The 144,179-nt window shown below is 39.5% G+C and overlaps 3 protein-coding genes across 10 annotated transcripts; 1 reads left to right on the plus strand and 2 right to left on the minus strand.

Annotated features, from left to right (window-relative positions):
• Window positions 1-5,388: 5,388 nt before the first annotated feature.
• Window positions 5,389-30,948, minus strand: ALG5 (ALG5 dolichyl-phosphate beta-glucosyltransferase). 2 transcript variants are annotated; one of them, XM_050896365.1, is made up of 10 exons: window positions 30,928-30,948; window positions 30,570-30,741; window positions 27,681-27,727; window positions 26,506-26,574; window positions 25,146-25,238; window positions 23,467-23,580; window positions 22,113-22,172; window positions 17,677-17,828; window positions 7,888-7,973; window positions 5,389-6,669 (listed from the first exon to the last, which is right to left on the minus strand). In XM_050896365.1, the coding sequence occupies exons 1-10, from the start codon at window positions 30,946-30,948 to the stop codon at window positions 6,557-6,559; spliced, it is 927 nt and encodes a 308-aa protein (XP_050752322.1). In that variant the 3' UTR covers window positions 5,389-6,556. The 2 variants fall into 2 exon arrangements, with proteins under 2 accessions (XP_050752322.1, XP_050752328.1); XM_050896371.1 differs by lacking the exon at window positions 30,928-30,948 and having other exon boundaries at window positions 30,572-30,631.
• An 897-nt stretch (window positions 30,949-31,845) lies between these two features.
• On the plus strand, window positions 31,846-44,122 carry EXOSC8 (exosome component 8). The gene is made up of 11 exons (XM_050915139.1): window positions 31,846-32,081; window positions 34,206-34,242; window positions 35,348-35,411; window positions 37,191-37,264; window positions 37,820-37,865; window positions 38,912-39,017; window positions 39,105-39,150; window positions 39,403-39,499; window positions 40,547-40,667; window positions 43,362-43,468; window positions 43,897-44,122. The coding sequence occupies exons 1-11, from the start codon at window positions 31,846-31,848 to the stop codon at window positions 44,010-44,012; spliced, it is 1,050 nt and encodes a 349-aa protein (XP_050771096.1). The 3' UTR covers window positions 44,013-44,122.
• Window positions 44,038-79,773, minus strand: SUPT20H (SPT20 homolog, SAGA complex component). 7 transcript variants are annotated; one of them, XM_050915251.1, is made up of 23 exons: window positions 79,694-79,773; window positions 77,570-77,605; window positions 76,390-76,448; window positions 76,240-76,306; window positions 69,257-69,383; window positions 68,481-68,584; window positions 67,857-67,973; window positions 67,672-67,725; window positions 66,610-66,749; window positions 65,193-65,349; window positions 65,050-65,106; window positions 63,943-64,014; window positions 62,798-62,955; window positions 60,497-60,529; window positions 58,219-58,336; window positions 56,010-56,115; window positions 55,611-55,775; window positions 53,558-53,870; window positions 52,306-52,460; window positions 49,896-49,951; window positions 48,395-48,514; window positions 46,090-46,195; window positions 44,038-44,571 (listed from the first exon to the last, which is right to left on the minus strand). In XM_050915251.1, exons 1-23 carry the CDS (start codon window positions 79,694-79,696, stop codon window positions 44,474-44,476), a joined length of 2,421 nt encoding a protein of 806 aa, XP_050771208.1. In that variant the 5' UTR covers window positions 79,697-79,773; the 3' UTR covers window positions 44,038-44,473. The 7 variants fall into 7 exon arrangements, with proteins under 7 accessions (XP_050771208.1, XP_050771205.1, XP_050771203.1 ...); XM_050915248.1 differs by having other exon boundaries at window positions 44,038-44,574; XM_050915246.1 differs by having other exon boundaries at window positions 44,038-44,574; window positions 56,010-56,118.
• Between the last annotated feature and the right edge of the window lie 64,406 nt (window positions 79,774-144,179).

The raw sequence follows: 144,179 nt of genomic DNA on the forward strand, positions 1-144,179 counted from the left end.
GCAGGACCTGTGAACCCGTGGACAGAGGAGCCCACGCTGGAGCAGGTTTGCTGGCAGGACTTGTGACCCCGCAGGGGACCCACGCTGGAGCAGTCTGTTCCTGAAGGACTGCACCCTGTGGAAAGGACCCACGCTGGAGCAGTTCGTGAAGAACTGTAGCCCGTGGGAAGGACTCACATTGGAGAAGTTCGTGGAGGACTGTTTCCCATGGGAGGGACCCCACGCTGGAGCAGGGGAAGCGTGTGAGGAGTCCTCCCCCTGGGGAGGAAGGAGCGGCAGAAACAACATGTGATGAACTGACCGCAACCCCCATTCCCTGTCCCCACGTGCCGCTCAGGGGGAGGAGGTAGAGAAAATCAGGAGTAAAGTTAAGCCCGGGAAGAAGGGAGGGGTGGGGGGAAGGTGTTTTTAAGATTTGGTTTTATTTCTCATTATCCTACTCTGATTTGACTGGTAATAAATTAATTTCTTTTTCCCCAAGTCAAGTCTGTTTTGCCCGTGACAGTAATTGGTGAGTGATCTCCCTGTCCTTATCTCGACCCACGAGCCTTTCGTTATATTTTCTCTCACCTGTCCAGCTGAGGAGGGGAATGATAGAGTGGCTTTGGTGGGCACCCGGCATCCAGCCAGGGTCAACCCACCACAACAGTCTCTGCAATTAAGCAGGACTGCATCAAATATGACTCAATCAGCCTTTCTCCTAGTAGGAACGACCAGGAAATGTTCCACCTGAGCCTCCCATTCTGTGTTGTGGCACTCCATAAAATCAAGTCGGGGCTCTGGAATACCTCAGGAGATGGAACCAGGATTTTCTTTCTGGAGCTCCGTAATTAAAGGTCTCATTTTGAGAGGGCAACAAGAGCTCGTGTCTTGTCTAGGCTTAAGAGGAGGAATTTAAATTCACATTTCCTACCTTAGAAAAGTGTCCTAGCTTCCAGGTGACAAGTCATTCTTTAAGCTTGTGGTGAGTTCACAGCTGTCGAAAGGGGAAGTCCTCCTTTTGCTGCTGCACCCTGTGCCTGCTGGACCACTCAGTGAGTCATTTTAAATCACTGCAATGGCAGAAAACTATCTCAGAAGAAAAGAAAGGAAGAAAACCCAAACAAGTGGAAGATGGCATCCTGCCATTCTAGTGAGCTGAACTGGCTTGAGGGAGACCCCAAGCAGCCCCAGAACAGGTGCAGAGGGAGCAGGAACACTGCTCTTTATGGCTTTGTGCAATCAAACCAGCACAGCTGCTTCTGAAATGGTACCTAGGAGAATCTTCCACTGCTTCTGGGATCGCTGTGCAACAGTTGAGATATGTTGGGCCTGAAGGAACACAGAGGAGAGTAGTGCTCTCAAGAAATCTATCACCTGATATCCTAAGTAAGTATAGTAAATACATAGTAAACAGACAGTAAATGTCCCAAAGAGAAAGGCTGGAACCCAGGTCTTCCTCATCCTCAGGTAGGTGATATGATAAATGAGGTGGAGTTATGTTTCACTATTGGGCTTTGTGCACATCAGTGCACAGTGGAACAGCTTAAACAGAAAGCAGTTAGAGAACACGCTATGGGACATACAGGTATGATTGCCCTCCAGTGTGGGAATCTACTCTCGGTCTCCCATTTCTTAGACACAGAAGTGAATCAGTAGACTAGTAAGCAGGCTCCTGCTCTGCTAAGGGAAAGCTCAGACTTGTTTTCTGAAAGGCTTCTACTCCTTCCTACCCTAAGAAAAGGGTTCTGGGCTGTGCAATGAGCAGACAGAGCTCTCCCCGCATGCTGAACAGGCTGATGTTAGACAACTCTGACTAAAGCCAGCAGGTTGGCCTGGGACGTGTAGTATTTCATCCAGGTAAAAGGTGCCTCATTCAGGATTCTGGATTCCAATAACCTTAAACGTAGGCACCCGGGAACCTGATGCTTAACGTCTGAAGTCACATATTGGGTCTGGTCTAAAACCTCTGTCGCCTGATGTGATCTTCATGGGAAAATCAAGATACACAATTCCAAATTTCCCATTGGTTCAGATAGCTACACAGAAAAATAATGGTAATAAATTAAATAAACTTGGAAATAAACTAAGCTGAGTAACTAGTAAGTATCTACAAATTCATAGATTTAACAAGAATAGCTAACTCCTCCTTTTAAGGTAAAAGCTTGGGGAAGACCAGGATGTGAATGACTGTTAGGATATATATTTCATACAAAGACAGGGCATCTCTGACCTCTGACAGCTACAGATTTCTATTAGATGTGTTCTTAACTTTTAAAGAATCTGATTTCTGGTAATTCTAAATGAGTTATGTTTCCCATCACTCTGCCTCTGACATTTCTATAAAACTCTTAGGTTAGTGTAAAATGTTTTGGTGTCAGAGACTGCTGCTTGGGTAATTAATACTGTAATTTGGGGTCTCTGCCATGTGGTCATCTCTTATTTAAATAATTCATAGCCATTGCATAGCTGCTTTTCCAAGTATCTGATTATCCTTCACATTTGCTTAATAGTTTTCAGTGCATACTTCTCATTGTGCTTCCTTTTCTCTGCATTCAGTAAATACTTGGATTAAGTTAATGTTGACCTACACATTGATATCGGGCTCAAGACACAAGTGGACTTAAAACCTCTGACCCAAAACTGAAATTTGTCAGTGTTCAAAATCTTCGCTCTGCTGTGGCCTGACCTGAAGACATGTAAAAGCCATGTACTTTAAAATCTGTTGAAGTTTCTCAGGTGTACTAAATTTCACTAGGGACAGGCTCTTATGCGCTTTAGTTTTGACAGTGAAAAGCCACTTTTTGTTAATCTTTTATTTGCTCCTTGTTGGGATCCACAAACCAGGTGCACCTTTGCTTCAAGAGTGTGATGTTTACATGTACCTGCCCAACACACATTTAGAGGAATGCTGATAACTCTCTGTGAGCAAAAACCTAAAACCAAGCATGAGCCTGACATTCTGTTAAAGCATGTGCCTGGTGGAGTCCTGGTCTCCTGTGACAGGCTGTGTGTCTTGTATTTCATAATCTGCAAATATAAGGAGTTGGGTATGCTACCCAGAAGGCTTCTGATCTCTACATGAGTGACAGAAGGCAAAGCCAACCATCCTTTTTGGCTGAAGTAAGTCTCCTTTGCTGCCTCTGCTTCAGAGAAAGCTTGAAGCAGTTGGTTCAACAAGTGCAGGGAACTGTTCCAGACCTGAGGTCATTCCACACAAAGAAAAACAGTTCTCAGAAAAGCAACTGATAATGCTCCAACCCCAGAACACACTATGGCAGACTTGGAACTCAATTTTTTTAACACTGATCTGCTGAAAGATAGGGATAGTGTCATATCTGCATCACTGAACTGTCCAAATATCCCTTTGAAGTGACTTGCAGAAGGGTTTGGGAATTCTTTCACCGCTTCTTAAGATGTGGGCTTGGACATGGGCTTGAACAATAGAGGAACTGAATCTGTACCTCTAACATCCTCTTTGAATGTGTTGATCATTTCGGCAAGAGGGAAAAAAACCATATGCCTGTCTTGTTTTAACTTTAGCTGATAAAGGAGAATATACTGCCTCTCTTTAATCCTTTGTCTCATTTATACTCTATCCAAACTTCCATTTTCTAAACAGAAGGCCAGCCAATCAAGTTGCCTTTGCCAATCAACTCGTATTCGTGAATCAGTTCCATGCACTAAAAATACGTCTTTCAGGAAAAGTAGTCCTTACATAAGCAAGTATCTCCTCTCATAGCACATATACACAATGTGGGAACAAGTCAGAAAGGCTACTTTTGTTTCCTATGTTCTTCATACCTGGCTTTCTAACTCTGAAAAGTGAGCTTTCGTTGAAGCTTGGTTTGTATCATCTCCCACATCTTGGTGAAAGATTCCATTGCTCCTTCACGTGGTTCAGAATTGAAGCCTGTACATCTACTGCAGATTTCAGCGACCAGGGCTGGAAGAATAACTGATACCAGTAGCCAGTTATTCTCTTTATGGACCAGCACAGAAAGAAGATGAGATATGATTTGCCAAAGGATTTTGTAGAGGTTAAATAACGACTGAGAAACACTGAAAAAGGGGTCCTGGGTTCCAGCCCAGACTCTGAATATCACTATATATCTAAACCAGTCCCAGCTTGTTTTAGACAATTTCTGTCCTAACCCTGTTCTTGTGGAAGACTTGGCTTAGTGAGTCCCTTCAGCTTCCCCTACCCTCATTACCAACATTTCCTTTTTTCCATCCTTAACTGATCTGTCTCCTTGCCCATTCCCTTGTTCCAGTCTCTTTGCTGAGTCCATTGCTGTTCCACCCCTATTCCTCATGCAGTCTCGGTACTTCCCATCTTCCATTTCACTCTCTGGCTTCCAATCTCAGCCCCAGATCAGTCAGTCTCCTTTTCTGTTTCTCCCCATTCTCCTTCTGTCCCAGTTTACTCCTTCGGTTTTGTCATCCCAGTTCAGCTTTTATCCCCACTGCAACAGAATGTGTCAGGCTACACCTATACAAGGAAACTACACTGTGCCAGGTGTCCCACAGCTGCCTATCCCTGCTCTCAAAATATTTTCGGGCACAGTGTGGCAGTCAGCGCAGGTCAAGGACTATCTCCAACAGACAGTTTAGATGCAGCAAGACTGCTTTGAAAGGCAGCTGAGAAGGGAGACGTAGGCACACGGATGTGACCAGTGCCATGTCTATCAACCTCAGAGCCAGAGAGCAGACTCTGGACTATGAAGATGTGTAGTGACCTTTATCCGTGGCTCAAATCCACTGAAAGCATAAGAGAATTCCCTGCCACCAAGTTCTAGCATCCAACCCCACAAAGCTCAAAGATGGTAAACCTAGCCTTACCTCTGCATCTCTGAGGTGGAAGATATCAAGTATTTTGTTGGGCTGACATATGCACAGTTGCTAAAGGAGACTGCTCAATAAGGAGAGAGTTACTGGAGAGTTTATCTGCAAAGTTTTGAAAAAACTTTGTAGAAAATGCACAAATTAATTAAAAAAAAAATCATAAATTTAGCACCCTCCCTTCCAAGCTTTGGCATCCAATTCAAAAGCAGAATTTTTTTAAAGAAGATGTCACCACATGTTTACTTATCATGCAGAAAATAATGCATGACCTAAGCCTCATCATTTGAAAAAGGTGAACTATTTCGGTTAAAATTTCAAATAAGCTCTATTTTAAGGTAAGGAATGAGGAAAATTTTAGGAATCTGCTTTTGAGAACTGGTTGGCAACTTTAATTAATTATAGGCAGAGCTATCATTGTCCAGGTTTGATCAGGGAAATTCACTTTACAAAAACTGAGAAGCTGGTATTTTATTCTAGCAATGGCAACGAGGAGTCATGTGATTGATTCTGCAGAAGTGATAGAGATGTATGTGGACTAGGCAAAAGAATAAAGCCTGCGAAATCAAAGTGAAGATACTTTTTGAGAATTTATTCCAACACTTCAATTTATAGAAAACTGAGGTAATCCTAACAGAAGCAAAACTCAACTCAATATTGCAGAAGGAATTAGAAAAATCACCAGTGAAATCATATGTGAAAGTACAACCATGTATCGTTCATTCTTTAAACCTGTTCAAATTTGTACGTTTCTGAAAGAAAGATTGGCTTCGTTTGTTGGCAATGCACAACTCTTTTGAAAGCACTATTGAAACTTGTGCACTGTTACAGGGTACGACATTACTAAGAAAGACTCAAGACCCCTCTCTCCCTCTCTGATCTCGTTTGAAGCATGAGAACTTCAAACTGGCATTGCTAATGCACAGGCCCCCAGTGTACATTGGGTCTCATTTTTGTATGCTCTGAATTAGCTTTCCATACCCTTTTCACTACAGATTTGTAGATGCCAAGGACTCCCAGCCTTGAGCATGCAGTATTAATTAGTACATATGAACAAAACATATTTATAAAAACCAACATTTTCAAATGAAATGTGCTTTCTCTTGGACCTTCTACAGTCTGGAGACGATCTGCAGTTTGATCTCAGACAAACTATTTCAGCTTCAGACAAAACCATTTGGAATGTCAAGAGACTACTGAAAGTTCTTAGAACAGCTTTATGAACATAACTGTCATAACTCAGTAAAACCCATTGATGTTTCCCATAACATTGAATCTAAATATGCATCAGCATGAACCATGATTGATAATTCCAAGTTGCAATATGGCCATATATTTCCACATACTATAGAAACGAACAGTTGTGGTCATTCACAACACAATATTGCACAATGCAGAAGAATGCCTCTTCTTAATATGTATAAGGAAATTCCAAATGTATGATGAGACAAAAGCAGATATATTTGAGTGAATTTATAAGACATGTTAAAGCTACTATTTAATAAAATAAAAACCTGATTAACAGACAAGAAAATCTTTTTGGAAATGCTTCCTCTTTTCAAAACATTGTACAAATTCCCTGCTGACAACCTTATAAAACACATACATGCTGCAAAAATGAAACATACAACAGGAGCAATGAAGAATTACCTCAGCTTTCATCACCACTTCACTTGATTGAAACTGTTCTCATGTTCCATTAAGTATAATAATATATTTGGAAAATGTAAATAACCTAATTACATTTTCTTGTTTCAAGCTGCCAGGCACCAGTCATATATCGCAGTCGTATAAAAAGAAGATCCCTGCCCATCTGCAGCCAGCTCCAAAAGGGAACTAACTTAGAACCTGTGATTAATGAAGAAAATCAGAAGGATGTTGTTAGAAAAAAACGAGCATTGGCAAGACACACATTTAAGTAGTCATGAACCTCTGCATTCTCAGCACATTCAGCTCCACGACCTAGACCTTAACATTAATAAAAATTCATATTGCAAAAGTTATGGCTTTATAGTAATTACATTATACCATAGGTGGGAGATTCTAGTTTCCCAGCAGCACAGTAATTCCATGTATGTCACAAGATGCATAGTCTTCTCTGCGACAAGGCTTTGTTCAAGTAAATAGGAACCTGAACACCAATAATTAAGCAAATGATTTCTTAGCAACTTTGGAGAAGAGGACCACCACATTGTCTTACAGCAATAATATGAATGTGGCAATCTTCAGGGAAGGTAAGGAACCCACACTATGAAACTGAGCCCTCTTCCACTTCTGCTAACATTTGTGTTAGGTGCAATATACATGTGGAACTGCGTTGAAAGAAAACATTTCTTTTCTAGTGAAGTTGGCTTAGGATGTTCTCTACTTGCACCTTTCATCACCATTGCGGTTCATTGTACTTTCTGTTGTTCAGGGGTTGTGTTGAGGAGAAAAGATTCAGATTAAAAAAAAGAAAAAAAAACATGAAAGGGAAACAAAGAAGGAACTGCATTTGATGAGAGAGAGGAAGTGAGCAGAAGCAGGCAGTACCTCTTAAACTGGCTTTGCTATGAAGAAATATGTATGGAGCCATACTTTCCAGTAACCCAGTAACAGAGACCTCCCTGCAGGTCTGAAAGAACATCACATCTTAAGAAGAGAGGGTGCCCTAGAGGAGGCCTTAATAGGTGGGCTGAGAATTTTGGAAGGCAAGACACAGCCAAATGGAGTTGAATCAATAAACAACGATGGTCAGACTTCCTGCACAGTGTTTTACAACTGCAATATTTTTGTTAACACATTACAGCAAGAGGACATGTCAAAGTAGTGCTTTCTCCTAGCAGTGTAACTGTAACCTATTTTTGTGTCCAGTGGGAGTGCACAATTTCCCTCCTTTGCTAGCCCTTCACCTACTCTTCCTGTACCATGCCATGGCAGAAGGCTGGCAAGGACACGAAAGTCAAAATTTGTATGGAAAGAAGGCTGTGTGTTATCAGAAACAGGTAAAACATAGGAAGACCCTTGGATATTTTATTCTGGATTGACATGTAAGGAATCTTATAAGAATATAAACAATTTCCCTACCTTCAATTTCAGTCCAGTTGACAGCAACTTCTGCTATAGGTATTCTCAAGCGCTGAGCTATATAAAGAAGTTCCACATCAAACGCCCTGAAGAAGAACAGGAAATAGCAAATACAGTCACACTTATTTACAGAAGAAAGATGGTGGCACTGTTAATTAAATCCCTAGCCTGATTTAAGGAGGTCGGTGTTCAGTTATGAAGTTGATACCAATACTCTACAGGTCAGATGCACATGAAAGGGAAATTAATTTCCCTGACTGAACGGCTCAGAACAGAGCCAATATACAGACAACAATACTTCACTGCATCCCGTTTTTGAAGGTATAGGTCATGCTGTGTTCAGACCACTGCTCAGTTTTCATTCTGCCACAATCATGACTTAAACATTTTTAAAGACCAAGCAGTCAAATGTGCAGTGTCAATCTACATCTCTAGTAGTTTCATCAAAGGGGACAACTACCTGCTGTGGCTTTACGCTGATCTAATGGTTTCTCCTTGTACTTTCTAAGTCAAGAATAAAGGCAGCAGCACAGAAGTGAGAAATGATTTCTGTTACTGTGCATAATGGAACCTGAACAACAGTTCTACTTTACCCGGTGACCATTTAATGTACAACACAAAAACCCTCTTGAGAGACCTGCCTTTTTTGCTGGCACAGCTGTTTGCAGGTTCTGCAGCAAAATGAATTGGGGAAGTGATCCTACTCTAAGTCAGCTGCCCCTCCCTGCCCAGTTTGTCCAAAATACACTTTAATCCTCTCAGTTCTCTGCACAGAGAATTGTTCGTGTGTTTCATTCTTGCAACTGCATGCTCAAGTGGGCCTTCTGGATCTGAGACACTGAGGCTTTTGATATTAGAACAGTGTTTTGGCAACTACAGCTTGTAATGCTCATGTAGAAATCAGCATATGAAACTACTAGTAGCTACTATTGACAAGGGTGAATGCAAATCACAATTATGATGATTCTGGTGATTTTGGTTAAATTTCTTAGATGTACTGATTTTTGGTTTGGTTTTTTTTTCCCCTCTTTGTAGTCTTCAAATACCAGCAGGGGTGTTCTTGTTCCTTAAATGAGTTCTAGTAATTGAAATGTAAGCTAAACACCCCCCTGCACCCCCAATAAAAAGCTTTTTAAAAATACTAGTCTGTATTGGAAAAAACTGTCAATGGCCATCCACATCTGATTTCTACTAGATTCAATACATATTCAAATACAGAGTTTTTTGACCAGGGAACTAAACCTTGAAGGTTAAGGAACTGGAAACGTTTTAGCCAAGCTGTTGGTAAGGTTTCCAGTTTGAAGCCAATGGAACAGATGTTCCAAACCAGCTTATATAGGTCTTGAAAATGGGGCTGCGAGGCAGTCAAGTACAATTCAACACTAGTCCACATTGTCTCTCAATAACTTCATAAGTTTAGAAACTCCTTAAATTCTCACTGCTAAGTCCAAGACAATTTTCTTTTGAAATGAAAAAACTTTTGCCACTGGAGAAAATGTACGCAATAAAAAAATAACATTATTCGTTCATGCTTCAAGGGTTGCTTGAATTCAAGTCATTGGTAATCCCATTTAACACTACAGACAGGGTAGAAAGGGACAGACAGGTGATCAAGAGCAGGCAAAAAGACATACTTTAGCAGGTTGCTAGCCAAGTTCAGATGTTATTTCCTTCTACTTCAAGCCACCCTCTCCTTTTAAGCAGTGCAGTGCATTTCTGCAAAACTATTAATGAATGCAACAACAGAAGTCCACTTTGAAATGTGCACTTAGGTATGACACATACATGTAGGTTCCCATTGAAGTACAGACCACAGCATGCTGGCTTGCTGGTGAAATCATCACCAAACGTGCATCAGCCTGAACTCACACTGTACGTGTATGTTACAGGACAGCTACTGATACCACTCCAAACAGCATTAAAACATGCAAAGGCAGCATAAACAGAGGTTATCTACAGAGACTACAGTTACTGTGTATAGAGAATTTTGAACCACTTTGTAAATCTGATTTTGATTAGGACACAGGCCTTTTAATTGTCACAGAAGTTACAGGAATAAATGTTTTTTTTTTTTACCTCAGTGAACTGAATCTGCTCCAACCAGCCTTGCCATTTCACTGCTTTCTTTAAATGAGGGTTGAATATCATTTTATTAATTATGCCATGGTCTCTTCTACTGAAGTTGTATTATTTAATTTTTTGCTGACATTTTACATTTGTAAGCCAAAAACCCCATGTATTCACCTTTGAATGTTTATGAGTCATGTGTATTAAGACTAAATCTAATTTTCTAATACTTACTACTTAACTGACTAAAAATCTTAAGAGACACAGAATAATTGTCTGATGAATTATACTATATGAGCTGCTCTAAAAATATTACTACATAAAGTATTAGCCTAGTGAACTAATAGTTATTTGCAACAATTCCTATGGACAACCGATTACTAGAATGTCAGCATATACATCATAGTACAACAACATTAAATAGTTTGGTGAACTACAGTGCTCAAAGTAAAAGATTAAAAGCACAGAAATTAATCAGGTCGAACACTAATATTGTTACATGTGGTTGCCACTTGTGTAACAGTGAACGTATCCTGATATTAAAAAACCCCTATTCAAAGCTGAAAGGAGAATGACTTCCATAGTATACTGCTGGGATATCTTTTTTCTTCCCCTGGTCCCCACCACCTTTCAGTACACCTCATACACATACTAGAATAGTGAACTGGGGAATATAGATTGCAATGTATTCAATACACTGATAGTATTACACCCATACTGCCAATCACCAGATCCAGATGGTACAGAAGAACCATACAGAAGTTTCCACAGTCAGGATTTAAGCATGGGTATGTTAGCTGGAGCCTAACCCTAGAAGAGATCAAAGCAACGCCAGTGGATGAGTTGGTGAGTGCAATACATGTGTTTTGACACGAAGCCATTTGTGACTAGTTAACATCTGACAGAACCGCTCTTAGAAATAGCAGGGAATTATTCACACCATGTACTTCACTGGATCCTGCTGCAGAGAGTGAAAGTAGGTGCCTCTGGGGACGGGAGGACACAGCTCAGAATACCTAAGTTTGGCTCCAGCCTGAATGAATTCAGGCTCCAATTTAAGTACCCAAAGTTAGACACCCAAAAATATATGGTGTGAACAATTTCCCCACCTATTTCTAATAGTGGCTCCATTATGTGTTAATTAACACAAACATGAAGTGTAAAATACAGAAAGAGAAAAACTCCTCCACGTGGCTGTGTTTACGCTAAGGAGAACTTTTGGTTAAGTTACAATTTAAGACGATGCTGGCTAAAATTCAGTTGAATACCAAGTTGGTAGGTGTTTAATTGAATTCAATCCTTTTAAACTGAACCCTTAAAATGCTCCAGCTTATAAAATATCTATCCTGCAAAACTATTCTGTATTTTTAAAATTGCACTAGGACTTTTTTTGCTGGTCCAATATTAAGTGTTTCAAATATAAAAATTAGGCATTCAGTTATACTGTTTTAACTGGAATTTAGGACTTTTCTACGCCCAAGATACATTGTTCAAGCAAACTCTTAATGGGCAGAGAAAACTCTCAATGGCCAAAGAGGTCTAAGAATGAAATAGGATGTCAAGAGGGTTAGACTGCCAGTACTGCTCTAGCTGTACTGCGGCTTTTGAAAGTCCACATATGTCTGCCAGGACAGGTTTTTTTACAAGACAAAACAGATGTAACAGCAAAATACTTTTGCATTGACTAGATGTTCATAAACAATCTACCTGTGCACAAAACCAGGAAAAAACAATTCATTCCACTGCTCGTGTTGGTGTACAATGCCAAAGGAGTGAAAAAAAATTCATGTAGCAATATGAATGCTTATTTTTCTGTAATTTTTATACAGAGACTCACATTTAGAGATTAGTGACAAACTGGTGAAACAAACATTACTTTTTCATATTGAGCTTTCGAGTTTTAAATGTGAAACAGCATGGCTTGTTCAGTGCACAAGGCAATTTTTATAGACAAAAGTAATAGCAACAATTTGATCCAATCAGTGATCTGCTGAGTTGCATATCATTATAAATTGCCACTTTACAAAAGTATGTCAATCAAACCAGGCCTAGAATTATGTTTTGAATTTCCCCTCATTTTATCAATATTCCAGGTAGGAGAGTAACCGCTGCTATCTCTAGTTCTCCTAGGTAAGGAAAGACATTTTCTGGCTGGAAGAAAATTTATGATTTTTTTTTTTTTTTTGTAGTCAGAAGAAATCAATGGCCAAATTTAGGACAGGAAAATTCTGCCAGTGAGACCATTTAATTTTCCAGTTTTCATCCTGTGCATTAGAATTTAACATAAACAGTTACATTTCTCAGGTCAAGACTGTAGATGCAGAACTAGAGCTTCTTTTGGAGTCTGAAAGTGAGTAATTCCAACTGTCTCTATTATGTTTTAAAAATATCCCTTTTAATTTTCTTTTACGTTTTAATTTAAAAAATGTGCTCCATCCATTTCTGAAAAATAGATCAGTGGTGTAATCAGATTCAGAACCTAAAACGCAAACCATATGCTCTCTGTTTAAAAGGTTACTCCCATTTCAAACTAATGTCAAAACTTTGCTGTTTAGAAAGTAAATTTCAAGAACGTTTGGTTTGTATTCGTATATACACAGCCAGCTCTCCAAAGGACAGCTAAACAAAAAAGTCAATGAGAACGCTCACAAAAAAAAGCTAGTTTAGTATGTAAGTATGATTTCTTACTATCAAATATATAAACAGTTTCCAGTATCTATTAATTTTCAAATGCTTTCTAAACTTTAGGGTTAGATTAACAAAATATTCTAGAAAATATCTTGGTCTCTCTTTAAAAAGTGTTACATGATCCTTATCACCATAATGATAAAACAGTATTTGTCCTTGTATATTTCAGTTTGCTTTTAAGATTTCCTAAATATAAGCATCTATAAATCAAATTCAGTGCATCAAGAAAACTGTGGTCTCAGTTTTCTAGTATTTTTAACGTTATAAAAGGTGATATTCAATTCAATGTCAACTGGAATAGAAAGAGCATGAAGAAAGCAGGAAAAATTCAAGGTCTAAGCAATTAGTTTTTCATTCTTAATGCAGCTGATATTGGATTATTTCCTTATGATTAAACTAATATTGAAACTGTCAAAGATGCGCAAAAGATCATATAAAGGAAGGTCTTGATGTTCTCTCCTTTTTCATATGAAAGGTGAATATGGAAACACAAGACTCCATTTTATTGGTGGTGCTGGTGAAACACTGAAAACACCATATGCATTTATTTTTGGTGTCTCTGACAGCTATTTAAGTATGGAAACTTAGAAATCTTTTAGCCTGTCCAACCTAGCAGCAGGATAGCTATGTTGTTTACGTTGACATATCTGTTACCAGAGTGTAAGACGTTCAGCTTCCAAGACGGAGACTGTGCTCCTAACACTTGCTCTTTGAGTGAGGTATGTTATCATCAGCCTGCTAAGAGACATAGAAATAAAACCTGTATTATTTCTTGAATACATATTGCTCTGCCTTTTGGAGCAGTATTGACACTATCCAGCACTTCAGGGCAGTCTCCTACTGCCCACTGCTAATTCAGCACTGGTGCTCTCTTGTGTGCAAAGATACTACTGGATTCCTTTATCCGAAGGGAAGAATTCTCGGGGCTTTTTGTCTACAGAAACAACAGGCGCTGCCTACACAGCCCAGAAAGTGAGCTGCCTTTGATACAAAATTGCTTCAGTAGTTTTTCTCCTAATCCACAACTTTCAGGATTTACTGAATAGTTTATCCTTTTGATGCAGTTCAGGCACCTGACACAGGTTTTTTTCCTACATATTACTACGCTATGAGTCGAATTTACCCTGCTGAACTTCAGTCATCTACAGTAGAGACAGATCCTTCTGTACAAATTGTCTAGAGTCCCTTTATAGTCGAGGGCAGGAAACAGGCATTGTCAGCTGCACTTCATCTGGCATATTTTAGAGGCCTATATTAGGATGAAATGAATTATACCCTAAAATCGTCCCTTCTTCTATTGTCTAAGAAGGGAGGCTAGATGACAAGTAGATGCACTTTAAATGCGATGAAGCAAACCCTGTCCATTGTGTGTGCGTATTTATATTCTAACCGAGCAGTAAGCTTAACAGTTCAGGGCAGGAATTATTAGATAGCCAATTTTATAGCCATTTTATATTAACATCATGAGTAAATATGTTATGTACTAATGTTTAGTCTAAATATTTATTATGTCCTCACATAAGAATTCACTTAACACTGTAGTACCTCAAAAAATCTGAGCCTGACAAAACTTGAGCAGACGGGACAGACAAGGCTTCTGCAGAAACTGAATGATGTTCATTCTCTTCAACAGCTCACCACATGCTTCGGTTCAGCAGCCGGGGAGCCCTCGACAGACTCAATGACGAGGGTGCTGGCTCTCAGATGGCTTTTATCCTATTAAATGCTGCTTGTTTGTTGAATATTCCCCAGCACTCTCCTCCATTATTACCAGAATATGTGAGCACTGACCACACTGAACTGAATTCTTCTTTCAATACCTAACAGAGCTGCACTTCACTAATGGGATTTTAAGATTCAAAAAGAATCAAATAATTTCTTCAGTTGTCAGATAGTCCCAATGCAGTGATGCAGAGGTAGTAACAAATCCAGATTTCAGAGCCTTTTGTCCAATACCAAGATAGTGGTTTCTCTGCCACCCCCTGCTGATGGTCTCAGTATAAATAAGTTGTTCTGTGACCCAGTTAGGGACTCACTGTTGTTCCAAGTCAGCAGAAATATAATACTGACTACTATTTCTTCCTCTTACATCTTCATTCTCATGACATGCACAAAACCTCCATGGCACAATGTCTAACCAGTTTTTATTTTCCTTTTTACACACATGCTATGCAATGGAAGGATACCAGGGGCTAGTTTTGTTTAAAATAAGAAGTTTCCGTTATTGGGCTATTTCAGATTCTTACATTACCACATACAAAGGAATCCAATGTATGGTTCTATGAGATGAATATTTGATGTCCCTGTATCATTTCCTACTGGAATTACCCCAACTGTCTGTACACCATAGACGTTTCACTTACAACTACCATTTCCTTTAATATACCCACTTTCCCCACATGCTTATACCTCCCCATCTCCCAGTTTTCTTTCCATATCTTACGAATATTAACTGGGAAAGGGACAGTACTCTGTTTTGTGCACTGAAATGTTAGCTTCCAGTTACACATGCTGAATGGCTATCTATAAAGCTGATGATAAGCAACTTTTGAGTCCATACTGTAGTTTCTTCTTCAGCAGTGGCAATAATCTGAGTTTCTCTCCTCTGCTAGGGTTTCAGTTGCCCCAAAACTTGCCAAAGCTTTCCTTCTTGAGATCTCTACTCTTCTGTCAGATTTCGTTGAAATTAGCCAGTAAGTATGAAAATAAAGGCAGGGAAGTCCAGGGACCGCCTGAAGGACAGATGAGGATAAAAGCAGACCATATATTGCCTGTTTTGGCAGAAATTAAACCAAATAAAAAAACTCTATTGTTGTTTTAGGCAAATTTCTGACTTGGAAGTATCTGAAGAGCTGTTTATTGGGAAGAATTTGAGTTATTCTTTTCTTGACTAACAAAACAAACATTCTTCATCACTAACCAGTAAATTTCACACAAATAGGAAAACACTTAGGGGATTAGTTTATGGATTACTGTAAAAAAAAGAGCAAGAATAGAAGGCTAATTTTATAGCAGCACATATAAGCACAATGAATTAACACACCAAGACCTGAAGATCCAGTGTGTTCCAAACCAGCAATATAATTACTATAAAATAAGTTAGCAATATCCCTTTTTCACTGCCTCTCTTCCTGGATAATGGAGTACTGATGACAACGTACAGCACAATTGTTTTTACTCTTTTGTTCCTTTGTTGCTAGAGGATCTGAGTAGCAGGAGAAAGCTTGTTAAGATTTTTTTGAATAAAGAACTGAACACTTTACATAGTATGTCCGCCCAGTAAGTACAATTATATTAAAAATCTTCCATTTACAACAGAGTAAGATGGAAGACTGCATTTTTACAGATTAAACTGATTATCCTCATTCATTTCTTTCAGTATTTCTTCTTGAAGCCCTTCATTTAGAGAGTGAAGTTAAATAGGATGATTTTGAGATATGCACTTCTGGGCTACGCATACATGTTTAACCATGTATTTAGAAAATTCCTGTATACGAAATTTACAGAACTTTATAGATCAAGTTTGGTTTTGGAGGTAGCAGCAGAAATCATGTTTCTGGTTCAGCTATAGTTTTTCTTAGGGCAATAAGCAAACCACTCAGCTAAGAAAGTGATTTTGCGAACGCTGACTGCTCACAATTCCAGATTCAATTGAACAGAAGCTCCACGTTCTGCACCAGATTTGTTCACCCAAACACCACCTTTGCAATCCCATTCTGCGGGGGCAATATAGCTCAACTATCACTGCCAAAGTCCTACCTAAAACTAGATGTATTGGAATTGACTAGGACTGCGGGATTACACAAATTTTCATATGAGAACATTGTTCAGTAATTCTGTTCCCTGTTAGCAAGCAGTAGCCCGTGAGAGATTTTCTTGGATGAAGACAATAGTTTGAAAAGATTTGATTACACTTAATTAAGCCTGGGGACTGTCACCATCCTCTTCAGCAATAATTGTGGTGTAGGAAATTTACAGAAATTACGGTATTTGTGTGGAAAAACTGTTTCAGTCCCAGAACAGTAGTCATGAATGTATCACTCTCATAAGGGAACTGTTCTAGCTAAATTATAATGAAAGAGAGCTCTAAAGTAATTCAAAGACTACGCGTCATTTTCTACTGTCTTCAATCAATGAGATTTATCAGTAGTTCTCTCATTAAATATTCTAGCAAGAAAATAAGCTAAGAGTAGGCATTTCCTTTCACTTTGAGCCTTCAGTGATTACAAACATCAGATACGGATTTTAGGTAAAATGTTTTGGTTAAGCAGCACTGAATTGTGAGGTTGTAATGCATAAAAATAGATTGAGAAAATTTTTGAATATGATTAATAACTCTTAACTTTCCTTATCAACATAAGACTTTCTCTCCATTTCTTACTCTGCTTGCATGGCTCATATCTGTAAAAGGAGAGAGGATTCTCAGAAATAGGGAGTGGATTACAACACAATCAAAAATTGTTTGTTTGGGATTTCTTTTAGAGGTGAAGACAGAAGAGAAGAGTTGAGTTCTTGGGATTTTCTTTTTGTTTGCTCCCCTAATCAATTACCAGTTGCTCTGACAAGGCAAAACCAAAATGTCCTACTTCTCAGTATTACACAACTCATTCTATACCACATGCCAAAGTAAAATGGACTTGCAAGGAGTCAAGGAGTCAATTGTTGCCACTCAAAACCTCAGCAATGTAGTCTTAAAATCCTGCTTGCAGTTTATGTTGGATGCTCTTTTAAAATTAAAACTTAGTAACCCATCTGTCCCCCTTCCCCGTATCACCATGAGTAGAAAGAATAAAATTAAATACTCAACTATTTCCTAAAGTATATCTTAATAATAAAACAGAATTCCTAGCAAATACCAGGGTATTTTAGCATAACAAGAAATCTAAATTGCCAAGCAAGTACTACTATAATTGGTTAAACTGAGCAGCTAGGATTTATACACAGACATCACATGCTTCATAGTAGCTGCAATACTGAAATTATTTTTTCAAAACCATGAGGAAAAAAACAACAACAAAAAAAGAAAGAATTTACCAGCGTTCTATGTGGAGAGTTGAGAAGGTCCGCAAGGCAGCTTCTCTGGTTAAAAGTTTAAATCCGCACTGCGTGTCCCTGATCTCTTTGACACAGAGAAACCATACAAGGAAGTGGAACCCATACATAAGAAGAGTTCGAAAGTAAGAGCGCTGTGGACAAAAGGCAAGAAGTTAGATGGTTTCATTTAAGTGATGAGTGAAGTGTTTGAACAGAGCTGGCTTACAGGACAATAATCCTGTTTCGTGATAGCTTTCAAAGTTTGTAAACTGCTTTTGTTTTGCACTGGAATAAAACCACAAGTTTTCAATTGTTACAGTGAAACAAAATTACAGCTGAAAAGGAAAGACTTGCCAGTCAAGTGCATGGTTAGGACACTGGCCTAGGATATGAGAAGTCCAAGTTCTTTTTTCTGCTTTCCCTAATTCAGAGCAGCTTTTCATTCTGGATAATGCCTTATTAAGTGGAGCAGGAACCTGCACCTGGATTTCAATTAATGAGTGGGACAGCCATAGTATCTTCTGCATGGTTCTCTGGGAACTCCCCCAGGAAATGGAGGAGGAGGGGTATGGCATGCTACATGCTCTATTCCCCTGGACACTTACAAGCTATTTTTTTCCTCTATTTAGTCCTCTTATTTTCCTAAAAATTGGTTGAACAGGTCCAAGAAATTCAAAAGTTACCAGGGCAAACAATGGAGAATAAGCCAGCAGGACTGCATAAAGACTGCTATTCTTAAGAATACACACTAAAAACTAAACAGGTTCCAGCTGCTACTCTGACACAAAAATGAAAAAAGAAGTTTTATATTATAAAAAAACCCAAATGGGAGCATCTCTTGTTGCTTGCCACCCACTTCTTTCATTCAAGACTGCATGATCTCCAGAGCTTGCACGCACCATGTTAAGGCACTGAACAGAATACAATTAGAGAATGCACTTTTTTGCAGTATATGATGGACCAAGTAAAAACAGGACTAAAGTAACAGCTGCTGTGCTAGATAATATTTCATTTTATATTTCCAGCAATGTTACACAGCCACCTCTTTTCTTCTTTTGCTTTCACAAATGTATTTTATGTTCCTGGTAAACATTCCCCCAGCCTACTCTTTGGTTACACTTTTGTTCTTGACATAGTAATCATACAGGTAAGTTTGTCCATGGAATCCAGAGCCTGGACTCTGGGTTTGCAGAGGTCCCTTCTAGTCTTTTATTCAAGACAGCTCCTGAATAACTAGAACTCTGATTCACAAACGGCTTCTGAACTCACTGCTGGTCTTAAGCTCAATTTAGGTGATTGTATCTAAGACTGCAAGCCAAATACCACACAAAATCTTTAGGAGCCAACAATTTAACTGGTAAGCACCTCTGGGCGGTAAGAGATGCCTTTAAAGCTAATAATTTCAAACCTCACTTGAAAAATGAGAAGATGCTCAGCTTATTATGTAATAGCCTTTGGCTTAAGGAAATTCAAATTCACAGCTTGTGCCTCTCAGAAAAGTGCTCCAGCCCTAGGTTAATGGTGGATCTGGCGTGGATTCTTTGGCTCTTTTGGTGAAGGTGAACCATTGTGTGACCAAGAACATAAGGCCACTAGTCCCAAAAGGGAAGCTCTAAGAGGCTGCATGACTGTCAGCCAGTGAAACTGTGCACTTACTTCACAAAGAGGAGCTCCTGGGTTATGTTCCTCACTCCCAGGACTATTTATGCATGTCATACTAGGGATTCATTGAAGTACATTAACAATTCTGGAGGCAGAACAGATTCTTGATGTCTTGAGACTGAATTTAAGGGTGAAATTCTGGTCTTAATAATAAATCCCATACGGCTGCTTCTCACAGCTTCATTCTACTGTTTTAGATGCCACTAAGCCCAGAGAGAAATCCCAACTTCTCAAAGATTGTTCTGCAATTTTTTTTATACCTACTGCACTACACAACAGTCTCTGCCCAATGTGGTAAAGGCAGTCTGTCCTTTCCAGTCTAGGGACAGCTGGGTGACAAAATGGGCTACATATTTCAAACAGAGCAGTACTACCTAACCAGTTGGTGATTCCTTTATCAAAAAGTCAGAAATATGGTGAGAAACAGGAAGGAAAGGATGGACACATTCTAAAAATTGTATTTTGCATTAAAAGATAAAGTCCTGTTCCAATTGCTCTCCTTCATGTAGCAAGGCCTTCAAAGATGAAAAGAAATATGAATGCACTGAAGAAAGTTTATCTATTTTCAGTACCGGACCACACAATGATCTATTTTTTCTGGGCTCAAATTTATCAGCTACATGGTCTCCATGCAGTAGCAACACTTCCAGAATACACTGGCTGCACAGCTAACAAATAACTGCAAATGGTATATTCTGTACTACAAGCATGCAAGTACCATGTCAAAGATTTATTGTAATTTCCGATAATGATGAAAGTTTTGGATTTTTTTTTTTTTTGTGACGATGCTAACATACACGCAGCAGTATTTACAAGAAGTCTTTCCAGTGAACCACTCCAATACCACCTGATAAACCAGAAGAAAAAATTAAAGATCTACCAGGGGCTGAACATTACCAGTGTAACTTCTTTTGAACTTCTGTAACTATTTTAGTAGTTGTGTATGTATTTTAGCATCATTTCAAGTATTAAACATCAGTATAAACAAAGCTTACTCTTGAGAACATTCAACATGATGAGCACATCCAATGATGCTGAAAAATTCGTCCAGCAATGCGTCTGTTGCAATACAAGATCCATGCCTGTGCTTTGTCAACTACTGTCTGCCAAGACATCAGAAAGCCAGATGCAAGATAAGACCGTGTGCCTATGCATCACTGTTTATTCCACAAGAGCCACACACAGAACAGTACTGTCTGTGTGTTCAAAACTCAAAAACTTTACTATGTTATTGTCGTGGTTTAGGCCCAGATGGCAACTAAGCACCACGCAGCCGCTTGCTCGCTCCTCCCCCCTGGTGGGATGGGGAGGAGAAAATACAGCAAAAAAAAGCTCGTGGGTCCAGACAAGGACAGGGAGGGATCACTCACCACTTATGGTCACAGGCAAAACAGACTCGATTTTGGGGAAAAATAAACCAATTTAATTTTTTAACAACCAAATCAGAGTAGAATGATGAGAAAGAGAACCATATCTTAAAAACACACCTTCCCTCCCCTCCCCCCTACTTCTTGGGTTCAGCTTTGCTCCCGATACCTCTATCTCCTCCCCGCCAGTGGTGCAGGGGAACGGGAATGGGGGTTGCAGTCAGTTCATCCCACATTGTCTCTGCCGCTCCTTCCACAGGGGGAGAGCTCCTCACATTCTTCCCCTGCTCCAGCGTGGGGTCCCTCTCACGGGGGTCAGCCCTCCACGAGCTTCTCCAATGCGAGTCCTTTCCACGGGCTGCAGTCCTCCATGAACTGCTCCAGTGTGGGCTTTCCCACAGAGTCACGGCCTTCTCCGGGCCCAGCCACCTGTTCCACCGTGGGGTCCTCCATGGGCTGCAGCGCAACCTCTGCTCCACCGTTAACCCTCCATGGGCTGCAGGGGGACAGCCTGCCATCTCACCGCAGGCTGCAGGGGAATCTCTGCTCTGGCACACCTCCTCCCTGTCCTCCATCTTCACTGACCTCGGTGTGTGCATGGTTGTTTCTCTCACATCCCACTCCTCACTGGAGCTCCTCTTCTTCTGCCATCTTCTTCTTCCTCTCCTGCTCTCTTTACTGTAGCAGCTGCTGCTGCTCCTCCTCCTCCTCCTCTTCTTCTTCTTCTTCTTCTTCTTCTTCCTTCTCCATCTTACTCTCACACCCCAGGAGTTTTTTTCCCCTTCTTAAATATGCTATCACAGAGGCGCAACCACCGTTACTGACTGGCTCGACCTTGGCCAGAGGCGGGTCCGGGTTGGAGCCAGAGAAGCTTCTAGCAGCTTCTCACAGGAGCCACCCCTGTAGCCCCTCCCTCGCTCCACAAACCCAACACAGTTATACAGAAAAATTACAGTACTTTCCCACGAATTGAGATACTCTTCAAAGAGGTTGCTGCTAATTCTCCCTAACTCATTTTAAACAGGTTTCAAGATCTGCAGATCAGGCTCTTGCACTGGAAGGGAATTAATACAAATGAACTCATCAGTTGGCTTCCACTTCAGCCCCAGTACTGGTTACTACCTACGAATTCTGTCAGGGATTAGAAGCTCTGCTTGTAAGATGTTCTCAACTAGGAAAATTAAACCCATAAATTGGAACACTGACTGACACCGGTTCAAAGTGCCTGAAATCTAGAACACATCCTTTGCGTATGATGGAGCACACACTACACTTATGACAAGCTTTTCCTATTTTTTAGTTTCCATTGTTTTACAAATATTGATTATTTAATTGTAAAATCTGTAGAGCAGAATCAAATAATGGAAGTATTTGAGTACTAGTACACAGCAGGAAATGTAAACAAACCTTTGCTATTGAGTCCTTCTCCAGATGAGCTCGAGAACCACAGGAAATAGCCATCTGGTTCTGCACAGGAGTACAAATTAAAGAGTTATTATTTAAACTAACATTTTCTGAATCAGTGGAATCTTGTGCTGAGAACTGTATAATAAAAAGCTTGAAAGCAGTATACTTTTCTGCTTCCTGTAGCTGCACTTTTTCTACTGCTAGATTCTGAGGCTAACATCAGTCTTTTCTACAATTAATAGATTGTCTAAAGTTTATTACATTTTGCATATGGTGCATACAAATTGCTGCAATTTATTCAGGTCTGGTTTAGCTTACATTATTCCTCTGAGGTACGCATACGGTATATGTGTTAAATAGCACAGATAAGCATTCAGCATTCCTAGGCACTTAATGTTATAACGTATGTTTGCCCTAAATATTGCACTGTGGAAGGGATAACAGAATAAAGTACTTGTTGCACTGATGTACCTTCAAACAAATAAAATGCCATGGTATCAGCCAAATCAAAACAAAAGGTTTAAAATCATTCTCACTCTACTACTTCTCACACGAAATCTCTCAAATCTACTATATTTGAGAGCGCGGGCCTGATGCTGGAGAACCAGCAGCTGCTGCTGCCTTGGTAGCAGAGAGCATCAGGGAAACACTGCCGCCCGGCGGCTCCCGCACTTGTGGTCCTGCACTCGCAGACCGCAACCCTTCACACAGGCGCATCCCTCACAGCTCCCGCTGGAAGGCTGCACATCGCTTCTGGCACTGCGGGAAACTAGCTACAAGTACCTCACTCATCTGCATACAAGCAGAAAATAAACCTCAGTTCTTTCAAGTCAAGCACCCAGAAGAGAATGACTATGCAGGGAGGAGCTCTTGTTCCACAGGTTTTTGAATTTTTATTCACGATAAGAGTTCTTCCAAATACTGTCATTAAACTAACAACTCTGAGAAAAGAGAACCTCTATAAGATAGGGTGAAATTAAGATGCATCCTAAAAGGTATATAGGATGACATCAGATAAAAAGAAAATACAAAGCAGTTAACAAAGAAAAAATCGTTTTTTAAATGAGTAGGCAACACACGGTATTTATACAGAGTAGAACAACTTCAAAGGAAGAATGGTAAATAGAACATTCTGTACTGCATTGAAATAGACACAGTGAACGCAAAGGAGGTAAGAACTCTGTGGCAGCTACCTTCTGACAGCCCATTCTGGCAGCTTCTAAGCTTACACCTAGGTCTTCAGACTTACACCTAGATCTTCAACCAGACCTCAAAAAACTCAAGTTGAAAAGAATTATAAAAATCAATCTGTATGCATGTGTATTAAATTAAAACCATGAGAATTTATACTCACAGGCCACGGCTGAAGATTTTTTAGACCTTCTTCTACTTTTTCAATATCTGCAAATTTTGTAGCTCCATCTGCATCAGCCATAAGAATTTTTTTCCCCCGAGAACTAAAGACACCCTGCAATCAAAACAGTCAATAAAAATCAACACCGTTGAAATCAGTTTTTGTCTTAAGCTAGCTGCAAGACACTCCAAAAACCTAATGTACTAACTAGAACGGTGGTATCTCAAAGATTCAACACAACAGGTGTCTTAATATTCTGCTACTAACAACAATTTATCAATTTATATTGTAGTAACATCTAGAGACTTCACACACTAAGTAGTGTCCCACAGTGACAGACAATGCATGAACATGAAAGGTTAACAATCCCTCTCCAGAGAAGCTTGCAAACTAAAAGCTTTACAAACCAAAATCCTGAGAGACAAGAAGTTGCTACAGTCAGCTATGCAGGGGAGCACAAAGAAGCAGTGATTAGCAGCTGCCACTGCACTGGATAGCTTTTCTTTGTCATTTGAGCTATGGAAAGGAGGATGCAGTGCTATTTTTTCCTAACACTGTTTCAAGAGAATTCAAGAGATAATCTTAAAATTAGTTTTGAGAAATAAGTCTTAAGTCACAGTACCACTGCAAAACATTTGTGATGCACAGGTCTCACAGCTTGTTTTGCCATATTCTTGGTCAGACATCTTTGACAATTTTTGAAGAGGTCCAGACAGGAAAACGATTAGCAGTGGGTTTGCCAAAGTACTGTCGTAACCAAGCATGTGTGACTTTGGAAAAACCTGTCAAGAAAGTAGTAGTATATACATCCACTCTACACTCTGCAGTGCAAAAATATATCACACAGAGAACCGCTCTCCTTCTCTTGGAGTAACTTCAAAATTATATCCCTTACAAAAGCTCCATACGTTCTAATTTAACGTTCTCTCCATTTGCTATAGTCACTCATGTTTTGTAAAAAAAATTAAATTGACTTATTAAAGATAGAGCTTAAAATACAGATAAAGGCAGTCACTGATAACCCATAAATGATACCACCCTTTTTCATAAAATTCATCTTAGGAAAAAACGGTGCTTCTAAATGTGTAACAGCTATTTTATTTTTAGAACATGATGATTTTATGATAATATCTGTGTGAAAATTAATATGTGAAAGCATAAATTGTGCTGGTTCTACTATCGAGTGCGGATGGTAGCAGTGGGCTTCAGTAAACACAAGCTTTGCTGGATGAGAGTGTTTGTTCATTGGCCATTTTTAAAACCACAACTATGACCTGTAAAACAACGTGTGCAAATTTAGCTGTATTTTGTCGACAAAAGCTTTACTTTAATCTGTAAAGGGTTTTTTTTGTTTGGTTGTTTTTTTAAAATGCAAGCCTATTCCTAAGTGGAACTAACAGGAACATGAAATTCAAGTCTAACTTTTTTTTTTCTTTTGAATTCTCATATAAAGAAATTCTTTGTTATTTATCTTCCTCGCAAGAAAATACTGTTTCCAAGATCTAAAATAAGCTTATTTTGAAAAGAGTTTTTGCCTTAATTTATAGAACCTGTACTCAGGTTTCTGATAATCATTTTGTTAATGTATTGAATTCAAAATGTCAATCAGCACAGCTCTATCTTCTGCATATTTGGGCACAGGTAGTTCAGACGGAGAAGGAGATGAAAGTATCAATTACCATCCTGACTGCTCCTCCTTTCCCTCGATTTTTTACCAAAGAAAGCACTCGCACTTTGTCGCTTCCATATTTCTTGCAGTACTTCATTGCAACCTGATAGACACACAAAAAAACAGCATAAAACAAAACCAGGAATCAAGATAGAAGTTTACATTTGCTCACCCTTTTTTAAAAAAAATTTAATAGCACAGAGCTACAACCACTTCAGTCAGCACAAATACATTGCCAGTGTTTGCTGGAGTCTGTTTGGGAAAATAAAAACCAGTTCACAGTCAACACAAGAAGACTGAAGAAGCTAGTCATGTTCAATAAGAACAGGATATTCCCCCAAGCAATTCTAAACCCCATTCACCCAAGTCCAAAAAACTCAATACTAATGTAATTTATATCGTACTATTACAGACCTTTTGTACCACCACCAATAGGTAATCAAAGAAAAATAATTTTCCACTACTGCTACCTATTTCTCACTTGTCTTGCTGCTATCTGTGGTTTTAAACAAGAATTCACAGTGATCTAAAATCCCATTCACACTGCAGGGATGTGCACATTTTGTTCTTTGTTGTGGGGATGAGAAAGCATGAGTTTTCTCCTCTAATTTTTTCTAAAGTCCTTGTAAGTCCAGAGGCCCATGGCCATAGTGTGCTCAGTTAGAAATGATGCTAGAAGGAATGCAAAGCAGTCAAAAAATATATATGAGCCATCCTTAACGGACAAGCTTAAGGGAAGTAAATGAAAAAGCAGCATTCATTTTAGTAGCTAATTCAAACATCTTCCAAGCAGTAGTAAAAAACCCCTCAAGTTGGCCAGCCTGCCCTTCCAGTGACATACATCAAAGTCGAAGTAGAAGAATGCAGAACTGCTGCTACTACTGCAGAACTGCTGCAGAAAATCCTACTACTGGCGTGAGGATTTTTAAATGAACAATGCCATGAAGGGTATGGGAAAGAGCTACACAACATGTCAGCTGTTCTGTCAATCACAGTATAAACCAGCTATTTTAAAAGGCTTTTTAGCTTCCTCAAGTTCATATTCACATCACTATGCACATATAGACTATTTAATAAGAAATTTCTTGAAGTTAAGATTAGAATTTTTAGAATCTCAGCTGCAGGAAAATGGCTGTCAGAACCACCAGTCAAGAATACTAGTATTTGCAAAAGAATTGCATGTGTATGCATGTGTGTATGTTACATCCACAACTCATATAGGACAATGACAGAAAGTATTCAGAAACATGAATTTTAATTGTCAACTACTTCAAGTACCAAAATATAAATGCAAAACATTGTTATATTCCATAAATGCAGTACAAAAATCCATACGTCTGGTTACTTGGTAAGACACTTCTTTTTCTTACCTTTGTAGTTTGATCTTTACTACCATCATCGACGACTATTACTTCATAAGTGAATGAAGGATCTCGTTTCTTGAAAATAAAAACAGAAATAATGCATTTCATCCAATTTCTTAAGTAGGTAGTAGGTCTTTCAAACATCACCATTCCCTTCTCCCTAGCAGTTTTTAACTCATTCATGGTTGCCAACAGACACCAATATGATGTAGTAAATTTGTTAAGAATTTTGCCATATTTGATGTGTGTTCTATTACATCGGCTTGTCATAGTTTTCCTCAGCTACCATCTAGAACTGAAAAAACAATTTAGTTGTAAAAGACGAAAGCTCAGAACAACATCACTATTAAGAAAACCCAAACAAACCAAAACCCACAAACCTTCACAATGGGCTTCTTACCCAGAGAACAAATCCTAATGAAGAACAGATCATAGAATCATAGAACGGTTTGGGTTGGAAGGGACCTTAAAGATCATCTAGTTCCAAACCCCCTGCCATGGGCAGGGACACCTTCCACTAGACCAGGTTGCTTAAAGCCCCATCCAACCTGGCCTTGAACGCTTCCAGGAATGGGGCATCCACAACTTCTCTGGGCAACCTGTTCCAGTGCCTCACCACCCTCACAGTGAAGAATTTCTTCCTTACTTCTAATCTAAATCTACCCTCTTTCAGTTTAAAGCCATTACCCCTTGTCCTATCACTACATGCCCTTGTAAAAAGTCCCCATCCAGCTTTCTTGTAGGTCCCCTGTAGTTACTGGAAGGCTGCTAGAAGGTGCCCCTGGAGCCTTTTCTTCTCCAGGCTGAACAACCCCAACTCTCTCAGCCTGTCTTCAAAGGAGAGATGCTCCAGCCCTCTGATCATCAGGTGCTTAAGAAACGTGTTGGAACGAACAAGGATTTAGTTTAGAAAGTATGGTTAATCCTTAAGCTCTGTCTTGGAGAGATATCATGCATACAAAGATTTTTCATCATATAGTAGCATATTAAATTTTTACTTAATTTAAAAATACCTTCTGGCATTCAATCTAAAAATAACTGATAAGAGACAGAAGCATTACTTCTAAGTGGCTAAGTAATACTGTTTTAGCGTACACCAAAACAACAAAGTGAATAGATCACTGACTTATTATACATAATACATAGAAAAATAAGGAATTTTGAATGTAAAATGAAAATACCTGTCTTTTTTCTAGATAATCCAAAGCTTCATCCATCATAAGAGGTACTAGAGAAAAGGTGGAGGAGGTCAGGTTAGTAGATTATAACAGGCAAAGCACCAAAAAGCACCTGCACACGCAAGCTGAAAACAACCACAAAGCAAAGCTGAGCAAATTGTCTCTTTCATACAATACTACCTTCAGTAAACAAGCTTAGCACCTGCAACTCTAAGGCCTGTCCTTTCTGAATGCAAAAAGAACACTGAAGAAAAATCACACAAGTAAGACAGGATAAAAACATTTCTTGTGAAGGTAAGAACCAACTTTCCATTTTGAAATATGTAATTCTCTACACAATATTAAAGGAAAAAAAAAAAATCATTCTTCATGACTGACCCTGCAAACCAGCACTGACTTCATCTATTTAAGCAAGATGACAGAGAAGGCAACAAGAGAAATTCCTAACACTAGTCAGTAACATGCCTTCTCTTACTAAGGCTGCCGGCCATGATGCTTCAGCCAACAAACAGACACTACTGTAGCAGTTGATTTATCTGCAGGTTAGAAAGACATTCAAACTTATGGTTGTCTTGGCAGTATACGTGCATTCCTGAGCACATCTCAGGCAATTATGCTATCTCCAAAGAGAGAGACAATGAAATGAAAATCACATGAAGCATATTAAGACCTTGCTTACTGAAAACAAGTGTATGAGAACCAGGACTGAGGAATGCACTGGACTTGAGAAAGGGCAGGCCTACCTTGTGTCCAGATACACTTTATCTGTCAACATCTCTCTTAATGGAATCCCAAACAGCTCAGTATTTTCACTCACCAAGAAAAGGAATGACAATGTGTGCTACCACATCAACCCCAAGTACAGTTATAGAGCTTGATTATTTCTATCGCATCTAAAAGCCTTCAATTTTTAGTATCAGGTATTCATATATATGGCAAGTCAAACAGAAACCCGTCAGATCATCCTTTTTTCTGCTTGTCTGAAGCTGCTGCTGTTGTTTACAGAGTGGGAAGCTCTCAAATCAATTTTAAATGTCTTTTTCTACTTCTTGCCTTACAGCATTTACAGGGGCAATGAGCAGCCATTCTGCTGGACTTCATTAAAATAAAGAGGATTCTTACAAGTGCCCCATGCTATTTTTAGCAGCAGAAATCAAGTTACACTGTGTCTTAATTTTGAAATTCAATGTACTCGGATTGTTTTCTGGAAACTGTGTCCAAAATCAGATACATAATCTGGCCTGCCAGAATCTACTGCTAACATAAACTGACCTCTGCATTATTAGAGTATGTCCTGATTTCGGCTGGGAGTGGCTGCAGTGCCTGTCATTTTCTTGTCGGATCCAGAGACCTTTGCTTCCCCTTGAGGGTACTGAATAGTGTTGAACAGGGCTCAGTAGGCATGGGCCAGGCCCCAGCACGTTGCCGTGATCTGTGTCTCCCTGGCATTGTCGGGGTGACAGCATACTTTTTCCAAATGTTCTACTAGTTTTTCAGGATTCTGCATTTGTTCAAGGGTGAAGTTCCAAAACACTGGAGGTGCCCACCGTCCTAGGCATTTGCCCATGCTATCCCACACACCCTGCCACTCATAACTCTCCAGCCTTGGGCAGATCTCTGGGTGATCCTCTTAAATAGTTGTTTAACCCTGAACAAGACCTGAACCACATTCAGGAACATGCTGGTTCCTAGCAATAGGACCATGTTAGTTTCAACATTCCAAGGATATTCAAAATTTTCAAAATTCTCAAACGCTACTGTAATTAGACTGGAGGAGAAGGGGAAGGTGAAGGTGAAGGAAGGTGTCTCCCCCATAGACTAGCTCTCTGAGGAGAAAAGGTAAAGGGTGTAATTATTAATAGTTTCCACTAGATAGCTCCTGAAGTGCAGAGATAACAGCAATGCTGAGTAAAAATACCGGATTAGTCCCACGACCGATAATTTTATCGTACCATAAACCAGTGTTACATAGTAAAGGAAAGAGAAAACCTTAATCCACCTCACCTTATGGGTGATAAGCAGCAGCAGCATAGAGACTATATACGACAAGTAAGGTGATACATAACACCACTCTAAGAACGAGCACCACAACTCTAAGAGCCAATAAATCAACACTGTGACCAGCGACTATTAAACTAATTTAATGACTGCTTATAACAAATTCGTTTTAACACGCTCTGGTCAGATCTGTTGTTATCTCAACCCCTCGAGCCCCACGTTGGGCACCAAAAAGGACTGTCATGGTTTAATCCCAGCCAGCAACTAAGCATCACACAGCCGCTCCCCTACTCTTCCCCTCTCCCAGTGGGATGGGGAGAGAAATTGGAAAAAAAGAAGTAAAACTCGTGGGTTGAGATAAGAATAGTTTCATAACTAAAGTAAAATAAAATACTAACAATAATAATAAAAAAATATAATAATGATTGTAATGAAAAGGAACATAACAAAAAAAAAAGAAAAAACCAATAAAACCCAAGGAAAAGAACCAGTGACGCACAATGCAATTGCTCACCACCTGCTGACTGATGCCCGAGCAGCGAACCGCCCCTCCTGGCCAACTCCCCCCAGTTTATATACTGGGCATGATGTTCTATGGTATGGAATACCCCTTTGGCTAGTTCGGGTCAGCTGCCCCGGCTGTGCTCCCTCCCAGCTTCTTGCACACCTGCTTGCTGGCAGAGCACAGGAAACTGAAAAATTCTTAACTTAGGATAAGCACTACTTAGCAACAACTAAAACATCAGCATGTTATCAACATTATTCTCACACTAAATCCAAAACACAGCACTGTACCAGCTACTAAGAAGAAAATTAACTCTATCCCAGCTGAAACCAGGACAGAGTAACAACAGACAGATTTTCTTCTTTTTCTCAAAACAAGAAAAGTCTTACACCGGTCTTCCTCATTGTATGAAGGCACAACAACAGAGAGTTCCTTTGTAGGGGGATCATGTATACTTGGTACAGATTCTTTCCTGCCTTCAGCATTTATGAAGAATTTCTCTTCTTCATGTCGGTGAAGGGTTGGCATTTTTCTGGCAGTTACATGAGCAATCATACAAATCTGTGATGAAAAAGAAATGAGAAAAATCGCTGAGCATTCTATTAAAGGTTTACCTAGCTGTTGAATGTGCTACAAGGGGCAACCAGCTATATTTCAGTAATGAGGTGGGTCAACAGTGCAGTACTTCATCCACTGACCAAATCACACAGGACCAAAACCTGCCATTTGACTATCCATTTCACCTACTCTGACCACTGTCAGCATCATTGGCTTGTTGCTGTTTTCAACTGCAAAGCATATAGATGCCTCCAAAGTTGTGGTCCAAGCCCCACTGCCCTTTCCCCAAGTAATCTGTACCACACAAGCTGGTGTTGCCTCTGATCCTGCACAGAGGCACTGAAATCAATGGCACTACTCACGACCAGTCAGCCATATGTGCTTGCAAGACTGAGGCTCTAATCATTTTTACACGTGGCTAAAATAAATCTGTTGAACTCAGTTTTTGGAGTACTTTTACTTGGTAACACCATATAACGTGGTAGTGTTGATGGGCAGCAGAATTTAACTTTCCAGGTATTGAGCTTCTCAAACTTGCACGGTATTTCAGTCACTCGGAAACACACAGGACTCCCAAGCGGTTACCGGGAAGGCGCTCTACCAGGATATTCTACAAGAGGCTCTGTAAGAATGAAATGCTCCACCTTTATCTCGTTTGCAAGGCGTTTCACCCCACGCCTCGTGAAGACACATTCCCCGCATAAAACCACGCACAAGCGCAGCCCCGCCAGCTGCTGCAGAAACGGAGGCAGGTGCGACCCCCGCTGCCGGCCAGCCCCGGCCAGCCCTGCCGCCTCCGCGGGCGCGGCGGGGTCCCAGGGCCCGCTGCAGGCCCCCAAGCCCCCTCACCAGACCCTGGGTCGCCAAGCGCCCCTGCCCCACACACCGGGGGCGGGGACAGGGCGGCCCCACGTATCGCCCCCGCCCTGGAGGTGTCCCCCCCCCGGGCCCGCGGTGACCGCGGCGCGGCTCTCACCAGGACAAGGAGGAGGGCGGCCAGGGCTGCCAGCACCGCCGCGGCTGCGGGCAGGGGCAGGGGCAGCGCCATAGCCCGCGGCCGGCGGAGGGCAGCGGCGCGGGGCGGCGCCCTATCGCGCAGTGACAGCGATGCGGAAGCGAGCGCCTCCCCGCCCGCCACCAAGAGGGGCCGCTCCGCCCGGCGAGTGGCGCTGGGAGCCGCCGGCGTCCCCCAGCGGCAGGGGCTCGCCAGCGCCGCCGCCCCTATTGCAGCCGCAGTGGGCACCGCCGCCGCCAGGCCGCCGGCAAAGGCTTCCGGCCGGCCGGGTCACAAGGCGGCAGCACTTCCGGGACGGCAGCGGCTCCGCGATGGCGATGGCTTTCAAGTAAGTGACGGGCCTGGCGGCCGTTGTCCCCGACTTGCGTGGCGCTGGGGCGTCCCTCCCGCTCCTCGTCCCTTGTGGCAGCCGGGCGCCCCTCTGCCCGCTCCAGAGGGCCGAGGCAGTGCCGCCGCGGTGGCCGTTGGGGCCTTTATCGCCTTACCGCCGCGGCCCTGCGCCGTCCTCGGCAGCGTGCGCCTGGAAGGGAGAGGGCTCCAGTGTGTTCTCTTTAACTATTATCATTTTCTTTATGATGCTGTTTCCCACTGCCTCGTGATCTGCGCGGCAGAGCCGGCAGCCGCCCGGTTTGCGGTAGCCGCCGGGTTTGGCTGAGGTAACCCCGCGTTACCGGCGGCGGGAGCGGCCCGGCGGCGCTGGGTCGCGGGTGGGTGTCGGGGGCTTCCCGTGAAGCTTCCTGCTGGACACCCCAGCGCAGGACGCCTCACGGCCATGGTGCTGGGCACCTGGGGTGCCGGCTCTGCTTTGGGGTGTCCCGGTACAGGAAAGATGTGGGCAGGTGAAGGCACGTCCAGCGGGGAGCTGCCAGGGTGCTGAGGGGGCTGGAGCCCCGAGATGTAAGAGGAGGGGCTGAGCGAGCTGGGTTTGTTCAGTCTTAAAAAGGTATGGCTAAACGCAGAGATCAGTAGGACCTTGAGCTACCCAACAGGGTGGGATGTGGAGAAGGCAGAAGAGGTAGACTGTGGATATAGGTTGAAAAATAATTCTGAGCAGATTCTTGGGGCGTGGGGGGAGTCATAGTGAACGGTGGTCAACCAGGGAGGCTGTGGTATTTCCATCCTCAGAGACAGTCAGTGCAGTTGGACGAGGCCCTGAGCGATACATCTGCTCTGTGTGGACCTGGTTTGGGTGAGGGGTTGGACCCAACACCCTCCAGAGGCCCCGCCAGCCTGAACTGTCCCATGGTCCCTGGGGCATTGGAATTGGAGGAGGGCGGCCTTCTGTGTCGAAGGAAAGAGGTACAGGCAGAACGAGTTTAGTGAAGCATTATGAGGAGCTTAGAACAGTAGGGAATTCCTGCTCCTTTTAGAATCGTAGAATGGTTTGGGTTGGAAGGGACCTTCAGTGATCATCTAGTCCAACCCCCCTGCCATGGGCAGGGACATCTTTTGCTCAGTCAGGTTGCTTAAAGCCCGGTGCAGCCTGACCTTGAACACTTCCAGTGATGGGGCATCCACAACTTCTCTGGGCAACCTGTTCCAGTGTCCTTGCTTCTTCCAGATTTACAGCTTAAATGTGTGAAACAAGGTTTAGCAAGTGCTCTTACATGAATTGGAAGAGAACGAGCCATGTGTTGGGGTTAAAAAACAGTAATACAGGACCAACATATGGGGAACCAACAGGGGTTAATTCATGCCTGCCATCATGAGTTGTGATACGTCTATATGTTAGTTTGCGTTTGGAAAACTTGCCTCTTCTAGTTATCCTTCCCCCCCCCCCCCCCCCGAAGTGCTTATTTTAACAAAACTGAGAAGGCTTTGTTCAAATATTAATGACACTTTTATGAGTTTTTTTTACTTTAATGTTCTGTGCTTAAAATACTAGTACACAAACGCTGTTAGTAGTATATAATCAATAATAAGCATTAATTATTTCTCAATTGAAGCACTGCCTGAAGCATATTTATTAATTTTATATTTTCTTAAAGATTCTAAGAAAAACTAACATTTCAAGACTGTAAAATTGTTTTAAACCATTTTGTACATCTGTAAGCAGTCCTTGAACTAACAAATATTTCAGACACTGTAATAAAATTACCCTTTCTTCATTCCTTCAGAAACATTCTACACCCTTGTCTCAATAAACATTCCTTTTGAATTAAAACTAATAGTCAAGATTACTGAGGTGAAAGCTAGTAGTTTGTGTTAGGTGTATGTGCAGGCAGGTTCCTTGTAAGGAAGAAGCATTTTGGAAGTGAATATAGGAAAACATCTTTTTCTTAGATTAGTTTAGAGTTTCCTCATCTTTCTGTCACCATATTGCTAAGAAGCTTTGCTGGTCATCTTGATTCTCAAATTATTTGTTGTTGTAGGTTCATGCTTGCTTATCTTTTTTGCTATCTCTTACCTACTTGGGAGCTTGCATGTGAACTTCTCTTTCTATTTGTTTTAGAACGGTGGAACCATTGGAATATTACAGAAGATTTTTGGTGAGTAAAACATGATATGCATGTATAAATTGCTTGTAATCAATTTTTTCTTGCTTGCTTCTGCTTTTCTAATTCATCTGTATGGAAACCTGAAACTATAAGGGAAAAACAAAAAACTCACTGAGCAGGAGAAAAATGGTCATGGTCTTCAGAACATGTTTTTCCATCTGTCTGTGGCATTGATGCTGCAGCAGGTTGCGTCCCTGTTCAACTTGATGGGTAAATGCTTCTGTTGGCCTCGAAAGGAATGCAAGTTAAATTTCACCAAGACGGTGATGCAGGTTTGTGTCTAGTAAAAAATTATGTCAGACGAGGCTTTTAGATGCTACTAAAAATAAGTAATAGAGAATATTGCTGCTAACCATGCTCACTGTAACTGTGAAGGAAAACCACTGACTTTTTGGTATCTTAAATTAGTCTATCCGTTACTAAGGTAGTATCGACTTGGAAATGGGTCCAGTATTATTGCAGTCAGTTTTGGTTCTCATAATTGAACGAAAAGTCTTTGCTTTTGAGAAGCTTGAAATTGTGATGAATAATAATTCAGATCTAACATGGTGGTGAATTGGTGCAATTTCTAACTTAAGGTTCAGGTGTTGTACAGCTTCTGACTGACAGTATTTGAACGTTGGAGTTTTTTGGGGGGAGTGTTTTGGGTTTTTTTCTTTAGTTCACTCTAACATTAATGTTAAAGAGCTCCACTAGGTGGGGATGGGGGAGGGGAATTGCCTACAAAATCTAAACAATGCAGACAGGTAGAGACTCTCATTTTAAGGTATCATTGAGTATTCATTTTTAGATTATATTCTGAATCTAGCCTGTAGTACTTACCCTTGAGACAATCAATCTGTTGTTATATTTATTTTCTAAATAAATTATAGTAAATTAAAAAAAATAGGTTTTTTGTGGGCCTACAACCACAAACTACATGTCAGTTGATGAAAAACTGGCTAGAATGTGATCGAGTTTTCCCTGGCATTTTTGTAACTGCATATTTCTGCTAAAAAGAAGAGAATACTGTTTTATATGAACTCGTATAGCATAAATATTGGTGTGTTATTTAATAAAATATGTTTTCTGATTTGAACTTTTAATTTTTGTTTAGAAAGAGAACTGTCGACCCGATGGAAGGGAGTTAGGTGAATTCCGGGCAACCACTGTCAACATAGGCAAGTGCTTATTTGGAATAATAATAATGGGGGAGGTATTATTAATCTCAGATTATAATAGTTAGTGACCCTAATGACTTGCTAATCAGTTTTCTTGGTGCTTGCATTTTGAAACAAGAAAGAGGAAGGATTTTTATTTATAGTTTCAACAAGCATTAAAGCGAATACATGGTACAGTAATATATTTGAGCATTGTTATTCAATCTCATATTGTCATTCAGTCTGCTCCTGGGCTGATATGCACAGCACAATTTAGGTGGTTGTGGAAGCTTGTCTCTTTCTAAGATCAGCAGCATATGTTATAGATGCTGAAGGCAGTGTCTAGGCGTATACTGACCAGCGCAAAATTGATGCCCTAGCATCTTGAAAGAGGCAGTGACTCCTGGCTTCTGCTCTGTTCTAAGCTTGATGAGGAACTGTCTCAAGCAGAGGCAAGATACCTCTTATGCAGTGAGCAGCAGCACCTTACCTGCCTTTCTTACACCTCGTAATTTCTAAAAGTAAAATACAGGTTAGCGTACCACCAACAGTGGAATAGTTGCTGATTATTGCTCAAACTTGATACTGCAGGTCTCTTCCATTGTACAGCACTGCCTTTCATTAGGTCTGGCTGTAAGTCAGCCAGAAGGTGGGCTTACAGTAACCATCTATGATTTCTGGTTTAAAAAAGTACACCAGGGATCAATATAGGGTTCAGTCCTATTCAACATGTTCATTAATGATCTGGATGATGGGGCAAGGTGTACCCTCAGCAAGTTTGCAGATGACACCGAACTGGGAGGAGTGGCTGATAGGCCAGAGGGGCCTCAACAGGCTGGAGAAATGGGCTGACAGGAACCTCATGAAATTCAACAAGGAGAAGCACAAAGTCCTGCACCTGGGGAGGAACAACCCCAGGCACCAGTATATGCTGGGGGCCACCCAGCTGGAAAGCAGCTTGGCAGAAAATGACCTAGGTGTCCTGGTGGACACCAAGTTGAACATGAAGCAGCAACATGCCCTTGCTGCAAAGAAGGTCAATGTTATCCTGGGCTGCATTAGGCAAAGTATTGCCAGCAGGTCGAGGGAGGTGATCCTTCTCCTTTATTCAACACTGGTGAGGCCATACCTGAGCGTTGTGTCCAGTTCTGGGCTCCCCGGTACAAGAGAGGCATGGACATATTGGAGAGAGTCCAACAAAGGGCCATGAAGATGACACAGGGACTGGAGCATCTCTCCAGTGAGGAAAGGCTGAGAGAGCTGGGACTGTTCAGCCTGGAGAAGAGAAGGCTGAGGGGGGATTTTATCAACGTATATAAATACCTCAAGGAAGGGTGCAAAGAGGATGGAGCCAGGCTCTTTTCAGTAGTGCCCAGTGAGAGGACACAAGACAATGGGCACAAACTGAAATGGGGTTGCCTGTGAACATGAGGAAACACTTTTTTACTGTGAGGGTGACCAAGCACTAGCACAGCTTGCCCAGAGACATTGTGGAGTCTCCATCCTTGGAGATATTAAAAAGCTGTCTGGATACAGTCCTGGGCAACTGGCTCTAGGTGGCCCTGCTTGAGCAGGGGCGTTGGACCAGATGACCTCCAGCAAGTCCCTTCCAGCCTCAACCATTCTGTGTGATTGACTGTTTAATACAGAGATTCTGTTCCCACCCTGGATTCATTGAGACTTTGCTTAGCCTGTGTTTAGTATAAAATGATGGAAAGTAAACACTTGTGAAGGTGGATGTTAATTGAGGCCCTTTGAATGGAAAAATAGATTTTATTGAACAGCACTTTCTCTCTTCAGGTTCAATTACAACTGCAGATGGTTCTGCCCTGGTGAAGTTAGGAAATACTACAGTGATTTGTGGAGTTAAAGCGGTATGGTTGGTTTTTATTTTAACTTAGCTGTTAGCTGAACTTGTGCATTCATGTTTAGAATGATTCTCCTGCAGAGTTACAGTAATATGTCAGTCAGACACAATTACAGTCTTTCATCTGAGTTACTTTCAGACGTGACATAATTTAATTGTCTAATCCTACTTGTATAGTCTCAGAACATGTATTTTTGTGGTGTGTATTGTGTATGGGGAAAGATACGTACAAAAATAGTCTTTGTTATTTCTAGATAAAAGCTGTATAATTGAAGAGTTACTGAATATTGATCAATAAGTGCATTGGTAATTAGTTGGCTGGACTATTAAGTGCCTTGTAGCCTCAACTTCACTGCTGGCCTGCCACGAACTATGAGACAAATCACTTCATGTCCCTGTATTGAGTTTTCCCATAGGAAAAATACAGACAGGGACTGATTAAAAATGGCTCTTGTAAATCTCATTGTATTGATAACTGGGAAGAAAATGACCATTCGTATATAGAATAGCTGGAAAATCTTTTTGTACAATATTCAGCTCTTCATTTTTGTCTTTTCTCCAGGAACTTGCTGCACCCGCAGTAGATTCTGCTAATAAGGGATATATTGGTAAGCTTTTCAGTATGGATCTTAGTCAGATCTTGTATTGCTTCAGCTAAAAGGCTGTAATGATGGGACAGTTTGAATGCGTTGTAAAGACTTCTTAAAAGAATGAATTTGGGTAAAATTGTGTTACTTCCCTTAAAATCGGTTTCCAAATTGACATATAGGAAGTGGTACTTCAGAAATTTCACAGTTCCCCCTGCTCTGCTTGCGAATTTTCCATGTAAAGCTACCTTCTTATCACTGATTCCGGGCCAGGCTGAAAACAAACCTGCAGCAGGGGAAAGTATGTATGCTAAGAGGGGGAAGGTAGTTTGTCTATAAAAGATTGTGGCATGCAAGGTTGTGCAAAGGCACATTAACTTTTGTTTTGAAGTCCTAGTAGGCAAAAAAATTAACTCTTAAAAACAGTGAAATAAACCCTGTTTGTTTCCCGGAGAACTGTAGAAGTCCCAGGGGTACATCCTCACTCCTGTTTGGAGTTTCTTTTGAAATAAAATAATTCCGTGGAAGTGAGAGCTTAGACTAAATCCCCTTTTTATAAGGCATCTCCAAAGTATGTTGTTTTCAGTGAACTTGATTATGCTTAGGTTTTTTTTCACAAATGTTTATGCGTGTTTTTGCTTCAAGTCTAAACTGTCAGGTTTTAATGGTTGATGAAAAGCAGATAGCATACCAGTAAAATCAGGCAGTGGGATGAGAATGCTGTTGTTTCTTGATCTACTTAAGAATGCTTAACACTTAAAGAAGAGTTTTTTTAGGGTCAGGATATCATGGCAGGATTACAAACAGAAAATGGTAGTTAGGAGTATGTGCTTCTCCATGGAATATATAGTTTCCGAGTACAGAGTACTACAAGTTCTCTAATACAAACTCATGCACGACTTTATTTTTGAGGGGAGAAGTAGGAAGGCTTGACTGAAAAATTCTTGGTCTTGCCTTTCATTTGAAGTACATAAAATGGTATTAAGAGTGTGTATTGTTTTATTTCTATTTTTGATATCCCATTGCCTGCTTTCTTTAGTTTATGACTAATGATTCTTGCTGCCTAGTTCCAAATGTAGAACTGCCATCCCTCTGTTCAATGAGGTTTCGCTCTGGACCACCTGGTGAAGAGGCTCAAGCAGCAAGCCAGTTCATTGCAGATGTGATTGAAAAGTAAGAATCACCTTAATGCATTTAAAACACAAACAACTCTGCAAGACAATTTTCTATTTCCTGGTTTACTCTCTCATTTTATTTTAGTTCACAGATAATAGCGAAAGAAGATCTATGTATTGCAAACGGCAAGGTAAGTTGTATCTCAAAATGAAGATGGAGATACTAACAGGATCACAGTGTTGAGACATTGAAGAAGGTATTTGGGGTTATAGGTCGTTTTGTTGTTTTTGCTTTTTGGTCTTCATAGCTTGGTTTACATCTGAAGTGTAAAAATCATATGATAGAAATAGGTATCTTTGTTCATGTGCCCAGCACTTTCTTAGATATTGCACCATTTGCTTAGCTGCTGTAATATCTCACATGTGCAAACCTTTTTTGATAGCTTGCTTGGGTGTTATACTGTGATATCATATGTCTGGACTATGATGGAAACATTTTGGATGCCAGTACCTTTGCTTTGTTAGCAGCATTAAAAAATGGTAAGTCTTCTCTGGAGCAAGAGACACACTCTGATTAGCATTGCTTGGAGAAATGTTAATTTTGAATCACGATGAATAGGTAACTGGTTCACAATTCCTTAAGACTGCTTGTTTCCTGTCATTTGAATGCTAAATTACTGAAACACAAATACAAAGTGGAAATGATGGTATGGATGCCATAGATGTGCAACACCTGGGGAGTAGGATCTTTTTGTATGCGTATTACTGCTCTCTTATAAGACTAATAGCTATTCTGCCATGCGTTCTTCTGTGTGAATCTTTCATCAGTGGTTATAAACAACTTTACTGTCTAGATCAGGTTCTTACCTTGTTAATGCATTTTGTGTAGGCAGAATAAGTTGTTGGGGGCTTTGCTTATTTGTCACAACAGAATATTCCTAGCTTAATGCATTATAGTTTGAAAAAACTGTTTTCATGCATGCAACATATGGATTGATTATTCACAGATATGTGGGTTATAAATGCACGTAGGAGGTGGTATAAAGGGAAGCTTACAGCAAGGCCTCCGTTTCTAACTGTGAATTGCTTGCCTTTGAATTCCTACAGCTACTTTGCTCTTGATTTTCGTGTCTCCAACACTGTATGAGTTGTCAGAGCAAGAGTTATCTGAAGATCAGGTTGCACCGTTTCTATGGATATATAAAATTCATGAGATGAGACTATATTCCTGGTTTTTATGTCCAGTAGGCTTTTGGGGGAAAAAATACTTTTTGTTAAATATGACTCTAAAGTATTGTAATTGTATGGCATTTTGGAAGCAGAAAATGCTTCTGTGTAAGGAAGAATGTTACTTTGAGGAGAAAAATTAAATACTTCCTTGAACGGGTAGTTCTAAGCTAAACGCTTTCCTTGAATTCAAGAATTTTTTTGAACAGAACACCAGTAATGTAGCCAAAACTCTATTCTGATCGATTTTCAGTGGCTTAAAAGAACAGCTTAAATATTTCAGTAGTCTTGGACATCTCTAGGCCTACTAAAACCAGCAATGTTTAATATTATACCATTGTCATTTTTTCATCTCTTCAGTACAATTGCCATCAGTTACTATAAATGAAGAAACTGGTTTATCAGAAGTTAATTTAAAACAGAAGAACCCTTTGATTATCAGAAAGCACCCAGTTGCCACATCATTTGCTATATTTGATGAGTAAGTTCGTAACCATTTTGTACTTATGAAAACAACCGTGTATGTAAAAGAGGTGAAAGACAGAGGATGCTACCAATGATGTTTCTGCACTTCTTATGCACTTTTGCTAGTGAAGAGCATGCGGTCTCCGGCAGTGCTGTTTCACTTGATCTTAAATCCGCGGCCTCTCTTGTTGAACTGACCTGTAGTTCTGTGGTATGAATGAGTACGCAGAACAAAATGAGGTCTGTCCAACTTCTTCCTGTGACTTAAAGCAGAACTGGTTCCCAACCTAAGAGATATGCTTAAAAGTACGGGAATAGGTATTGTTTTATGTTTTTGCAGTATCTTTGAGATGAAAGAATGTTACCAATGCAATTAATGTTTTAGAAGCTTATGTAAATAACTGATATAAAAGATGGTAGTTTTTGAACAGCTTAGACCAAGGATTTAGTCAACAGAGAAAGTAAGAAGTAATGGTCCGGTTAGAACAACAGAACCTCTGGATAACTGAAAACTTATTTACCCAAGGTGAAGCGTGACCAGCACTCTTAAGTCATTGTTCATGTAGGTAAAGAATCTGATTAGGAGAATTCAAAATAATCACATCTGATAACTTGACTCCTCCCCTGAAATTGTTCCCTGGCTCTTCATTAGTCCAAGTATGTTAAGTATGTGTTCTGCTGCTGTTTGTAAGAAATGCAGTTATTTATGGTGGTATCCATTTGAAAAGTAGAAAATGACAAATAAGATGATGCTGACTGTGCTATGAATCTGATTTAAGATTTAGGTATATTTAGAGACATCAGGGGTTTATGGCACATTAATCTGTATTTGCAGAAATGATTAACAGGCGCTTTCATTCAAATATGAGATGGGGTAGGAGGAGCACTAAACGCAAATGTCGACCAAGTGATTACGAAAATGAGTCAAAGCGGAAAGTTATCAGTACTTTAGAGTGCTTCTGTTAATTGCTTTAATACCAGTTCTGGTGGGTCTGAAATTTCATGTAGACTGAAAGTGAGAGTTTGGATAGCATGATGGGTAGACAGTTGTCAGTAGGATATTATTTGCACACAAATCACACATACTTACCAATAGACAAGAAAGTTGCCTTTGGAAGAAAGCTTTCAGTGACAGTATGTTGGGCTCTGTTCCCTTCACTGAAACTGACTGTTGCCTCAAACAAGTGACTTAAGTCTCCATTTAGCTCCTAAAACTGAATATTGAGGGGGTGCATGCCTGTGTTGCATGGTTTGGGTTTCTTTTGTTTTAATTCTGGCTTATTAGTTTTTCTACAGCTGTTGACACAGCCCTCTAAGTAATATGCTTTACATACTCTGGCTTCCAGAGAGATTCTTCTTCTGCGTAAAAGCCCTCCTGGAATAAATAAAACTTGTGGGTTGCTGGGTAGTGTGGCTGTGGGCGAGGAACACTGGTGCGGAGCACTGTGCAGCTCCACAGCTGGCTCCTGTGGAGTCAACCTGTAAATAATAAGTCTGATGCATTGAACTCGCCACGTGTGCCAGTTCCCTGTGTCATGCAAAGGGCTGAGGCTGCACAGTGCATGTAGGTAGAATTAATAAAGCAGTATTTTTGAGTAGCGTAGCTAAGGACTTATGTTTTCATCACACTATTGCTATTAAATGGCAATCTGAAAATATTGGTGAAGTTTTAAATTACCCAGGAAACCTTTAATTATGCGTTGCATATGAGTTCAAATTGAAAAATTCTGTTACCCTTCCATCTATTTTGTGTAATCAGCTCCTGTAGGCTTGCTACTGACTTCCCCCCCAAACTTGTCACAAATGTCACTTAGCATAGGTGTACTCCAGCTGCTAAATTGAGTTTGATTACATCAATACTAAATCTTAGTTTACCAGTGTAAACTGAGGCTTCATGAAGACTTCAGCTAAAGTCTTTCCTGTCACGATACCTGCACTTCACCCAAGTGTTTGTAATGGTAGTGATTTTTTTTTCATTATTTTTTAAAGAAAGTAAGGCTGAACGGTGGTTGTTCAGCTTTTTTTAAGTTCAAGTTTTTCTTGTGGTGCAAAGTTGGCTTATAGTTTAGATCCTATTTTTTTTTCCCCCTTTGGTTTGCTCTATTTTTAACTTAATTAAACAGTTCAAAACCAACAGTGTTTAATCTCTTTTAATGATGTGCCTCGTGTGATGTATGACAGCTTATTTTGGCTGCCTTAAGGAATCCAGTAAATTCATTTTTGAACTATTCCCAGTCTGAGTGGTGGTAAGAGTTCTCTGACAAGAAACCGAGAACTACTTTGGTGAATTTACCATTGGAAATAAGTTTTGCCTTAAGGGCTGGTAGAGATTAGTGCAGCCTACACCTAAAACCAATGCCATTTGCGTAACTATGAAATAAGTGACTGCATACTGCAAATGGCAGTTTAATGGCATTTTCCTGCAATACACAGGTGTCACAAATCTATGAAATTTAGGCATAAAGCTGTATTTTCAACAGCTAGTATTTTAACAGACATATGCACTTGAATATGTGGAATCTCCCACATCTTTGGTTTGTTCTTTTTTTAAATCAGTGCATTTTGGTAAGAAAACATATAAGCCCGAGCGCTAAATCCACCTACAAGTATTTTGGAAGACTACAGTAAAAATTAACATTATTGCAAAATACACATAACATTAATGGGGCAATGTACACTAACATGTCTGCATATGTTTTTCTTTCACAAGCACATTACTCATTGTTGATCCAACTGCTGAAGAAGAAGACTTAGCAACTGGAACAGTAACTATTGTAACTGATGATGAAGGCAGACTATGTTCTGTCCATAAACCAGGTACTTCCAAGTTTATTACACAGGAACTGGTGGAGATGATAATCTTTTCTTGACCTAGATGTTATGTACCTGCTTTTCTTTCTAAAATGGGGGTGCTCTATGATAACAGACCATCTGCTTGAGCACTTATTAAATGATTTGCTCTTGAAATTTGTTTTCAAAAAGGTGGCATGACTGAAGTTCAAAAAAGTCACAGCTTGACCTACGTACAGCACAGGACAGATTTTGAACACGTCTCCCGTTATACCTCTACTTTATTTCTGTTTACTTTGCCTGAGGCTAGAGTTGGGGAAGCTGTATGCTCCCCAGGTGAAAGTTGTCGGTCATGAGAATTACTGTATTACTTAATAGTCTCATTTGGAAAACACATTTAGAGATACATAACTGAAGTATAAGTAGAAAATCAAATTGTTCCCTTTAATTTTTAGGTGGAAGTCCTCTTACAGGAGCCAAGCTTCAGGACTGTATCACCAGAGCAATTACAAGACACAAAGAAGTAAAGAAGCTGATAGACAAAGTAATAAAAAGTATAAAGCCCAAGTGAACAAAAGGAGAGATCTTTTCAAAAATGGATTTGTAAAAATTGTATTTGTTACAGTGTTCACAAACCTTTTATACTAAATAAACAAATACCAATACTACATTTACAAAGTTCATTTTTTCTAAAATGTGTTTCACCCTTATACTATGTACAATGCTGCTGAGTGGTAAAAAATACAAGATAAAACATTCTGTTAAAAAATTAAGTGACTTAAGGAAACCAGACCCTAGCTGCTTTATAGATGAAATCTAAGTTCCGTAGGGTTGGCTTCCAAAAACAGTTCATTTATTTCAGTGTAACGTCAAAAGTTCATTTTCCCACCAGTAATATAAAACACTGATTTGATTTTAAGCTTTCTCCTTTTTAATCTGAAAAAAAAAAAAAATCCCCTCTGAATCAATTTTTTATTGGGGGTGGGGAGCAAATCTCAGGATTGTGGAGGGGCCGGTGTGCCTCTTTTCCTTTTACTTTTTGAGTGGCTGCCTGAATGGTGTTGATGATGCAGGTGAGCTGCTTGTGCTGCTGCTGCTGCCATAGCCATTTGATGCTGCAAGAATCGCAACTGCTGCCATGAAGGAGAAGGGGGAGAAAAAGCTTGTTAGTGTTGACTATAAAGCTGTGTTTCACATCAGGAAGAATGAGAAGAAGGTGAGGAGGAAAAAAAAAAAAAAAAAGAAAAAAATGAGGAAGCACTGGGTTGACAAAAGGAATACACCATGTACTGGGGCAATGAGTACAGTCAAGCAGCACCAGTGGCACAGAAGCCTGCTGAGGGCATATCTAACACTTTACACATGTACTTGGACAGCTTTGTTTCTTTGCCCTTTCTCTCCATTGCAGTAACTGCAGTAACTCAGCAACTTCAGTGAATGTTTGCGTTACATAGTACATTTTTAACGTAGTACCTTCTCAGTGTATGCATTGTATGTATTTTCTGTATGTATCACAAAGAGGAGACTGTGTGCTAAAAAATTATTAAAATATTTTCATAAAGCATCTGAATGACAGAATGCTGAAGGAATGCTTTGCCAGAGCTGTTGCTTCCATGTACTGACTGTAGCAGTGCTACACAGGTGCTTACATTCATGCTATTTTGAAATCTATTGGCACCTGGCAGAGCTTATTTAGTTATGTGCCACAAGCACTCCTTGAATGTTAGCATATCAGGAAGGTGGATGGCTTAAGGGAATAAAAATAAATTCAGTGCTCCAAGCTGAGAGAACCACAGATTTTAAATCTTTCATGATATAGTTTGCCAAATTCATGGTTTTTTCATTTGCGAGACCATAAAGACATTAGTTTAAAAAAAAAAAAAGGCAAGATTTTTGGTTTTGGAGCTAAGAATTGTATTTTTAGATTTTGTAGGGTTTGGTTTTTTTTTAAACAGTCAGAGTGAAGTTGCTGGATTACTTGTATCTGTTGCTGCTGCTGCTGCAAGGCTTGTTGTTGTTGCTGTTGTAAGGCAGAAGAGAGCTGGAGTCTCTGCTGAGGAAGGCTTTGCCCAGGTCTGTTCACGGCAGAGCCAAGCTGAGACAGCACTAAGAAAGGAGAAGGGGAAAGCAGGCAGGTCAAAGAGGTCAGGTCGAGTTTGTCAGGGTCGGGGAAGGAAGACATAGGAACAGAGTGTAACAGAAAAGGGGGATCAATAGAATTAGTTTCAGAGTCAAATTGGAAACAGTGCAGAATAAAGTATATGTGATATACATACTCTGTTAGTTAGAACATAATTAGATTATGAAGCGCTTGTGGAGACACAAAGAGGTTTCTCGTACTGGATGTTAAGCACAGTTAAAGAAACATTCCTCAATGAAGTCTGGCATGGAAGTTCCCTGTATTTTCTTTTTGTACCAAGTGTGACTTACTTTCATGTGATATTATCAATTTACTACACTTAACTGCCAAACAAAGCAGAACAGTGCATGCTTTGAAAGTCTAGTATTTCTTGTATAATTCATGTGCTGATAATAAATAGTAAATTGTTCTGATCTAATGTAAGACTTCTTTAAGACCAAACTTCATTTCAGTGTGAATTTATCAACATACACACTTAACTACAAAAGGAGGCTCAGCAAGCACGTACCTGTGGCTTGAGGTTGCATAAAATTCCCTACTCCAGTCAGGTTAATTACAGCAGCTTGTTGGGCAGATAATGCCTGATCTTGATTGGATGGACCTTGGTCAGACCCCTAGCAAAAATGAAAAGCTTGATCCTTATTACCAAACTTTGGTATCAATGAATAAGTAAATAAAGCCAGTATGAAGGCAAACTTTTGAAGTGCCATTTAAAAACATTTAATTCTACATCTTCCAGTGCATGTAGATACAGGCTATAAAGTAGCCTCTATTAAAGCAGAATGAACAGATGTCGAATGCCCCAAAACAGCTCTGTTTTGGCAGAAATGGTATCATGCCTGTTACCCAGCAGAAGTCCCATGTAGTTGTCAGCTTCCCTGCAGTCATCAGACACTACAGTTTTATGGTTGTAATCTTACAACAATTTCCTGTCCCACTCCCAACCCCCAAGTCTTCAGGTGACACCTGAAACCGTCCATGTGCAAAGGTCCTAATCAATCAAAATGTGAAAAGTCTGAAACTTACATTCACATGTTCATGTTGTGCCACACACTGCTTGATTTCATAAAAAATACAAACCCTGCTTTTAAAATTTTATTTTCAGAACAGAGTAGTTCTCACAGTAATCACTCAAATAGAATTAGTGGAGTCTGATCTAGGGTCTACTGACATCAAAGGGTACTGAATTATGACCTCTTGTAGAACTTAAATTATGCATTGATTCGTAAGATGGGGAAATAAAGTATTATATAGGCAATTCAAGCAAACTGCATGGCTTATCAGTCAGGAAAAAAAAAAAAAAAAAAAAAAAAGAAAAGCTTTTGAGCTGGTGCGTTTCCAGGAGTTGCAATGCTTCTTTAGAACAACCATATGAAATAATGCCACTAAGATCCAGGTAAACTTGACCGAAAGATTGCACATTAAGAAGACGTCAGCATCTCAGTGAAGATGACTAAGACAGACTTACAAAGTCATAGAACCAACATTTGGGGAAAAACCCTAAGTATGAGACGAGAATGTATATATTCTGTTGGCAGCACAGAAAATTGTTGGTCTTTTTGGACTTAGGTTTTTTCCACCAAGCACTTGGATTACAGCACTGTGAACACAGACATTCTTGTCCTTAGTGAAAGCTATGGAATCTAGTATTCATAATAGCTCATTTTAGCTAGTGACCCTACTCTATAATGCGTGGTAAGAGAGAAGTTCATTAGAGCAAGTTAGCCAATGCAGAGAGATTGATTTCCTCCAGAAGAACTTTCTGCCACAAGAAGGACTAGGCTTACATCAGCCTTTTTGTAAATGCCCTTGAAGTACAATGTCTAGAAAATAAAACCCAATAATATGAGCTTGCATGATTTTTTTTGGTAGTAATTCAACTAGTAAGTGTCATTTGGATTCTGAGAACAAATCTGAAAGTTTCCCATTAAACTGTCCCACATTCCAGAACAAGGCCTGTGACACAGGAGACTATACACCATAAAAACATTTGAAAGAGGCATCTTATTTATGAACAGTCTACAGTAGCACAAGCAAAATTATTACAACAAACTGAGTATCCAGTAGAGACTATTTGGTAAACAGAAGTCTTGCATGTCTGGGAAGACAAAAGATAAAGAACACAAAAGCAGAGAAGCTAGTTTTCCCAAATTGTTGCATTAGTGCTGCTAAAGATTTTTAGGCACAGGTAGAACCAACCACTACGAAATTTGTCATTTTGAGAACAGACAGATTGGTCTCTGTCAAGACTTTAGACTTCTTCTGTGATTAAAGCCTTTAACACTAATTACAGGCAGCAGTAGAGCAAGTGTCTTAAGATTACAGCTTTAAAGCCAACTGATACTTTCTCTGGTGCAAAGAGAACAATTCTGTTGAACTACAGCAGTGAGGATCATAAGCCAACTCACAGCAGTGTCAGTAAGAAGCTTTAGTTACTCTGTAGTAATCCTGATTGTGTTTTCTCTCTGTTCATCTGCTATATCTGCTAGTTATTAATAACAGGACAACACTAAGCTGATGTTACACCACTCATACAGTGGGCTGGCTCCCTTCATGCTAGAGTTAGACAATGCTTAGCCAGTTGTTTTGTTATAGCTCTCCTATACAGGATGTAAATAAAGGAGTATAACCCAGCTCCAGCCATGGCAACAAAGCCACTGCAGTCTTTGCAGTTTGAGAAGGTTTTGGAGGAAGACTTTCCTCCCCCTCTGCTTCAGATCTGTTGGGTAAAGGCTCATTTACTTGTGGAGATGGGGAGAATAGGAGAAACTGTTTCATCCATGCACCCCAGACTGAGGGCTGTTAGCACACACCTGTTCTCCCTGTTGCTGAGGACTACAGGTTGTAGGCTGCTGAGATTGTTGCTGTGGAGAAAACTGTGACAGCTGCTGCTGCTGCTGGAGTGGGTTAAAAATAAGTGAACCACCTGGAAGCTGTTGAGGATTAAAAACAAAAGGCATAATTCAATCAAACTGCTGAGTTTCCCCACTGTCCTAGGATGAACATGACATTGATAATGACGTACTCCTTGGAGGTTTGTTTTCGGTCTTTTAAATCCTTTAAAATGAATCAGTTTAAAATTGCTGTTGTGAAAAAGCCTTATGCTCAGAAAACAAACCTGCATTAAATTATAGCAAGATATTTCCACAGGAAAATACATTTTTATTATTCTAATTAAAATAGTAGAGATTGTACTGATACTGGAAATGTAAAGGCTAGTCTTCAAAAGCACTGTATATTATTTTCACTTTCAGAATATTCCACTGAATTTTAATAGATGCTTCCGATCAACAAGCTGCAAGGTCTGATGCAGAAAAATGCTAATGTGAAACCATCTTGATTCCTCTCCCTTACCCCAACTTTAATTGCACTAATTTCAGCCCAATTATTCTTGGCTTATATGAGTGGCAGAGGTAGCTTGAAAGGATGTACTTCAATGTGGAAACACACAAATACAAGCATTTAATTTTATAGAAGAGCTCTACTGTGGCATAACTGTCTCATGTGCCTGCCCTTTTCCATGTTTCTGGAGCGTGTACAGCAGTGGGAGGAGGAAGTAGCAAAGCTACAGTTGATCTTTTACCGGTATTAATTTTTTGAAGCATGGTGCAACATTTGTGAACACTGAAGCTGCAATTCTGCACTTGTAACTTGCAGCTGACTTAAAGATTCAGGAACTCCACCTGGTTCCACAAACACTCCCTGTTCTGCTTTTAAACGGAGCTCTGACATAATAAGCAACTTTTGCTCATGTTTGTATTTGTATGTATGCTTAGTGGAAAGAAAACATTTACAGACCTTCTAAACTCCCTATCTTACATGAACTTCTATTTCCATTACCAGAAGCTCTTTAAAGCTATTACTGCATCTACCTGTGCAAGTTGAGCTCAGCTTTTAGGCATTATACATGTAACCCCTGAGTGATTCTACTGCACTGTTTTGTACTTTTAAAATAATTGTAATGTCAGTTTAAAGAATGATTTGCAAAAAAAGCTTACGCAAATCCTGAAAATAGAAGACTGTATTTTAGGATTAATCTCTTGAATTCAAATGTCAGCATTTTTAGATTGTTACTGAGAACTAGCTGCTTTGATGTGAGCTAGGAATACCATTTCCACCTGGTATCTTTATGGAAGTAGCTTCTTCTCTTATTCTAAGCATTTAAAATAAGCAATTAAAATTTGCAGTAAATGGTTTGTCTGATCAACTGGCTTCAAAGATCTGTGGGGGGCAATACAGTAAAGCAGCACTAAACATGTATCTAAAGAAATATAAGAAATTATCATTATTATGGTGTCCAAGTATATCAATTACCTGTAGAAGATTTAAGGGCCGAAGATTTGATGCATTTTTCAAACCAAAGGGGCTGCCTGTTAAAGGAAACATCTTTTTATTAGTAGGAAGTCTTTACTTAATTATATATGTGTATTGCAATTAATACACCTTTCCACTGGGATTATTTCTAAACATTTGGAAGTTGGAAAACTGTCAAGTGTATATTTTATATTTAATACAATGCTGAATTTTCCATAATGTTGATAAGTCCATAGTTATCCAGATTCAAAGTTAGAGCTGACTAAACAGAAGGAAATCTGTATCACTACTAAACACTGTACCCTGTTAACCTATAACCTGTTAATGCATTTACACAAAGGTGAATGTGGAGAATATCATAGCAGTTATTTTTCAGTGAGTCGGCTTCTGGCTTTAAGAAGTTTTACTCTTTGTACAGTAAATCCAGAAATGTCCAAGGGCTCAATGAAGTAACAGGCTCTCAGTTTCTCAATCATTAACAGAAAATAATCCCACCCAAAATCGTAGCAACTGCCCACCCCCCCAAGGGCTTCTGGCAAGACGTATCTGACTTCTAGAGCTTTTGGCATTATTCCACATGGCACTCTTCAAAGCTACGCTAAAAAAAGATGTACATGTAGTAAGCTATGAGGTGGGTATAGAACTGATACAAATGCTCCAGTAAAACAGCGGCTGTCAGACAGAACCCCCAGAGGTCTTCCACGGACCTAGCTCAGCTCACTACTCCCATCTGTTCTGTGGCCAACAGTGAAGCATGTAAAAATCTGTGATGCTGAACTGGTAAAGGTTGATAGTGCTTGAAAGGACAGACTTAGAATTAAAAGCGATCCTAGTGAACTGAAGAAAGGGTCCAAAATTCAGTAACATTGAATTAAAAAAAGACAAATGAACAAGTACAAAGTTGTAACTAGCTTTGTGTCTATACAGCAAGAAAGGACATGGGAAGTTACAGTAACTCACAAACATATCCAAATCATCCATATCACAAACTACAGAACACACAAAAGAACCTCTTCACACAGTTTACATTTATAAAACTCACTGTCACAAGATGCCATAGATTCCAAAAATATAAATGGGTTCAAAAACCAATTAGATAAATCCACAGACTAGAAGTCTAGCATGGGATATTAAGCACAAAGATCCATGTGGATAGTCTTCAGCTGAGAACGTCTCAAAGCTGTAGATTGCCAGAAGAGGTACAGTTGTATACAAGGGATGTTTCACTTCATGCTTTTGCCTCATCTTAAACTCCCTCCTAAGTATCCTCTAATGGCGACTGTCAGAGACAGAATATAAGCTGGATGGATTTTTGGCCTAAACCAGTAAAGCCATTCTTATGTTAATGTAATGCTGCTGCAAAAAATACAGATAAAAAAATAGGCAGACCTCATTTGGGGAAATGTTAACAGGAATGTTGTGAAAGAGATGAGATGCATTTATTCTGCTGTGCTCCACAGTGGTAAGTCAGCCAAGCTCAGGCTTGTGTCCAGTTTTGGTTATCACATTTTAAGAAGGATGTAAGCAAATTGGACAGTCTAGAAGAGAGTGACAGGATTATGAAAGGTTTGAAAAATACGACCTATCGGAAAGAGAAGACAAATGTGGGACATGACAGCATGTTTGATACTTGGAAGGTAAAGAGAAAGGGTGAACGACTATTTTTCATGTCTGCAAGGAATAGGAGAAAAAAAATTTAATTCGCAATTATGGAGATGCATTATAATTAGAAGGAAACATTTTGTACGGATAATGAACTACTCCAAACAGCTACCAAGGAAGATGGGAATCTTCTTTAGTGAAGCTATTTAAAGACAGTTTGATAAACATTGGTTCAGTATGGTTCAGACAGATTTGACTCTGTCTCAGCATAAGGGATGGATATCTTGAAGTCTCTTCTATCATTCTGATTCCATAATCATACATCAGGGGTTTTTTTATTTATTGTATGTTCAGAAAAAATAAACTAAGAATTTAAATCCTGCTTTAATGAATATTGAGACATACAGATTTATATAGTCATATTTGAAGGCAATAAGGATCCAATTAATTGTCCTACTAGAATAAAGCAGTACCAGTGACAGAATAAAATGCCGTGCACATTTAAAAGAAGAGGCCTCTAAGTTCAGTCATGCCTTTTTTCTGGCAGTAATCATTATCACAGTTGCATTCGAATTTGGAGTTTATCTCAAGCTTCCTACTGAGCATACCAAACAATCCAGGTTTAGAGTATGTTTCCCCAGTCTAGCTCCTCAAAAAATCAATTTCAAACAAACATAGCCTACACTTTGAATGCAAAAATACTTATGTTGTTCCCAAGCTCCAGCCATCAAATACACAACCTGTTCACACAGTGGCCTATCACACTGTCCCTGTCTGAAGGGTGGCTTTTCAATTTATTCACACTAACCTGCTTGAGAGGCAGACTGCATTGCAGCGGGCAGCGCACTTGGTACCAGACCTCCTGATGGTAAAATGCCACTCAGATTTATACCTGCAGGGGCTATGGCACCAGTGTTGCACCCCAACATAGGGTTTGAACCACTCATCAATGTCTGTGCTCCACTGTAGAAGAGGAAAGACAACACATCAAACCCAAGTGGTACAAGGAAATCTGAGTAACTCAATTTTCGCCCTCTGTCTCATGACAAGTAAATCAGTTGTTTGCTGTAAATGGGATTATGGACAAAGCATCAAGGCAGCTTAAAAAATCGTTATGCCTAGGGCATAACAAATATGTAAATCTATATTCTCAGCATATACAGTTTTTTTCTTTGGTATAATCTATGGAAAATAAAACACAAGTGGTTCTTTTATTCTAGAAATACTGAAAGATCAACAGTCTTCAAAATGGTTGTACTATCATAACAAAGAGTTAAGGAACAGGCTTATGGGGTTTTTTTTGCACTATAAAAAAAAGATCTCTAATTAATCAATCAACAGTGATCAACTGCTGAACACCTTGGATGAGTAAGTCAAGTGTCTGATACTTGCATTGAAGCATACTGTGTCTTACACTGACCATCTTATATTGATCACAAAATTTCATTTAGTCTAAAAAGCAATTCATGTTATACCATACAATCTATTCTTGACAGCAGCATTTATTTTTTTTTAAACCACAAAATGAGTTTTAAGGATCAAAGAATGTTTAACCTCAATGTTTGATTAAATTGTTAGAAAACAGATTTCTTGTTTTCTTGTATTTCACATACCACCTTCCATTCATAGGCACTTTAATATCAAATCTTTTTCCATTTTTCATTTAGAGTGGTCTGCATTTGATATTCCACCTCCTCTCTGATTAATATAAGTTTTTAAACTTAAAGAGCAAAACCTCAGAAGCCACTTAAATTGAGGCTAAGCCTTATGAAATTAAACTATATGCATCCAAAAAGCTGAAAGCAATAAAGGTCTTTTTTAACAGACCTTTTCAATATTCTGATAGTAGATGCCTTATATTTGAGAAATACAAGTAGTTTCTAGTGGCTCTTCACTTTATAATTACAAAGTGAATGATCTTTTTGTAATGCAGATCCTGAAAAATATCTATCCTAATGGATGCTGGACAGTCCTGTATCACTCCCACCCTCCTCACCCCACTGCCCCAACAACCAACCCACCCAGGGCAAATTAAGAAACCATCATAACAAAAAACTTACCACACAGAGCCCACTACATTGATGAAGTTAAGTCCTGCAGGGTTTGCCATGACCTGGGTGGAGGTTGTTCCTGTAGTAATGGATGTTACCATGGTGGAAAGAGGAATGGTCATTACAGGCAGTGCCTGGCTCAGAGACATTTGCTGCTGAGCAAACGGGGTTAACAAAGTGGGCTGAGGGGTGAAGCCTGAATCTTGGGGAGTAGGGGTGGCAGAAGGGGTAATAGGAGTTGAGCTCTGAGCATCAGGAGGGTGTGGGGTCGATGAAGGGGTGTTGGTTGGAGTAGGAGTAGATGGTTTAGGAGTTCCAGACCCTGCTCATTGAGAAAAATAAAAAGTGCTAGTTTGTTATAAAAGGCCAGTCCTTTTTGTATAATAAGGTTAATGGAATCTTATTTAGCACTGACAATTTGTTCCATTTTTTAGACTGCAAGTGTTAATTTCTACATGACACGAGTGTTGCAGCACGCACTCATTGTTAAGGATGCAGTATAATCACACAGAAAACCCATTCTCCATGCTTAATTCCTTAAGCCATACACCGATTTGTATCCTCCATTAAGTCCTTCCATAATTTATCGTACATTAAGTCATAACTCCATTCAGAAATACTTAAAACAAAACAATTTCTTAGTAACCATTTTAACCTAATTAATGTTTTTGCCCTAAAATGTTAAACATATAGTCTATATGCACTGCCTGCACAATAGCATCGTGTTAAAAACATATCATGGAAAACAACAGATTCAACAAAGAACATATACTATTTCAATAATCATGGGTTTGATCTAAATTTCATCAGATAGGTAAACTCCCATTTGCCAAATTTTGATCAAATAAAAATAATTTTTTAATATTTAAGAACCAGAGGATAATACTGCATCTTTAAAAGTTACTGTGTAATTCCTTCTGCTTAAATGTAGCATGTATAGCTATATTTGTTGTGGATGCAGTAAGCACAGTTTATCAACAGAAGAACACAACAAAAGCCCCAAAAAGTTTGAGGTGGTTTCTTTTTTTTTTTTTAGCTTTCATGTCCTGCAGAAAGAAAGGAAATAAATGTGAATGTCCAGCTGTTGTGACCAGAGCCTTAACAACTGTATGCAGCAGATTTACACAATTTGTAGCACTAACATAAAAACAGAGTATGTTAGAAGAAAACTTGTAAGTTTTCTTTTTTCTTTGTGCAAAACAAGAAGGCGGAAAAGTTACACTTCTTGAGCTATCCAGATTTTAAATTATTTAATGCAAAAAGCATATTATAATACTGTGCAGGATACTGGAACGTGCAGTATACAATTATTCATAAAAAACCTGAAAAACTGCAGCTATGATTTCTCTTTGTACAAATCTGTTCACAAAATGTCTCAAGACGCATACATATTTTAAAAAATGTTTATGATCTATAGCTATGATTACAATGATCCTGTCAGTGTTAATGAAAATACTTAAAATAGGATGTCACTTATTGGAATTGACATTTTAACACCTGAGAATACGGTGCTATCATCATCAGCATCACCACCACACTTGCAATCAGCAATGATTTGTAAAACAGTGTAGGAGTGTTTTAAAAAATTCATCTTATCGTTTATTGTATCACCACCTTGGGACTGATCAGATTATATACATACATAGAGATACAACTGCACCAGCTCCTATAACATTTAAAAAACCAGATGCTTAAATTATGTAAAGGCAAACTGATCTAACATACTGTTTTTACACTGGAGGAAAAAAATCTACACTTTGGAATTTTATCTCATCACATCATCTACCAGCCTTTCATAAATGAGGAGATCATACTAATTGCATAAAATGTATTAAAACGTATACACAGAGGGTGCATACATATATACAGAAAAAACAAACACAGTTACAATAAACATAAAATACATACAGTGAACAAGAGACCTGCCTAAAGCTGCACAACTTATACAATTTAGGGTACACTGTACACTTAAGTTTCATCATTCCACAGGTTAAGAGGTTTATCTCAGGAAGCACTTATGCAAAAGCCTAAGATTTAATGGAGAATTTAGGTCGTGACTCACTTTGTGAAGAGCTTGCAGGAGACATGGCAGCTGGAGAGAGCATGCTAACTTGATTAAGATCCATAGATTGTTTCCGAGAAAGACCAGGAGGCTTAGAAGGAGGAGGAGGAGGAGGAGTTGGGGATTTTAGATGACCACTTGACTGTTGTGGACTAAAAATATTACCTGAAACAGCATAATTAAAATACATTATTGTTCTGTGAGTACATTTTAACTCAAATATTTGTTAGGATACAATTTTGTGAACAATATAATCAGAAATCAAAAAAATGATGCTCTTTTCACAGATAAGATACTGATTTTTTTTTTTTTAATTAAATCTTTACTAAAGGCATATCATGTCATTTTCCAATAGGCAGAACACATAAAAATGGAGACGCCCGAGTCAATAATAATTACCTGAAGAGCTACTTCCTGAACTTGAAGGTAATTTGATGGGAGGAGGTCGGTGTTTTACACCTTTCCCCAATACTGAAGACTGAACAGAGCCTGATATACTTTCTGGCTGCTAGGAGGAAAGAGAAATTAACACTACCACAGCAATAATGTGAGCTTCCACATATTTGACAGAAAAGACAAATCAATTAATTTGTATTAGATTTCTCAAAACCATGACAAAATTCCCTTCAAACATTTCAGATTTTTATTTATTTTAAAAATATAACCTATGACTAGTCTCTTTAGATAAAATGCTTACCATCAAGAAGCAGCTTGAAAGTGCTGGTAAAATTTAAACCAAGCAAAACAATAATTAAAAAAAAAAGAAGTTTCACTTTTCTCCGCAATTCTGAAATCCTTCTTAGTAATTATCACAAATGCAAGAGTGACAGATGCACTTTAAATAAAAGGACAATTTGGTCTTACTTGAAGAATTACATCATTTCATTCATTTGCTATCTGTATATATCTGCCATTTCCAACCAAGATGGATTGAGAGAACAGGATCAGATTTCCTCATTCTGGGAGTAGGAATTTAAACACATTCAGGAAAATCCTGAATGTGCAGAAATCAATACGCATTTTCCCACTGACTTCAGTGGGATCAGAACTTCACTAATCTTTTTAGAGGAAAGGTGCTCCCTTTTTGTTTGTTCTTATAACCTACTTATCAGGTTGGTTGAACATAAATTAACTTCAGCTAATCAAGTCTATAGTTCTCAGTCACTCACAACAGACCCTAAATCCGTAATCCCAATAGCTGACGCCGCCAAAAGACTCAACAGTGAAACACATTTACAGTTATAGTCTACATATTTTTACCTATAAAGCAGGTATCCCATAAATGAAAGTAACATCTAAACAAGCATACAGTCCACAAACTGCTGAAACTAAAAAGTGGGGCTGTCAGTATAGTGAATGGAATATTTCAATGCTGGAGCCTAAATTAGATGTGCATGGGCTAACAAATCAGAGCATTCAGCATTGTGCAGAATCAACCTTTTTGGTTGAAGCTTTGATAGCTTCCACTGATTCTCAGTAACGAGAGACACTCCCTTTACATGTTTCTAATTGCTTGCTTATAAAAAAAGAATCTTTTGAGAAAAATTCTGAGAACTATCTTTCTCTTCTACTATTAAAATCTGCTTTCTTCATTCTGAAAATAGAGACTAATGCCCCATTCAAAAGGGGACTAGATCATTAAATACAGTAAGCTGAGTAACTTTGGTCCAGCTTTCGGTGGGGGCTTGGACAGCCAGACAAGATGACTTCCAGAAGTACCCTCCCACCCTAAGTTATTCTATGATTTTAATATATATACACACACATACATATATACACACACATACATGCATATGTCTGTATGTGTATACACACATACAGAAACATTCATATTCCTTTCTGCAACTGCTGGCCTCTGCATGCTGTTCTTTTGGCCGACACCAAGAACTACCTCTTTCAGAGCAACATTGTTGCAGCTTAAAAGTAGGTATTTAGGGGAAAGATGTAGCAAAGGAAATAGCCCAACAGATACAAAATTCATTTACTAGTTGGAGCCTAAATACAGCTCATCACTAGGGTACTGAACCTGACGAAGAAAGCCAGAAGCAGCAAGTAAAACACAAGGCAATGCCAAAAGACATGAGAATTTGGGAATGCAGGAATTTCTACTGGATATGTGCATGCAAACATATGCACTTTAAAGTTTTTGGTGTTTGTGGATTTTTTTTAAGTTTTCTCTTCAAAGGAAAATGATTTTAATAATATCTAAAGGTAAAAGAAAAGAAGTTCAGCTACTACGTCTGCTTCTATGTTTACCACCCTGTAAAATAAAACACATAGCTGCATTTTACTATACTGCTCTGTGGAAGGTTCATCTGAACAGGGGAAAACGCTACAACAAAACCTTGGAGCTAACTATACTATACATGGCAAAAAAACCCCCAACAAACCATGGCTAAAAGACACAACATTTGAACAATGAAAACAAAAGTGCTTTCCTCTAACTTTTCCTATATACTCACATTGAATGACTATGACAATAAAGCATTTAAAAATTCATTCAGAATGACATTTTTAAGTTCTTTTACTTTTAAATGTGGATAGCAAAAATTATTCTAGTAATTCAATAATCAAGTGCAAATAAAAGAAATGTATGGCTCAAACTCACTTCCATTTCCTTCCCTGGAGAAAGATGACTAAGATTGACCGATCCACCCGAATTATGAAACATTTTCACAGGACATTTAGCTTCATTTTGTACTAACTCCTGATACTGGTTCACCACTCTGAAACAAACAATGAGGACATAAAAAGATTAACAACTTTGAACTTCTAAAGTAGGTGCATATATGTAAACACATAATTGTATATGTTACGTAATCAGGTATTATCTAGTTTATACATAAGTATATATTATGTAACTATGTAGCTATATAAAATAGAGATGCACCTATATAAAACATATCTATCACTCTATATATCTTTCTACTTTATGTTCCTGGGCTCTTTTCTTAGATTTATTCTGTTTTAACTTTTCTTTTAATCACTGTCTTTTTTTCTAATGCAAAACACAGTTTAAGAAACAAGTTTAAGAAACACTCTTTTGGAGGAATACACAAAACAGTAGACAGAACAGTTCCCTTCTCAAAAGCAACTGCAGTTCTTTGGGATGTCAGTCAATGGGGATCCCATTCCCTTCACAGGGGTCCAGAATCTTTTATAAAGCTATGTCCTCCGCGTATGCTCCCTGTGGAACAGTCAAACTTCCTTTAACTTGAGGTCTATGTCAGACAAGGACTCTGAAAGCAAGGGATGAACTAAGAGTTCCATACTGAATGTACATCCAAGAATCAGTTATCACAGCAAAAGTGATCACACTTCTTTGAGCACCAGGACAGCAGGGGCTTATTCTATGAGACTAATGAGCAGTGATGTATCCAGAAACTTAAAGCATCAATAGCATCAGGCAAACAAGTTTAAAATACTGTTCTACCAAATCAATACTACATCTCTACTAATCTGAGAGAACTAAGTTGAGGGAATACTGTTTTACAAACACAAACAGAAAATACAAAGTGACCTCGCAGACTTGAAAATGAAGCTGAAGACCTGTTGTCACTTACAGTCTGGCAGACTGAACTTCGATGAAAAACTGCTGGGATATTTCCATTAGCTTACACCTAAATGTGATGAACTACATTTTATTTTGGTATAGCACTGATTCAATATGCTGTTACGTGACTAATGCAGACATAAGCAAGGGCCCCAAGATACACGGCAGAGGAAAGGCTGCAGTGTACTTTTTTCAGCAATTAGATTCTAGACTGCCTTAAAATTACAGTGGAATCGGAGTAATAAAATGCCGTGTACTCAAAAAGGTGGTCCTGCCCTCCTTTCTCCTCTACTGTTTCTTCTTGTCCTAGTCCCTGAAACCCAACTGCTTATTCTGATAGAAGGATTTGTGCAACCCAGTGGCAAACATGATCAGGAAATCAATCCCAGTTAAAACTAGACCCCTGTATTATTGTTGTTTTAGTTTTCAGCCAACCAATCCCCCAATTCAGCTTACAGCACAAACAGCAGAAGTCTCTATCAGCACAAGGAGGCAGGAGAGAATATAAGCAAAGAGTTTCTTGATCAAAATTGTCTATTAAAACAAAGAACATTATTACTGATTTTTGACCAAATCAAGGGCTCATCTCCCTGCCAGGCACATAAGAGCGTGGGGGAGCTATGGCATGTACATCACCACGAGGTCTCCTATGAAGGCACAAAAACACAACTGGCTTTGACAGAGATTGCTTTTTAAAGGTTTTGTGCTCATATGCACAAAGAAACACAGGTATCTGATGTGATACACACTGATGAACATTTGAAGAAATACTTATTTTGCTGCCTCAGTTATCCCAGAATTGCTACTCCTAATCACTCTACAACTAAAATATACTGGCAAACTGTTTTGTTACTTGCTTCTCTAAGAAAGTTGAATCAAGTAATGCATAACACACAAAAATAAGTTGTATATATACATATACATATGTATCTAAGACCTAGATTACACTTAAAGCTCAAATGAACAATTGCCATGATTGCTAATTTACCATACAAAATGTCAAGGTGAAATTCCTGCTAAGTGCTCTCAGAATTTTATTATTACCTGTGTAATCAAGAATACTTGTGCAAATAACTGTAACAACATGCTTGAAATTTAGGTAGTGGACAAGCTGTATTCACAAATGTGCTTTCCTCTATTCTTCCTTGCTTGTTAAATACAGAAACTGCACACTATATCCTACTTCTTGTTATGATGATTAATTCCTCTTATTTTCCTCATCTGTTCTGCATCTGTTTCCATAACCATAACATTAGCAGTCATAATGGCTAAAAGGAACAAAATTCATTATTCTGCATCAAGCCAAATGGTTGTACATACTATATTAATTTACCTTTCAGCATCAGTCTTCGAACCAATAAGGAACCTGAAATGTAAAACGTATAATACATTTTCAGTCATGAATTGGACTAAAAGAACATGTTTTTATAATTACAAAACTTTGAATGAATGTCAATGCTGCTCTTTTTTCAGACCTGCTGAAAATACAAGAGATACTGTATCCATTTAATGGAGTGGGTATTATTTAGTACTTGAAATACAAACTTGGCTTCATAACTACATATACAATATACACACACGGTCTAATATGGTCTCCTTTAAGAGTAAATTACCTACAAAGCAAAAGGTAGAATATGGAACTTTTGTATTTTATACTTTCAAAAAAATGGAAGTGAATAACTGCTACAGAATTGCTACTGTAAGAAGTACAAGATAAAAGTTATTTATAAATCAACATATCAATACACTCACACTGAAATATGAACATAAGTATCCTGTGGGTATGTCAAAACCAGCCCTACTGTAATACTTTAAGAAACATGTAGCTTCCATTGTTTGATTTCACTTACACAAATTCTGATTCCTCATGATTTTCCAGAACTCCTACATAAACGTTTCTCTTTTGCATAATACTTATGGCTTGCAAACTTATTACGTCAGTGATTTTTTTCTGTAAACACTACAGACCTTTTCTCTGTTTCTCTAGCTCAAAAAAAAAAAAAAAAAATCAGTGTTTTATTTTACAGCAGAACAACAAAAATGTCTTCTGTGCCTTTCACTTCATATGACATAGTTTTCTAATGAGAAAGTATCCAAATTTTGATGAACTTCAACACATAATGTCTTAAAAATAATGGACTAGAGCAGTGATTTTGAAAAAAAACGCAGGCATCTAACACCTATAAATCCTTTTAATTCCCAGTCTTATTACACAACTGTAAGCTAGCACTGCTGTTCTAGGAAGATCAGTACTAAGTATGTGTGCTGGTTTTGACTGGGATAGAGTTAATTTTCTCCATAGTAGCTGGTATGGGGCTATGTTTTGGATTTGTGCTGGAAACAGTGTTGATAATACAGAGATGTTTTTGTTATTCCTGAGCGTGCTTACACAGGGTCAAGGCCTTTGCTGCTTCTCACCCCACCCCACCAGCGAGTAGGCTGGGGGTGCACAAGAAGTTGGGAAGGGACACAGCCGGGACAGCTGACCCCAACTGACCAAAAGGATATTCCATACCATATGACGTCATGCTCAGCATATAAAGCTGGGGGAAGAAGGAAGGGGGAGACCTTCAGAGCGATGGCGTTTGTCTTCCCAAGTAACCGTTACGCATGATGGAGCCCTGCCTTCCTGGAGATGGCTGAACACCTGCCTGCCGATGGGAAGTAGTGAATGAATTCCTTGTTTTGCTTTGCTTGTGTGCACAGCTTTTGCTTTACTCATTAAACTGTCTTTATCTCAACCCGTGAGTTTTCTCACTTTTACTCTTCTGATTCTCTCCTCCATCCTACTAGGGGGGCAGAGTGAGCGAGCAGCTGTGTGGTGCTTAGTTGCCAGCTGCAGTTAAACCATGACAGTATGGAAACAAACAGTAAATAGCTCAGTCTAGGGACAAACCATCCTGAACATTAAGAAGATTTTAATAAAAAATAAGATAGGAATTACATACTAGACAATAAAAATAACTGTCATTAACAGAACTAAAGTTTGCTGAGGCTCACTGCTCCTTGCCTTACTGAAATTTATACGGTCTACTCTGCTGCGCAGGTTACTTCACACAAAGAATCTGGTACACGCTACAAAAAGAGCCAAGAATAGAGAATCTTTGTAGAACCACAGTCAACAATAGCAGATTCAAAACAATTCAAAATGGCGAAGCTTCTTAGGAGCTCATGTTTTTCTCCATCATTTATTTAGCCTAAATTTCTCTGCATAAAGGTAAACATAATATAATCAAGTCTTACATTTTCACAGCATCAGGCAAATTTTGACAACAACCAAAATTATGAGTAACTGAAAAATAGTGCTAACAATGTCACATGGTGTCTCCACAATTTGAGTGGGTTGGGTTTTTTGTTGTTGTTCCCCCCACCCCCCCCATATATCTTCAGTGTAAAAGAACATGCAGATTTAACACAGAAGTACATTTAAGATATGATGGTTGCTTGAACACATTTTGTTTTGGTTTGGGTTTTTTGTTAAAAAAATTTTAGGTTCATTAGCTGAATTTCTCAAACAAAACTCTTAAATCAGATTTCTAGCTCTGGAGTATTTTTATGACTGAAAAAGGTAAGTAATGTTTGTCTTCCTTCATCTATCAGATCACAGTACAGTTTAAAAGAACATGTAACTTACTGTGATGGAGTTAACAGGCTGTCATTTTCCTCATCACCTTTGACTGTCTGAATTTTACCATAGTACAAGGGATTGCCAAGAGACTGAAAAATGGTCAGTTTTGTTTTTTGAAGCTGATTACCAACTTCACATTCAAACACATAATCATCTTTTATCTCCTAAAAAGACAGAAGAAGATAACCAAATAACTCTTAAACAAGTAATAACAGAAACAGCTAGTAAAATATGCCAGTTCTATACAATACAGCAAGAAATACTCTGTAAGAAAGGTAAGTAACACTCTAAGGAGTACATTATCTAAAATGAAAGTGATTTGAGAAGAAGTTATCTAAAGGGATGAGAGGAAAAAGAGATTATCATCTCTTAAAAATACAAAAATATTGCAAACTCTAAACAATCATGTTAGATATGGAAAGGCAGACTGGGTAAAAATATATAGAAATAGTTTTATATAAATTATGACAATGCAAAAAAATGTTCCGAGTAAAATGTTGGAGATGAAGATTAAGTTCTATGGGAAACTATTACTTTTTGCTAATATGAACTACAAAGACATCATGATAGATGCTGTTAATAAAGACAGTATCTTGCCTCTGAAATTACAAAGAATTAATGAATTTATTTATGGCTAACTATATTAAATGATCACTTCTACGTGATCAAATCACGTAATTTGTGCCAAAAATCTTCAGGTTCAACTTAAACATTGCAGAAAGAGCTTTTTGTAAGAGGTATTTAACATTACTTAATCTCTTTGCAAATTTAACATTTTGATTTTAACAGAAGTTCCTTTCCATCAGTCTTTGAGTATCTGAGTAAAGAAAGCAATCTGTTGAGCAGAGTACTGCTCCCTGTAAATTATTACTCTTTCTTTACTATACAGCAACAGCACATGTTACTTGGGAGACTGAAGTTGCTTTTCCTTGTATTTCGGGAAAACCTGAGGAAATTACAAGACTGATCACATGCATGCTGCACCGTATGAAGTTACAAGTATCTGTGGTAATCTTTCTGTGTCTATATAACACACGGAAGATTAATTAAATTGGAGGAGGGAAGATTATTCCCACATTACTTTGATTTTGTTGAAATGAGAGGTATTTTAACTAGAGAGAGAAGTTTGGCCAAAGGTCTAAACTACTCACATGTGCTGGCCAGACAGTTGGTTGTGAGTCATCAGGCTTGATAGACTTTTCCACTTTGGCATATTTTTCCACCTTAAAGAAAATGGAGATATCAGAAAAGAACGAACCATAGTCATATTGGGCCAGAGTTAAAGTCAATCTAGCACAGCTTCTTGTTTTTAACAGTGGCTAACATGATAGTCTTAAAAAGTGAGTGCAAGAAACAGTTAAGGATAGCTCAATACTTTGTACAGTGTCCCCTCTGTGTGTTATGCATTCAGGAAAAGTGAACTGGAGAACCTTCAGGACTTTACGTTTATTCTCTTACACCATATTTGCTATGTTAAACTTAACGAAAGTGTGAAACATGGCTTAGGACTACAGATTGAAATCACCGCCTGCAATGTGGAATGGTTAAGAAATTTCACAACACTAGTAACTCCTAAAGGCTCTGATTAGGTCAGGTAAAATATTGTTGAAGTACAAAGAGAAAGAAGGTTTGTACAAACTCACAGCATCATTTCACATGTAATGTGCACTCTTGCCAGCCCTATTAAATCCAAAGCTACAATCCTGTCTAGTCTACTGAGTCTCTTCTGTATGCTAGTAGTATGTGTTTTGGCAGTGCCAGAAACAAAGAATGTGAATGTCCCCGAGAGAAGAATACACACAGAGTGATCAGAAGAATTCCCAACTAGAATTCTCTGTATAAAAAAATTAAACTATTGAAAATATTATGTCCCATAGTATCATAACGTGTCAAAAAAGAGAAATTTCTACAAAGCTGAGAAATAACTCATTTTTAAATAATTTCCTTACCTCATTTCTTTTTCTATTTTCTATATTATCAGACAACTTCAAATAGACATGTGCTCATTGAACCCACAGATGAACAATACTAAAGGTCTGTTTGTACTGTTTATCTCATCCAAACTATCATGTTACAATTGCAATATATTCCAACGTGGTTTAGCATGTGTTTATACCTTACAGTACAGAAAAATAATTTTAAACATTAAAGTCAGTCCCATTTTTTAAAGGTCATTCTTTGATACTGGACACTTTTTAGTCACTTCTTCATACAATACAATGTTCAATACAATTGCTAATGGTAACAACTGGACTTACATCTACTTCAGAAGGTGCAGTCAAGTAGCAAGGGTTCTGTTTCCACATATCTACGCACTGGAAGATGAAAAAGCAGTATTAATGTATTAATAGTTTTAAATAAATAGTTAGAACTATACCCACCTATGTCTCAGAACACTTACATTTCCAGCTTTAGAAATTTTGAGGTCATACTGCTGGGCTCCTTTCCTCTCCTTTCTTTTCTGTAAGTAGTCAAGTAGTCTGAGCTGAGGTGGAGTTGAATAGTGAGCTACTTCCTGCTGTCTGTTCAGAGATGACCTTGAGTACCTTTTGAAGCACCTATGGTAAAATGCCAGATAAGCTTGTAAAACCATCAAAATTAAATTCCCCACTGCCTGTGTACAAACACAAAAATATGCAGGGAAATGCTACTTACATTGACACTAAAAGACAGCTTTTGAAATATTAATTTAAAATTGCTATTCTGGATTACACTACAATTCAAACTCTTGATCTCATATTTTTAAAAAATACTAGTATTCTGTTCATGTGTTTCAGCACTAAGAATGGGGTTATTTTTGAAATGCATAATTGAAGTCGTCAAAATGAGTAACTAACTGAGAAGCTGCCAAGCTTAAAATACTTGTATATTATCATAGATTTCAGTTCTGTCAGAAGATCTGTGTATTGCTTATGTATAAAGTCATAAACACAGTAACTACCTTCCATTTTTCGTCTCATGCCAAACCCACCGGCACATTAATGCTGTTCTGGACATTCTTTTAACACCTTTGCCTATTTTTCTAGTGGAATGTTTGTTGACCACCAAGCTCTAATTTTAAGGACAGCTTGATCAATTTCACTATTTATCCTTTTTTAGACATTACCACTGGTTGTACATTAGCATAGTACTTCAATGCAAATCTAGTTTTAAATGTTTCAGTAATTCTGACAGACCATTAGTACATTTTTATTCTACAGAGTGAATGCAACTCTTCTAGTAGAAGAAATGTGAACCATTTCAAGCTTTTGTGGAAAAAAGTGAACCACCATGCACAAAAGTGAAAAAATTTCAATGTTTTGTATACAGTGCATTCCACATAACTTAAAAGTTTTCTAAGATTCTAATGTGCCTACACTTCTGTTTAGCTCGAACGTCAAGCATATAAATAATTCCCTTGATTTCCTCATTCAGGGTTAAACTTGTACATAGCTTTTAACAAATCAGAGACCAATATGCAACATATCAATTTATATATTTTACATTACTGAGTTGCCATCTGACTCAGCTTACATCTGAATTATGCAAACAAATGACAAAATCAAAACTGCAATATAACATATTATGTTAAGAGAATAATATATATACACAGTCTTTTGAGACATAAAAATAAGCATATTACAGTATCTACTACTAATCGAAATATAGTACAATATTGAGCACTTAAAAATAAGATATAATTTCTTGACTGTTCCTCATATTCCTAGATATTACGTATGAGAAGCAAAATTTTCATGTAAAGCTTTACTTATATTTTTCTTTGAAACACTTCATAAAATTTCAAAGAAAGTCTCAACACGCTTCACACTGAAAAATACCGTTTCATGGGGCGAGTATTCATCTTCTGCTTGTTGTACAGGAGTCTGTTTGTAGTACAGGTCACTGCTATTGAAGGATCAAGACACAAAGGCTCTGCTGTAGCCAAAATAAGTTGACTTTCAAGTAGGAGTTTGTCCTCCTGTAATATACATAGCTATTAATAAATGTAAAAATATGAAGACTTTTACACTGGTAAAGTTGGTATATACCTATGCATATGTGCACATTATCTTAAAGAAAACTGAAAAAATTGTGTGTGGATAGTCAACAAAAGAAAATATTCAACATATAAGTATCACTAACCATTATTATGAGTTACAGAGCTTTGGGTGGGGTTTCCAAATAGGAAAAGAAATTCTTCTGAAAAGTAGGGGGCATGTTCTGTTTTTTTGTTTGTGTTTTCTTTGTTTGTTTGATTTAAACACAGTATTAGTGGCAATGAAATCCATTTTCTGTCAGAGATTTATACTGATGGACTGGCAATCAGTGCCATAAAGATGATCTACCTGGGACTTTAGATTACAATTTGAAATGGATTTAAGCATGATTGTGGCTCTGAAATACAAACAAGCACATTGAGTACACCATGCTATTCAGCATTTAACTAACTATAACTGTACAACTGTAGTTACTTAGGATTCTCTTTACTGTAACAGTAACAACAGTAAAAGGATGCTAGAGGAGCAATTGTGCCATTAGACTCCAACTGCTGTTCTGGGGCTGTATGTCGAAGACGAATGAAGTAAGGTAAATCAGTTAGAGTAACTCCAATACGGTCATTCTGCATCACCAAAAATTAAGGTCTGATTCTACAAAACTTTTAGCAAATCCTACTGTTTTCTATGGCATCTTGTGGGAAGATGCTATTGACAAGTTAATTTGGCAGCTCTCTGGAGTGTGTACCATGCACCACTGTACATCACTGACAGTTTGAATTAATAAAAAATATAATCAGTTTTGTTTATCAGATTTTATTAAACAAATAAATAATTTAAATTTTATTTTATTGTATTGTGTATTTACTGCATCACTATAAAGTTTTAAAATAACTGCTAACCCACCTGTGTCCATTTGTGGTTGTCACTTGTTATAGAATGCACATCACAAATTAAAGTCTGAGGAAGAAGACATAATGGTAATTAGCTTTCAACTAAATAATAAGATTTCTTAACATATGTTCAGTAATAGTTCATATCCAGTCTAGGAACTACCATAACACTGAGGAATGACTTAAAACACTTCTTACCTGCATTGTAGGACGCAAAAGAATGTGCTTGCTTTGGTACGTTGGAGATTTCATGTTACCAGACTGCCTATAGTCACGTATTTCTGCTATGACACATCCACAATGAAAAATATTAACCTAGTTGAAACAAAAAAACAACTTGTAAATAAACAAATATTTACCAATCTGCCTCAGCCCTTGCCTCCAAGAAGAGGTTTGTTTTATATCATTCAAAATTCAGTGATACTACGAATAAAACTAATCACTGATTTTGTTAGACCAGTGGTCTTTACTACATATCTAGACATACCTAAAATACAAGCTTCAAATGTAGTGTTTTCATATGCCGGCAATGTAGTTTTAATAAATTTCCATGCCAAATATTTCTTGACAACAAAGAACAAAGGACATTTTGCTAGAACACAGAGTTGAAGTTGTTTGGCAGCCTTAACCGTAGCAATCTCTCTTCTATCCCTTTCTCCCCAATATTATCAATAAAATATTTATTTGGGGCATTAAATATTAGTTCCAAATGCACAAGTATTTTACATATTGTGGTTGGAATCACCTATGTGAAGCATTCAAAAAATCAAGGTCTATCTGGGTACAAAACATAAGTTCTTTTTGAAAACAAAACTTTCAAACCTGAGATTTTTCTAAAAGATCAACCAAAATAGGTGGTAGTTCCTCTGCATCCAAATATTCAAGCAGCTCTCCTTCCTCATAAGGCAGCCGAATGGTCTCAGAATCTGAATATAAACAAAACATATTGCTTTTCTTTTGCCTTTCAAATTCAAACTTTAACAATGTGAAGTCTAAAACAAGCTTGCCACAGGAAAAAGCAGGGCCGGTGGAAACCTATCCAAACAGGCATTTTTTTTGCATAATATTAATTTTTACATCCATTTCTGTTCCCAGAGCTTGATTTTGCTCTTATTGTGCCAAAAGACAACATGCCTTATTAGCCCAATGGGACAAAATTTTTGCTCCCAGCTGATATACTGTATACTTTTATTGCACGTCACAGTACCAGTGGCATGAAGATGCAACCAGACTGGAACACAGATGCCTTTAGTCAGACCTAGATTTAGGAAGCAGTGAAAGAAACAATTTCACAGAAGGAACTTGAAGCGAGAGAAACTCAGATAAGCAAGTCAGGAAGCCAAGGGGAAATAAGAGAATGAAAGGCTATCAAAAAGACTCATATCTACCGATTTACACTGCATTGTTAGAGACCATTTCTGAGCACCTCACAGCTTTATGTAGATTTTTAGTTCAAGTACAGTTGTTTTGTTTGGTTTTTTTTTTCCCCCACAAGGGATTATGTTAGAAATTAAACAGTTAAATGTAAGCAACAACACATTCTAGCTATTTATAGAGCATTCTGAGTATTTTTAAAAGTTAAAGAGCAAAAATATTACCTGAACCATTTTTTCCCCTGAGCATAAGTGAATAACCCTCATTTCCCGGATAGAGGTTCACTACCAGACATGACAACGTCTCCTGCATCACCAGCTTCTCAAGTAAATTCACATTTCGCCTCAGCTTCTGCTTTAAAAGTAAACATTGCTCATGAACATAATACTATCAAGTAATTAGTAGAAATAAAAACAATTGCTAGAATAATGAGTACTATTTAGATTAATGTTGAAGTATATATCTAAACAAGCCCACTTAAATTTAATTGGACTGTATTCAGCAGAGTATATACATTATGTATTATTATATGCACTTATACACATAGATTTTTTTAAAACACTCATTTAAATTAAAGCCCCCTTGATTTATGAGTCCACAGACAAAAGTTAATAAGAATGACCCTATGCTACAATGTTGTAAATCTACAGTGCACTATTATTTGTATCATTTCTATGAGCATCATTTATACCATCATTTATTCACTATACATTATCTGATAACAACAACAAAATATTTAGTACTTTCAAATATTCCTAACAGAAGCAGATATTTCTTTCCAGGATTAAAATAATGAATTACAGCATTTGGAAGCTTTCTTAACTGCATTGCCTTGTCTATATTTGCTGAAACCTGATCCAGCAGCTGCAGAGACTATTCCCTTATTTAACTGTAAGAACGATCTTTTCTACATACAACAGATTTTTAAAATTAATTAGTATGTTTCAAAGACCCCATATACATCCTACAAATTTAAACATTTTAAAAGCCCCCTTAGAATTTAAACCAATGAATTCTAAACCTCAGATAATTTTACCCCTTCTGGTTAGAGGCTAGATTTCACAGCTGAATACCAGGTCTGGGTGGAGCCATTCATTGGAAGTTAACTCTAGTGCACTACTAAGCCTGCCCAACTACTCATTTCACATACACTCAACTAAGTAGTAGCGGGCTATCTCTTTTTGAACAAATTTATCTTTCCAGAGATATTGAGAAGATAGAAAGCAGAATCATTACTTATAGGGGAACGAACTAAGAGAAAAGGACTGAAAACAAAACCCCAAATCCCACAGCAATATAATCCAACAGATCATTTTAACAGGTATGCAGAGAAAAAGGAGTAAAATCTTTTCCATCTCCTGCTATGTAGTTTTAGAACCATTGCCCAAAGTTAACTCTTCCCCGTGCATCATGAATGATGGTGACTACATCTCACTGGCTTTTACAATTTAGAAATCGTGGAAACTAACACAGAGAAAAGGACAAAGTAGCACATAAATCCTGGAGAATTAATGGGGAAAGAACTGGACGAGCAGGGGAGAATGGGGGAAAACATGTCATCGCAACAATAGAGGTAGAGACTGCTCAGTAAAGCCAATTCCTCATACAGGACTCTGGAGATGCAGCCTGTTACACAAAACCTTCTTCAGTTAAAACTCTTATTAACCCCCCCCAACATCTACCCCAAAACAGGAGACTGCACATGCACTGCTTCAATTTTCAGACACATCACTGAGTAGGGGATATAGCTATTAGGCTTTCACTTAGACACAGTATGAAGCAGCCCGAGGTACAGCAAATGCCATTTGAGAGCAAAGTCAACACTCAACTACTCTGACATCTTTTCTCTTAAGAATTGAGATATTGTCATCTTTTAATGGAAAAGTTCTTGCATTTTTTCCCCAGTGTTGGATAGACTAATACTTTCTATTTAGTTATGCAATGGTATTAGGACAGAAAGGAATATGAGAATTCTGTAAGAGTCGATTTAAAACAGGATCATCAGGTTATGTAAGGGAGGTTAAGAGAAATTAATTATTTATACTAAAGTTATATTTAAAAATAAAAAAGACGACAATAAAAAACCAAAACCCAGTTCCATTCCTCTATCATTGGGACAGAATCAATACTGTTTCTAGAAGTTGTTACTAACAATACCGTTAACATTTCTAATTCAACTTTACTGATTTCATGAGTTTAAGAAAAAGGATCATTCAATTAAGGGCATTATTCCATCCAAAATACAGGCACTGAATAATTTATACTAACTAGTAAGCACTCATAGAATTTCTAAATAAACAGTTAATCTTTTTTCCCCAGAAATATGTCTATGCATGCAAGAAATAGCCATGAGATTTATTTTATGGAAGGCCTCTGCTCCTTAAACACCTCATAAGTAAAATATATAATGGTAATTCAATTGTAAGTGTAATTAAATTGAGTTAATCACTTCATTCTAATTTAAATTTATTTGGTGAATGACATGTTAGGTTTATTTTTTAATTTTTAGATTTTGTTCAATAGTAGTTGGCCAGTTATGGCTTGGGTTTTTTTTGCTTGTTTCATTTTTTTGGAGGTTAGGATGTTGAGGGGGGAAGACAGGTAAAGGAAAGAGGAGAGGACAATCACACAGGCCTAAGAACATTTTTGACACTGCATTCATATGACCTGAACTTAAGACATATTCTAAGCACATTTTAAAATATAAAGTCTCTCCAAGACATTGGAGTAAATTAGCATTTTAAGTATAAACATTTCAATAAGCAGATAAAGTTACATTTCACTAAGCAGGAAAATTTTTTGACTACAAAAATCAGCTTTCTCCTTTGAGCTCGCTATTAGAGATACTAGCTCAGAGCTGATATTAAGCATTAGCTCAGGTCTTGTCTGGAAAGATTTTAAAGATCAAGGAGCGGCCTGAGGCATATTACATTTCTTAAGTGTTCATCGCAGTATATTGCAAGAGTTCCGATACCAAGCAACCAGACCAGTTATGCTGCTCTGTTACATCAACTAAAACTCCTAACCCTCTCTGACTTCATCCACAGAAAAGCAGCACTCCTCCCTCCTGAGCATGCACCGCAGTGACTGTGCGATGGCTGGGAAGCAGCACAGAGAAGGCAGGGGTGCTTCCTTTCACTTCCAGTGACTTCTGATGACTACCACTGAATAAAGAATACTGAGCACTCCTGCCTAACAAGACTGAAGTAGTGATTTTATGCTGTTTGTTACTCCTCCGTCCTTGGCTATGAGCGAAATGTTAATTTTAATACCTACTCCTCCAACGGTGCACTGGTGTTACAGAAAATTATGATTTTATCTTATCATGACTGCTTTTCTTGTCCTTCACTGTAGCATCTTAAATCGATTTTCCCACTTACCTTTACGACTGAAAAGTTGCTCAAAAAAACTTAAAATAAACACATCACCTCCATAAAAAAAAGCTCTTGTAGCCATTTACTATATCTCTGTGAAATGGAAATCTAAAACAACCACCCCAGGTTCTTCCCTTGACTTTGGACACATTTCTTTAATCCCAGCACCACTTTATGAATGCACAGATGTCGTCCCTTGGAAGGTACAATTGTGTCTCAACTTCAACAGAACTATTAACTATTCAAAAATTAACTTCATGAACAATGCTAAGCATTGTTCTTTCAGGAAGCAGAAAAAGCAAAGCAGAGTTTTTTATATATTGACTGAAAAAATAAAACCCAACTCGATAAAACAACTTGAGGAAGTGTCCTGGTTTTGGCTGGGATAGAGTTAATTTTCTTCTTAGAAGATGGTACAGTGCTGTGTTTTGGATTTAGTGTGAGAATAATGTTGATAACACGCTGATGTTTTAGTTGTTGCTACGTAGCGCTTATCCTAAGGATTTTTCAGCTTCCCATGCTCTGCCAGCAAGCAGGTGTGCAAGAAGCTGGGAGGGAGCACAGCCGGGGCAGCTGACCCAAACTAGCCAAAGGGGTATTCCATACCATAGAATATCATGCTCAGTATATAAACTGGGGGGAGTTGGCCAGGAGCAGGGATTGCAGCTCTGGCATCGGTCAGCGGGTGGTGAGCAACTGCATTGTGCATCACTGTTTCTTTTTTATTTTTCCCTCTTCTTTTTTTGTTATATTCCTTTTCATTACAATTATTATTTATTATATTTTACTTTAGTTATTAAACTGTTCTTATGTCAACCCATGAGTTTTACCTTTTTTTCCAATTCTCCTCCCCATCCCACTGGGAGTGGGGGGAGTGAGGGAGCGGCTGCGTGGTGCTTAGCTGCTGGCGAGGGTTAAACCACGACAGTCAAGCATCGTTTTTTGGTTACAAAATACAAGGAATAAACTGAAGTCTAAAGATGTTTGTGACCTAGCTGAAACGAATCAGATCCCGAGAGAAGACTGCAACTCATAACTAAGTATACTTCCACTAGGATGTAACTGGCTGTATCAATCTTTAGGCCACCATTCCAATAGACACTAGTATTAATGGAGCTCAAAGACAAGGGCCATGCAGCCTCTGTAGTGGAGGCAAGAAAACATTTCAGTTTCCTAAGCAACACCTAAGGTAAGTTGTTGCAGATCAAACTTCAGGAATACTGTGATCTGAACAAAGTCTGCTTGTTTTACCCTAATGAGGTTAGCCTTACTTTAAAGTGCATTCTTACAGTCAATTGTTCCCTCACCTTACACATGCAAGTTAGTTATATTTTCTTCAAGAACAAAAAGATGTATGCACTACAATGTTTTATACAATTTCCCAAATACATCCAACTTTGCTTATCATTCATCACCATTAAAGATTCACCAAGGACCAAAAAAACCCACCAAAACAAACAAAAAGCCCCCACTGTTATCTGGCACCATTTGGTTTATTCATGTATCATAATTACTCATTCCCCACAGCTACCAGTGTACCTCTTATCTGCTACTTTGTTGTAAAAGTGCTTCTATGTGCTTTATTGTTTTTGCACTAGTTCAACATGGAACTCAAGTGATTTTATTAACAGTGTTCTGAAACTTTCATTACTCTGAGATGTTTCCATGCTTGCACACTGATGCTACCACGTGCAGCTGTCAGAATGCACCAATTAAGAATACGTGACTGATCAGTGATTTCTACTTTTTTTTTTTTTGTAGCAGAGCTCCTCAGATTTACCTGCCTAGCATAGATCCTTCAAGCTCACAGACCAGGTCTGTTTCCACATTCGTGTTTAACACTGCTTCCAAAATTATTGTTTTGATTTTTATTTCTTTCAACTTTTAGGTACAGAAATGCTGCACACTGGAGTCCAAATGAAACAAATTGCTCTAGATAATCACCTCAACATAGTTAGTTCTCTCTCTAGTGTGCATGTGCACAAATAGAAGAGATACTGAGAAGTAATGAAGCTGGGCAGACTCGACTAAGAGAGGATAATTAATCAGTACTTCGTGAATTACTGTGGAAAATCTGGTCTTCCCTATGAACACCAAGAACAAGGATATGAGCGACCAAGTAAACTGCAGGGTAGAAAACAGGAATATGGGAGAGATGCAGTATTACAAGAGCTAAGATAAAGAAAGAAAGTTAAGACTGAAAAGTAATATTCGGTGTCAATTTAAAAATTGCTTCTGAGGGGACAACATAATCACAACTTGTACCATCAAAATGGTGCAAAACTGGAATAGAAACTTTGACAGTTCTGTACACTAAAACCTTTAAGCTACATTCAAGTCATTGGCCAAATTCTAGTCAGAATACTATTTCCTTCTTCGGTTTTATTGTGCAAATTAAGAGACAAATAAACAGTCCTATGCTCATGGATGAAGTTTCACAATAGCATTATCTTCTAACCTTCGCACCTCGATCTTTGAGCTTCTCATTTTCAGTTACAATCCATAACACAAGACCAAGATATCTATTAACTATCCACATCTTAGTTCACTGAACTAAGGGCTCTAAATACAAATTTTTCTATCATAAGCAGCTTCCAATCCTTCAAGAAAGAACTTAATTTTTTACTCAAATCTAGATCAGCAATAATCCACTTCATCTACTGTGATGTTATAACTCTTTTCACTACTTTAATTTTATTATAGTTGGGTAAGTTTGCCAAGTGCCTTCTAGTTTAGCAACAACTATCACATTAAAATCCTACTTTTTTTCCAGATTCCAGTCTAGCAAGCCCCCAATCTTCTCCCTGCTGCTCAAATATTTTGTTACCCATTCGCTATTGATGTTTTAACCTTTTCAAGTCTGTAATTTGCTTAACACCTTACTCATGTCTGTGATTCGAATCAGCATCATATGCTAAATATAACCAACTACATCAGAATCACCAAAAAGAATTACAGGTGCTCATTAACTAATATCTCATTCCCTTTGTCTCCTCCTTGGTTTTTACTTCCTTGGGAAGCAGCAATACAGCAGATTCCACAGGTTGTTCTTCTCATTCCATTTGATATTCACAGTTTAGCAAAGTAGCTTGTGCCTTTTACACCTTATTGTTGCTAAGCCTGTTTAAGCTTTTTTGCTAACGTTATGAAAAAATGTCACAAAACGTCTTAGCAGTTCAGTTATCTGAGAAATAAATCTGAATTTACAACAAAGCAGATCCTAAAAAATTCTCCACATTTTTTCCCATGGCAGTCATGGAAGCAATTGATTCTGAAACAGTGATACTGACAACAATGCACATAGCATTGACACTGGCCCTGAACTTGACCACAACTGACCTCAGTGGTACAGGATGAAATCAGAATGAACAGGTCACTCAAGCCAGTCTAGGCCTTACTATTCCTATTATATCACTCAGTTTCTTTAATAGTACTGCTACCTAATAAACTTGTTAGATACACTTCTCCATTCTAGACCATTCTTTTGAAATTCTCTCTTTTCATATATAGAAAAGCATCTCACGATCTTTACAATCCTCTGCCAGCATTCTACTTTATTACCTTTAAAAACAGATTTAGGGTTATCAGGTAGTCATTGGCCCTCCCATCACCTTGTTTTTATTTCAAACTGAACTAAGATGACATTAAATTACACAGTTTAGCCCATAAAAGTAACAATAATCATTTCTCCTGTAGCCTTAGCCTTAGGTAACTACTACAGTAACCAGAGTTTATTATTTTTTTAACAAAGGAATTAAGTGAAATAAAAAAAGTATTTTCTGAACTTGCCTGTTTAGACAGCAATGAAAAGCTTCTCAGCAATTTCCACTTACCTTTATCTCAGGCTCTTTTTCACATTCTTCTATATATAAATCATAGAGTTTTTGAAATACAGATTTTCTGAAATTAAAAAAGCTTAAAATGTAACCAAAATTAAATCAAAGAAATGCTATTTAAAAACTAAATACTGAAACTCTTACTACCTTCCACTGGATAAATATTTTCTTTTGGGAGGTCTCTGACGGGCACTTTCAATGATATACTAGAAGAGAAAAGTAAACCAAAAAGTAACATATATTACAAAGAAATTTAATTCTAGCTACAATGCAACTTTAGATCATTACCAGACAGTGTTCTATGTATACAGAAAGTAATTAACAGTTATGGTACATGACTGTTTCAAAAGTGTACTAAACATGATCTGGTGTATGTTATAGTCATCAACACAGCTCAATTTAGCTGTGAAACACAGCATTTCAGGGCTACGGCATGAGTTGCACACAAAGTCTTGATTTTACATTCATGTTTTGCAATTACAGTAGTAAATAACACTACTGTAGTAGTAACACTACTGTACTTAATTAACGCTACTAAAGTTAACATGCTAAGATACAATCAAATTCATGTGTACTGGCTCGACACTTACAAATCAAGTACTCAACAAAACCAACTTCAGGAAGTTTAATTTTTCTCGTCTCTTGCATTTACACTAGTTTTCTCTATAGAGCTATGTAACATAAATACAATTCATGTACATTAAATATGTAAATTAAAGAAGAAGAAAGATATTATCCCACATTAAATGTAGCTTATATTCTAACAAGGTTTTTCCAAATCTCTGTTGTTTGTCTGAAGTATTTTGATTAACACCTTAGTTCAGAATTTCAATGAAGAGAGGTTCTCCCACAGAAACATGTATTTCCCATAATAGGGTTCAAGGTAACCATTATATCTGATGTCAGCATGAAAGAACACGAAGGTGAAGGCACTTGTCTCTTCGTTCTAAGTGGGCTACCCTTAAAAACGCAAACAGGATTTTGCCATATATTTCTGCCAGCTGTCTCTGTACAGCTCTGCTTATTTCACAGCACACATGTTTGCTGGTTTAAAAGGGGAAAACTGAAGTCCTGCATAGTCTATCATCATTGCACCTGATGACGTTCTCAGTACAATGGGTAAGAGACAAACACATGACATAGCAATTTTAGTGAGAATTTTGCAAAACCAGTGTTACATGTATGGGTGATTATGTATACACACACATATATATTTACATAACATGCTCCTTCATTGTTTTTCAGAAGAAATATAAAAATACAATAGTTATTTTTAACTGTGAGACCAATATATGATGTGCAAACAAATAACTTAGCTACTCCTTACCTCAGCACGATCCAATGCCAGTTCTAAAGCTTGTTGCTGCAAGAATTACAAAGGGTTTTTTTAGAAATTAATTAACTGTTTAAACATCCTCATACATAAAAAACACCACAAAAACTCTATTACTACTGATATGAATTTATAGTTAGAAGATGGGCTCAAACATTCTTTAGCACATACTAAACTTAGCAGTTGAAACCTCATGTAACTGTATCAACAGCAATTAATCCCACTACCAAGTGTCTACACTTGCAAGGTTTTGGCTAAATTATGAAGTCTTAGAACAATGAAAGGCAACTCGAATTAAAAGTAGGAATAGAAATTACGCCTAATAAAAGTAGTAACAAATATTAACCAAAACAATTAGAGATTACATCCTTTCTTATGCTGGCTACTAATTCAACAGAAAGACTAGGCCAAAGTATCCCTGAACAGTTGTCCAGGAAGAAAACATTTAACTTTTAGATACTGGTGCCTAAGTATTAGTACTGTTATTTTTCTAGAAAATGGAAATGAAGATCTTGTGTTCAGAACGTTACTTCTGTGCACAATACAATTTGAGAAGAGTTTCTTACGACATACTGTTAGGTGGCTAAGAAACAAATACAACCTCCACTCCAGATTTCCTCCAAGGCAGGCTAAGAAGTATGCCCAACCCTAGGACAACATATCAAAATCTGCAAAAGCTTCTCTATCCCATAGCATAGTATACTCCATAGCATTTACTTTAATGGATTTAGTTCCTTTGGAATGTCTTTCACTTCAGTATACCTGCAGTTGATAGACATGTATTTCAAGAAGAGCAAACAGCCTCATAAATAAGAATAATGAGTTCTTGGACTAAAATTTGACAAGTATTCCAAACCAGAATAAACAAGCACCGGTGTCAAAAAAAAAAAGGAAGTCTCCCTTGGCCCCTAACTTTCCTTCTCTGACACTTACTTTAGCTCTGACACCTACTTTGTGTGGCGATAATGTGCAGCTGCTAAATGAACCAGACAATGAAACTGATTTGGGGCAAGGAAGAGAGAGAGGACAATACTAGGAACCAAAGTCTTGTAGGAGAATGCTTAGGGCTTGCTTCAACTCCAGGTAAGTCAAAGAAGTAATGCATTCACTTCAGTGGCAGGTGGATAAAGTCCTTAAGAATGTACTGGTGACAAGCTCTAACAACAGCACAAAAACCTGTTACTTAAAAAACAACTTACACATAATCCCCACAGCCAGAACCTCTTAAATAGGCTACACTATTCAAAAAATACAGAGAAGTGTTTTGGAGAATCCTCCACTCTTCAGTAAAGCTTAGAAACATTTGTAATAAGTACTACTTCCCACATATATATTTGTGTTGTTTCCTCGGTTTAACCCATCCCTATCAGCTGTTCGTGAAAGCAAATACCTTTACTTGAAGCTCAATAAACAGAAGGCATATGAGCCATGTCCAATACATGGCAGTACCAGTTATTTCATACATTAGAATAGAATTCAGGGGAGAAAAACATACTACAGTAACAACAAAGAAATACACAGCAAAAAACCTCAGGCGTTTTATCATTCACCTACAGTGTCTCTAATACAAAATTTCTTACCTGTTCTTGAAAAAAAAAAGCACACAACAACATGCTATTACTCATTAGAACCTGCCACTAAAGAACATTTAAATTTTCAAGTGCCTAGGTGTTTATATGAAAATGTCAAATACTCATGCTTTCCATATAAGTCTAGTGGATAACCGCATGATTTCAGACATTCAATTCACTGACTGCTTGACATTAGGTAAAAATCCATGGCAATATTATCACCTGTGAATAGAAGAATACTATGTGAATGCAGGATTTATACGTACCTAACCGCCTAACACCAGTCCTGACTGAAAACATACCACTAGCTTTATATGATAATTCCTATGATGCACTGGACAGTGACTAAGTGTTTAGAAGTACTCACAAGCTATGAAGGAAGACATCCCTGAAAAAAAGAAATATCAGAACTCAGGAGTGACAAGCAAAACCATTTTTTTTTTTTTTAAGAAAATGTGAAACATTAATGGCGTTCTCCTCATCAGCCAGACAGCTAGCAGACTAGAGCAAAAGAATCTGAAAATACATTATCTGAATCATAACTTACCATTGTAGTTGAAGCCAGGTGGCCAAATGGCAAAAGAAGTACTTAAGAAGCTTGGTGCAGCAGGCAAAGAATCATATTTTATTGTCACACTTGGGGTACTGAAAAAAATCAAGGAGAAAAAAAAATATCACTAAGAAACTAAATAAGCATTTTATTTAAATACAATATTTTCAGTGGTTCATTGTACTTAAATCTCATTTGTATAGTATCCTGTCCTCCAAAAGTAGAAACAAAAAAGTTCCATTCAGTGTAAGTGCAGAGGTTCCTATTCTAATGTAAGTGCAAAGTTCCTACTACTTTGCACAATCATTTTACATTAGTTATATTAAATAGTAAAGTAACAATAAGCCTATAATTGAAGTTATACAGCCAAGTACTCTTCTCTATTGCAGCAGTCTACCTAGACACCCCAAATATCACATCCACAGATGCACAGAGGGCTAGAACATTTAATGACAAGCAGCCAGAATGTTTAGCATACCCTACTAGTTTTTTTGTTTTGCTTTTATGAAGGTATTATTCCACAGACAACACCTCCACTAGCAGTGCCTTCTAGCACTATTTTGAGATATTAGTTTAATACTGACTCACAGTAGGCTGTCAATTACGAACTGAATAAAATTTGCACAGCACTAGCACCTTCCTTAGACATCCTTACCCTCAGATACTATGTCCCTATGCCATTTCATTTTTTAATTCAGCTAGACAGTTGTATGAAGAAAAACTAGCTCAAAACCCCCAATCTTTAAATCCTGTTCTTTGTATCATTCCCAATGAAGAGATGTGAAAATTAAAGTCAATTTTACTTTCACATTTGAACATTACAGTGCCTCACTGTACTTGAAACGTTCACTTAAGAAATTCCACCACACATAATTTTAATTCGTAGAAATATTTCTGTTGCAGCTACATTCCACAGCAGGCTTGGTTTTGGCAAACACCTTCCTAGATTTCAGATGACATATGCCTGCTACCTCACACCTCCCTAAACCTTACTCAGCTGTTTCAGCATAGAACCAATTTCAATAGGAAAAAAACCCAGAGAGAATGACTCGGAGCTCTCCGCAAGGCTGGGACCTGCTAGCTTCTGGCAGATGGCGAGGTGGTGGGCGAAAAGGAGCCTGCACAGGATGGCCCAGGGGGGCGTCTATCCGTGCCGTCCTAAAGGCCAGCTGCTTTCCGAGCAGCCTCTCCGCCCCCGCCCCGGCTCACGCTGAAGCCAGGCCCGAGGAGTGGGAAGACCGAGAGCACCCAGCACGACTGCGAGCGAGGCGCAGGTGCAAGCCCCGCGAGGGACGGGGAGCCCGATCCGCCCAGGCCCTGCTGTAACCGCCCCGCCGAGCACCGCCAGGCGAAAAGCCGGGCCAACCGCACCTCCGCGCCCGCCGGGGCTGCCGCCGCCTCCGCGGACACGGGCCTACCTGCGAGGGCGGAGAGGGACCGGACGGAGCCACCGACCGCAGCAGCCAGCCGGAAAGGGCCGGGCCGGGCCGGGCCGCAAGGCCGCACGCCAGGCCCCCAGCTCCCGCGGCCCACCCGGCTCGGCCCGGCCCGGCCCAGCCCGCCAAGGCGCAGGGGGCCGCCGCCACCCCACCAACAGCCCCCTCCCCGGCGCGGGCGGGGGAGACCCGTGACGCCGAGCGCCGTTACCTGCCGGCCTCCCGCGGGGCCCTGCCCCCCGCACAGCAGCCCCCGCCGCCCGCTCATCCGCCCCCGCCTCAGCCCACCGCGGCGCCCCCGGCCGCTTCCGTCCCGCCGCTTCCGAGTCGCTCCCGGAAGGGGCGGGAGCAGTCGCCATGGCGACGAAGTGGGTTAGGTTGAGGGTGGGAAGCGACTCGCGGCGTCGCCATAGAGACGGGAGGGCGGGCTCCTAAGCCCCGCCCCTTCTCCGGGGGGCCGCGGGCCCCGCTCGCGCCAGGAGTGGCCGTTGGGCGCTGGGGGGCGGGGCGGCGGCGGCTGAGGCGGGCAGCGGAGGCAGGAGGGACGTGATCCAAGGCCGAGAAGTCCGTAGGGCTTAGCGGTAGTAAAGTGCCTGGATGCCTCTGCAGGCGAAAGGTTTAATGCCGTTGTGAAGATCTGAATAGGTTTCCTTGTGTCTCAGGGATGCCGTAAGGACATTGGAAGATTTTTGGTGTGTGACCCCCGGGCAGCAGCGCGTTGTGGAAACTGGTTTCTCTGAGGGCAGAGAGGAAAGCTTGGGTGGTGGGTGGTGTGACAGCAGTTCAAGGATAGAGGAGGATTACTTGGGAAAGGTATGGTGGACACATGGCTGGGGAAGCTTTGCTTAGTATAAGCTCAGTGCCTGAATGCAAATTTTACTCAGTCATAATGCTCTGTATTTTCATAATTCCCATGTGAGGTATATAGGAATTATTCTAAAGAATGATACTGGGAACATTTAAGCCTCTTTTCTCTGTAATAGATTATTGTGAGTGTTTTAGCAGCTGCTTCTGGCTAACTTGCTAGAGCTCCTAGATGATTCATCAGATCGTTATGCAAACAACCATCAGTTGAAGTGATAAAAGCTAATTTTAAAATTGCATTAAAAGCCTGCTGTTTGTAAAGTGAAGAAATGACTGCCTGTTTTTTGGGGTTGGCTCGCTTGTTTTTCTGGAATGTTCAATTTTCTGTAAAATCAGACAAAAGAGATAAAGCAGAACTTCACAGCAGATTTGGTATATATATGTTCATGTACATACTGGAAATTTCTTTGAATTACATAGTAAACAACAAAGGGATTGACGGCAGCTTGAGAAGAAATTTACTCTGACCTCTCCCTCCAGAGAGGTTAAATAATGCCTGTATTGGTTTTGGCAGATACTTGTCTAACAATGATCAGATCTGTCTGCAAGCAAAGTTAAATAATATGTTGTTACAGATTAACAAACATCAGGATTACTTGATAAAATATCTTTGTGATGAAGGACTGAAACATCATCATGTTAGGAAAACAGTTTAAAGTAGGATTTGCATTCCTAAAAGAATAAGAATTGGGGAAAAAAATATTTTAAATTCACCGTCCCTCAGCATGGACAGGAGAGTCAAAGGATGTGGCTAAAATAAACTACTCCCAGGTTCACAAGAGATGCCTACAGTGCTGTGTTAGGTTGCTTCTATGGGCATCCTGGCAGGAGGGTTCCTGGTTGGGATGTGTTCCCGGTATCCATACACAAAGTATTTCCAAGCTCTGCCAGGCACATCTACACTCTACATTGCACATGCTGTCCCTGGACACAGCACTTACCTGACTTGTTGCCTGTTATTCCCAGGCCTTTCTAGCACTTCTGGCTGAGTCACAATTTATTTGTTCATAGCAATGAGCAAATGTGCTACCCCATGATTCAGCAGCCAGTCCTATATGAAAGACCACACCTAACACTACCCTTCAATGCCTTTGTCAACCTTGCAGTGCTGACATGTCCTAACAGGGGGTGACTTGAAAACTCAAGGAAATTTAGACATGGGGAGCTCCAAGGAGCTCTGGGCAAAGAGTGGAGTGCTTCCTGTAGGACCACCCAGCTACTCTATCTTGTTGGTGCTGACACTGTTTTGGTTTCAGCACCAGATTCTTCTTAACCCTTCTGTGGCTCACACTCGGAGCATAGCCAAAATGTTAGGAGTCATAATTGCTGATGATTCCTTGTGTCTCTCAGAGGTTCTCAGTACATACAATAAAAACCTCTGATGGGGTCAGTGTTCTTCAGCTGTGGGGATAAACAAGACGGGCACTTAATTTCAGCATGTGAAAAGCTACCTTAATGGTTTGTTAGGAGCCCACGTTGTTCCTGAACACCAGAGAAGAGATGACCAGGATCCCATCCTGGTCCAGGAGCAGGTGGCAGTTCTTCCTGGACTCGTCCAGGCACCTAATTGATGCATGGTACAGCAGTTCTGCAGCTGCGTTTGATCCAACTTTGAAGCTAGCCCACCTTTGAGCAGGCAGTTGTATTACCTTTCAACCTCAATTTTTCTATAGTTCTGTGCTGTATGCCATCTGCTGCACATTACCCAGTAACTATAAAAGTTATCAGAACGTAATTGTCATTATGAAAGCTGCTTTTGGTCACTTTTTTCTGTGAACTGAAGAACGCTGGGAATGTGAGAGTGCTAAATTGTTAGCTAGGCTTTGTTTTGAAAGGATTAATTATATTTTTTTGATTTCTGTCTAAGTCTGTAACTTTCTGTGTTTTAATATGATTAGTCAGAGTTGAACATGGCAAAATACAGGCATAAATTAAATCTCATTTCATCTCAGCTTAATCTAATGCCTAGAGCAACGTTGTGGAGCATTGGCTCACCATCAGGGTGGCAACCTGCAGAAAGTTCTTGTGTTTCTGAACTCTGTTACATTTCACTTGGGATGGGCAGGCAACCTCTTTCTGCTGAGCAACATCATCATCCCCTTTGAGGGACCTACACACTAACATGTTCTTGTTGCCACCGTCTAGCTTGGTGACCATGATGCCAGCCCTTAGCTGACTGCACATTCTGTCACTGCTCAGTGCCCGTCTGAGCAGGCCTGCGGTTGGGTCGTGTGGTGCTGCCTTTGAGAGCAGCTCTGCGCTGGTGTGCCAAATGCCATAAAGTCCCACAGGGATTCACTGCAGAGAAATGGTGAGCCGAGTAGCTGCGGGAGAGCTACACATTTCATAAGACCTATCCAAAGGCTTAGTTAATATAGCCAATGTCACATTTTCCTGTCCATTCTTCTAAAAAGATTATCATCATGTGAAAAAGATTCTCGTTTTACTCTCAACTATTCACTGTCCAGCTATAGAAAATGAAAGATTGACACTTGAGCTATATTCTTAGCCTGTACCACCAGAGCTCACATTTTGAGTGCCTTTTTTGCCCATTTCAGTTCAGGCTGGAATGAGAAGATCTAACCTCTCAAGAGTGGCGTAATGCATAGTCATGATCTGCCTGAAGACTCCCCAAAATACCTTGTATCCAAGGCAGAAATGCCTTCTCAGACCTAGGCAGTAACCTGTGTTATGCTCAGCCTTCTGGAGGGCCTACAGCCTTCCTCCAGAGCTGCTTCCAAGTTCGGTTGTGTCTGGGCTGGAGAAGCTGGCCACAATCTACCTATTTGGCTGTGGGTTTTGGCTTGCCTAACATAACACTGCGGTGGGTGAGAAACAGCATATTGCTATTGCTTCAGTGTGACCCTTTGTTTACAAAGGCATCTCAGTGTTGGATTTGGAAATGGGCTTTCTTCTCAAAAGAGGAACTAGATGTCTTAGAATCACAGATGGTTTTGCATATTCTCTAAACATATTGTCTCTTTATGACCTCTTTGTTCCCGTATCAGAAACAAATTAATATGTATTCCTTATTGTATGCAGATGGAATAAATGATGAACATATGGCCAACTTTTACACAATGATAGAGAGTATTGTAATTATAGTGTTTTGAATGCTTGCCATTGTCTGTTCTAAGTCTATTATGGTCATTCTACCTTCTTCTGCATATATTAGTCATACGTATTTTACTGAAAATTATTCTTTTCACTGCAGGTAGATTGTCACTGGAGCTAACTAGCTAAAAATCACATATATGACAATAATACATCTAAGATCATTAAAGCTAGAGTTATAAAGCATCTGTGTAAATAAAAACTATTAATTTCTTCATAATTCTATTAAAAATATATAGCAAGAATCCCTTGGGAGATTGTATCCGTGTTCTTATACTTCTGGAAAGATTGTAGGATTTGTGATGATGGTTTTGGGATAGGAAAGATTGGTGATGGAGATACAAATCCTGCAATACATTTCTGGCTTTTGTTATACTTGCTCAGGATAGGAGGCTTTAAATTTAGAGATTTTTTCTGAGTTCAGTGATTAACTTTGGAGCACTGGACATGCTTTCCTGGTCATTTAGCCATTCATCGTGCTAGGTGAATATTCTCACCACCCTCTTCCATTCTGAGGAATTCTGAGCATCAGGCTGAGATCATTTGAAGTATGAACTCCTGTGTAGTCTTTCCCAATTGAATGACCCCAGTGGGTTTCATGATGAAGCCTGCCCTCCCCAAGTACTCATACTTTTGGAAATCTTAGACTTTCCTATAGCAAGTCATATTTTCTTGATTTCAGTTAGCTTAATCCAGTTGTCTTTGTGTTCTCTCTGTGCTCTTTACAATCCATGTGGAAAAACCTGAAGCTTTTGAACCCAGGTGTTCCAACAAAGCTGGAGGTACGGAACTGATCTGGGAACCTACTGACTTTTCCAGTGAAAAAACTGGAAAATCAGTCCTCAGGGCTGGTAGTCCACCCATACTGCCTTACAATTTGTTCCATCTATTTTTCAATTTGTTCATCTTCTCATTTTCTTCTTTGTGCAGCATGTGTCATTTAAAAAGCCATCTTTTAAAACTCCTTCATTACCATTCCTCCTACACCTGCAGAGCATTTGAAGACAGATGCTGTCCAAGAAATTATGCTGAGTCATCTTGCAGTTTACTGACTAAATTTCATTGAAAGCTCTTGCTACCAACCAATGCTTTCTCCTTCAGAAAAGGGAATGCCAACAATAAATAATTAAAGCCATTTCTCCCCATCTCTTCTGTGCTTTCACTGAGCTCTCCATTTTCTCAAATATGAGTTTTTGTATTCCTTTTCTCAGGAGCCTGTTAACTGAGAACAGCCCCAATACAGTATTTCAGGCTGGGTCATTTCAAATGCACGGATATTGTGGGCTCACGTTTGCCTGTAGCTTTGCTTTGCTGTGCTGTGTTTGCACTATGAAGGGAAGGCCTTGGGGAAAACAGGCATTCTACACTTCCTTTTCTGCAAGCCCTTTTAGCATTGATTTTTCTGTACTATATCACATCTGCAAGATCTCGCCATTTTCTGTACTACTGGCCTCACCACAAACAAGGCATAAGTTCAAATTAGTGAGATAAATGCAGGGCAGTGGATGAATTTAAAGAGCAGGCTTTCTAGACTTTTCATGTTTGGCACCTTCAACTTCTGAAAAGCCAGGGTAGGATTCTCCTTCAGATTCAGACTTGGCGAGTTTGGGTTTAAACTGACGTTTCTTTATGTTGAATTTCACCTACCATTTTACTGCTTAGTCACTTTCAGATGTAAGTTGATTGTTACTACTCTGAACAATTTGGTATTATAGAATTTTGCCACCTTGTTGTTTACCCACTTACCCAGATGGTTTCTGAATGTGTTGAACAGCACAGGTCCATCACGGATTCCTGTGGAGCCTTACTGGTTCCCTATGGAAACAGGATACTTATTCCTTCCTTTTGATTCTCATTTACTCTTAAAAGTCCATGTTATGTCAGTCTCTAAATCCGGCGTTGAGTTCTCTGAAGTCCTCTGTAGATGGGCCCTAGCAAATGCAACTTCTACAATCTTGTCAGTTGCTCTTAGGCTCTAGTCATTACAGCAACCTGAACTCTATCATCCAACTTAACAAGTGTTGTTGTCTGTCCATAACTTAGTCTCCCAAGCTCCTTTTCCTGATAGCAGCATCCTCCTTTTAGACCTCAGTAAGAAACATGATTTTCTTCTGTTTGAGTCAAGAACCTTACCTGGTGTAACAGATGAGATGAACAGATTAGGCTCTGTATACCCTGTGCTTCTACAGGCCAATTTGCTTTATTACATAAAGGGCTCTGCAGTGGAAATCCATCACTTAGATGGATCTGCACTTGACTTTAGCTGAATCTAGAAAGATAATCCAGGTTTGTTGATAACTGCATTTGAGTTCTTATATTTAGACAGACTTCCCCTTAAGGTCCATCCCTTCCTCATCCCTTTCAGTTGTGTGGTGTGGCTCTTCTGCCTTGGGTCTGCAAAGTTGGTTGTGTTCTGTAATACTGACAGAACAATACTTGACAATACTTCTTAATTCTCTCAGCATTGTTTCTTCACTGAATTAAGCTTTGAAATCAGTTGATCCTGCACTCATAGCCCCACAGAAGAATAGGGAATAGCTATGCTGCTGCAAGGCTCTATTGGAGGATAAACTATGATAGAAGTACTCGCAATGCCTCTTTTGTTCCCTTCTAAGACTGAGGGAAAATTGATCCATTCACTTGGAAAGGTACTTTCCTGCACATGCAACCTCAGGTACCTTCCTAGGACAAGAGCCAAAGCTCTCTCAGTTTCTTACCTCACCTTTCTTACCTACCTGTTGTCCCAACCGGACAAAACCCTGAGCAACCTGGTCTGCCCGCACAGCTCATCTTGCTATGAACAGGAAGTTGGACTCTTCAGGTCCTGAATTATCTGGTGAGCCAATGGCTTTTACATAACAGCAGCTGCTGTGAAACCTGCTATGCCTCTTGATGTCCTGGTTTATAAACCACATCATAGGTTACAAAGAACAGTGAGCTCAGTTGTCTATATTAAGATCAGTCAAAGACTGACTCTGAATCTGTGATATCTATTATTAGATTTTTTTTTTTTTTTTCAAAATTTCTTAGGCAGGAACCAACTTTTACTATATATATGTTTCACTTCGCTGATTGTGTTGAACAGTAAAAATACAAGCCAGAAAGGACAGTGCAAGAATTTTCATATCCAAGTGTTGTGATGGGACTGTGGGGTTTTTAGCTTTAAAAATTTCTGTGCAGGTGAGAAGTCAGTCTCATTTTTAATCTACCTAAATTGGATTATTCTTTAACAATAACAAACCTTCATTCATAATATCTATCTGTCTATGAACAGATTGGCATGATTGGTGTGTTTGATGCATTCATGGCAACAGAGTACCAGAGTTCTGTAGCCATAGTGATACACTTGTCCCAATACAAAGCTGTTTTTCATTTTCCTGTTCTGTTTCAAAATTAAATTGCATGCAGGCATATGAATCTGAGTCAGATTTATATGCTCAGGCTGAGACAGTGATTCAAGTATGGTGCCTCTCATTTGAGTACAGATGAAAAAAGAAATGACAGCATGCTATGAGTAGAAAGCTCTTTGTTCAAGTCAGACAGACTGTGGGCATGTGAACGAAACTTAGGGCAAAGAGCCATGAACTCCTGAATTCTAACTCACTTATGTCATTGACTTCCTGTGTGGGCAGTTATAAATCCCTGTGGCTAACATTTCCTACCCTGGGTGTGTACATCCGTATTTAGGACTTAAATGATTTGCAGACACTCTGAAGACCCAGAGCTTCTATTTCTTTTTAAGGTCAGATACACCTTGTCAAGTACAACTATCCATTCTTTTGTAGGCAGATATTTCTAATTTGACTGTTTAAATAGAATTTTACAGTTGGCGGATAGAGGTGAACAACATTCTTATTCAATTTGTGGTCAATTTGTTGTCTGAACAATGTCTGTTTTTCAGACATTGTTTCCCTTCATGAAAGCACACGCAGAAAGTTACAGAGAAACCCCTTCATTTATTTGCAGGCAGTAGAGATCAAGAAAACGTGAAATACTGTGGAGTAAATGTTTTGAAGTGACTTGGGGTAGGATTAAGTACATAATTAAGACATAACATAACTATAAATGAGCTAGGAGCATAGGTCTTCGTTATACTCAGTAAAGCCTAGAAATCAATTTAGCGCATTCTAAAGTAGGTATCTTGAGTAAGCTTCAGTTGCTTGAAGATAAGTATCTAGTTCCTTTTGTGATGCCCCTGGGGTATCTTAGACGCTTTTTCAGGACTGGTAAATATTACACAGAACTTGAGGGAGATCTGTATTCTTCAGCTGGAGAGGTTACCTAACGGAGTCTAAAATGGTACTACACCCCTGTCTTTAGTCAGCCTGTGGCTGGTCAACCGAATCACTCTCTTGGACTTCTTGGCTGTGGTGATGAACTCCTCTGACTATGGGAGCATTAACACATGTAGCCACCTAAAATTAGGTGTCTCCGTCTCAAATTGAGTCTTTCTGCAAGAGCTCTCGTGCCTCAGTTTTGGGATGCTCAGCCAGAGACACCTTAAAAACAGACTTGATTTTCAGAATGTTCTGACTTACACTCAGTGATTTAGGCATCTTTGTTGGGTTTCTGGTTTGACAGCTAAAGAAATTGATTTATCATTGCAAATTGTTTATGATTTCTATCAGAAAAATATAACAGTTGAAGCTACTCAATTCCAACTGCATGTGTTATTTTGAATTTTCTCTTCTGATGGCAGTTGCAGTGAGGCTACCTAAAGCTGGACTACCTTGTCTACATTGCAGAACATTATGAAGCCTTAGGAGGATGAACAGGGCATTTGCACTGCAGATGTATGGAATGCCTGGAGACAACCTCTACTCCACAGACTATTTCAACTCCTTCAACATCTCCATCTTGCTCTACCCTGAACTTACTTGCACCTCTAACACTTTACTTCCCAGTCCTACATAAAAGACTGTCTCACTCCTGCCAGCATCTCACAGACACAAAGGAGGAGCAGGATGGGCAACCTGGCCCAAAATGTTTAATTACCATCCCTTCTTCATTGCTTCCCCTTTGCTTGAACTTGACAGCTCCTACTGGGCACAGCACAAATTGGTCAATAGGAGATGAAAAGGGTAAAGACTTTTTGGGATTTCTGTACACCGAAATGTGGAGATTGGAGACTGAATTTAGGAGCTAACATCCTCCTCAGGATACCAAATAAAGCAAGAAGATTTAATAGCAGACTGATGGTAAATCTGAAATGTCATGGGCCACAGAGAGTAAGCCAGAGGCTGAGGTTACTAGGAGTGATTTTTGGATGCAGTTTTTCTGTTTCCTTGAGAAAGGGAAGGAGAAGGAAGTGAGAACTGGGGAGATGGACAATGGTCAGAGTAGATCATCTGGAGGCAGGCAGTCAGGGTTAGCTAGGGCCAGAGGAGGCTATGCAGTCCAGGTTATACTTTATATAGAAAAGCCACTCTGACTGGTCTTTTTGCTGCCCTGTGCTTACATAGAAACTGTTATGACAATGCCAAAGCATGCTTTTAATAATTAATGTTGTTGCAGGATTCTGGCATGATGCTAGGTCAATCTGTTGCTTGCATTTGGAGTTGGGATAGCTGTCATTCTCTTTCCAAAAGCCAAGAAACCTGTGGTTGGAGGACTTTGGCACTGAGGGCACTTCAAAGAGAACTTAGGGCAATACAGATAGAGCTGAAAATTTAAGTATGAGTCTATGATGCCAAGCTTACGTAATGGACTGTAGCATGCTAGCATATAAAGGGAGGATTACCTTTAAACCATCTCTTACATTTTGAGTATTTCAGGGGCAAGAATTTGTCCAGTACCAGTTGGTACAACATGACAGATCATAGCAGTCAACTTGGCTTTACTAAACAGTGAGGTTGCCATGGCAAACCATACTGGAACAATAAAATGGAGCGCTCTAATTAAGGCAGTAATGTCTGAATGCAAGAATCTCAACATAACAAAATTTAGGACAGCCTCAGGAATCCCTAGAAATTTTTGTCAAATTATTCTTCGTTTGGCAAAATTTATGTATGTACTTCTATTACGAACAAAGTTAATGTGGATATTGAGTTAATTAATCTATAATAATGATAGAAAAAGGATGTTTTCTTCTTCTTCAAAGATTAAAAATTGCGTCTTTTATTGAGCCGCTTCTGTAATAAATAAGCAAAGAAATGTACCATTTCTACATAATTAATTTTTGGATGAGCTGCTTTGGCTGAGTTTTCCAGACTTCATAAGCAACAGATTTGTTGGTCTTCTCTTGCAGTACTCAGAGTCTGGAAAACATATCTGCATATTTGCATTTTGAACATATACAGATGATGTGAAAGTGCAGCACATTTGTGACTCTTTGGAAGAGGTATCTTTGTTTCATTTTTTAATTATTTTTTATTCCAATAATGATGCCCTTGTTATGTTCTGTCTGTCTAGTGTGGTCTGGTTTCCCTTTTGCTTAGTTCATGGTAAATCAGAACAACATTATTTACATTAAAGTAGGTACATAACGTGACTAAGAGAATCAACTGTATGAGTGCTTTCATTAGGACTTCTGTGCTGGAGACTGTAGGATCTATAGGGAGGAGCATAGCAGAGTAACTATGGCTATCCTGTTAAGACTGTCCATACATCATTTACCCCGTGTCAGGAATTTGAAAGAGACAGACCTCACTCCCATCACTTTGTGTCTTTCTTTGGCCTTCTGGATGAAGACAGCTAATTTAATGTTGTGTTTGCATAGTTTCTGCAGTCTTCATATGGAAGCCTCCCATATTTCATTGGAAAATCATTGCAGCAATCTTTTCAGAGCTCTGGATTTAATTTTCACTGCGGGACAAAAATAACAGGGAACCTAAGGTCCTTAATCTTTGAAGTCTGGAGCGTGTCATAGAAGTGTTAAGTTTTCACTCAATGCAATAGGGGTTCATAAGTCTTTGCAGCAATCAGGTATTCTTAGATTATAAAAAAATTGCAATGTACTTATCCCTAACCTGACTTATTTGTTTTTCTGAATCCAATGATAGATATCCCTTGGGCAAAAGTTAAAAGTTAACCAAAAAAAGATAAGTCAACCAAACTATGCAGATAGCTAAGAGACTAATAATGGGGTTTACTTAATACAGAGCTCCCAACGGGAATGAACATTCATCTGCCGACTGTTATAAACACCTCATCAGTCAGATGGATGTTGGCATAAGGCAAACATAGTACTGCTGTTGGCCTGTAATTAATTTTCATTTGTTTAAGAAAACAGTTAGTCTTTGGCTGATTCTATGGCTTTGCTGGAACTTCTACATTTTCCAGCTTTAAATGAAATTATTTATGAAACCAAATTATCATGTTATCCTGCCTGCAAAGACTGTTTCACTCAACCCACTAGAGGTCAGGGCTGTACTGCTAAGGTAGACGGTTAAAAATCAGCTAGGAAGAAATCTCTTCAGATGTTGCCAGAAGTGAAAATTTTTTCAGAGGCTTCTAAATTTTAGAGATTTAAAAGAAGTTATATATATTATTCAGTTAATATTAAATAATCCATTGTATTTAATACTGGTGAAGTAGGCGTATTTGGCAGATCCATGGTTATTATAAAATTATATAGCTTGATTTAGCAATGAGAAAAAAAATAACTAATATTTTTTTGATCCATATATCTCTAAATTTCTATTTAATTGCTGTTGAAGTGTTATTTCCAGTTTTGTGATTGCATTTTATACACTGGTTATTTAAGTGTCTACCTAAAGAAGATCAGAGACAGGTATAAGGGACATTTCTTAGTTCTGTAGAACAAGGATTAGTTCCGGTCATGTAACCTTCTCAGCCGCTTTTTGAAGGAATGGATTACAATAGTAATGGTTTGTAATCCAAAGGATGGGCAAGGTCTTTGACATAACATTTCATAGCTTGACACTCAGTCCAGGCATTTTTGCTCTTTACTTGCTGGTTGTAAGAACTTATTTCATCTTGTAATGAATGAATAAAACATAGCACATGATCAGTACTTTGTTAAAGGTATTTTATTCTGCTCTTTAATAGTGTCCTTTTTGTAAAATCTATGCATGCTAAAGCAAAAAGGAGGCACAAGGCTCATGGCAAACCTATACAAAGGGTTAATTACACTGGCCACATCAGTATATATCAAAGCCAAGGGAAGACAGACAGGGGAGCTTGGTATTGCTTCTGGTGTAAGAAAGGAGACATTCTTTTTCCTGCTATATTGACTGTAAGTCTGAGATAGCTAGCTCCACCTTATGACAAGAAAAGGAAACCTGAACAGATGAGTAATTAGTATTCATCCTGAGACTAGTAGTGACACTCATTCCTTCGGCATTGTTTGCTATGAGATCAGCATCTAAAATATCTAAACCATCTCTCTCAAGTGACCAGACTTCAGACACACAGGATTCATTTGTCAGATTGATGTCTGCTTTTATTATGGATGTGTGCCTGCAAGTGGGGGCGAGCGACAGCAGGACCAGCTCCTTGCTGTGCATGCGGCATCACAGGAGGGATGCACGCCTGCGCTTGGAGTAGGTGCGCTCTATGGTATGTGTGCTGAGGGTGCCGCAGGGAAGGGCTGATAGTGCAGAGTGGCTGCTCTAGACGGCCATGTCGTGGGATCATGCTCCTGGCTTTGCTGGGCTGTGCAGTGGGATCGTGCTCCTGGCTTTGCTGCCATTCTACCAGCCCAGTAGCCATTTTGCCTGACCAGTAGTCAACAAATCCCAGATCAGGATGACATGTGACATCTGGCATGTGGGGCTCTGGAGCAGTGAAGCTGCTAAAACACAAACTGAAGGGACCATGGCAGAGCCAGAAGATTGAGTATTAAACTGAGTGTGAGAGGTTTGACAGGTCTGCTAGTATTTGTTTTTAACATTTTTCATAAGGTGAAACCTCCCTCCTTCCCTAAGGTTTTGAAAAAGTCGATAATTTAAAATTTCACATATGCGGTTGTGTATTTATCCAGAACAACTAAGATTCTTTCCATGGTATTTGGCTTAATTATTCTTTTAGGAATCTTGCACTTACAGAACTTGATTAAATTCGAACAATGGAAATCATCGTCATGTGTCTGAGCAGCTTTGATACTGATATTTGTGGGAGAATGCACATTTGTCAATACTCTGTAGCAAAGGAAATCCTTTTGACTATGTGCTGGGATTTGTCGGCCTTCCATTTTCAGCTTGTCTTAGTGAACTAAAGTTGGGAAAAGCAAAGTGGACTCTTCTAAATTCTTCATGATACTGTAAGATGGTGCAGAACAAACTTATCTATCTCTGTCAGCATGAAGGGTGATATATCTCGTGACAAGAAAAGGCAGAGACCCTTTTCTGTAATGTGTTTGTGAGGAACACTGTAAAATGACCTGTAAATTTCTCATAGCTTGAATTCTACCAGATTAAATGTATAGTTTGATATTCTGTACATGGAGCTTGTTCACTACAAGTTCCCACAAAGGAGAAACAGCTGCATGATACAGCGTTGTCTCTGGAAGACAGTTTGCCGTTCCAGTAGACAGGGAGGATTAATAAATCAGTGAGGTGCTTTGTAAGAGAATCACTGACCAATTGATTATTTGCTGTCGTAGACTTTAGCTATGATAGCACATTGGCTATAGACTTTGCTATAGCACATTGGCAGTCCAGGATCATCTCTTTTGTTTTCTGCCAGGCCTGGCTGGCCTGCCCTGTGTCTCAGTATGACCAAATTGCCATTCTGAAACCTCAGTTACTTTAAGCCTTTTGACTCTCACATTTTACTTTTCCCGTGATACTGTCTTTCAGGACACCCAATTTAAGAAGAATTACTTGTTCAGTGCATCTTTGTCCTACTACTTATGCCAAAATAAATGCCAAAGTAAATATCAAGCGCTGCTGCTACATAGTAGTCGTGTAGATGATGTAGCTGATAGCCTTAGCAATCTCATACATCCTCCTGCATGTTGGAAGCTTTCTGAAACTAATTTGATTACCCAGTATTTGGCAAGAGCTGGGGTAGTGAGGCTCTAAAGAGGGAAGAATGACAATCTTTTTCTCCATTGGGATAGGCTGATGGATTGTGATGGTCTTAGGCTAGATATCCAGGGCCAGTTCTCCACGGAGAGTTTCAAAGGTGGCCCGCTGTATGGGGCGGTTCTTCATTGCTGGTGATCCCACTCGTAGCACAATGTAGTCTTGCCAATGGGTGTTAGTCTTTCAGGCCTTAGACTTCCCCTCTCTTAAGATGTAATGTGTAGCAGACTTGGACCCTCCTTGTTGCTATTGGCCTTGGCAGGGAGGTCTGGGCCTCAATAGCAGTTTTCTTTGGTGCATTGCCGAGTCCCAGAACCAGGCGTGGGATGTGTGTGTTGTGGAGCCTCTGCTGACTAACAGTTTTGTTGGCCCCAACGAAGAAGGCAAGCCTGAGAAAGCACGGAAGGCTGTTTGATATGGATATAAGTAACAAAAACTTAAAGCAGTAGGAGCTTTGGGAATATGAGCATCCAGAGGCAGCATGTTAAGACGCAGTGTGCTCAACAACTGCCCATGTCAGAGCATCTGTGGGTCTGAAGTTATCCACTGTGTGGGGCAGATGAGGCTGTGTGTGTCCTATATGACGTGCTAGAGAGGTGTGTGGGTAACTTCAAAGCTCTCAGAGGTACATTCTGTGCCTGGGTCTCTGCCACCTAACTGGCATCCGGCGCAAGGTCGTACTGTTTTGGAAGACAGTGAGTTTACTAGCCTGGATGCACACCATGCTATGCCAACTTGCCAGAGGGCCAGAGCAAGTGCTTTGGCATCTTCATTTTACTAGTGGAAACATACTGTAATGTCCAAATTAGGCAGAGCTAAGTACCTGTGGATGTTTCATGAATGCGAACATGCTGACTGGGAAATCATATATGCTACATTCTTGAAACTGTTGAAAAAAGCAATGTTGTTAATCGTAACTTTTCCTACCTTTCTCTGCAACAGAATCACTGCCCAGAAATTCCTTTGAAGGTAGAGCCATTGTAACAAAACTGAAGCGACATCAGTCCTTTCTCTCAAAAGAAGATCAGAGATTAGATCCACATTTTATCAGTCCTTTCTCTGGAGTTTTTCCTCACTTTCTTCCATGTTCTTTTCTTCTACCTGGTTTGAAGAACATTTTCTTGTCCATGAAAAATGGCCCAATTTGAATGGAGCCATCAAAAATAGCTCAAATTTTCTCTACTCTTCCCTCACACTGTCTTATGCCACAAACACATTTTTCTGAACATCCTAAAGCTGTGGGGAGGGGATTCCCCGGGAAAGCAGGAACAGTATCTTTCATCACCCAAGCAAGGAGTGGACTTAAATGCCCATCATCTGCATCTTTGGTAATCACACTAACCATTGTGCAACCACTAATGATGGAAAGAGGGACGCTTCATTCTGCTTTATGGAGAGATTGATCCACTGCGTATACTCTGAACACGCCTCATTAATTGAGCTCTTAAGGTAACAGGCCTGGAACTGGAGGAACACCTAATCTGGTTTATGCATGAAATAGGTGCTGAGCTTCTCAGAGCTGTCAGGAGCATATTTCTTCTGAGAATTCCCAGGTGCAGCATTCTAGGCATCAGGTGAACTCTGGTATCAGAAATTTGGCCAGCTGCACAGTTTCTGTCACTCCAGATAGACCAGATACCAAATGGTGATTTTGCTGGGCTACACTTTCAATTAACACACCTAAAATGGCAGTTGGGACTCATCTACAGTGACACTCAGGCACTTAAGGGAAATCTGGATTAAGTTATTTAATACTAATTTTAACTGTAGTAAAATTAATAACTGGTCAATGAAATAGCTGAAAGCAAGGCCCTTCATTTTTTTCTCAAGCCCAGAAAGAATGCCATTATGTTATACTTCACTTTGTGTGCCTCAAAATTTTAAAATCTTCAATATGCCTCTGTTTTAAGTCAATTTAAAATGCTATTCAGTATAAACAATATTATTTTTATGAAGAAGTAGTTCTGAAAAGAAGTCAGATTAAATATTGCTAAACTGACATAGCATGGAAAAAATCACCTGGTAAGAAGGCCAAGTATCCTTATGATGTAACTTTGTCTTATATATCAGGTCATAATTTTGTTTGAGAATATATGTTTCTTTCCAGCTATTGGCAGCCTCTGTTTTTCAGCTTTATGAGCCTCAAGTGTGTCTGTTAAGAAGAACATTGACACAAAGCCATTTTCTTTTTGTTGCTTTCCAGATAGAATAGAGTCACTGCATCTTCTTTTTGTGTAGAGAATCCAGAAAGCTTTCCTATGGGAATTTGCTTCCTTTTCATTTTGGCTTTTTATTTTCTTTCTTTCATGTATTATTATTGTTGTATAGTATGCTGTAAATGATAAATAAATCCAAAACTTTGAACTGATACTGAAATCAAGAGTATTTGGCCCTTTCTTACATGAACAAAGCCAATTTGTTCCATATGGTAATGAAAAGTTGGTTTGTAATTTCTGTTTATGTGTTAAAATAAATGTCTTATCAATACTAACACCTGCTCCTCATGATTCTAAGGACTTTTTCCTATGGAGTCCATTTCAGTCTTGGAAGAGTGTGTAGCCAGGTAGGTTAACTGAAGAGACTGGCCAGCCCAAGGCCTGTGGCCTTAAAAGAAGCATAGCGCAACTTTCCCTAACCTGGGTCCCTCCACAATCTGAGGTCTCTCTTGTTTTGTCTTTGTTTTGTTTTGCTAGAAATGTTAATTGCTATGTCGAGGACAAACTGCTGCCTGGAGAATGACATACTTTTTGACTTTGCAGATCATACATGTTTGTATATTCTCAACTTGATGGTGCTTTTAAATATTGTCTAAGCTCTTGATATGTCAAGGGCTATTTTTTGGTGCTTCTGGTCTTTTGTATTAATAATATCACATTTGGTATGGAAATAGGAAGTGTGTCATGGCTTCTGGTGTGTGTAAGGGCAAGGAATGGACATTTCTTATTTAGGACTTGTCATTCTACAGCTGTGGAAAAGTGGACTTGATACCTGAGGATGTCCCATCCGTTCCTATATTTCTGTACATTTGTAATCTCTATGGAGCTCCAGACAGGATGTGTTGTTTCTGTTTTAAATTCTTATACATATTTGCATGTGTCATTCAAATATTTGTATCTTCAAGAACCCAAGATGGGAATCATGTCCAGGCTGTAGACACCTAAGCTGCTGTGTCTCAATAGAAGTTTCCACGTTCACACGAGGTACCTTAGATGCTGATACAGTAAAGAGAAATCAATAGAGGGAACAGGGTGGTGTTCAGCTGCCTGAATTCAGCCCAACAGTCTTAGAAGATTATTCAGCTCATCACCTGTAGGTGTCTCTTTTAAGATAAACTGAATCACTCTATAAACTCAATTTAGGCTGGAGGAAGATTTAGTTTCCTAAGCATATGAGTTTAATGTCCTTTTTGGTGGTAGGGGTACATTCCTGGACTTCAGCTGCTGCTCCACATTTTTCCTGCAAGTCCTGTGACATATCTGCTAGCTCTGTGCAGATGTTTTGGATTGTCCATGACACTGGAAATCTCTCTTAAGGCCACTGAATCCCACTCTAGATCTGGTAAGGGAACATCAAAATGTCATCTTCAAAACCTGAAACTAATTCCAGCCTTTGTCCTTCATTGTCCCACTAATCACCTCTCTGTTAATCTCTCAGATTTTTGTGTCATGCCCAAAGTGTTGGGCACTGGTCCTCCATGTATGTTTTAAACTTTACTTTATGTCATGTAAATAATCCTGTTTTAAGTTCATGATACTACTCAGACAGTTAAACATACTGATAAAGTTTTTAATTAGAAATTTGAATCAGAGATTGTATGATTGTATGTTCTTCTTTACAAAATGCCTTATGAATAGTATAACATAATTTTTCAAGTATAATTCTGTGCTGTATTTCAGTTATTTGTGAAGTGATTCTTAATTGCAATTTTGGGATCCTTCTGAATTAGTGTCATTGGTGTAATTGTTATTTGCTTTAAATAAGAGTTTTACCACCAATGCAATTTATCTAATAATATGTAGTTTATAAATACTGGATGTCCTTTCTCTTGACTTCATAACCTCATCTTTTAAGCAACTCCAGCATTATTCTGATGTAGACAGCAACTATCCATTTCTGCAGATGCTATGAACAGGCTTAATTATAAAACCTCACTCTTCTCCTCAGCAAAGAATATTCTGAATTGCCAGACAAAAAAATCAGGTTTTGAAGTAGGTCCAGCTGTAAGCTGGAGAAGTCTCTGGCATTGCCTTTTGCTATTTCTGTCTGAAACTAATGCCTTCTACAATAACTAAGTTTTATATCATTTCAGACAGCTACCTCTTTCAAATGCAGCATTTACTACATAATATATGAAAAAGTATACAACCTTTCATGACAATATATGAGCGAGAATGCATTGTAAGTAATAAATAGAAGTGCCTCAGTTTGAGTTTACCCAGGTATTAGCGTTGCCTTCCTGGACTTCAGAGACTTATAAAGAGTGGTCAGAGTATGTGGGGCCTAGGTTTGTGTTTCTTTATAAAGAAGAGACATCTTTAGATTCAGGGTTTTTTTTAATGTTTTGCTGAAGATTTAGTTCAGTACTGATTGACCCATATCAGATAACACTCAAATGTCTCACTGCTGCATCACTCACAGTCCAAGATGTTGCAGGAACACTCCTGACAGGGCAAACAGGAAGACTGAAGAGACACCGCTCTTGTGGCTAAGTCACAAGAAATAAAGGTTTATTCACTGGCTCTGGGACTTTATATGCTGTATACTCCTAATCTTCCAATGCTTTCCTGTCCTACTGTGGGGGTCGACCTTGGCTGGCCATGAGGTGCCCAGCAAGCCACTCTGTCACTCCCTCTCTGTCCTGGTTTCGACTGGGATAGAGTTAATTTTCTTCTTAGTAGCTGGTACAGTGTGTTTTGGATTTAGTATGAGAATAATGTTGTATTATATTTTATTTTACTTTAGTTATGAAACTGTTCTTATCTCAACCCATGAGTTTTACTTCTTTTTTTCCGATTCTCCTCCCCATCCCACTGCGAGGGGGACGGAGTGAGGGAGCGGCTGCGTGGTGCTTAGTTGCTGGCTGGGGTTAAACCATGACACTCTCCATCAACAGGACAAGGGGAGAAAATACAATGAAAAGCTCAGTATGCTGAAAGAAAAAATGCTGTCACCAAATGCTGTCAGTATGCTGAAATAGTATGCTGTCACCCCAACAATGCCAGGGAGACACAGATCACTGCAACATGCTGGGGCCTGGCCCATGCCTACTGAGCCCTGTTCAACACTATTCAGTACCCTCAAGGGAAAGAGAAGGTCTCTGGATCTGACAAGAAAATGACAGGCACTGCAGCCACTCCAACCCCCGCGACAGGCACTGCAGCTGAACCAGAGAACCAACCCATGCCGGTATCAGTCACCCCTGTACAGAAGAAGAAACACTCAAAAAAACCAGCTCACTTAGTGAAGGATGAAGGTGAACCAGGGTCATCATGAGAACAGGAGGAAGAGGCAGAACCGGAGATAATCACCCGATCCCTATCCTTGAGACAGCTGCGAGATATGCAAAAAGACTTTTGCTGTCATCCAGGCGAACACATTATCACTTGGCTGCTCCAACGCTGGGATAACGGAGCCAGTAGCTTGGAATTAGAGGGTAGGGAAGCCAAGCAGCTGGGATCCCTTTCTAGGGAAGGGGGCATTGACAAAGCAATTGGAAAAAAGACACAAGCCCTCAGCCTCTGGAGGCAACTTCTGTCAGGCGTGAGGGCAAGGTATCCCTTCAAGGAAGATGTTGTATGTTATCCAAGCAAGTGGACTTCCATGGAGAAAGGTATCCAGTACCTCAGGGAATTAGCCATGCAGGAGATGGTTTATTATGACCCGGACAATGCGCAGTTACCCACAGATCCAGATGACAACGGGACAAGTCAGACAACGGGACTCATTTCTGAAACAACCTCTTAGACACCTGGGCCAAAGAGCACGGCATTAAGTGGGTATATCACATTCCCTATCATGCACCAGCCTCCAGGAAAATAGAGCAACACAATGGATTGTTAAAGACTACATTGAAAGCAATGCGTGGTGGGACCTTCAAACATTGGGATACACATTTAGCAAAGGCCACTTGGTTAGTCAACACTTAGAGGATCTGCCAGTCATGCTGGCCCTGCCCAGTCAGAACTTTTACATACTGTAGAAGGGGATAAAGTCCCTGTAGTGCACATAAAAAATATGCTAGGGAAGACAGTCTGGGTTACTCCTGCCTCAGGCAAAGGCAAACCCATTCGTGGGATTGCTTTTGCTCAAGGACCTGGATGCACTTGGTGGGTGATGCAGAAGGATGGGGAATTTTGATGTGTGCCTCAAGGGGATTGGATTTTAGGGGAAAATAGCGAATAGATTAAATTGTATGATGTTGATTGCTATATAATCCTGCCACTGTATGTCATCATTATTATAATTGTTATATGCTATATCAATGCTATTACATTGTTAAGAAACACTTAGATTAATGAAGAACGAACTTTGATAAAACTGAGCGAAGCGCAGTAGTGATGGAACCAGGACTGACTTCAGCATACAGCAATCCAACACTACACACCATCCTCCTGCTGCACCCAATGTCACCCGCCCACTGCACCACACCAAAGCCCGATCCTGTTCTGCTGACTGAGTGGACTTTGCACTGTCCCTCCTGCCCAGACGGACTGTTATGACAGATGGAGCCCAAAGTCATGGACTGAATGAACTCAACAGACATTTGACAGAGATGGCCCATAGACTGCAGGAATGATATCTGTGTGTATATATTAAAAGACAGGAAAAGTGGTGGTGATTAATTGGAAATGTATCAGAAAGTATGGGATCTGGGTATGACATAAATGGTATAGAATAAGGGGTGGATATTGTCCTGGTTTCAGCTGGGATAGAGTTAATTTTCTTCTTAGTAGCTGGTACAGTGCTGTGTTTTGGATTTAGTGTGAGAATGATGTTGATAACACGCTGATGTTTTAGTTGTTGCTAAGTAGCGCTTATACTAAGTCAAGAATTTTTCAGTTTCCCATGCTCTGCCAGCAAGCAGGTGTACAAGAAGCTGAGAGGGAGCAGAGCCAGGACAGCTGACCCAAACTAGCCAAAGGGATATTCCATACCATAGAACATCATGCTCAGTATATAAACTGGGGGGAGTTGGCCAGGAGCAGGGATTGCAGCTCTGGCATCGGTCAGCAGGTGGTGAGCAATTGCATTGTGCATCACTGTTTGGGTTTTTTTTTCCCCCTCTTCTTTTTTTGTTATATTCCTTTTCATTACAATTACTATTTATTATATTTTACTTTAGTTATTAAACTGTTCTTATCTCAACCCACGAGTTTTACTTTTTTTTTCGATTCTCCTCCCCATCTCACTGGGAGCAAGGGAGGAGTGAGGGAGTGGCTGCGTGGTGCTTAGTTGCTGGCTGGGGTTAAACCATGACACTCTCCATCAACAGGACAAGGGGAGAAAATACAATGAAAAGCTCATAGGTTGAGCTAAGGACAGGAAGATCACTTGTCAATTATCGTCACGGACAAAACAGACTCAACTTGGTGAAATTAATTTATTGACAATTAAACAGAATAGAATAATGAGAAACAACAACAAATCTAAAAACACCTTCCCCCCACCTCTCCCTTCTCCCCAGGCCCAGCTTCACTCTTGACTTCCCTACCTCCTCCACCCGAGTGGCTCAGGGGGACAGGGAATGGGGGTTGCGGTCAGTTCATTACACTTTGTCTCTGCCACTCCTTCCTCCCCATGCGCTTCCCCTGTGTTACAACCCAGACTGGACAGACCAGAGGGTTGTAGAGGTTCTGGGATCCCCCCAGGCTAAATTAAGGTGAAACGACACCAAACGATCACTTTGAATGCTTTATTTGAACAATCCAAACTGTGGAAGGCGTAAGGGTGGGCAGCGTGTGTTGCAGCAAAACGTTCACGAGAAGAGAGGAAAGAGAGAAAAAAAAAGATGGGGAAAAGAAAAGAGATAGTCAGCACCCTTGGATCCCGCAGCGTCGACGACGAGCGTGGTAATCTGGTGATGGGCGCACGCAACGTGGCTCTTTGCAATTGTGTCTTTTAGAGTCTAAATCTCCGTCCACAGTCACGCTTCCTGAAGACTTATATGGGTTCATTCTAGACAGTTCTCAACATACATGGTAGTGTTCCAGAGGGTTCTTTATCTACTGAGCATGTGCGGCTTATTGGGGTGGTGGTCTTAGGGACTTTCCAAGGAGCTACAAGCCCCCTCCTCAGATAGACTTTGTGTGACCTCTGACCACATATGGTGGGTTACCAGGCTGGTTCTGCCAGAACACGGGACTGCATACCCTCCGGCAAGCCCCCTGTGTCCACGCCAACCAACTTCTTGCTAATGTCCCTCCCTCTTTGTTATGCAGACTGTACCTTGGTTGCTACAATGTTTGAGACATTGACAGGCGTTAACTCTTTCAGTCCCTCACACCCTGTTCCAGCGTGGGGTCCCTACCCATGGGATACAGTCCTTCATGACCTTCTCCAACGTGGGTCCTTCCCACGGGCTGCAGTTCTTCACAAGCTGCTCCAGCATGGGTCCTTTCCACAGGGTGCAGTCCTTCAGGAATGGACTGCTCCAGCGTGGGTCCCCCATGCCGTCACAGGTCCCGCCAGAAAACCTGCTTCAGCGTGGGCTCCTCTCCACAGGCCACAGCTCCTGCCAGGAGCCTGCTCTGGTGTGGGCTCTCCATGGGCTGCAACTTCCTTCAGGGCACATCCACCTGCTCTGGCGTGGGGTCCTCCACGGGCTGCAGGTGGATATCTGCTCCACCTTTAACCTCCATGGGCTGCAGGGGGACAGCCTGCCTCACCATGGTCTTCACCACGGGCTGCAGGGGAATCTCTGCTCTGGTGCCTGGAGCACCTCCTCCCCCTCCTTCTTCCCTGACCTTGGTGTCTGCAGAGTTGTTTCTCTCACATATTCTCACTCCTCTCTCCCAGCTGCTGCTGTGCAGCATTTTTTACCCTTTTTAAAATATGTTATCCCAGAGGCGCTACCAACATTGCTGGTTGGCTCAACTTTGGCCAGTGGTGCATCCATCTTGGAGCTGGCTGGAACTGGATCTGTCCAATGTGGGGGCAGCTTCTGGTGTCTTCTCACAGAATCCACCCCTGCAGCCCCCCGGTACCAAAACCTTGACACGTAAACCCAATACACCTGCTTTGGACATAAATTAGGTTTATCTGCAGGACCCTGCAGGACCCACAACTTGTTACTGAAATAGCAAGGTTTCTTTTAGTAAATATTTGCAAGAAAAAAGTTAGTTTTATTAGTTATATGTATGACTGCAGCCCTGGAGAATCCTGCGTTTCTGTCATGGCTGTGCTATGTCACTGGAAAAGTAATTCTCTGGTGGCCAATAAGTAGTCAACAAATGGCTGCCCAGTCTGAGATCTTATGGTTACATTTGCAGAAGTGCTAAGGACTCACAGCTGAATGGAAGTCAATGGGAGCTATCCTTTGAAGTGTCACGTAATGCTCAGTACACTCAGGAGACAGATACAATTTCAGTTACCATAAATAACCATGAAAAATTACCCAGAAACATACAGTTTTTTCTTCAGAGCAGTGCTGAATAGCCTACAATGAGTAATGCATGAGAGTGAACACAGAGTAAGCAAAACATTAAACAGTTGGTCATTGGTACACTGGTGGCCTGTGTGTGCAGTGACAAAGGATTTGATAGAAGATGAATGGTTACATGATCTGGTAATCAGAAATTGTGCTGTAGCTGAGGTCACCTTCGCTGCCACACTGACTGTGGGTTTTATCTCTGAGTGTTGCTCCTGCAACATGGCAGTTCTGGCTGAGGAAAGTCTGCTCTCCAGATGTCAGCAAACCAGCATCACACAAGCACCAGGTTTCTCTTGTGTAACTGATGCACTTTTTCACACATGTTTTTCCACAGAAGTTTTTTGAAAAGTGTTACTTATTGTATTGTTTGGTGAATATTACATGGTTTATTTCCAGATTTCCTCACACTTTCATTAATTTGGTACTCTATTAATTTTATCACTATTAATTATTGCGGTCAGGAAAAATTGCCCACGTGACTATATGAAAAAAGTTCGTTAGCTAACATTAATACTTCTTTCCCTGTTTGGGGTTCCTCAGGCTAATTTTTCCTTCTGCCCCTTTTGATCAGCGTCACATGTTGTTCCTCACATAGGTTGTCCGCCTAGTCCTGACATAGCTAGTCCTGTGTAACAAAAGTGTTGCACAGAAAGGAGCTTTTTTTATTAGCTTAAGGTATTCTGTTTTTACAGCTGAGCGGTACTAAAATGACTGCACTGAAATACAAGGTAAAAGACATATGATTACTGCGACTGATTGATGGCACATAAAATACATAATTAAATCGAATTGACTAGTAAGCTTTGCCTCTTAATTTCGTTGCTTCAGAGTTGTTCTAATTACCCAAAGAAAAAGCAATTGAAAATGTACCTGGTAAGAAATAATTGTTTCATATTTCCAGTTGTTATTTTAGAAGAAAACCCACTCTTTCCAGTCAGTCCCACTTTAAGAAAAAAAGCAACCTCTGTAAACGTGGAGAAAGTTAGCCAAGCAAGTGGAAAGCTCAAAATTGCATGAAAGAATGGGAGAGGTTTCAGTAAAAAACAGATTATGTCGTTCCCTCATCATACGTTGGATTTGCTGCTGATAGATTTTCCTTTCTTGCCCCCCCCTAAAATAGCACAGTGCAAATAGCATGTGGCTTGCATAGCAGATATAGTAGATATACTTTGGACAGATAAATGATAAAACCACATAGCTTGGAATATAGTCTAGCTAGGGTTTCCAACTGGAATTATCTTGCAAACCCAGCAAGAGGTGGACTAAATGGTTTAGGGTTCTTTTTTCACCACTACTTTTTCCTTTGTTCCTTTTTGTCTTAGAATGAAATAGAATAACATTTAAGTTTTGTGCTATTTTCTTTGTTTTTTTTTTTTTCTTTTTTTCCCCCCCTTCTACTCCTCTGTAAGTTTTAGAACCTCTTCACTGGAAAAATGATAAAATGGCAAAAAAGAAAAGCAAGAAAGAGAAAATATGTCCATATGTGGGGGGAAACTTCTGAACTTTACTGTTTTGTATTCAGTGGTGAAAAGAGGAAAAGGTGTTTCCGGTCATTAATTTTCATGCTTTCTGAATACCTTTTGGTAGAGAGGTTGAGTAAAAGGATGCCTTTGCACAATTTCTCATCATACAAAAAGAGCAAAAATGGGCATTTCTGATTAGTTAAATGGATGAAAGATGGTCTGCGTAACTCTTAGAAATGGTGGCCTAGATACAAACTCTGGCTCAGAATGTCCCTGGACTGATGATTGTGGGGAACGAAGAAAATATTATTAAAAGAAGATCCCTCTATACTTACATTTTCCTGCTCTTTTCCTTAAATCAGGCACTAGTGGCCACTGCTGGAATCAAATGAACCTGTTTGTGTAGCTGGAAGGACAGTTCTTACATTCTTGGGTTCCCACACTGTCCTCACTTTGAGAGTATTTTATGTGTTAATACCTGCTTTAACTAACATTACACTTTTCTTTTCAAATCCATGCAGATTGCCTTGTGAATGAAACATCGTTCTTCATTTCAGATTTCCACTTTGAGAGTAGGATGTTTCAGAGCCCGTCGTTTGACATATCTCTCCCGGAGAGATGCGTAGCAGTCAATACTGTCAATAAACTCTCTGTGTCTCTGACTCATATTCATCTGTGTCTTACATGTTTCCTACTGAGTCACTGTATGGCTTTCTCACTGACTTTTCATGTTTTAGTGTTTTCATGTTTTAGTGGGAAATTATTTTGGCTGCAGGTCATACTTTTCTGTATTTCTATGTATTACGTATGATGAAGAAACTTGACGGGAAAAACTGGGAAAAACAGCCACGGGATGATCATAAGAAAATCTTTTTTGAATGAAACAAAGCATTCATTTAAAAATGAGGGTAAAACTGTAAACTAGTCGTCTTGCCATTGACAAGGCACATGTTTTTGTAGCAGCTGGAAGCAAGAGACCAGGGAAGTCAATCTGCAGGTTGTCATTTGGACAGAGGAGATCCCCATGCTCACCACACTGATTTACAGGGAACAAATTGAGCTGCTAGGTCAGTACTCGTAAGTCTCCAACTCCTGTATCTCCAAGACTACCTGCAACAAACCTGCCAACTGAAAACCTGGATGGCGAACTAGGTGTTGTTGAGATGAAGAACTTTATATAACAAATATGGATTGTATTCAGAAAAAAATGTTTCTTTTGGTGGTTTTCCTCTGCTTCCACCTTCTTCACAGTTGCATGTCTAAAATGGTCTGCTGGCATAACTCATCTAAATTAAATGGAGAAATGAAATCAGTTCATATAAACTTATAAGGACAGATATTTTTATGTTCATGCAGATGACTCGGTGTACGTTTGCACTGCTAGAATAATAGTACAAAGGCTAATAATTAATAAAGATTAAATAGGTTTAAAACTGGGGCCTAATTTTCTATTGGTGGAAGTGTGCTTGGTCTCTTGTTGGAAGGGAAATCTTACAGACTTACAGAACAATGCATTGTGCCCTCTTCATTTCACTTCCAGGCTTTCCACTTCAGTACCTGAGTTCTTCTTCTCTCTCTTCTTTTTTCATTCTGGGGAAAGTTTTAGCAAATGAAAGGGCTTTGTATTCTTAGCAAAGCATTTGAAAATTGGGGCTTGTATTAATACGTGGTAGCCTATTACTGAGAATCCTCTGTTCTGCAGTCTATCTGCAGGCATTTTTCTGTTTGCAGTGTTTCAGCAGATTATCTAGGTAGCTGCTAAACTGTCTGAGTTTATCAGGTCACTAGCACTCTAAGGGCCTTAAATTAATGTTACTACTTTGACTTTGAGGCAGAAGCAAACAGGAAGGTAGTGAAGCTGTCTGCATGGAGGTGGTGTATCAATGCTTAGTTTTTTCATTAATTAAGCTGACTCTAGCAACTTGAATGGGCTGTTCACACAGTAGCCACAGGACTGTAGGTTCCATAACTCAAAGCAGCATAACATAAAGGCAGAGGCTGCAGAATGAGTCACTGTGTCACAGATTTCTTGAATTCCTTTGATGAGCCACATAAGCAAAAGACATTCCTTGTCGCTCTATAGATTGTGTAGCAGTAAAGAATCTGTATGAGTCCTGGGTTTTCTGCTGCCTTGCTTATAGGAAATCGCAGTCCATGATTGAGGTTGAGACTGGTGTGGCCACAAGGTACTGGAAATAATTATTTTTAGGTATCACTGTCAGACATCTTTTTCCTAGTTTATATTCAAGGCAGCTTGTGTCCATCCGTTTTCTCCAGGAACTGAAACGCACGGATAATGGATGAACTTGTATCAGTTAAGCAAGAGACATATATTTGAATATTATTTCCATTTTTTGACCCTTTGGCATCTCAGAGACTCTCTGATCAGCCTCAGATTCTTGTGTGAAGGGCAGAACAAGCACTGAGCCTCCTGGGCCTGCCTGTGGAAACTGTGGTGGGTTGGCACTTCTGCTCAGTATGCATTTCTGGGACTGAGAGGTTTTAGAGGAGGAATCTGATAGCACCCGTAGGACTGATATGCAGGACAGTGGAGTTAATGCTTTCTGAACATCATTGCCATGGATTGTTCGACAGTGTTCTGTATGGATAACAGTCCAATATAGTAAAAAAAAAAGTCTCAAAGAAGAAACCACTCTTGTCAACCTAGTAAAATTTGGTGGTTCTTTTCTTTCATTGCTTATATAAATTAATTGGGTATTCATATTTATCTGCTCTACGTTTAGAGAAAAACCCTTAAGAGACAGACCTGCTCACCTTTGATATAAGTAGTGGGATTTTTGATCTGCCTTCATATATAATTATGGAAAGGTGTTCCCACACTAGGCTGCTATACTCTTAGGAGGAATGGTGAAGCTAAGAAATGATGTGACTTTCTTCCATGGCCTGCCATTGTTCCTGTCTTAGAAGTCCATATCAGGATGGGATCACCCTCTGGAGATTTCTGTCTTTCCCCAGTGACTCTCGAGGGGGCCTTGCTGTTCAGTTCAGATTTGTAAATTTTTGAGTAGCTGAAAGACAATGAGATAAATCTCTCATCTTGGAGTGTTCATCAAAGATAGAGCAGATAAACCATGCCATGGAAGTATCTATTTTTTAACCATAATGATAATGTTTCTGTATAGAGGTCTAAAGTTAGGTGAGACAGATCCCATGTCTAGCCTCTGTTTCTGATGGTCATATTTGTTACAAAATCAACATTCAATAAGGAAAGCTAGAGTAAGCTGGTGACACGGAAGTCCATAGTGGCTTACATAGGTGGAGAACATGGCCAAATATTGTAATGAATCAGTGATTTCAGTATTCAAAAAGGTATTGCATAGCTTCTGCAGCTTTCTTCACTTACGTGAATGCAGATGTTTATATGTCTGGCAGATAAGCCTTAACATTTCTGGTAGGATTGTTTTAAGCTCACTTTTTGCCTGCTCTTTGAACAGGAATGAACCTTGGGTAGAAAGTTTTCGAAACCTGGAGATGCTTAGTTTCCCGTCCCCTGCATTAGACTGACTGACTGTGTATGTATAACAGATCTGCACCTGTGCAGCTGGCACTTCTCTAGGATTTCTGGACATACAACAGTCAGTAGGTCATTGCTTGGAGCAGTAGGATGGCAGGCTTCTGCTGTGTAACACTGAAAGCAAAGACTAAGAAGTAGCCTGAATATTCTCAAACAGTCTGTTTCTCCTTTGAGTCATAGCCCCAGAGGTTCCAACATTAGCTATGTTGCTTTAATCCGGTCTGGGGAGCTATGCAGCTGTTTCTCATGACTGATTCCTAGTAATTCTTTTATAGTATTTGATTTTTTGTGCCACGGTGATTCAGTTATGGAAGAAGCTTAGCAATATTCATTGGCACCCTCATCCGTTTTCAGTGTTTACTAGAATGAAGTCATTGACATATGGGAACATTTATAAGATTGTGTCAGACAAGCTAGGCTGAAAGCAACAGACAGATGTCCAATGAGTTAAATATGCAAATCTTTAATGTAAATGTAATTGTAAATGATGAAGTAATTAGCTTAATAGGCAGATGAAAAATGACCGTATTAAAAATAACTGGAATCTGATCTCATTCCTTCTGGGAGAGTTTTTGTGAATCACATTATTATCACAAAGACAGCATGTTTCTGTTTTAGTATAATTCCTGATAATTAGCACATTCTTTGTTATTATCATGCTATGCATGAATGTATCTTTCTGTGTCTAAGTGGAACTTTTAGGCAGGTACTTTCTGAAGATTTATCATTCACATTCACTTTTATTTGGATATAGCACTATGTAGATTACAGTAACAGGAATTTTGATTCATACTCTCAGTAAATTTAAAATACCAACAATTGACCTAAAGGTGTCTGATCAAAGTAACAAAAATAAAATTCTGCCTTTCTTTTGTGCATATATTTTCATCACTGGGAACTGTGTGCAGATACACAAGGCTTGATTTTGAACCACTGAAGAATGTAGGGTTTTGCCACTGGCTGGGGCACAGCTGAGTTGATCAGATTTAATATGAAATGCATTTAATTACAGCAGAAGAGATTCATTTCTGTCTAGCAGACAGCCTAGTCTGAGCTATTTTTTTAAACTTCCCCTACAGCCAGTGGAAAGAAGTAGCCTGAGGTTGTGGTCAGAGGCCCACTTTAAGCTAGCAAGCTTCTGGGCTGCTGCTGAAGGAGGTGTCCCCTCATCCCCCATTCGTCCCATTGCTCCGTCTGTGTCTCTTTTAGCAGCTGCTGGAATGAGCAGGGTCAGGGTCCAGCATACTACCTGTCTCCGTGGAGGGATGCAGGAGCATGGGGAATGTGGAAACATCCCTTTTGGGGGCAGTGCAGGTTTCTGTTGCATAAAAGTGCCCGTTTAACCACAGTTAACAATGCGTGGAATGAACCGTACTGCCTGTAGCAGGAGCCCAGGCAACTAATTTACTTAGTTACCTAGGGAAATAGAGTTAAGTAAGATGAATCCTGATCTTAGTGTACTAAAGACTTACGGTCAACAAAAATGCAAGTTTTTAAGTATCTACATGACAGGCTGTGTGATAGTGTGGTGTGATAAGTCTCTTCTGCATTTCATTCTTTACAACTACTTTATGAAATACGAAATAAGAAAAGATGAAATAAGTTACAGATGAACATGCAATTGTAAATATTGATATAATTGCTTATTTTCACAGAAGCACAGAATGGTCGAGGTTGGAAGGGACCTCTGGAGGTCATCTGGTCCAACGCCCCTGCTGAATCAGGGCCACCTAGAGCCAGTTGCTCAGGACTTTGTCCAGTTGGGTTTTGAATATCTCTGATGATGGGGGCTTCACAACCTCCCTGGGCAAGCTGTGCCAGTGCTTGGTCACCCTCACAGTAAAAAAAGTGTTTCCTGATGTTTGGACGACACCTCCTGTGTTTCAGTTTGTGCTCATTGTCTCATGTCCTATCACTGGGCACCACTGAAAAGAGCCTGGATCCATCCCCTTTAAAACCTCCGTTCAGGTGTTTATACACATGGATAAGATCCCCCTGAGCCTTCTTTTCTGAAGCCTGAACAGTCCCAGCTCTCTCAGCCTCTCTTCATAGGGGAGATGCTCCAGTCCCTTCACTATCTTTGTGGCCCTTTGTTGGACTCTCTCCAGTATGTCCATGTCTCTGTTGTACTGAGGAGCCCAGAACTGGACACAGCACTCCAGGTGTGGCCTCACCAGTGTCAAATAGAGGGGAAGGATCACCTCCCTCCACCTGCTGGGAATACTTTTCCTAATGCAGCCAGGATAACATTGACCTTCTTTGCAGCAAGGGCATGTTGCTGCTTCATGTTCAACTTGGTGTCCACCAGGACACCTAGGTCATTTTCTGCCAAGCTGCTTTCCAGCTGGGTGGCCCCCAGCATATATTGGTGCCTGGGGTTGTTCCTCCCCAGGTGTAGGACTTTGTACTTCACCTTGCTGAACAAAAAAATTTCTACTTTTTCTGACAGTCTACAAGTATGTGTGTCTGTTTGAAGGATTTATGTTTATTCTCTCAACAGAGAAGAAAATATTAGTTTCATATAAACTTAAGGGACATCTGCAGCAAGTAATTGTTCTCAAATTCTGACTAGTTCCAAGTTAAATAAGTTGTAACTAAGAAATGGTTGTGGCTCATAGATATAATATTTTGACTTTACTATGACAGATAAGTGTGAAGTACACTACAAAATATTTATCAGTGGGGAATAGTGAGATTTGATGACTTCCTAGACCTTTCCAAATTAATGTGAGTCATCCTTATTCTGTATTTATTTTCTTGCATGATTTCTTTTGCATTCTATGACCTTGAAAATAATCCCAGCATATGTCTGCATTCTTAAAATATTTATATGCCTAGGTAAACTGTAAGGGGAAAAAAAAAAGGAAACATAATCAGCCCCTATCATTTCAATTGTTCTTTTTTACAGCTAAAAAACTTTGTTTACTTGTGGTGGTTAGACATCAGTCTGACTGCAATGACTAATTCAGGGAATAGAGAAGAGGGTGAGGTGGGGAAGGAAGGTGGGAGTGAACTACTTACATGAGAATTGGTCATTGTTAGTTAGATGTCAGAATCAATCTAGATTCCAGTTCTTATAAACTGAAACCCACATTTTCCAGTAAAACATGAAGCTCTGACTAAGAAGTTTGATTCCTAGTTATGAAGTTATTGCCTGTCTCCTTTGGTATTACATAAACTACTTTGCGGCCTAGCCAGACAATAGCAGTGAATCCAAAAGCAGTTAACCTTTTACTAAAGCATCTGGACTACGACTTTGCTTAAGACATTTAAAACACCACTAAGATAGTCTACTATAAAGCCTTAGAAAATATGCAGAGAGAATCTGTAATAGTAAAACTTTATATTCTTCACTTAAAATAAAACTTTGATTTTTTTCTAACTCATGTAAGTATGTTTTTAACAACATTTTATTGTGTGAGTAAATGAAATAAAGGGAAACATAGAACCTGTTTGGGTGCTGAAATTTCAGTAAGTCTTTAAATGGGTAGCCACATTTCAGCTTCCTTGAAAAGGAAGGCATGTATGTAAGTCCCTGTGTATGGGTTTAAGTATCTTGTCTTGAGGTCAAAGAAAGTCAGAAGCAGAAGCTTTTATGTCCTGCCCCACACTTCAGGCATAGGCATTGATATGAACAGGAGCTTTAATTTATGCACTTCCTTTTCCAGTTTGCTTTCATCATGTAAGCAAAGGCTGTATATATGCTGTGATCTGCTTTTTCTGACAGTCTACCAGTATGTGCTTCTGTTTGAAGGATTTATGTTTATTCTCTCAACAGAGAAGAAAATATTAGTTTCATATAAATTCAAGGGACATTTGCAGCAACTAATTTGTCTCCTTTATCCCTACTACATTCTGTGTACTTCTATGTAAAGTTTTAGCTTTATTATAAAGGACCTAATTCCCTATTTTTTCGCATAGCCATGTGCATTGTGTGTGTTCATGTGATGGAAAGAGCCTGTATTGCCATATTTACCCCATATCACTATGAATGACAGCTATTTCCAGCTCAGCATACTCTATCTCATTTACACATAAAATTCCTTCTGGGTAATTTTTTCCTAGTTTATCTCTTCTGGACCCAGGGAAGTTACAATACCTAAATTCTGTCAATGGCCAGTTTTCCAACAGAAAATCTCCAAAACCAAATTTAGGCAAGCTTCCAGTTATTTCAGATATCCAGGAGCTGTACATTCTCCACTAAGCCTAACCTGAAAAGTAGAGTCTGTAGCTTCTTAAATTATACCTGGTTCAGAATTGAACCAAGAATTCATGGAGAAAGTTCTCAGTTTCCACAAGCATAAAGAATTCCTAAAGGGAGAAGCAGGATAAAAGCAGACAAGCAATAAAAGTAAAATAAAAATGCTAAAGATATTTGCAAACCTGACGTCTATCTACAGCTATTGGCTTAGAATGATAGTGAGCGGTGCCAGGGACAAATATAAAACAAGTTCATTGCTTGCATATGAATCTTTAAAGGCCATGTGTTAATTTAATGTGCTGCTGATAACTTATCACATTTTCTGTCTAGACATCCAAGCTAATGTGAATGGGAATATTTTAATGTGATTTTTCCCTCTGGGTTTTTTTCCCCCACAACAATGCTCTTCTTCTGCTTCTGTGCTGCTAAGAATAATAACAGAAACTTGCTGTCAAAAAAGACAGACCCACCCCTACTCCTTACCTTTTCATGATGCATTGTGGAGTATGGAGCTTTGGACATGGAGATATATTTCAATTTGAAAGTAGTCCTTTCTTCCTTGCTTAGAATATGTGATAAACTGTATATATTTAGACTGATTCTTGAGGGGCTTAGAATATTTAGGTCTTGTTTTGCATCTGCTATAGTCCACCTGGATTATAGATGGGTTACCAGAAAAGAAAGACAATTCTCCTGGTCTTACACTGGATTTTTGTACTATTGTGGAACTATTCATTTAGATAAGGTTCCATATCAGGAGGACGGGTCTTGAATTTATGGTGATTTAGCTACTCCGGCAAGACGTTGTCCTTTAACTTTGTATAAAAACTTCAAAAGCTCTTCTACTAGTAAGGTTCCCCTGCCAAAAGATTTAAAAGTGGCAAGACTGGGAGTTGTCTGAAAAATGCTATGGAAACCTATCTTGGTTATATAAGTTCTAGCCATCTGACGACCCTTTTAACATCATTTGTTCTTCAGTAGATTTATAGAGTAGTTAGCTAAATGCCATTTACATGTCCAAGTAATGTTTGTTTATATTTTACCGTATTTATTCATCAGTTTGGTTCATGGAATTGATTCCATCTTTTTGTCATTAAAATTAGGATAAATTTTCCTAACAATGAGCAGTGGGCAGATATCCATGATAATCTGTCAGGTCTCTTAGAAGCTTTCAACAGTATCGACAATGAGGTATCTTGCCTGAAGGAGAAGTAATATCCAGGGTAGTGTACTAAAATAATTCCTTGAAGGATGTATCGTCTAAGTAGTGAAAGAGGCCTGCAGCTCCAACATATGTTCTTGCACTTGTGGTGTTGTCTTTTCTCTTTCAACATTTTCAGGCCTGTCAGGGAGCAGTGGTTGCGCGGCTGCTCTGCAAGGGAAAGTGAGCCCGGAGCGAAGGGCAGAGACCCTTGGACAAGAGCCCCATCCCATAGTACCCAAACAAGAGCAGCAGAGCAGGTCTTGGGGGGTAACCAGGGAAGCCAATGGCCCTGATTGCTAGACAAGGTTGTGGTAATGGACTTGGTCTGAAGCCAATCTGGGAAGGCAAGTCAGCAGGTGAGCATAGCATAAGGCCGGGCACAGGCATCCCTACAGTGCAGCTCAGACAAGGAATGTGGCCCAAGATTGAGGCCAAAAGCAGCTCCTGAGCAGGAGGGAGGCCCCCAGCGAGGCTTCTCCTGGCCCTTTCTCACACAGCTCTTTCCCAGCAGCTGCACCCAAGGTTATAGCCGTGCCATGCCAGAGCTGGTCTTGAGCAGCCACAGCCAAAGCTGGAGGAGAGAAGAGGCTGCAGAACCTGTTGGTGCACTCAGCAGGTTGAAGCTGAGGAAAAAACAAGTCAGGGATGAATGGGAGGCCAAGATCACTGAAAGAATCACAGTGACTGTTTTTATGTGTCTGAAGATATACAGCCTCAGTTGGTCAAGTTAGTCTGTAGTTTAGAAATAGCCATGGTTTCTGCTGTCATGTTAAGGTAGGTCATTCTATCAACTATAACAGGTAAAGGTACAGAGAAGAATGAAGGTGAAAGATATGAAATTGGATCCATGCAAATATAGAAGAACAGAACCCTTAATGTTGAAAAAGATCTAACTAGGGGAATTTGATAGCAATCAGTAGACTGACTGTTAAAGAGAAGGTGAATAAAGACTGGTTATTAACAACTTGTCACAATTAATTTCATTAATGAGGGGTTTTTTTTAAAGAGATAGTTGCTGATAAACTTCTGTTAAGATAAACTGTTTATCTTATCTTAAGATAAAATATACAGGAAGATACAGTTAAAAGACACAGGAAGTATCTGTTACATAATGAACAGCTAAATCATGAAACTTTTGTGGCAGCAGAAGCCTAAGTCAGAAGTAGTCAAAAATAGTTCACCTAGTTTGTGGAGGATAAATCCACAGATGACAAGTAAACTTCATAATCTAGATGTGACTTTTGGTTCTGGGAGACCCTAAACCGTTGACTGTCAGCAGCTGGAAAGATGTGCCAGGGAAAAAAATCTCTGCATCAGACATGTTTGTTACATAGTGTAATAATGTTAAGGTAGTTGAATGTTAAGGTAGTTAATCATGCCTTCATAATATTTTGTATTCACTGCAGTAATGTAACTTATCTGGGCACGAGTCTTTTAGCTCTTAGGATGTTTGAAATAATGCAGTTTACTACTGCATGTCTTCTCAGTTATACAAGTGCCAACATCAAACTTGTCCTTCAGTCAAACTCTGGCTTCTTATGGTGCTTTTCATCAGTTTCAAGAGCTCATCAAAATGCTCAGTGATTCAGGCCAAGGATATCTAAAAGCTGCCCTAAATCTCTAGGTTGATGATTTTCTTCCCTGCACAATGCAATACTCATTAAGTTTTCTTGGCAAAGTCTGAGGATTTGGAAAGAAGTCACTGGGGAACTAAGGATCATTACAAATCTCTGCATATTTTTTTCTTTCAGACTGGCTTTTTCTAACATAAATACTATGTATTTTAAAGAATAATCTAATACAATCTGAAAATAAACAACCCTCTCAGAAAAATCAAACATCAAACCAAATAAAATCTGAATTGCAACAGGACAAAGCTGTCCTGTTTCTGGCTCTTTGCTCTTTGCTGCTTCTGGAGAACTGATGAGAAAAATACACAACAGTGCATAGTCTTATGCTACCCTTTCTGTTCAAATGAAAGCAGCTCAGATTGTACTGTAATAATCACATACAAGAATAAATATAAAACAGAACAGATGTCACAGTTTATGCCAAAACAAGTCATATTACACAATGTTCAATCAGTGAAACAGTGATAGCTTTTTTTCCTTCCTTCCCTTCTAAGCAATAATAAGCAGAGAGATTTGGAAGTCCACTGTAGACCCAAAATGCAAATGCAGTAGTTTTTTATGCCATTTAACTTTTATTTATGGTAACTCATGAGCTGTCTTTACATTCTTACAATGTTGTTCATTAGTATATATCTCAAGATTTTGTATTGTGAAATAAATACAGAACCCATTTTACTCTTCCAATCCTGTTTGTAGAAAGAATGGTCTTAACATTATTTGGCCAGATAGTCAAGTAAAATGACTGGACATGATGTCAAAGGACTCTGCTCTGAGGATATAAGTATATAGTCCACTGCTGGAACATGAAAAGAAAAGCATCAATCTGCATCATATCAGCTTCCTCTGAGGATATATTTTCCTTAGATTTGACTCCTTCTAGCACTAAATGCCTGATGTCTCTTGGAGGGAGAACTGGAGCCTGCAGAAGCTCATGTACTAGCCACAGAACTCTTAAGTTCCTTCTACCCTCATAGTTTCTAGCCATGCTACATGAACCTGAATTAATGCAGCCTGGCTAACGGTTGCGCGGTTGTTTGCATTAGTGATAGGAAAAAAATACTTACATACATTCAGCATGCAGTCAGTGTGCTTGGCCCAATAAGCATGAACCATGTGATGCTGTTTTACAATAACTTTCACAGAAGATAGTCATATTTTTAGAACAGTAAATTGTCAGCTGGAGCTCATTTAAGACCTTATCTGCCACTGCCTCGTGGATAGTTTGCAATGGAAAGGGTTTATGCTGGAACACTGTGGCAGTATCTCTCTACCTTCTCTTCTTCTTTGCCATCTCTCAAATGAAGTTCTGTGATCCTTACAGTGACTTTTGCCACATACATTCCTATGATGGAGATCTCACCTCAAAACAGTGAACCAAACTCTAAATTCATTAAAAGTGCTGGAAACAGATGTGAGTCTACCACAGGTGTAAGATGTCTTTTGTCCATGTTTGAACCTTTTCCAGCTCTCATGATGCTATGTTGGCAACTCACAGTCTCCTAACTGCTGTGTGCCATCATAGTGCCTCTCCTGCTCCTCCTACACCAGAAAGAAGGAATAGGTCCGTGGAGCAGATGGACAATGTTTACTTGTCTCTAGCTTCAGCGTATGCTCGCAGCCATAATATTAGACTCAGTCTGAGGAAGCAAATAGGAACTGAATTCCTATGTGTGGCCTGATGTGGGGATGTGAGATGTGGGCATTCACATCACATCTCTTCACCACTGGATGAGACTAATGAAAGAATGCAGATGATTTGGGGCTCCAAATGCTTAGTTATGAATCTGCTGGGGCTGGTGGACCAATTTTGAATTGGGTCTAATACCAAGCATTCTTGCCATGAGGTATTTGGACTTGGATTTAACCTTAACTCTAAATATCTGCAGTATAACCTCAGGTTGAGATTCAGTCATTTCAAATTTTGGTTAAAAGGTATATATATTTTGCTAAGGCATTACATATTCCCAAGGCATAAATGATCAACAGCAAGGAATGAACTGAAGCCCTCATGCTGTGACAGTGTGAAAGAAGAAGAGTAGATGCCTGGCTCAGGCAGGAGAAGCCTAATGTTAAATGTCTGTAACCTCACTGCACACTTTGTGTCAGACCCCACCATGCTCTGATTAGTAACATTTGATTGATCTGATCTAGTGCAGGTAATTGACAGCTAAGACAATTTTTGATCTTTTTACTTCAGTGGAGTAGCAGAAAACACCTGGGGTTCATTTGTGAATTTAGCCCTATTTATGCACACAACTCTGAAAAATGATAAGGCTGTCTTGTTGCAGAATTTGAATTTTACTTATCATAGGTGCTATGCTTTACACATATCTTACCACATTTAAGCTGGGCATTGATGCTTAGTCATTTTGACTGGAAGTGAGTACATATATGTGATGCTGGCTGCTTTGCTCTTTGTGTGTATAGAGCTGAATATAAAGAACCGTTGTGCCTTAACTTTGCTGGTCTACAGAGCCACTGAGAGATCAATAGATATTTATGGACTTACTGAATGAAAAATAAAGTGTATGTGTTGCACATTATGTGCACATTAGTTATGGTAAAGTACGGGACAAAAATTTTACTGATGAGTTTGAGGTACCTTTGTTGGAGGAGCCAAGAATAAGCTATGGAAGTCAACTCAAGCTAGAGGAGATAAACTACTTCAGATATGCCTTCTGCACTCACTGTCTGTTTTGCAAACATTTTAGCTAGTCTTGAAAAAAAAAAAAGGTGGCATTTCACCTTCCTCCATTCATGATATGACTCTGAGGGACTTAGTTGGGGTTTCTAGTAACATGTCAGAGGCCTTAATGTATGCTGCCTGGGCTCCAGCTGCCTTTCCTTAGGTGCATGGGTGACCCATAGCTTCTTGTCATACCTGCCAGCCCTGTGTCTTCAGTACTGTAAGTAATTGAAAATGACACTAGATACCAGTGTTCAGACAACTGAATCAGCTTGGCTTGCTTTTTTCTGCATCTCATGAATCTGATTTGGTAACCTTGACCTTGACCACATCAGCTGTCCCCAGAGTCCTGGCCTCTCAGTCATGCCTCTTCAGCAGCTGGTGGAGGTTGCATGGTGCCTGTCCAGGGCAGGCACGTGGGTTTCCTCTGCAAGAAAAACGGGGCACGTGGGAGGATGAGGGGTGTAGGCGAGGGCACACCCACCCGGATGAGAAGCTGGGATATGGACATCTGGGCCTGAGAACTGGGATGTGTACCTGTCTGTGGGGACTAGGCATGGTCTAGACTATGTCTAGACATGATCTAACAAAAAGTACTAGGTTTTTGGCTATGGGAAGCTTGAAATCTGCCCAGGTGGAACAGGAAGGATGCTGAATCAATAGCCCTCATCCAGCTGCCTCAGGATAAATTAATAATGGAAAAATCTCAAGTATGGTAGTTTTCACAGCTCTGCTGGTGATCTGGCAGTCTTACCACTGCTGGGGGTAGGTAGCTTTGAACTGGATTTGTGGACATCAAATGAACTCTTATTATTTGTCACATAATATATAATTGCTGAATTTGGTAAGAAAACTATAGTTCTGACAATTTTGTAGAAAAAAATTGTGGTTTATATGCCTAGCAAAAGAACATGTTCATGCATATATAAGAACTTTTCTACTCACAAACAAATTTTTCAAAACAAAAATAAACTATTCCTCCTCATACTCCCCAACCCACCAATTCCAGGTTATATTCAAGTGTCCTGGTTTCAGCTGGGATAGTCATTTTTCTTTTTTGTAGCTGGTACAGTGCCGTGTTTTGGATTTAATGTGAGGATAATGTTGATAACACGCTGATGTTTTAGTTGTTGCTAAGTAGCACTTATCCTAAGTTAAGGATTTTTCAGTTTCCCATGCTCTGCCAGCAAGCAGGTGTGCAAGAAGCTGGGAGGGAGCAGAGCTGGGGCAGCTGACCTGAACTAGCCAAAGGGGTATTCCATGCCATAGAACATCATGCCCAGTATATAAACTGGGGGGAGTTGGCCAGGAGGGGCAGATCATTGCTCGGGCATCAGTCAGCGGGTGGTGAGCAATTGCATTGTGCATCATTTGTCTTTTCTTGGGGTTTATTTCTCTCTTTTTGTTATGTTCCTTTTCATTACAATTATTATTATTGTTACTATATTTCTATTATTGTTAGTATTATATTTTATTTTACTTCAGTTATTAAACTGTTCTTATCTCGACCCACGAGTTTTACTGTTTTTTTCCCGATTCTCCTCCTCATTTCACTGGGAGGGGGGAAGAGTGAGCGAGCGGCTGCGTGGTGCTTAGTTGCTGGCTGGGGTTAAACCACGACATCAAGTTTCAGACGATGAAACTCAATTTCTTTGTGAACAAAGGTTGTGGCTGAAAAAGAGACAACTGTCTTTTGTTTCAGTTCAGCATATCACACTGAAGCAAACCACTGCAATAAACCTCGTCATTCAAAAATGAACTGAAGCCTTGTGATGGAACAATACACACTTCATACTAGAGAGACTTCAGTTTTCCTTTTGGGAAACTTGAGAGGAATTTGAGCTAAAGAACAGAGAAAGCAATTTAGAATAGAACAGAATAGAATAGAATAGAATAGAATAGAATAGAATAGAATAGAATAGAATAGAATAGAATAGAATTTAATGATGACTGTTCCTCAATAACCAGTTTTTATCACTATTTTTCCTTAACTGCCTAAGGTCCTATGTTAGGATCTAGCTCCCATTACATGAGTCATCATGCAAACACACAAGAAGGATAATTGCTGGCACAAAGAGCCTGTGTTTTAATTAAACAATTATCTTTTCCAAATCAGATGTACTTGGCCTGGCACCTTGTAGTGGACTGGCACTGATTTCTAAGGGCATCATGTGTTCAGGAAATACAGAAGCAACAAAACAAATCTTTTTCAGACCCTGGGACTCCTGCAGACAGGGAATCAGGCTCTTCATTCAGTTATACTGATATAAATCACAGGGCTGTTGGAGAATACATTGATAGATATAACTTTGCCAAGATGTAACTATGCTTCAGCAAACCAGGGGAAAAGTTCCAGTGTGCTTGGATTTACTGGGGTACTGGAGAAGTTTGTCACGTATGTCCTTAAATTTTAGGAAATCTTAGCTGTTTCATTAAAGTATTGTACTCAGTGAAGTCTATGGTGGCTCTTAAGTGAGCAGCATTGGTAAATAGGTCTGGATGTGCTGTGGGAAAATTACTGGAAGGTAAATCTGCTGGGAATCAAGCCTCCGAAAGTACATGCCTCTAATTAAACATTCAAGCAGAAAATCTCTTGTTGGTACTAAGAATATTAAAACCACTGTATCAACAAAGATAATTGATGGCTTCCAAGAGAAAGATGTTTCCATGAGAGATTTGTCCACCAATTTACAGTGGGCAACCTGTGCTTTAAAAGATAAAGGAAAGGGGGGAACCTAATCCAAAAGTTCTGTTGCTGACCCTCAGAGGAGTTTTCCATACTTACATCTCCCAGCTGAGTATCCCCATCACTAGCCTCTCATCAGACTCCCTCCTATCCACTCTCCTTCTAGCCTGATGACTCTTGCATGCCTGACCATGCAGCAACCCTGGCTGGAGCAGATCACCTCTCCTGAGTGACGTACAATCCTGAAGTCCAGGGCTGTCTTGTAGTAGCTGCGAGTTTGAACCTTTTCTGACTGAAGGAAGCCAGTTCATCGCAAGTGCTCTTCCTATTAAGTTACTCTGCAGAAGATGGGAGATGTGGCCACCAAGTCCTTAGTCCTTCAGGTGAAAGACAGGTAGGCTGGATCCAAAATGGATCTGGGTGTAAGTTTCTATGAATACAGAACAGGAAAGCAGGATCTCCCTCCAGAGGTCTTCAGGAGCTGTTGCTTCTCTTCCCTGATGTTCCAGCATAATTGGGTGCTTATTTTAGGAGATCTGACTCATTTCCCAGAGAAGACCACTGAACATCAAGTGAACTGAATGTGTAAGACAGGCAATGAATATGTGCGTTGTGAATTAGAACCAAGATTAATAGAGGCCTTTAAAAGAAACTCTTTTAAAAAACCTGTCTTTAACGGGGTCCATGCAGGCCAGAATTAGTAGATTTACACAGTTCTTCCCGGTTTCATCTGGACTAAGAAACTCCTCATGTTTCAGCTTCAATTATCTCCTCGCACTTGCAATGGCATGTTGAACCCGTTTTGACAGCCTGGTACCTAGTGCAGAGACATTGATTTAAACTAATTATAGGCTAATCTATCTTTCCTTTATCTGTTTCCTTTTATTTTATTTGGTTATCATTTTGCACAGGCTGTTTTCAGATCATTGCAGATTTTGCAAGACAGGATTTAATTGGTAGAAATACCAAAGGAAATATTTCCTTTAGTAATTTTGGATCACAAAACCATTTTCTTTGTTCTGGTGTCTAAACTTCTTTAGATATATTCTCAGAGAGATCACTTGCTGTCTCACTGCTTCCCTTTGATATTTATCAGGTATAAACCCTCTAGATAATGTCAGCTGTTTAACTGAAGACATCCAAGGTGTGATAATGAGTGATAGACCTGTGTTACTATCTTTATCAATGATTTGTGATTATAGTTCAATTTGTGAATTAATTGATAGTGAACCTCTTCATCTTTCCATTCTGTTCTGGACTGTTGAATATAATGAAGCTGAATATTCAGTTTTCCCTTTAAAAAGCATCCTGAACAATACTCCAGGAGTATTGTTAACAGTTTCACGTGTATCACAGTCAAGGACTCACAGCAGTGCAACACATAAAGTGCCATTTGCTCCATCTCTTTTTATTACCTCTGCTTTCCGAACCAGATGTGTTTTGCATCCATGCAGGTTGCAGGGACACCCATGTGAATGCTACTGAATTTGTGTTGCTTTTGGTTTGGTCATGGTGAAGGTGATTCTTTTTCTTTTTCTTTTGCCCACTGTTCTTTGAACAGGTGCTGTGTTCTTTCATGAGGAGGGCTGCAGTGTGTGCCAATTGTTTTTAATAGCACACGAAATGATTTTCTTTCCTAGGAGACAGGCAGTTATCAGAAGTCACACACAGTCTTCAGCAGTTTTTATTGCAGCACTCATTTTACATATGTACAGGGAAAACGCAGCTTCTCTCAGGGGAATATTTAATTACACTTTCCCTCCTTCCATAAACCTCTGCCAGTCCCAAGAGTGAATTTTCTCTCTGAGGCAGACTGTGGTGTGAAATCCCTGGCCACCTCGTCCAAGCAGTAAGCGGAGAAACTGCAAGCCGCCTCTGCTGTCAGTCCTTAATCAGCATTTGTTTAACCTACACGTTATTTACACACTTGTTTATGGACTGGACCACAGTTTATCCAGGAAAGTAGTCCTTTGCCCTTCCCAGCTGGGGTTGGGGAGCAGGGGGTGCTGTGGCAGGGCCGATGCAGAGCGAGGACTCTCTGCAGAGGGATGGCTTGCTGTGTGCAGACTTTCTGCAGCAAAATGAGGGAAAAGGCTTCTTTTTGCTGCGGTTCACAACTACTCACAGGCTTTGGAAAGGTTGCACATTAAAAGTATTAGAAAATTGAAGCTCTGAGATGTCAGTTGAGTCTTGAAAATTACTGAAATGGTTTCTTGCTGGGTTTTTTGGGGGGGAGAGGAGGGCTTTTGGCAGACTGTGAAATTTTTCTTGATGAAATCTCACCTGTTCTCATAGCATCTAATCCAGGAACCACAGAAAGAAATTGGAAAACGTTACTGTGGTTTTGTCAGGCTTCAGACTGGGCCTTTTACCCTGAGCTGGGAGTATCTAAACACATCATCGGTAACTGGGTTCGGTACCAGCAGCACACGCAGGAGGGGTGACGGAGATGAAATCTAACCCCAGGTCTGGGTCCAAAAATGCTGTGCTACACAACTTTGGGCAAGGGGCAAAGCAAAGGACCTCCTTTGGGATAGGGAGAGATAGTAGCACTTTCCTACTCCAAAGAGGTGCTCAGAGGATGAACAGACGCACATGTCTATCTGTGAGCAGGGCTGTGAGCACGACTTTTAACACTCCAGAGGGCTGAGGGAGAGGGACTCTATAATCCCATAGCCGCAGGGAGATCACCTGCAGCCCTGATGAATTAACCCTGTGGCATGCAGACTGCAAAACCAGATTTTTCCCTCTCATATTTCTCCAAATGCAGTTAATTTAAGTAAACTCATATTTTCTACACAGCTAATATTTCTGATTTCACTAGTTGCTTCTTGTAAAGGTTTAGGTTAGAGGCAGCTTTGCAAGATTATCTGTGGTATAGTAAGTATAATGATCTGTTTGCTTTGTTAATATGTAACAATAAATTGTAAACATTTTTAATTCCTCTTATTCCTGATCAACACACACTTAAATGCACTCTTGCCTATACAGTTTGGGGTTTTTTTGTTTGACTGGTTTAATTTTTAAATGCTGTAGTAGTAATGAATGGCAATTTCTGCTCTTAATAGTTATACTCTGAAATTGCTGGTGTGAAAACAACAATCTGACAAACCCAGCCCAAACACCAAAGTGTTTTACCCAGTATCTTATGCATTTGTTTGCTAAGACTGAATGTGTTTCTCTCCCTTGACTGCATTCCTTTGCAATGGACAAGTCAGCACAAGGTGGTGCTAAATAGCACACCATTAATCTTTTTCCTGTATACAGCCCTGAAGGGAACTTTTGGAAAAGGCACTTAAAAGATCTTTTTTTAACTGCCCGTTAAAAGATTTTTTTTTTAATTTGTTAATTTATTTATTTCTGTCTGTCATGACTGGGAGAGTTTCCCCAGTAAAGCCTGCCCACTAAGGCTGTCAAAGATGTCTCCTCTGAGAAGTATGGGCCCCCAGTCTTTGGATTAATGCAATAACTTCATGTTAGGCTTTCCTTACAGAAAAGTGTAGCCACTATCTACTTATTTGTGAGTGGATGGTAGCGTTTTTCACCTCTGTTCCACAACTCTTTCAGGTTTGTGAGTTGTTTCTGAGAAAATCTGTACAGCATGCGTGCTGTGGGCTTAAATTACAGGGTTCTGTAGTTTGTTTGGACAAATTGCTAAGGAGAGGTTGAAAATGCAAAATGGGTGGAGAAGACTAATCATAGATGGTGGGACTTGAATGCCCAACTAGGTTCAGGACTGGCAGCTCCAGGGATGGTGGGTGCCTCTTCACCCAAGAGCTGCTCTGTTCTTCGTGCCACTGCTCTGCCCGGAGCAGGGAGAGATGCAGTGTTTGATCGGCTGCTGGCATCTTTGCTTTGCCTGCCAGCAGAAGTGCTAATTAGATATTTTGTTTTCTTGGCATCATATCACCTCTCCTGTGAAAATGCTCCTGAGATGCAAACTGGAAGAGATGGACATGTTTAAAAAACAATTTTTTTTCTTTAGGGGACGGCAAAACTAGTCTCTCTAAAAAAACCAAACTGTGTTTTTGCTAATAAACACGAAGTAGATCAGCTGGAATCAACTAGCCAGAGTACTGTACTTGCTGACTCTGTCTCTCGAGGAATCTCACCCCACAGATATTTGGCAGCACTTCGACATTGTATCTGCAACTCAGAGACTTTCTTGGGCATCTTCTGCCCTTCAAAAGCAGGTTTTATGGATAGAACAGGTCTCTAGGAAAGCCTGGAGCATTATATCCTTTTGCAAAGCAATGGAAGGTTGAAATGGGTCCTATTCCTTTCCCGTCATGTAAATCCCACCCTCAGGGAGAGCTTCCTAGGGGAGCTAGGGGGAGCAGTTATTATTCTACATAGGCAGCTGAGCTATCTGTTGACTCTTGCTATGTGCATGATTTGATGGGCCCTTCTGCTTATCACAGTACTGATATACAACACCAAGTTCATTGTGGTGTGAAGACCTGTCTTTTGCGGAGTGATCTGAGATGTCTGATTACGTATGGCGTATCATATTGACTTGACATTAGGATAAGACTGGACATTAGGAAGCATTGCTTTACAGAGAGGGTGGTCAAACACTGGAACAGGCTTCCTAGAGAGGTGGTCGACGCCCCAAGCCTGTCAGTGTTTAAGAGGCATGTGGACAATGCCCTTAATAACATGCTTTAACTTTTGGTCAGCCCTGAAGTGGTCAGGCAGTTGGACTAGATGATCGTTGTAGGTCCCTTCCAACTGAAATATTCCATCCCATTCCATTCCATTCCATTCCATATAATGAATAGCCAACTTTTTCTCATAATTCATTTGGACAGGAGTTGAACTAATAAGTGAGAGGAGATTGGCTCTATTCTCTTTTATATAGACATATATTAGTTAATATATGCATTAATATATACTAATAAACTAATACTGCCAGAATTGCAGGGTTTGAAATCCAAGCTGAGTATCACTCTAGTTCTTATAACCTAATTTTCCATCAGTGTCACCAGATCTCTGAAACACATTCGTAATTGTAGTAACCCATTTTCTCTTGGAAGCAAAGTGCTAATCAAGACTTGTTCTTTCTGCACTCCATTGACACTCAATTTCACTAAGAAATGTTTATTTGATTAAGAGTTAATGCTTTATCTATTGATTCTTTACCAGGCTTACCAATGTTGCTGTTGTAAGTTAACATGCTAAATCATATTTTAGAACTAACTATTCACAGACTTTTTCATCAGGAGATGAGTCTGGACAACTGATCAGGATCTCAAACATCCAAATTTATGGTGAAGTTCTTACTTTAGGTGATTGTAGTATGAGCTGTTGGAACAAAATTTGGCAGGCATCAAGAGATTAGACATGTTTATATAGTGGGAACATTGAATTAGTTTTGGATAAGTATCTGGACTTCAGAATATAGTTCAACAACTGTCTGTCTGGAGTGAGCAAGACATTCCTTCTCCAGATAGGTTATCCCACAAGTTTTTACTGGATAGATGGACCAGCAGTCCATTCTGATATGGCAATCCCTTTCTTTTTATGTTTTAAACATCAAGTGCAGGCCTGGAAGCACGAAGTGGCATTTCCAAGGGTGAGCTCTGATACTCCCCATCTGTGTTTTCTGTTTCAGCCAATAGTCTGAATGGCAGCACACACAGCCAAGAGTGACTTTTTCACTACCAAAGGAAGTGATTAGAAAATAAAGTGGTTTATTATGTTTTTAACATGAAGCGCATGAATTCATATACCAATAATCTTCCTTTTTCTTATGGTCCATCCAGTTTGTCAGATGTGGATCTATGGATTCCGCAGCTTTGTAAATCCTGGGCTGGTGAGTTTTTCTTTGTTCTCTATCCCTGAGCTCAGTTTATCTGTTATCCATTTTGACCACTGGCAGTGAATTGCTTTCTTGTTTACCCAAGTCTCAGGTGGGCAAGAAGACCTACTTCCAGTACATTCAGCCCAAAATAATTAATTTGATGTAGACAATAAGTACATTTCTATTCAGGAAGGCAAGAGGGAACACGTGAGGGAGCAGCAGAGTTCCTTGGTTAGGGGGCATGTTTTTAGAAGCTTTTTCATAAGGCAGCTTTGCAGAGTTTCAGAATTGGCAGTGAAAGCAATTAAAAAAAAAGAATAATACAAAACCTCACAGCATTAACAGCTTTTATAGATAAGGATCCTCCATCTATCAGTAGAGGCTCAACAGAGAACAAGCAGGCAGTGAGGTAGAAATCAAAGTATTTGCTGATCTCATTGCTCCTGTCAATACTATTGCACTGCTACTTGCTTGTCCAAGTGGGAGAGAGAAATTTGTATTGCTGAATACCACAGCAGGATGGAAAGCCTCAAAAGTGCTTTGTATAGATTGAGAATGAGTTTACTTTGTTCCCTAACCTGATTCTTCAAAATAACTAGTGAGAGGTTTTGCTTGGTGTTGTAACTATTTGCATTTGTCATAGCCCAGTTGTTAGTCTCTTTCCTCTGCTTTATGTCTTGTAATTATAGGTCTGCTTACAAAGGTGTGAGGTTTTGGCATCTACATTGCACCAAGTGACTGGAGTGCTGAAAGAGGAGTCATTTTCCTCATTTTGTAATAACACTGCCTTCGATGAATGCTATAAATCACTTGGTCATTACGCTCATTTTCCTTTGGCCTTCTGGTGTTGCCCCTCCTGCAGTCTGGAATGCTGCTATGAAGCACAATTGTTTTCTGGGAAAGTCTTGTTGGCATTTGCAGCTTGAGCTCCTCTGGAGGATACAGACTGTGCATGTACAGAGAGGCCTAATGCTTCCCTTGCTGGAAAACTGTCTGTACTCTCTGGAGTTGTAGTAGCTTAGGTTACTAGTGACTGCATCTTTCAGGTTTCCAGCCTCTTATTCCTCTAGGAAATAAAAACCTAGTATTTTGATTATTTGCTTAATGAAAGCATTCTTTTATCTATTGCTTAATCATTCTGATTTTTCAAAAAAAGGAAGATAAAAATATATATTTTGGCAACCAGAGATCTCAATGTTTCCATCCAACAGCGTGATACTGAGCAATTAAAAAAAAGAAGCTTCCTAAGGTAGTATTGACCTTCAAGCTGTGATACAGTAAGCACAATATGACTAAATATTAAACATAAATCCAGGCCACAATGTTTGATTCAGATCCCAATTTGAACAACTTGCACTATTAGAGGTGCTTACAGCTGAGTCTTGGGTTCAGTCTGGGGTAAAGAGATGGGTCATTTACGTGTAAGCTTAGTTTTCCACAACTGCTGGTTTGCAAATGGGCTTTGGTTTGGGCCCATTTCCTTAACATGGACGTGGCCCTTTGTGTATGATATTGTATATTCTGGCAGACTGCTGCTCTGCAGTGTGCTTTCGTGTCCATTAGATCTTGGGGAACTCCTCTGAGCGGCTGCACACCTCAGTTCTGTGCGTGCTGAGCAGGGCTGCAGACACTGCTCTGCTGAGTGCTTCCCTCCGAGATCTCAGAGGAGAAACGGGCTGAAACTCTTGCAGACTGAGTTTGTAACAACTGGTGTAGCTCTGTGTTGTTGATCCCTCACTGGAGTCTCCAGGGTCAGCTGACAGAGAGAGAAACTCTTGGAAGCATGACATCTTCAGGAGCCACAGGGAATGGCATGGTGCAGTAACGGTATGTAATGTACGTGCAAGGGGCCTCTGGAAAATACCTGAGAACACCAGAGATAATAGCAGGAACTCTTTATTTATCTGTGAGCTAAGAAGAATTGCTCATTCAGTTCAGTATCCAGTCCTAGCAGAGCCAGCATCTGAGAAAGATATATGCAAGGTCAGACAGATAGCTAAGGGCAAAACCTGCATTTCAGAAGGTTCTTCCTCCTCCCGGCTGTTTCATTAGTTTGTGAGCTAAGGGAACAATAGTATATATCTTTAAAATTTACCTTTTCAAAAAGAGCCTTGGATGTTCTCATTATCTATATGAATGCCTAATTCTACTTTTATTGCTGGCCAATGCTTGAATGCATCTCATAGCGATGACCCACACAGCTTAATGATGTGTCATGTAAAAGGCACCTCTGTAAAATGTATTGCTTTTCAGTTTCACTACTTGTGCCTTTCCTTCTTGTATAGAAGGGTTCTCTGCATGAGAATTCTTTCAAAACCTACCTGTTAGAAAGAGCCCATTTTCACACAAAGGTCCTGGTTATCATTCTACAACCATGCAATTTAGGAGCACTAACCTTACACAAGAAATGGTCTACAAAAACGTGTAGACCTGAACTCAACAAAAAGTTTCTTCATTGACCATAGAAGATTCTGGAAGTGATTTGTATAGTCTGATGGACTTTTCAGAGTGGGAGAAAATCCATGAATAAGTTTTTCAAGAGCTTGTTAAAATGTTACATTAAGACTAATTTAATCAGTAGCACAGTGCTATCAGAAAGTGAAAATTTCCCTGAGGTAAGGACACAAAAGGGGTCACAGATCTAACACAGCAGATTGGAGTAATACGGTATACTGTACAGATACAGTTTCTAGCAGATTAAATGCCATGGCAAATTGGGAAAGTGCCTCTAAAATTTTATGTGCTACTTTGAACTTTTGTAGTTAATTTATTCTAGAATTAATATCTTCAGTGAAACTCTTCTGATTTAGACCAGCTGGAGATGTGGTCCACCATATGTTGTTGGGGAAAAGCAGGAATGCATTTGAGGGAATCTGGCAAAAATTTTCAAGTTATTCTTGTTGCAAGTGTGAGTGAATGTGCCTGAAGAAAGTGAGCAAGCTACCTTCATCCATGGCACATATGCATTTAATGCGTGGTGTTCACCATGTACAAACCCAAAAACATTGTGAAGGACTTTTGTTGAACCTAAAGGTAATCAACAGTTTTTTCTCCTTACAGTTCCTCTGAAACATTTTGAGCTGTATTCTGTCTGTACAAGAGCAATTGACTGAAGGATATGATTATGCTGGAACACTGTGAAACAAGGGGAAAAAAAAAAAGGTACACCAATACTGTCAAAACTCAAAGTCTTCTGTAGCAGTTGAACAAGTGTCAAATTAGTTTGCTGAGTTTAAGCTAAAGCCCTGGCGGGGTTTTCTGCTGACAGGGTTAGAAGGGCAGATTGGAAATATGGTGCATTTCTACTTCATGCTTCACTAATGGAAACCATTGCGATTTCATATGAAACCATAATGGAAACCATATGATTTCAAATCATTCTAATACTTACATTTTGTCTTTGTGAAGTATATCGTCTATTATTTCTTCTATCAGTATTACACCATATGGGAGTAATAATACTTCCTCCAATACCACGAAAATACAGACAGGTCCCTGTATGTAGTGGGCTATTTCTTTTCCATCCTCCAACAGCCTTCTCTTTCCATGCCTCAGGAGCCCTACCTCTGCAATTTTCCTTTCGTACACTTCCATCTCTTCCAATGAGCATCTATTCCCATCACAATATCCTCCCAAATTCTTTCCCTCATGGTATGCCCTGCACTGCTGAATGCCGCTACTGCATCTCAGCTATTCAGTGAGCTACCATAGCAGGTGAATAGATGGAGGAGCTGCAAGCAAAGGGATGGTTTTGTGCTATAATCTGTGTATAGGCCTGCAATAGATGTTTTCTCAGACAGGGCCAAAGAACATCCTCTCTGTGCGTTACACAAAAAAACATTTTTTAGTGTGCCATGACAAACTCGGGACTGCAATATAAAAACTCAAGAGTCATAAAAATGGCTTGAATGTGTCACAGGGACACAACAGTCAAAGGCATTTCCCTTGCAAAAGCAGGGAAATAAGTAAAAATGATGGAATTTATAGGCAATTGAATTTAAGGTGTGAATGAATGAGTTGCCCAAGAATGTGTTTTATGTCAATATCAAAACTTTTAAGAGAAACTAAATGGCTTTATTTGTAAATCCTTGTTTCTTTAAAATAATACTAATACCGCTGGTAGCAGTGCAAGGATTCTTTAAAAAATTTAAATCCACTGTATGAAATGAAATGCGGTTTATGATTTATTCTTCTGGCTGCCTTCTATAGACATCCTTGGCTAAATTCTGTAGAGCTGAAGGCAGTGGATACTGGCATGAGGCCATGGAGCCTTAGTTAATATAGCAAAGCAGAAATGCAAGAGTTATAATAAGTCCTGGAGATCTTGGAGAAAAAGGAAAGTAGCTGAGAGAAAAGCTGCAATAGCCACTATAATAACTTGATAAGCCAAATGTGAAATTAATGTGTGGATTGGCCTGACTAATGGCGGGAAAGGGAGCTATGTGTGTCCAGTCACACACACAATTGTGATTATGCCTGTGTAAATGAAGGTATTTTCAGGAAGAGTTGGTGAGTTGAAACTGATTGTGCGAGTCCTCCTGGCACAGCTCGACTGATCAGCCATGAAAATGCCAAGGAAAGATCTCCTATATTTTCCCTAGTCTCACATCTTTTCTTGGTAATTCAAAACCAATCAATAATAGAGGGCCCTCAAAATTATTGTCTTTCCCTAATATTTTCAGGAATGTCCCTCACTCCTGTTAGACTTTAGCTCTTGTGAAAGCCACTACCGGCTATTTTGTCCTACCACAGGAAGAAACATAGTTCCGCCACATTTATCCCCTGGAACTAGTTAAAAACAGGCTCTCTCTGAAAACATCTGGCTGTGTCTTAGCATGCTGTTTATCAAACTTGCATACTATTAGGCAAATACAGAATTATGACTAAGCCAAACCAAAAAAAAAGCAAAATAAGCATGCACATAGAGGGAAAAAAAGAAACAAGTGAAAAAGTATTTCATTGGAAAGTCATCATGTTTCCTTGAAAAGTCATTATGAACAAGTAAGTTTGTTTTTATATGCATGCCCTTGTCCTCAGTATAGGTTTGATTTAGGGAAAGAAGAGAGGAAGAATGGACAACATAGGCCCTCTTTCACCTCTGCTAGTCTGATGATCTCAGTTTCTGTGATTCAGTAATTCCTGATTTGTACAGACAGCAGATGTAGGCTCTAGGGTTCTCTGGTTTATCAGTTTCCAGCAACTGGCTTTAGCAACCTTTTTTTAAAAGTTCAAAGAGCAATGTTTTGAAACTATCTTGAGGATACATTATATCCTAAAGGAAATAATAATTTCAAGATCCCTTGAGGTTTGGTGCTCAGTTCTGTTTTACTCTGGATGAACTCTGGGGTAGGCAGGCAAAAAAGGAAGGTGTCAGTATTTGATCCTGCTCCTATTTAAAGAAGTGATTTCCAAGGGATCAAAATTTCTTTTCATGCTTTATTGCAGACTAGTTAAAAAATAATCATCCCCTGTTGTTGGCTCTGCCTATGATTATGGACACATTTACTCATATTACAAATGCTGCTGTCACTGAAAGTGTTCTGCTGTGAACACAGTATGGGCTCGTAGGTGTTTACGTACTTTTAGAGCAGTACAGGAGCTATCCTGCTCCTTGGTTATGACAGCTGGTTCTGACTTTTGCAATGTGTTCATTGTTTTCAATGAACACTACATTGCATTAACTAGGTACATCATGTCTCCAGGTTGCTGAGGACCTGCCAAACAGTGTGAGATACATACACTGGTCAGACTTCCTATTCTTTTTATCACGAGTAGTCATTTTTCATTAGTTGCTCTGAATTTTCCTGGAGAGTAGATGAAGATATAGCGATAGATGGCTTTTGGCCGTTTTTGAGGTGACTTTACTTTGCTTTTAATTGCCTTTTCCTTTATACGTTGCAGATTTTATTAAATGAAGGGATGCTGAATGCACAGATTATAAAATATTTAGTAGCTAAAGGTCTATCCAGTGTTCACCTCAAGTTTTTTTTTTTTTTGCTGTCAGCTATATTCACATCCATTATGTTAAAGAATATTCCTGCTGTCCATAAAAACATGTCAGACTTATAATTAAAGTGTGCTCTCCGCAGCTTCCCTTCACTGAAATAAAACCTAGATCTAGATTCAACTTTTCTCTAGCACGCTTCCAGTTAGAGCATAAACAGCACACATCATTGCCGGAGACTTTAAGCAGAGATGTACATAGCATAGTTCACACCCACACTCATCTGTTGGAAGACCTTGCAGCTCTTACTGGGGGAATGTATCCAAGTTTGTTATCAGCGCAAGGAGAGCTGGAGGGAGAACAGGAAGAGAAGCATCTGTTTCTCTCCTATTACGGGATTAGGCATGGCTAGAGAGTTTGGGAGCTTAGTAGCACTTCCAAATGTTTAATGTCAATGTGTTTCAGTTAATGGACCATGCATGCCCCATTCTTTGCTGCTTATGGGAGAAGACAGGCTTGAATAAGTGCTCCATAATAGTCTGGGAAATGGGGTCCAGCTGAAGAGGGGAAAGAATTACCTGGAGAAAAGAGTTAATTTTCTTCTGAGGACTCAGACACTTGTTATCCCAACTAGCGTGTCATCAGACTGCTAGCTTTAATATTGCCCTAGTAATGTTCAGAATGAAAATTCATTATTTTCCTGGGTCATGTCATCATTTACTGATCACATCCAAAAGCCTGTTAACATAGGCCTCCTCACCTTCATTCAGGCAACATCTCTGTCTTTGCTGTTTCCTTGAATCCCAGAAGGTTGAAAGTGCAAATATGGACAAATATCCAAAATAATTACATAAGGCATATACAATAAGAAATCAACCACTGAACTTGAGAACTAAATACCAGGTAACTAACCAGTGCAAAAATAATAGTCAGGACTGGGACCATACATACTCTTATAAGAAATCAATAATATTTTCTGTTTTCAAAACATTCATAAAAAGTAATTAACAGCTATAGATATTATCCATAGAAAACCTCAGCAATGCAAAGATTAGCTGTCAGAGGATTATGGCTCCATATATACTTAGATGTTGTTTTTATATCCATCTGTTGGAGGATGAAGTGAACGAAGTTTTTACCTATTTTATTACTATTTTTTAAAACAGAAATTCCTTAACAGTTCAACAGCGTGGGGTTTCATGTGAATGTTGCTCAGCACCATGGTGTGCGGATGGCCAGTTGGAGGCAAAAGCTAGGCTATTTTAAGGCACATCATTGCACATTAGCTCTTCTACCTTTGTTATCCTTAAAATATAAATAAATATGCTAACTGGATAAATTAAAATGCTACCGCAGGTTCTACAAGGTGTTTGTTGGAATACATTCATATGTATGTGGGGGAGATCATCAGCATCGTTCTCAGATGAGAAGATCATAATCTTGTGAGAAGAGGAGCTCAAATATTTGGGAAAAAACTAACTATGAGATGAATAGCAGCCTTTGTATGAAGTGTCAGGCAGCTCCATCATATAGGTCTGTTGTTGCTACCACTGTAAGCAACTGATTTTGAACATGGCGTTACTAAGGGAAGGATGGGCTGATTCACCATGCTTAATGGTTAATTTAGCCTCCGATTTTATAATGATTTTATAAGCACAGAACACTGAGGAGAGATATTTTAACCCCTAGTAAGTCAGCAAAGTGTGCAGCTCTGTGACGGAGGACGTGTCCTGTCTTGGCTCCTTACGTGAGCTTTTAACGGCTTTTGCATTCACATTTATTTTCTTTACAAGCTTTAGGGTCCTGTCAAGTTGTTCCTTTTTCAGTCAAGGACTCAGGCAGAATGACACTACTCATGTTTCTTTATAAGAATCTCAAGACAACACAAATTTTATTTTAAATCTGAAGTGTTCCTCATACAGCTCTGTATTTTGCTCTGCTTCACTGCATTCAAATAGTCTAGAGATGTGTTAATTGATTTTTTTTTTCATGAGAAACAACCTAACTTTTTCTTAAAAGAATTCTGCCGGCCATCTTGTACAATATACTGCCTTTAATTTGCAAACAGATTAAAAATAAGATGTATTTTTAATGGTAATTTATTAGGTGTATTGGTTTCCACTTTGCATTTTTTTATGGTGAGAATGTGCATGCTTTTGTTTGCATTTGTTTCGCAGACCAGTCACATCACTCTCATGCCTTAAACACCACCTCAGATCCTTATCTGAGCAACACTGCTCTCAAGCAATGGTTTCCAATTCATAGAACGTGGACAACAAGCCCAACATTACACATTGTACCTTTATTTCTATAGGTTTTTATTTCTTTAACATGACATGAGATCAAAGTGGCATGTGTCCTCTGAAAGCAGCACAGAGACTCTTAGTCATACTTTTATATACTCTTCCCATAGTTTACATATACTTTGCTATCTACTCTGGAAGATTGGTCATATTTTCCAGGGAAACTTTTTAATTACTCAGATACAGTCTAAAGAAAGGGTATCTCTTAAAGGGTATTCTGACTGCACAAAAAGATCACTGTTTTTTATGGGTACCTCCTAGTACCTTTTCGATTTATCAAGCATGGAAAAATTTCCTATCGATAACAACATAAAAATTCGAATATCCAAACATTTATTGCTTCAGTGGAAAACACAGTCTTTTTATATATTTTTTAAACCTTTATGGTCTATGCTATATGATAGGTTTCATATATTTATTTCCTACAGTGATCATGGATGAATACAAATCCTGTGGGCTCTTTTGCTTAACCATGATTTCTGGAGAAATCAGCTTATTTAACTCTTCTTTTAGTGCTTGCTTTTCCTCTTGTCATTACCTGGGGCTACTGGGTTATTCTATGTTGTATTCTGTTGGGAGCTTCCGTATCTTGAAGAGGTGTCAAGCTCTTGCTTAAGTATGTTGGCTCCATCCCTAGTACTCCTTCTAGACAACAACAAAAGCAAAACATATTTTTAGCAGTTTAGTGATACTATTACATGTTGTATTTATTCTAATTTGCTATTTGCTCCGTCATATAATTCCCATATTCCTTTAGCGAGGCAAGATGGATACTTCAAGTCCAGGGTTTTACTTCTATACCTTCTCCTGCTTTTGCCCTGCCTTTCTCTGCTCATTTTCCTGTTTTCTTGCTTCAATGACTGATATATATATGTCCAGGTTAAAATAGTGGTTATATTGGTTCTTCCTCCTCAGCTATCATTTTTTTTGGCACTAGGAAAGATTTTCCATCCTTTTCTTGTGCTTCTGCTGTCATCTTCTTTGTCCACGCTACTCTCATCGTGATAGCATTGGCAAATTCTTGCAGGCAGTGTAATCTGTTGCAGAGGCTTGTTTGTGCTATTTGCCACAGCATGTAAAACTCTGTTGTTTTTTCTGGACTCTGATTTTGAGCTCTGTGTACTTTTCTGTCTCAAGTCTCTTTCCTTTTAGTATGCTGGATTATTTGCCATGTATCCTGTAGTCCAGCATAAAACACCTTCCATAAGCGTTGGGGAAGACTGGGTGTCTCTCTTAGCTTGGAATCTCTAATTTGCTGCCTATTTTGCAGGTGGAGGGTTTCCTTTCCCAATCATTATTTGCATAGCTGGCAAGTGTCCAGGCTGGGCAGTGAGAGATTTGTGCAGAAATAATTTCTATTGAGAGAATTTATTTTTTTAGTTTTAACTCCAGAGCCATAGGCCATGTCCAAATCCCACGGAGCCTAGCAGACCCTGGCTGCACTCAGGTCTGCCTTCGACTGTCTCTCTGACCCCACAACACAGGAACGTCCAAGTCCCACACCAGTGCAGGTGAGCTGGCTTTAGCAGGAGCCCCTTACAGGTACAGTTTCCCCAGACACACCAGGGAACCGGCAAACACTGCGCATCTCTGGTTATTGTACTGTTTATGGAGTCTTTCTATTGTCTGATTTAGGCATTTTTGACTGTTTCAGGTATTTGCTTGCAGTAGGCTATAGGAGGTCTTTCTGCAACTGGCTCTGATGAAGCTTGACTCTTGCTCCCTCCTGACCTCCCTTTGACTTTTTCAGCTATGATGAATGAGTCAGAGTCCACAGGTGGTGATCCAGGCACAGGCTTTTCTTGCATTGCTGCCAGAGAATGTTTTCAAAAGGAGAACCAAACACACCATCCTTTAGGAGTTTCCTTCTTGCTTTCCTTTTCATTCCTTTATTTATGTTCAAATATGACAGCATAAAAGACTGCCATATGTCAGAACTCACCTGGTCGCTTGCCAGCGTTCAGGCAACAGATTTTGATAAACTATAGAGAAATAAGCCTCTTTCTTAGAAAGCTGGGATAAATCGGTCCTGTGTTGTCTGTTACACACTTCTTAGTGGCTTCAGGAGATCAGTGCTCTAAAACAGATGTACCCATAAATGAAATCTTGATTATATGCTGTTGGCTACAAAGTGTGACTGAAAAGTCCTCAGAGCCTTCCTTCAGTTGATGGAAATGAACTGCCTGTTCAGCTGATCTGTTTGAGCCCTTAGGCTCCTCTCTCTTCTCTGCATTCATAGTTCATGAGGTAGTTACATCTGAACTTCAGCACTATTTCTCCCTGCTCCTCATTACCCATCCCACCCTGTAGGACAGAGGGCCAGAGCAAGGAGTGTTGCTGAAGTCATGTAAGAGCTTTCTATACATGGATGAAGAGAAATGGCTTAGGAGAAATTCTTCTTGCTTAAGGAATGAAGATAAGAGGTTTTCAAGATGTGGCCATGGGAAAAGTCAAGGCAGTTCAAGACAATGTGAATTTGGGGATGGTAAGAAAAGATAGTAGGATATAATCTGTCTGACTTGGGTTACAAACTTGTGATTACATTTTAGCACTAAAGAAAGCAGTCATCCTAAAGTAAGTGCCTGCATTGAGTAGTTATTAATGTAGAGAGGTAGATAATGTTGAAAACCTCCAGAAGATCTGATCCACCTGACACAGCTGTCTAACATGATGTCTCCCTGAATGCCTGCAGGAACATCTGTCTATCTCTATGTACCCTAAAGGCTCTGTAGGTCTTTGCTCTATTTGGCTCCCACAAGGTAGGTGAGCATCAGGTGTCTGCAGTGATACTGATGGGAAGACCGTTGCACATGGAGGAGTCCGTGATCCATGTAACAGTGAACCTGTGTAGGTGCAGGTCTGTGCTGTGCCGCACTGTGCCGCACTGTGCCGCACTGTGCCGCAAGTACAGTGTTGCCTTCAGGCCTGTGCCATGCTGTGCATCTCCCTTGGCACTGGATAAACTCAACCGGGTGACGGTAATAGAGGAGCCTGCAAGGCAGCTCCCACTTGGTACCGGCATGGCATTGCCTTTATCTAAAAGTGCAGCAACAAGTTCTCTTGCAGACATCTTCTGTGTTTGACAGTAGAAATGAGTACAGTTGTATTATTGTAAGAAACCCCTATAACAGCTTGAATGACCCAAATGGGGCAAATCCTCCACAGATGGGGTCTGCATGGTGTGCTACATGCAGATCAAAGCCTGTTCAATCCTGCACAAGTCAGGGTTCCCAGCATCTAAGTGACATTAGATTGTCTATACTATATAGAGTCATAGAATCATAGAATGGTTTGGAGTGGAAGGGACCTTAAAGATCATCTAGTTCCAACCCCCCTGCCATGGGCAGGGACACCTTCCACTAGACCAGGTTGCTCAAAGCCCCATCCTACCTGGCCTTGAACGCTTCCAGGGCCAGCGTGTCCTATCGCTACATGCCCTTATAAAAAGTCCCTCTCCAGCTTTCCTGTTATGCCCCCTTTAGGTACTGGAAGGCTGCTAGAAGGTGTCCCTGGAGCATTGTCTTCTCCAGGCTGAACAACCCCAACTCTCTCAGCCTGTCTTCATAGGAGAGGTCCTGCAGCCCTCTGATCATCTTTGTGGTGCTCCTCTGGACTCGCTCCAACAGGTCCATGTCCTTCTTATGTTGCAGGCCCCAGAGCTGAACACAGTACTCCAGGTGGGGTCTCACGAGAGTGGAGTGGAGGGGGAGAATCACCTATACCCTCTTTCTTTATAGTTAGCTCTAATAAAAAGCATTTAAAATGATACTTTGGAGTCTGAGTGCCTTTCTTATTGGGATAATAGTGGACCAGCACCTCCTGGTGCAAAACAGTGTCCCTTAGGAATAAAAAAATGACAAAGGCACCTTAAAACAATGGACTGTGTCTGAGGAATAATGATGAATCCAACTCTGCAATAGGCTTCAGGCAGACCCAGGGAACTTTTCAGGCATGTTCAATTACAGAGTCAAGGATAAAGTTAAAAAGAGTTTTGTTTCACAACGGCAAAGTAGCTCTCCATTCTCCATCAGGGAAAAGAATAGCACAGAGCATAGCGCAGTAACTTTAGAATAATATTGCTTTGATAATAAGTCGTAGAGGTGGTGTTAACCCTTTCATTTTCACTGCTTTCTGTCACCATAGTATTTTTACGATGTGCTACATTATTTTTTTTCTTACAGAGAATGAATACTCTGTTCCTAGTCTGAGGTCCAAGGAAACCTGTCCAGGAGACATTTGTTAATGCACCAAGAACACACTGAACTGTTTCAATTTTTTTCTAGATTGACTCTTACTACACGATAAGCACATTTTCATCTTCCTTTTAACAGCAAATATTTTGTTCTGATTCAGACAGAGCACTGCAACACAGAGTCTTTAATCTATTTTAATCAGAAACGTTAAGAATATTTAATCAATGGACTCACTTTTGCTACAAAGTCCAGACAAGGTGGATCATCTCCTGCTCAGGAAAAAACAGTCTGGGGACTGTTTGCCTGGCTTTTTTCCTCGCCTTCTTAGTTACATGACAACACAGCTTTAAGTCACAGTTTCTCTCCCACTAGCATTTTCTGCTCACAAAAGGCACTCAGCAGTGTGCTGTTAATCCTGACTTCCAGAGCATTTATGCTTAAATTACAAAATTACCAGGAGGGTTAGGGGAGGAAATTCAGTAGCTTGTTTCCACAGCTGTGATTCAAAACCTCACAGATATTCATAGGGAATGAAGCTGCCGCTAACCAACTCTCTTTTCATATCCCGTCTGCTTTCTATCACCTCATTAGTTTTATTGTTTTTGCAGTCAGAGATCAGTGTATTCCTCTCCCATTCGTACAACCATGGAGGGAAAGACTTGGTGAATTTTCCCAACAGTACGAGATTTCGTCTTATGTGAGGCAATGAAGTTGTGTACCTCCTTTGAAAGTCTCACTTAGTTTTATTCTGCTCATTTTATTTCTCCTATTTCCCCTTTGTCAAGCTTATTCCTCTGTGGGCAGCTTCTGAATATTTTTCTTTATAAATCTGACCACATGAAATAGATGTTTCTTTTATTTAAAGTATCAGCAACTGGAATATTGCTGCTATATACTGCTGTGTTATGTTGTATTTAAACAAATTTGGGAAATGGAACTGAACAAATGTGCTTTTATCTGTAAATAATACTTAGGGATATGTTTATCTTAAGCATGTGATTAATCCCATTGAAGTTGTGCATGTGCATAAGTGCTTTATTAGATCAAGGTCATTGTAGCAATAGTACAATTCCTTTGATATTAGGGCAAAAGAGTGCTAATGAAAAATTGTGCTGAATTCTTAATATCTACCATTCCCTAAAGGATGGGAATAAGTTTCTAATTTTTGACAAAGTATTTCCAAGGAAATATTAGGTAAATTATTAATATTTTTGGAAGCTGGATGTCAGGTTTAAAGTATTGGTGACAAGTAGGAGTGAAAACTTCAATAGTTCTCCCAGATTTGTCATGCTATGAGTAATCTCTGCTTTCATGGAGTAAGAAAGATTTCCTTAGAAATTACAGTTGCTCAGAGATGTTTTCCTTTGGCCTGTTATAATTAGCCCTGTGGAAATAGCATACTGTGTCTGTTAACTTGGAAAGTTCTATGACAGAGAGCACTCAGCAGAGGACATCTGCTTACTGCTGCTTGTTTAGTGTTAGCATGTATAAAACCACAAATAAGGAGAATTCATTTGCCATGCAAGATGAAGTAAAGGCAGCAGTTGTGAGAAAATGTATTTTAATATTTAAGAATGTCTGCAGTAGTAGAGAGGATCAATTATGAGATATCTTTTACTTATCTTGAGGCATGTGAACCCACTTTTTCTTACCCCTGCTCCACATTTTGCCCCATAGCATCTCACAAGAGGGCTGGCAATCACAAACAGGCATTTCTGGGAATGCTGTTTATGCCTTCTTGTTTTCAAGTATGAAATGTGGAAAGCAGGTGATGTCTCAGCGCACTGTGGGAAAGTGGCAGAGGGCTGGACACGTGTGGGGCAGGGTTATCCTCCTGACTAAATCCAGCAGATATTTCAAGGTCAAGTTGTGCAGCCACAGGGAGTTGCATGAAAGGTTCACAGTGCCAGGGGTCAGCCAGGAAAGACCTGTTAGAGCAGAGTGCTTCCTCATCCTGGACTCTGTTCTGGGATGAGGAGGGAAGAAAAGGCAAGGTAGGGAAGAAAAGGCGAGGTACCGTTAGCTACTGGGTTGTCGCAGTGATAAGGCAAGCTGCTGGGTGCTGCTGGGTGCCAGTGTGAAACAATGTTCAGAAACACTGGCGAGGAACTGAACCTTCAGTTTATGGCTATATCGAATCACAGCTGCATGAATAAATAGAGCTTTTCTGAGTATTCTGAGAAAATATGAACAACTAGTAATTGCGTTATACAAAATGTTACCTATTTTTCACATGTAACTGATTTGTACCACTTCAGAACAAAATATGCTACAAATAAGTCAATAAGTCAATAAGCTCACTATGAAAATACACTTGAAATGAATAAGATCTACTAGACTTTTGAGTCAAAAAATGTAAGAAATTAAAAGGAAAAAAGGAGACAGAAAAGGAAAAAAAAAACAAGGGGAAAAGATTAAATTCAATGTTTATTCCAAATTTCTTTGTTAAAGTATGTTCCAATTTTCTAGCTTTTCATTCCTTATTTTCTGATCCTGAATGCTATACGAAGTTGTCTTGGTCATTGGTTTGATCATTTCTTCTGAGAAAAAATTGTGTTCCATTCTCCGACGTAGAATGGGGTTTTTTTGTTTGTTTGTTTGTTTTTGTGGGTTTTTTTTTTTCCCTCCATTCTTGTATTTAGCAATAACACATATTCTTTTAGCCTTAGTTGAAACAGATGCTTCAGAGGACACAGGGAACAAGTATCTTGAGGCTTGATATTTTCCTATGAACAAGCCACAAGGAGAATTTCTTTGTTGTACTGTCAGTGCCAGAAGAGAAGCAACATTTCTTGTATTTGAGGAAAGGATTTAGCATTGTTTGTTACGGACCAGAAATGCAAAGTGTTGTTGAGGCTTCAGCACATTCGTTTGGAGGGAAAATGCTTTGAGAAATGCTAATTAAAGAGATTTTAATCTCCCCCCCTGGACTGAGGGGAGATTGTTTGAGTTTCTATTGATAGAGATCGCTGTCATATTTTAGAGAGTATGGACTACCCAGCACTGGATCCCAGTGTAAGACTTTCACTTCCAGGGTATGAATGGGAAGACAGTGGACAGGTTAATCAAAATGAGCTGTTGCAATTTTTACTTGTATTTTAATGCTACAGATGAGCTCGCTGAAGAAAATTATATTGATCTGTGTGATCACTAAGGGGTTTGGTCTATATGAAATGGATGAATAAGCGAAGGCAGGTCTGTAAATAAAGCGCCTGGTTTCGAAAGAGCAAAGCCTGGTTAACTAAAGAGCCACTTAGTGGAGTCAACTACATCAAGATGTCAGGGATTTGCATGTGAAGAAGTCCTACTATTACTTTATTTGTGCTGAAAATAGCATAAATCTGTACCTCAAGCAAGAGAAAAAAGTTGTTTGGAAGAATTTGCAGCCTTCATGGATAAATAAGTTGCCTCTAGAAAGTTATTAGCAGAGATGCTACAAAGAATGGGAAAATGGATGATTCAGCAAGGAAAGCTGCATCTATAGGTGAATATTTTTAGCAAAAAATGAGATTTGCAGTGAAACTTTTTACTGAAGTTGGTATAGAAATAATCTATGTGTGGTCCCAAAACTACACGAGTATTTTGCTTAAGATTTCCTGTGCTGGGTGAGGTGAATTGCTCTGTACTCCATTGACTATAGATTCAGCAGCCCACACAGGGGCTTTTTAGGATGCTCCAGAGGATGGAGGACATCTGCAAGGGACTGGAAGATACAACCCATGTCCTTCTGTAGAAGGAGCTGGAAGCCAATGGGATACTCTGTGACTTCTCAAGTGGCCTTA

Source organism: Gymnogyps californianus, chromosome 1 (genome assembly GCF_018139145.2).
Source record: "Gymnogyps californianus isolate 813 chromosome 1, ASM1813914v2, whole genome shotgun sequence".
Lineage (NCBI taxonomy): Eukaryota > Metazoa > Chordata > Aves > Accipitriformes > Cathartidae > Gymnogyps > Gymnogyps californianus.

Excerpts from the sequence above, each read along its gene's own strand:
- ALG5 (XM_050896365.1), bottom strand. The coding sequence starts at position 30,948 with ATGATGCTGACAGTGGTCAGA. Across the intron at positions 26,575-27,680 it reads ATTATCTAGAAAAAAGACAG|AAACGAGATCCTTCATTCAC; the intron begins GTATTTTCATTT and ends TTTATTTTCAAG. Across the intron at positions 25,239-26,505 it reads GTAAAGATCAAACTACAAAG|GTTGCAATGAAGTACTGCAA; the intron begins GTAAGAAAAAGA and ends TGTGTCTATCAG.
- EXOSC8 (XM_050915139.1), top strand. The coding sequence starts at position 31,846 with ATGCGGAAGCGAGCGCCTCCCCGCCCGCCACCAAGAGGGGCCGCTCCG. Across the intron at positions 37,866-38,911 it reads TGCTAATAAGGGATATATTG|TTCCAAATGTAGAACTGCCA; the intron begins GTAAGCTTTTCA and ends CTTGCTGCCTAG. Across the intron at positions 39,151-39,402 it reads TATGTATTGCAAACGGCAAG|CTTGCTTGGGTGTTATACTG; the intron begins GTAAGTTGTATC and ends CTTTTTTGATAG.
- SUPT20H (XM_050915244.1), bottom strand. Across the intron at positions 68,585-69,256 it reads CAGGGGAAAAAATGGTTCAG|ATTCTGAGACCATTCGGCTG; the intron begins GTAATATTTTTG and ends GTTTATATTCAG. Across the intron at positions 58,337-60,496 it reads TCGAAGACTGATGCTGAAAG|AGTGGTGAACCAGTATCAGG; the intron begins GTAAATTAATAT and ends TGTTTGTTTCAG.